At 41.1% G+C, this 120,682-nt stretch overlaps 5 protein-coding genes across 8 annotated transcripts in view; 2 read left to right on the top strand and 3 right to left on the bottom strand.

Moving 5' to 3' along the window:
• Nucleotides 1-2,789, top strand: part of pgap4 (post-GPI attachment to proteins GalNAc transferase 4) — an 11,605-nt gene extending 8,816 nt beyond the window's left edge. Inside the window, exon 2 of the mRNA XM_086294706.1 lies at nt 1-2,789. This exon is cut by the window's left edge and continues 43 nt beyond it. Coding sequence (XP_086150832.1) covers nt 204-1,409 — 1,206 coding nt within the window. The 5' untranslated portion in view covers nt 1-203 and the 3' untranslated portion in view covers nt 1,410-2,789.
• Nucleotides 2,790-13,111: 10,322 nt separating this feature from the next.
• LOC147327097 (ral GTPase-activating protein subunit beta-like) lies at nt 13,112-37,256 on the bottom strand. The gene is made up of 33 exons (XM_086294708.1): nt 37,155-37,256; nt 36,196-36,372; nt 35,426-35,628; nt 34,795-34,961; nt 34,517-34,691; nt 33,756-33,887; nt 33,537-33,682; nt 33,281-33,331; nt 32,404-32,448; nt 24,786-24,833; nt 24,025-24,176; nt 23,781-23,946; nt 23,517-23,646; nt 23,264-23,431; nt 22,783-22,897; nt 22,558-22,690; nt 22,364-22,425; nt 22,189-22,279; nt 21,977-22,098; nt 20,389-20,571; nt 20,120-20,268; nt 18,332-18,501; nt 17,448-17,551; nt 17,086-17,241; nt 16,564-16,749; nt 16,011-16,169; nt 15,660-15,777; nt 15,454-15,576; nt 14,853-14,932; nt 14,674-14,752; nt 14,276-14,330; nt 14,052-14,191; nt 13,112-13,977 (listed from the first exon to the last, which is right to left on the bottom strand). Exons 2-33 carry the CDS (start codon nt 36,349-36,351, stop codon nt 13,805-13,807), a joined length of 4,137 nt encoding a protein of 1,378 aa, XP_086150834.1. The 5' UTR covers nt 36,352-36,372; nt 37,155-37,256; the 3' UTR covers nt 13,112-13,804.
• A 2,729-nt stretch (nt 37,257-39,985) lies between these two features.
• rrp36 (ribosomal RNA processing 36) lies at nt 39,986-58,282 on the bottom strand. Of its 3 annotated transcripts, none has more exons than XM_086294712.1 (8): nt 57,816-58,282; nt 44,988-45,342; nt 42,840-42,972; nt 42,688-42,754; nt 42,500-42,604; nt 42,266-42,343; nt 40,780-40,897; nt 39,986-40,449 (listed from the first exon to the last, which is right to left on the bottom strand). In XM_086294712.1, the coding sequence occupies exons 2-8, from the start codon at nt 45,307-45,309 to the stop codon at nt 40,298-40,300; spliced, it is 975 nt and encodes a 324-aa protein (XP_086150838.1). In that variant the 5' UTR covers nt 45,310-45,342; nt 57,816-58,282; the 3' UTR covers nt 39,986-40,297. The 3 variants fall into 3 exon arrangements, with proteins under 3 accessions (XP_086150838.1, XP_086150837.1, XP_086150836.1); XM_086294711.1 differs by having other exon boundaries at nt 57,812-58,282; XM_086294710.1 differs by lacking the exon at nt 57,816-58,282 and adding an exon at nt 47,768-47,904.
• On the top strand, nt 49,539-86,520 carry LOC147327099 (apoptosis-stimulating of p53 protein 2-like). 2 transcript variants are annotated; one of them, XM_086294709.1, is made up of 18 exons: nt 49,541-49,910; nt 60,451-60,598; nt 60,897-61,010; nt 65,337-65,413; nt 65,992-66,093; nt 66,715-66,892; nt 70,551-70,750; nt 77,740-77,904; nt 78,073-78,292; nt 78,428-78,550; nt 78,841-78,944; nt 80,202-80,598; nt 83,111-83,883; nt 83,989-84,126; nt 84,314-84,447; nt 84,645-84,811; nt 85,301-85,500; nt 85,885-86,520. In XM_086294709.1, exons 1-18 carry the CDS (start codon nt 49,857-49,859, stop codon nt 85,924-85,926), a joined length of 3,336 nt encoding a protein of 1,111 aa, XP_086150835.1. In that variant the 5' UTR covers nt 49,541-49,856; the 3' UTR covers nt 85,927-86,520. The 2 variants fall into 2 exon arrangements, 1 of the variants encoding a protein (XP_086150835.1); XR_015129795.1 differs by lacking the exons at nt 85,301-85,500; nt 85,885-86,520 and having other exon boundaries at nt 49,539-49,910; nt 84,314-84,563; nt 84,645-84,783.
• A 4,615-nt stretch (nt 86,521-91,135) lies between these two features.
• On the bottom strand, nt 91,136-120,380 carry gtpbp2b (GTP binding protein 2b). Its single transcript, XM_086294713.1, has 12 exons — nt 119,967-120,380; nt 118,151-118,177; nt 113,649-113,833; nt 111,820-111,931; nt 111,404-111,601; nt 110,086-110,260; nt 107,082-107,301; nt 103,962-104,097; nt 97,842-97,900; nt 97,416-97,587; nt 95,046-95,210; nt 91,136-94,967 (listed from the first exon to the last, which is right to left on the bottom strand). Exons 1-12 carry the CDS (start codon nt 120,153-120,155, stop codon nt 94,779-94,781), a joined length of 1,827 nt encoding a protein of 608 aa, XP_086150839.1. The 5' UTR covers nt 120,156-120,380; the 3' UTR covers nt 91,136-94,778.
• Nucleotides 120,381-120,682: the final 302 nt, after the last annotated feature.

Genomic DNA, 120,682 nt, shown 5'->3' on the forward strand with positions numbered 1-120,682 from the left:
TACCACTCTGTGGACAAGAAGAAGAACCAATAGCTGACTCATTTTCCACAAGGCTATCAGATCACAGCCATTTATTCAGCCACAGTCATTATGTTTCACTGCTGTGGTAAGTGCTAGTGGACTGCTATATCATATTGGGACACTGTAAATGTTGACCTAAATCCTCCAGAGCAGATTCTTTTTGACTTTTTTTTTGTCATCACATGACAAATTCCCCAATGCCTCGATGGAAAGTGTTCTTGAGCCAGTACCTGCGATGGTCCAGCACAGTCACTCAAGCCTTCGCCCTGTCCATCATCACATTTTGTGTCATATTTCCTCTGTGCTGCCATCGTCTGCTGTACTCTTACTACTTCATTAAGTCCATGTACCTCGATTCTATGAGTGAAGTGGTGCTGCGGGAAAGCCTAGATCGAGGTCAGGAGGCTCTGCACTTCTGGCAGAGCTCTTCAACTGCAGCAACGTCCAGATTCAACAACTTCACTCAACATCCTGAACTGCTGGTCACTGTGGTAACAGCCAGGCGGAAGGAGGCACGGGACTACCACTACCTGCTCCAGGTAATGCTGCAGCTGAGTAACATTGTGGGAAGCTGTGGGGAGCAGAAGTGCGCGGAGGTGCTGGTCTGTGATGTGGAGAGTGGCCCGCAGGAAAATCAAGATGCCAAGGTGCTGGAGAGCCACTTCAGGGTGGTCCGGCGTTCACCTCAGGAGCAGCAGAGCATACAGGAGCGAATTAATACCTTTGAAAAGGAGAAGAGGGATTATGTCTTTTGTCTCCGCAGAGGCTGGGATCTGGTGAAGCCTAAAAATATTGTCGTTCTAGAAGATGATGCTTTGCCAAGAAATGACTTTTTCATTGTTATAAAGGATTTGTTGTCACGTAGGTTTGCTCTTCACACTCTTTACATCAAGCTATATCATCCTGAAAGGCTACAACGCTACTGGAACCCTGAGCCATACCGCATTCTGGAGTGGGTGGGGCTGGGATTGGTTGGCGCAACGGCTCTCCTCCTCAGCTTTCCTTACTGGAACCCTTGTTCTTTCTCGTTCACCCTGTCCGCTACCCATCTCCTCTTTTTCACTCTATACTTTATGACCGCTGCAGAGTTGTTGGGGCGGCATTACCTTCTAGAAGTCCGGAGAATTTCCCCACAGCTGTATGCCGTCTCGCCAGCTACCGAGTGCTGCACCCCAGCCATGTTGTTCCCTGGCAATGCCTCATTAAGGGTGGCTGAGTATCTAGACAGTTCATTCTGCTACAAAGGGCATGCTAAAGACATTGTTCTGTATCAAATGGCCAGGACAGTCCCTGGGCAGAGGTCCCATAGTGTAGAACCCAACCTCATCAGTCACATTGGGGCTTATTCCTCAGTCAGAGCTAACCCATCCAGGCCCAAGCTCCTCTAACAGAAGAAGAAGAAGAACTTCTGACTGCAAGGTTCACTTTAATCTGGTTTCTCCTTCCTGGGTTTTGCTTTTTTACCATCTTCTAGACTCTTTAGAAATCTTAACAAATTACTCAGTGAATGTTGGTTTGGTGATTTGCATTGAAAACTATCAAGGGATTCGATCGATATATTAGTAGATGTCTACGTTCCAGCTTGTAGACGCACATGTGTTTTTAGTTCTCCATCTCTCTGATATACATTTATTTTAATCCACCCTGCACAAATTGTGTAAAAGGTGGTGATGGTTTTTCTTCAGAAGAGGTTGAAAACCACACAAATTAATGCAGGAAAATAGCATGTCCTAAATTATTTTATATAGAAAAGTTAGATGGCAGAAAATGTTACTTTGACCCATACCTTGAAAGCCTCTGCCACTTCTTTATTGCCAAATCATCTAACCCACTCTCACTGAGCTGTGTGGGACCCTTCTGAAAAAAAAAAAGTAAACGGTTCTCTTCTTTGTTTACCTTTTTAAAAAAGAAGCCAGATGCTGCCAGAATGCCTGTTTTTCCTTTGTCTGTCCTTTGACTGTTAAAGGATTTATTCGTTTTTTATATACAATAATCACAGTAAAATAAAATGTAACTCCTTAGAGTAAGGAGAGACCAATTCACCAGACTATGCCTAAAGTTTCTAAAGTTAAGTTACAGTGGAACTGGTGTGTGAGAGCGATAGCTGATTTAGTCGCCTGTCGTGTTTACATATTTACATTAACCTTTTGCAAATATGAAAGTGGGTAGAGCCATTGGCTGTTGTACTCTTAGATTGAAATAGGTTTTAATATTGTATAAAAGCTAAACATATCCGTATTTTGCCACCTGGGATTTTCCTCCAAAATGGTACGAGCATTCAGAAGTCAGCTCTAATTGCTGTTTGCTGCAGATTTTCTTTTCAGTTGTCTCACACTCGCTTTCTTTCTCTAGTTATGCCTGTGTGTGTATTTGCATGTGGTGATGAAATATGAGCCCTGGCTCATGAAAGACTAATGTCTGAGGACGACATTCCTGGTTTGCGTGTGGATTTCTTTGTTTTAATTTAACAGGTTTAGTGATGTAACAGAATGTACACTAGTGGCGGTTCACTCACAATGAACAGTCTAAAATTTTGGTTTCAGCTCAGGCCTGCTCTTTGATTTGATTTGATATACCTTTATTAGTCCCACAAGGGGAAATTTCATAAGGCCTCCGACCTATTGCATGCAATGGTGGCGCCATCTTACCCTCCGACCATACATACATTACAAAAAACATCACATGGGGAAGACGGGTCAGAGAGGTATAACAATGGAAAATGCACCACATGAGGAAAGATAAGGAGAAAAAAATAACTCCCCCCCCCCCCCCCCCCCCCCCCAGACTGACCTCCAACAGGGAGATCAGTTTGAGAACAGAAAAAAAACCCCACCTCTGCACATGAAAAAACTCTTAATACACCAAAGAAACACATGACAAGCAACAGGGGAGGGTAAAGGGTGAGAGACAGCCGAATTAGACGTTTGCTGGTCTCCTTGATCCCCGTCAGCATCGGATTTCTTAGTTACTGCTATTAACCTTTTGCATGTGGCTCCTATAAAGCTTACACTGATAAGAGCACATTTATCACTGAAGTTCACAGTACTTGTTGACACACTGCCCATGAGTTCATTCAGTAGACAGAAACGCTTTCTGTTTTGTAATCCAATGCTGAGCTGGTTGAGCAAACACTCCTTCCTGCTGATTCTGAAACAAAAACCGCCTGCTCTTCCTAAAAACACCGAAATTCTGTTTTACTGACTGGCTGCAAGCTCGTTAGAGAGTATCAAAGTGAATCTTGGCCAGAAACGGGAAAATGAGAAATTTGCCAAATGTACACATCACATCACATACATCACAAATTTGCCTTATTTTAATCTTCGTTTTTTGTTAGATTTTTTTTTTCTAAATTTGAGTGAATGTTAGCAATTCATTAAGGACTGAAATATTAGAAAGCACAAAATGTCTTAATTATATTATTTTGTGTTGACAGGAGATAATTTATTTGGTAAAGGGCTAAGTGACAAACCGGATTTATCTACAAGCGTTGTATTTTATTTGTGGCTGGTTTGAGTAAATGCCATTATCTATGATCACTGGTCTGATTTTTTTCTTTACCTATAAAGAACACTTATTAATTAATTAATACACACCACACACATTTAGAACATAAATTAAAATATGACAGAATATCAGTTTTAAATAAAAGAAAATCATTAAAATCAAATCATTGATTTGGAAAAATTATTAATATTTTGTTTAAAAGAAGATAGATGTTCACTTTAGCTGTGGCTGTACAAGAGAAGTTATCAGAGCTGACTGCTTCGGTTTTTATTTGGGTTATTTGGCTTTCTCATATATATACACTGGATGTATTTCATTTCTAAATCATCAATATTGATGTGACTGTTCACTGTCATAAATATTTAATTTGAGTTAAAATTGTGTGAGATTTAAAGGATTTTCTCTTTAATGCTTCTCTTCTGTATGGATGTTGGTCAGAATTATTGAATGACCTGAACTGAGTGATACATTTAACTACTTCTGCTGTTTGTTTTTTGTTTTCAAGCACTGATATTTTTACTCTAGTAAGCTGAAAAATTGTATTTCAATTTTCACTTCTGATTTGGATTTTCACATGTCTTGTTTTCACTGTGATTCTTTTACTGATTTTACAATTAATACAATAAATCTTTTGAGTTTTGAGTTACTTGTCTCTCTGGGTGTTTGTATTCAAGCACCATCTTTGTTACTGTTCAGGATAAACCCAATAAGGTGCTGGATGGGGTTTTAAAGATGGGGAGTTCTGGACTTCATTGCACACGGTGAGACAAACATTGAAGCTGAACCATCCAAGCTGTTGCCATGAGCCAGGTGCTTAGCTGAGCTTTGGTGTCCCCGAGATTAGCAGTGTCCTTCAGAGAGCTCTCATAATTCTTCCCAAAACATCGGATCCCTTGTTCTTGGGTTAGAATCTCTGACCTTTGGATGCTGAAGGTGTTTTTTGTCAGATTCATCAATTGGATTGATGAAGTCATCATGATTACATCGTCCATGAACTCTCGGCAGGCAGGATGTCTTGTGCTGTCATCTGATGTCACCTCTGCACTGCGTCCCTCCACCTCTAGCAGTGGTGATGAACAAAAACAGTGTCCATGCCATTTAGTGGGGTTCTTTCCTTATCACTCGCCTTCAGCCACCTTTTCTTGAGCGTTCATAGTTTTTCCTGTACTTCCCTTTATCCTGTGATCTGTTGCTGGTGTCTGATTAAAGCGTTTAAACTCCAGGTCATCCAAACTTTCAATTTCATCCCCTCTCTCTGTGCTCTGAACAAAATGAGCTGAGAGGTCTGGAGCACTGTGGTGTGCCTCCTGGCTCTGGTCCTCTGCTGAGCATAGCTAATATACTGCTCAGGCATAACAATCATTGCTTTGTCTTACTGCCTTACTTTATTCACACCCTCTCTTAACACGCACAAGTAACAAGCACAAAGAAATTGAAGACAAATAGGAAAAAAGAAGAAAATATAATAATGGATAGAGTACAAATAGAAATACAAATATACAAATCAACAATCTCCTTGTGTTTTGTGTGTGAGTGAGTGAGTGAGAGAGATGATGTGTATGTATGAGATCTGGGCCATCCGCATCCCCCAAGAGTACCAAAGACCTGAAGCCACACATCTTGACAAATTGTCTCCACCTCAGCAGAAGGAGGGAGACCCAAGATGAAATGCCCAAAGGTCGATAATCACAGAGAATCAGAGGCAATGAAGAAGAGCTAGATCTCAGACTCTGCAGGCATCAGTTATCATGACAGCACAGTTGGAAAAATACTGAACAAGCCCCATGCAACAAGTACGTCATGCAAGGAAGGGTTGCAAAGAGAAAGCCTCTTTTTTTCTAATGCAGCAAGAGTACTGTGTTACGACCCCCTCTGCTAGGTGTCAGGGGAGGAGTAACGTACACAAGCCCCCCCACACAAAACTGAGTAAAGTAAAAGGTTTTAATGTCAAACTTTAAACAGAAAACCGACAGGGCTGTTCAACAGACCACTGGGCATATAGTTATTACATAAAGAACAAACGAAACAGTCAGGCGTAAAAGCTAAGGGTCAACTAAAGCAGGCTGGCGGCACACAAAATAAAAGCTAAGGGTAACTAAGGCAAGCCAGGATCACAAAACTCTAATGAAACTAAGTTGAGCTGTATATCAGGTTTAAACAAAGAGCAACACAGCAAACAGGTTTAACATGCAAAGCAGACGAGGAGGCCACTGCATGTTCACTTCAGACCAGCAGTTTCCCCCCTAGTGTGAAGGATCTTCAGCCTTTTATACTCCCAGGTGCAGACAATCAGCCAGTCAATTGGTCATGGAGTGGTCATGGGATTTCCAGGCAGCCAATCATCCGCGAGGTCTGGCACACTTAGATTTGCATAAGCACAAAAGGGTAGTCTCACTCTCTCCAAGGCCCAGGGCCGTAACACCCCTCCCCTTAAAATACAAGACTATGTTTTGTATACACAGATTTCAATATTCGTGACAGACAACAAAACAAGTCATACTCACAGCCGGGAGAGGCCATCAGCTAGTACAGTTTCTGATCCTTTTATATGCCGAATCTCCAAATTGTACTCTTGTGGCAGCAAGGCCCATCGCATGAGCCTTTGATTGTGGTTAAACATTCGGGCAAGAAATACAAGTGGATTATGATCAGTGTACGCTACAATGTGCCAGACCCCAAGTACACATGGAAGTGCTGAAGAGCTAGCAACAGGGCCAATGTCTCCTTTTCAGTGGTGGAGTAACTTAACAGATGCTGATTAAATTTGCAGTGGAAATAACAAATGGGGTGGTCCAATCCCTGCAAGTCTTTTTGCAACAGTACTGCTCCAGCCCCAACAGCACTGGCGTCAATTTCTAACTTGCATGGTTGCATCAAGTCGGGTGCAGTTAACACAGAAGTGTGGCATAGCAGGGATTTTGTACTTTTAAGGTAACCAAGTAAAAATAAGTAAGTGAGTAAAATAAGTAAGACAAGTACTTTATCACTTACTCTGAGGTGTCTTTTTAGAGAAGCCTTATCATAAGTGCGTTTCGTTTTTCTTTGTGAAACGGCAATGAGCTGCTTAGCCAGAGCATTGGCCTGACCCCAGTCCACACTTCCTGCACCAGGTGGATACTATTGACACATTAGCACATTTTGCTCTATGGAATAGGCTTGTTGCTCATGGTTGGCTTGCTCAGCACTTACCACACGCTTAAAACATGGCTTTAATGATTCGCCAGCTATCTGAGTTGTCGACAGGTTTTCTCTGGTCAAAGGCAGTGGAATATCTTTTACAGATGGACCAGGCTCCTCAGGATTCACCAAGTCTGGGGAAGACAAAACATTGTTGTCGTCAGGTAACGCGGCACCCTCCTAAGAAAATGAGGTCATCAACACAGAATCAGCGCGGGTAACGTCACCATCTTTACAGGCTTGGGCACGAGTAACCACACAGGCTGGGTACAGCTTTAGGGTCACAGAAACATCTGGGGCATCACAACTGAGGGGCTTATCCAGCACCTCCAGACTAGGACGCACTAATCCGCCCGCATTATAATTTCCTAGCAACATGGCCACCCCCTCTATGGGTAAGGTTGGGCATACTGCGACGGGGAAAAATCCCGTAACGAGTTCTGACTTGATATAGACCTGGTGAACGGGTCTGGGAGCATAACCCATCTCTATTCCACGCAGCACAACATTAAATCCGCACGCACTGTCTGCTGAGAAAGGTAAAGCACTAGAAAGGATTAAGGTCTGAGACCCTCCGGTGTCAGTATGCGCACCGATTTTAGATCAGTGAATTTATCAGTTAGCGATACAAAACCATCAAAGATAAATGGATCAACAAGGGTCTGGCACCTTACCACCACAATCAAGCACCTCAGGATGGAACGCTGCTTTCACAAAGGCAACACCTTTGGGTTGCTGAGAATTCACTGTTTTGCGTTTCAGGGCCAAACAGTCCGCAATGACATGTCCCAGTTTATGACAGTGGAAACACTCTCGACTCTCTTTAGAGCCCAAGGGTTTAACAGTGCGAGCCTGCTGCACAGCACTAAACTGTGACTTCTCTTTAACCAGAAAAGAGGACTTATGGGTGAGCATATACTCGTCTGCGAGAACTCCTGCAGTCGCTAAAGTGGTTACTTTCTGTTCATTCAGGTATAACACTATACTCTCTGGAAGACACTTTTTAAAGTCTTCCAGCAACATCAGTTCACACAATGAATCATAATCACTGGCTTTTGACACTGGCAGGGATAGCTCAGTAGGTAGAGTGGTGGCCCCATGATCGGAAGGTCGGGGGTTCGACTCCACTGAACGGCTACCCTGAGGTACCTGTGAGCAAGGTACCGTCCCTACACACTGCTCCCCGGGCGCTGCACAGGTGGCTGCCCACTGCTTCACTGGGTGAATGGGTTAAATGCAGAGGAACTATTTCCCTATGGGGACTAGCACATTACATTACATTACATTACATTACAGAGCACCACTTGTCAAAGAGGATACCTTTTTCCTTGGCAAACTCCACATACGTTTTTGGAGGGACGTTTCCTCTGTAGCTGAAATTTCTGCCTGTATGCTTCTGGAACCAATTCATATGCTTGCAACACAGCTGATTTAACACAAGAATACTCCAAACTGTCTTTTAAGGGAAGCGCAGCTACCACCTCTTGGGCTTTTCCAGTTAGTTTACACTGTAATAAAAGGGGCCAGATCTCACTAGGCCACTGCAAAGCACCAGCAATGTGCTCAAATGCTGCAAAATAAGAATCCACCTCAGCCTCTTTAAAAGCAGGCACTAAAGTAATGCACTTACTAATATCAAAAGGAGAAGCGGACGAGGAGGTGGAACCGGAATTGTCAGCAGAGACAGATGAGGCTTGAGACTGAGCCTCCAGCTCAAGCTTTCACAGCCTAACGGCTTTATCTGCCTCTATCTCCAGCAGAGATGAGTAATCTGATTACTTTTTTCAGGTAATGAGTAAAGTAAGGGATTACTATTGCAAAAACGGTAATTAGATTACCGTTACTTTCCCGTAGGAACGCTGCGTTACTGCGTTACTAAAACCGTGATTTTTTGCGAGAATGTCTCATGACAGTGACGTAAGCGAGTGCGCCGTTAGTGACAACAGCTGTGTGCAGATCAACAGTGCATCATATATCGAGTGCGGGAGAGAGTATGAGCGTGCAGCGTTTAAAGCGTGGAAGTACTGACCTTACTTTGAGTTTGATTCCATAAAAAGTGACAAAAACATTAGTGTCCGCTGTGCGTGGGAAGAAAACTTCTTTTTACAGCGAAAAACCCCTAAACTTCCAAGCAAGCAGCGGGAGTGCGCTACCACGTAATGGGAAACTCACAGAGAAACTCGCGGATTCTTCCACTGACCGCTGCACACCTGCACCAGAGCACACCTCCGCCCACCCCACTCCTGCTTTACAGGTGAAAATAGAGCAACAGGACCGCTGAGTCTTTGACTTTATTTATTTTCTGCTGTGTTTTACTTGCATCTATTTGAAAGAGTGAGTGTAAACACACACAAAAAAATATTTTATGTGCTGGAATGTGCAGAAAATAAGTTTAAATGTTAAACAAATTTCTTCGAGTCAGAGAATGTTGCATATAATTAAATTTTTGCTTGATGCATAAAGTTAAAACCTATAAAACAAGTTTTAAAAAGAGACTTTTCCATTTGATTACATTTTGTATGATGGATTATGCAGAAAAAGTAGAATTGGGCTGAAAGATCTATCGCTTTATCACCTATTCAGGTTGTAAATCGTGTTTCTAAAAAGTAACTAAGTAACTAAGTAATTAATTACTTTTGAAAGTAAGTAATCAGTAAAGTAACGGGATTACTTTTTTGGGGGAGTAATCGGTAATAATAAGAATCAAAGTGTTTTTATTGAGTTTTCAGAAAGCATACCATTCATACAGAAAAGCTCGAACTCAAGTCCTACCACACAGTGTAAGACAAAACTATACCCAGACAGAGGAAGGAAAAAAAAAAAAAAGGGGGGGGGGGGGGGGGGAGTTGCCAGTTATGGAGTGGATGGAAACTCATCTTCAAAATAGGAAATGAAAGGCTGCCAGACCCTAAAGAATTTCTTGGTGTTGCCCTGTATAGTAAATCTGAGATGTTCTAATTTGAGGTGTGCCATCACCTCCTCCACCCAGCGTTTATGGGATGGCGGTGTTGCCTTTATCCAGTTAAATAGAATCAATCTCCTAGCCAGCAATGAGGCGAATGCTATTGCCTTCCTCTGAGAGGCTGTTAGTTGAGTTTCCCTCGGTGCCACACCAAAGATGGCTGTCAGAGGCATTGGTTCCATATCTTTATTATAAATGAATGAGAATGTTCTAAAGATGTTAGCCCAAAAGTCTTTCAGCCTGGAACAAGACCAGAACATGTGGCATAAGTTGGCTGGCACCTGTTTACATCTGGGGCAGGTCGGATCGGCCCCCTGGTACATTCTTGCCAGTTTCTCCCGTGACAAGTGGAGTCTGTGTAACACCTTGAACTGTATCAATCCGTGTCTCACACATATAGAAGCAGAGTGTACTAGATCTACAGCCCCCCCCCCAGTCAACCTCTGAAATGTCCAGCTCCAATTCTTCCTCCCATTTCCATCTTACATTGTCCAGGGAGGGGGAAGCCACATTCTGAATATGTGTATATAGCGTGGAGATTGTCCCCTTAGCAGGCGGATCTGTGTCCATCAACTCGTCTATCCATCCGCTTTGTGGAAGCTCGAGGGAGGGGCTGAATGACTTTTTCACAAAGTCCCGAACCTGGAAATATCTAAAGTAATTAGTCTTGGAGGAGATTCCATAGTCCTTTTCCAGTTGAGCAGCAGACATAAAAGTACCATTTTTAAAAAGATGTTTGACACATTCCACCCCAGCTCTATGCCATTCCCTAAAGGCTGTTCCCCCGAGGGCTGGGGGAAACAATTGATTTCCATAGATGGGAGCAGACAGGAGGGCGGTTCTGTTTTTAAAATGTGATCTGAATTGAGTCCAAATTTTCAGAGAATTAGATACCACCGGGTTGTTTGTGTAAAGATGTTTGCTCAAGGGTAGAGGAGCGCAGACCAGGGAGCGCAGGGACACTGGACTAGAGACATACCTTTCCATATGAACCCATATTGGGGTTTCATCCTCATCTAACTCTTTGACCCAAAATAACAACTTATGTATATTAGCAGCAAAATAGTAGTGCATATAGTTCGGCAGAGCCAGGCCTCCCTCTTCTTTCTGTCTCTCAAGAAACTCCCTTCTTATCCTGGGGACAGTTTTTTTTCCAAATAAAGGCAGACGTACATTTGTTCAATTCCTTAAAAAATGATTTAGGAATGAAAATCGGTATCGTCTGAAATAAATAGAGGAGCCGCGGCAGTATATTCATTTTAACAGAATTTACCTTCCCTGCTAATGATAAGGGGAGCGATGCCCACCTTTCCATATCTAATTTCGCTTTGTCCAGTGCAACTTTAAAGTTATAGTCCAGTAAATCTTTATACTTACTAGTTACATTAACACCTAAATATGCGAATCTATCCTTATGTATTGCAAAGGGATAGGCCCGGAAAGAAAGTTTCCTCGCCTGTTTATTAATGGGGAAAAGAACACTTTTGTCTAAATTAATTTTATAGCCCGACGCCCTCCCAAAATCTTTGATAATACCAAGGGCCACCGGGATACTAGTGGCAGGGTTTGACAGGAAAAGGAGGAGATCGTCAGCATATAAGGACAGCCTATGGTTTTGTGTCCCCCTTTGTATCCCTACCAATTCAGCAGCCTGTCTCAGCATCATTGCAAGGGGTTCAATTGCCACATCAAAGAGCAGGGGTGACAAAGGGCACCCCTGCCTTGTTCCCCGGAATAGAGAGAAGGGTTCAGATATGATATTATTCGTTCTCACCATAGCCTGGGGGCTCGAATAAATTATTTTAATCCACGAGCAAAATGTTGGACCAAAGCCGAATCTCTCGAGGGCCATAAATAGATAGTAATACTGTATTCTATCAAAGGCTTTGTGGGCATCTAAGGATATCACAATCTCTGGCATAATGTTATCTCCAGCAGTATATACTACATTGAACAGACGGCGGAGATTGCTGGAGAGTTGTCTACCTGCAACAAACCCTGTCTGATCAGGATGTATTATCTTACTTATAACAAGCTCAATTCTAGCTGCCAGTACTTTGGTCAGTATTTTATAATCACATCCAAGTAAACTTACTGGGCGATATGACTCACATTTAAGTGGGTCCTTATTCTTCTTAAGGAGTACAGAGATCAAGGCCTGTGACATTGTTTGGGGCAGAGCTTTTTTTATCAAGAACTTCCTTAAATACTCTGCAAAGTAAGGGAATCAGTGCGGGAGCAAATGTTCTATAAAACTCACTTGGGTACCCATCAGGGCCCGGCGCTTTTCTTGTCTTCATACCCCGAATTGCTTTGTCTATCTCCATGACAGATATGGGTCCCTCTAACCTATCTCTATCTGCTGCCTCTAGTGGTGTTGGAGTAATCGGTAATTAGTTACTGATTACTTTTTTCAAGTAACTTGACCAACACTGATCTCCAGCCTTCTTATTTCGAGCTGAACCCGCCTGTTCTGGGCCTTCTCCTCAGCCTCCAATTGTAGACGTGCCAGCCGCACCTTCCTTCCTTCCTCTCAGAAAGGATTTTATCTTCAGGTTGAAGATTGTTTTGTTCTAGTTATAATTAGTTGATACTGTTATAATAACCACCGTTATCTGTTTACGTTGACTCTGAATTCTGACTCCTTCTTCGAATCCTGTTATTTATTTATTTATTTATTTATTTGCAAAGTATACATTACCCTCTCATCCCTTAGACCTAGAATGATTGAGTCTGGAAACTTTGTGGCACCATCATCTGTGAAGAGAACCACCAGTGGCAGATCTCCCAGTTCTGACGTTATCAGTGAAATGCTAAAGCCGCTTGGCTGTAAGCACAGGCTCCACTAGTTAATCTCAGGCAACCCTCATGGAGCATGTTTGGTCAGAAACATGCATGACTGTTGGAGGTCATTTTGTCGGGGTCTAGTGGTACTCCTATTCTTCCTTGCATAAAGCAGCAAATAATGGTCCTACTGCTGGGTTGAAAACCTGGACAGTCTGAGGGGCAAGTTCACAGTGCTGGGTGAACTGAAACATAATATCCCAGAGGTGTTTTGTTGGCTGTAGGTCAGGTATTAATTCCTTCATTATCCAGAAGCTACCTGCATACTCTTGCCGCAGGCATTGATGTGTAACAGGAGGACCCTCTGCAGCACTGATGTGTCTGACAATGGGTCCAAGGATTTAATCCAGACACCTAATGGCAGTCAGGGTGCCATTGTTCAGCATTTATAGGTCTGTGCATGCCTCCATAAATATGTCCCCCTAAATTGCATAACATTGTCCATGACTTCTCCAGACCCTTTGATCTTCTGTGACATGGCGAACAATGAAAAGCACAGGGCGCCAGTGGACTTGGGCTCTCAGACCACCCTCATGAAGTTTGTTTCTGATTGTTCAGTGACTTTCACAAGCAAGAAATCAGATTACTTTGACACTCTGGTGTATCACAAAAACACATGCCTCAGACCAGAAAGCTGGAATGTAAATTGAGTCTTACTAACCTTCACATGACCCGGAAAACTAGTTTGCTTCTCATAAACAAACAAAGCATGTCTTGCTTGGAGGAGGGCCTGGTGTAGACCCAGGACACACCGGCTTACTGCTTACCGACTGGTCATGGATCAGCAATTGACCAAAAATGATTGCATCAGTCAATGAGTTTAATCAGTTATATTAACCCCCCCCAAAAAAAACAACAACAAAAAAACGAAAAACAAAAACAAACATAGATGTGTCATTGCATATGCTCTGTAGTTTGCATTGTAAAGGTATTTTGCTATAAAATGGTCAATGCAATTCAACAGAGGACCAATTAGTTGGCTGATGGGATGAACATAAGACTCTTAAAGTACACAGGTTTTTGCTTTCCTTTTTAAAACAAAAAAAACATACAATATCTGTATATATTATCTTTAATTTCAATGTTTAGTCTAGTCTTTAGCTGGAGGCTGAAACAGAACCTTTTTTGTCTGATTGGCTAACTTAACAACCCTTTCATACTCTCTCTCTCTCGCTCTCTCTCTCTCACACACACACACACACACACACACACACACACACACACACACACACACACACACACACACACACACACACACACACACACACACACACACACAATTGCAGGGCTAGCAGATTAGGGTTCATAGAAAAGGGAAGAGTAAAAGGCAGGTTCAGAGTGGCGGCTGCGGTAGCGAAGAGTGATGTCATTGATCATGTGCTTTCTTCTAATGTGAGGTGGTGGAGTAGAGTCACTTTCTAACAATCTTCGGTGGCACCAGTTTATCACCATCTCCCTAACCAAAAAACCTGGAGACAGCGAGACGGTCAGACAGGAAAAAAGGCAGTCACAGATGCAGACATGAAGACAAGGAGACACATACCCAGTGACCTCTGGCTGACCACACTCCCGCTGACCAATGGGACTACCAAACCAAACTTGCTGGTGGTGTTTTCACTGACATGGATTCGGTAGAGTCCAGTTTTCAGAGGATGTATAAAAATCAGCTGGATTGTGGATATACTAACAGATTGATGGACAAAAGTGTGTTTGCACATTTTAAGATTTTTCATAGCCTTAAAGCGTGAGAATGAATGAGAGTTTTACCTCATCTCTGTTTGTGACCTGGTATGTGACAGGAGACCAGACACAGGGAAATTCTCTGAAACACAAAAACACATTTATCCTCCATTCACGGCATAGACAGATTAGATCCAGATCACCTACATTAATAGTTAATCTGCCACAGGCCAGGCCATTAAGATTCCAGAGCCTGTGTTTAAACATGTATTGAACTGTGTGAGTAGTATAACACTTTGTCTTTGAGCTGGCCTGAGTGTGTTGATCACTCTATGTGTCTCAGTCTCTTCAGCAAACTCTTCTGAATTTAAGACATCTCTCACTGGTAGTCTCTTTGTCTATGTGATCTGTAATGTCACCATGGACTTTAAATTTGCACAGAGCAAGCATGAACTTCTGTTTTCAGAAAAATGAATCATAGTTACCAATGTCCTCGAACCGTTCGACCCAGACTATCATCAAGTTGCATTCAGGGCTGTTACATGGCATCATTGCTGGATAACTCTGCACAGACATGAAAGATCAAGAGACAAGTAAGAAACGAGTACGTAAGATACAAATGAGAGGAACAAGGAAAAAAGTCTTTTATTTTGAAAGTCCATACATTGGATTTAGAGTGACGTGGTAGGTTGAGTGGTGACTCAGCAGGTGGGAACAACACCTCTGAACTCTTTGACGAGCCATCTAGTTCAAAGAAAACAAAATGGGTCAAATAAAATGTATTCATACAAAATTTAGAAATTACTCACAACCTTATATGGTGACATGCATTCTTAAAATCATAGTAAATGTTAGATTTCACACTATTATGTTTTAGCAGAAATATTCAATATTTAATGTAAATATTAATTCAAAAGTTTCACTTATGAGTGATTTTCTGTTTTATTGACACTCAGATTTGAAGATTGGGCGAGTCATAGGTGAAGCTCTTTCTTGTTCCCAACCAGATCACATCAGGTTTAGCCATGTTTCAGTGTTTCATGTTCTTTGAATCATCTTATTTTTAACAACTTTGCTTAATGTGGTTTCATTATTACATGAGTAATTACAGGAGTGTTGATTTGAATACAAAAAACCAAAAACCAAAATGAAGACATAAAACTTGCATCTCAAACACTAACATGCTTCCTCAAGTCACACACCACACAAACCCTCTGGGTCAGAAGTTTGGATTAAGTGTTTCACTAATGTACATTATGTGTTACCATGACTGTGTAGCAGTGATGGGACAATGAAGGTGAGCTCTGTCAGACTGTCTGTGAACATCAGGATGAACCGCTTCCCGTCAAACACACTCCCTCCGCTGTCACCCAGCACAGAAGAAAATTCTGGTAGAAAGAAAATAACCAATCTGCATCAGCAAGAAAAGCCTTAAGAGTGTTCTGTGAATGGCCCAATCAGCAACACATACCGGATCTGCTAGTGCTGACCCTGCCCACCTGTCCCACCTCCACCGGCCAACCAAGAGATGACAGGAAGTCAAGGAAGTGTGAATGGACATTGCAGGCCGACTCCACATTCTTCAGGATCTATACACAAACAGATAATAAAATTAACACAACAAGAGCAACATTTTCAAAAAACATTACAACAATTCGCAAATAATTGTATCTAGATCTGACAGTGTGTCATTGTCCACACAAAATGACACTGAAAGAGAAGAAAACAACTTTAACCGATCTAAAACTATATACAAAATATATTTAATTGAAACAAACGTTGAACACAGTCAGCTGCTCATTTAAAACTCTATTTAGGTTGCCTCAGCCTCTGTCCTCTGTCCTGCTCCCATGTAGAAGATAAAGGTGGAATCGTAGATTCTTGATGGCTGCTGGTCCAAATTTCTCAGGCTGTCAAAGAAACCAGGAAGAGATGAGTCGAGCACCACAAGCGGAGCTGGAACACCACTGATACCTGGATCCTACAGAGAGAGACACACAGATAAGCACACTTACACTTGTAAATACAATCAGGTACATAAGTGTTTGGACAGTGACGACATTTTGCCAATTATGCTTCTGTATACCACCACCTGATTTTAAGTCAAACAATTAACATGGTATTGAAGTGCAGACATTCAGCTTTAAAAGTATTCAGTTCAAAAGTATTACATCAACTGTTTAGCAATTACAGCCATTTTTATACATCATATCGTCAGAGGCTCAAAAGTAATTTTACTTAAGTTACATTTTATTTATATAGTGCCAAATTGCAACAACAGTTGCCTCAAGACGCTTTATATTGTAAGGTAAAGGCCCACAGTAAGGCAGTGAAGACCCCAACAACCAGGCGACCGCCTATGAGCACCTCTTTACCTTTACACTCTCAGGTGTCAGCAGGCCCAAGTGGGACAGGAACAGTCTTGCCGCCTGGAAATGGGTGACAGGTGGAGGAGGTTTACAGGTCATCGGGACAGCCGAACGACTGCTCGCTTGTGGTCGAGCCTCGACTTGCTGCTGTCTCTTTAAAGCTGTTCGCAGATGTTCTAGTTGCTGCTGCACCTGGCCAGTAAAAGGTTACACCTGGAATTACACTGTAATTACAACTGTCACACCTAACCAGTTCAATGTACTCAGGAAATAGTTTCAGTAATTGGCTTAACTATACCTAACAACCACAATCATCAGTCCAGATTTTCTCAGTCTCTATATGACTGCATCATCATATAAAGTAACCATTCAATCAACGTGTTTAGAAGAACATACCAAGTTTTAAGGAGAGAAAAAATTAATTACTGAGGAGCTGCCCGAGTCATAAACAGTCATCTATAACTGATAATTCGTTTTAAAGAAGGAGCATATACTAATATACTGGGTTTCATCCAACTTGGTTCTTACCTCCTCAGTAATGGTCTCATGCAGAGCTGGAATACTATGATCTGCTTTAACTGATGGAACTGTATCAAAACTTTCAGAAAGCAGCTGCTGTTTGATAACAGTTTGTATTCTGGCATCTTCCTGGGCCATGCTGTGCTGTTCTGGTATCAGGGGTTCCTGAAAACAATCATCAGGTAAGAGAGAGAAGAAATGACTGACCTAACCTGAAAAAAGTACTACAAAATATGACTTCACAAACTAATGGAAGACATCTAAGTGGCTGCGCACATCTTTTGTATAATCTATTGTAAGCTATGATAAAGTCCTCTGAAGGAATGCACAACATATACTGAATCATACTGCATCAGCTTGGAAGTGGCCACCTGTGTGTCAGCTTGTCCCTCGTGAGGCTTTGGACAAAGCTCTAGACTCCAGGTGTGGCGTCCTGACGCTCCCCTGGTCACCATGATGAGTGATGGATACTGTGCTGCATTCACCATTGAAAAGCAAAAACACAATCGAAACTATCAACGGGCAACTTTGAACCTCCCAAAGATTAGTTTTATGTGGAACAGTAGAAGCTGAAATCTAAAATATCTATTAAATATTACAGTATGTGTCGAGTACTGCCTGCGTTCCTGTTGTGCCAGGATCAGTGTGAGTATGTGATGTGATAAGCCTGTGAATGCTGGAAAGATTAAAGGTTTCTACTGTGACTCTAGCAATACCAGACACATGTGGCAGGGGATTCAGGCAGTAACAGATTATAAGGCTGTGTGACAACAACACCTTCTTAATGAACATTCTTAATGAGCACCCCTGTAATAAAAGCCATCCTTCACTTTGATGAGAAAGTAGTAAATCTCACCGTGGCTGTAAAAACCTGAGGAGAATGAAAATAAAGAAGGCAGCAGGCTGCAACAACATTTTGAGACAGGTACCAGAATGTTGTTTGTCAGCTCAGCATTCAAAACGACCATCTCCCACAGCCACTTACACCCTCATCAACAGACTGCAGTCAGTGGGGAGTAGGTAACAGGATCTCCATCTTTCTGTTCCATGACTGTATCTTTAGGGCAGTTCAGTTTCATGTCTGGAATGATGCATGTACACTGGTTTTCTGCTGCTATTGTTGCTGTGCAATATATTTATTTCCTGTACAGTTTTCCTTAATAATGTAAATAGAAAAACATTAGCTTCTATTCTTTTGTGTACACATCCCAGATTCCTTTTTATCAGTTTCACAATTAGTTGTATCAGGACTCACCCTGTTCACGTCCCAGTGTTTGCTCCAAAAAGGCTAGGATCATGGAGCTTTCCACCACAAAATATCTGAACTTCTCAAGACTGCTGTCACTCTGACAGGAAGAACGAACCAGAACATCCTCATTGAGGATACCACTGACGAAAGGGAATGCCTCTGAAACCTGCATAACACTGAGACAAATACAGACCACATCCTTAAAGCTAGAGATGCCCCAGTCTGATAGTTGGATAGGATGTTTGGTGGTAACAAACCAAGCTACAGCTCATCCATTCAGTATGTTTACCATGGAGCAGGTCAGCAGTTGTACGCTATGTTGCCAAAGGTTTTTGCTCATCTGCCTTCACACGCATGTGAACCTGAGTGACATGCCATGTCGGCACACCCTTTGCTTCGTCTGGAAAGTTTTCCATAAGGTTTAGAAGTGTGTTTATGGGAATTTTTGACCATTTTTCCAGATGCACATTTGCGAGGTAAGACACTGTTAATTGACAAGCTTGGCTTGTAGTTTCTCCTCCAATTCGTCCAAAAGGTGTTCTGTTGTGTTAAGGTCAGGACTCTGTGGGTAGGGTCTTGACATTACAATGTAAAGAACCTTGAGGAAACTGTTGTTCTGATTTGGTGCTATATAAATAGTATTTAATTGATTGTATAGAGCACTGGTGCACAAAGGAATTAGAGGAAACCAACAGCAAAGTACAGTGGTTTTGAGATATTTCACTATAGTTACACAGGGCTTTTCTTTTGATAGTTTGCAGTAACTTTAATTTGACTACAAACCCTGATGACTAAAAGGCTGTAAAGATGACAATGCTCTTTCTTTCTGTGTCATTTCATCTCAAATCAAATCACCTCTTTCTGTGATTTCTGTGAAATTTTAGCTTCACATATTAAAATACTTCTCTTGATATTTTTTTATTTTTAAAGAGGCCCATTCACCTACTTTTTGGGAGACAATGTTTTAACATGAATATCTTAAAACATTTAAGGTTAAAAGCCAAAAAGTTTGGACCAATGCACTAATTAAATCTCTTAGCATGGCCGATTTGAAATACAAAAAACAACAAAAAAAAAAAGAGGCAGTACTGTAAAGTCCCACATTGCAATAAAAAATAGAATGTGAGTTCTGTAAAAAAAAACAAAAAACAAAGAAACAACCCCCCCCCCCCCTTTTTGTACCGAAATAATTTGTACAAATGATTTTTAAAAAAGGGTTAATTAGCACATTTCATAGTTTTGCAAGACCAAGTTTGGCCACATTTCCGTGATCAGTTGTTCAATACAGCACCCTACACCCTACCCCTAACCCCCTAATACTAACACTAATACCATGGCACAACCAAGCATGGATCAGGCTATATAAATAAAACTGAATTGAACTCAATATGACTGAACTTTTAGTAAAATAATGCATTGTTGCCAGCGTCATGAACATTATTTGACTCATTTGTCTCCATTGCATCTGTGTCATGTGTGTGAAGAGCAATAAAAGGAGATTCACTCAGACTGAAAGTATAGCCAGGATCAGAAAGCTTTCTACGATGAAATGTTTAAACAATAACTGCTTTTGACAGTCTTATACCACATATACCACACCTTTGATGAACAGTAACACATTTTTGAAATGACATAAATCCTCGAAGCAATTCATGTCAAAATTCTGTTTTTGTTCCTGTTGCTTGTTAAGAAGCAACCAAAATGCATGATATAAACTAAGTCAGATCTTATATGCAAAACGATTGGTTTCTATAATCTCTACAATCTTAATGTTATTGTTACTGTGATGCTCACCAGCTAAGTGTGGCCTCAGCTGCCTCCTTCACCCTCAGAGAGGCTGGGTTTTGGTCTTTCTCCTCTTTACATCTCACTTTTTGTTCCTGTCTAGACTTACTGCCTGAAATCCCGAGTTCCACGATCTCCAGGACCTCCAACAAACACTCCTGAATAAAGTCAAATAAAACACACACTAAATAAAGCGCATGGATGTTCACCTGCTGGTCAGTCATCTGGCAGTTAGATATCTCATTGATACATAGTGATTAGTTGGTCTGGTCAGTTACCTTATGGCCAAGCAGTGTGGGATGTTGCGTTAACCAGACATTGAGACACTGGAAGGCAGCAACAATGATGGAGTGCAGATCTCTGGAGTGAAGAGGAGGAGGACGACTGCACTGAAAAACAATGTAGGTGCAGACTGAACTGACTACTCGCATCCTCTCTGACTCCTCCACTCGCACTTCCACCTGCAGGGGGATAGGTACAGGATCATAGTGGAAGACTGCCAATACTAAGTTTCCCTGTATAATTTTGAGAGATCAAGAGCTTCACATGTCAAGGATGCCTGTAATAATTTGGTTCAGTATAAATAACATTGATTTAAATGTAAGGTTTTCTTGTTGGCTATGTTATTTACCAAGTTTGAAAAATTAGACTTTTATAAATGTCTGGGTTTTGTATTAAAACAAACCATTAGAATCTTGAATCAGATTAGAAGTTTTTTGGAACTGCCAGACACATCTGTACAGACACCAATATGTTTTAATCATGATTTTATGCCCCCTTGGCAAGATAAGACTTATCATGACTGGAGAGAAAAGGGTTTAGTGTCTATTAAGGATATGTATATTGATGATACATTTTCTTCATTTGGTCAACTAAAAGGGAAATATAATCTGCCACATTCACACTTTTATAGATATCTGCAGGTCAGTCATTACATCCAATCCAAGTTTAAAGATTTTGCAACTCTACCGTCGGAGCACGGGATCTACGAAATACTCAAGAGCCAACCTGATTCCAGACAGCTTATCACAAAAATTGTACAGTTACTTGGTGACTCTATTGTAGTGCATACCGTTGGGATCAGGCAGGCTTGGGAAAAAGAATTGGGGATGAATGTGCCTGACTCTATGTGGAGTAAGTGTCTGTCTAAAATCCATTCCTTCTCCATAAACAGCCGACACCAATTAATTCAATTTAAAATCCTCCACCGGTTACACTATTCTAAGGTCAGACTGCACAAGATTTCTCCTTCTATCTCCCCAATGTGTAATAGGTGTAGACGGGCAGAAGGTACATTGTTCCATTACTTTTGGTCTTGTCCCTCATTAACAGAGTTTTGGTTTAAAATATTTGACTGGTACTCCAAGGCATATATGAAACCTCTACAGCCTGAACCTGAACTCGTAATTTTTGGATGTTCTCCAACGTCAGAGCTACTCCCGGTTAAAGTGCAGGGGCCACTGGAACTAGGTTTGATTGTTGCCAAGAGATTAATCCTGAGGGAATGGAAGTCCCCCACTCCTCCTTCCTTTCAGTTGTGGGTAACAGACACGATGTCCATAATACAGATGGAACCCCTTTTTGGAACACTTTGCAAGAGCCAGATTGGGCTAAACTCTGTAAACGCTCATCAACTTCAGCTTTTTGTATTCTTCTTGTATTGTGAAGTGCAAGTTTGTTTGCATTAAGTGTTTTTTCTGTATGCATCTGAGCCTGTCTGTGGTTGTCTTTGTTTGTTCTGCGTTTGTTTTTGTTTTATATTTTGAAAATTTAAAATAAAATTGTCAAAAAAAAGTAAGGTTTTCTTGATCTCGCTGAGTGTGTGTGTGTGTGTGTGTGTGTGTGTGTGTGTGTGTGTGTCTCCACCTTGGCCAATCCTCCCAGTACTTCCAGGGCAGACAGACAAACTGCTGAATCATTCCTCCACTGAGACGTCAGACGCTGAGTGAGCAAACGTAGAGATTGAACCCACAAAACTGCCACTGCATCTGATTGGACGCACATTACTGCAGTTAGATTCTTCAGATATGAGGGATTGATAATATAAAACAAATTTAACTGAACTGATTTGTAATTACTCGATCCTCTGGTCCATCGGTTTGAACTGGTCTGACTTGCTCCCAAAGCCTGTTTGAGTTTACTGGTCCCAGTAAGCAGGGGCTCAGTTTCCTGAAAGCAAAAGCAAAAAACTGTTTTTGTCTCATAAAATGAAGGCAAATGTAAGTACATATCCCTAAATATCAGTAAACTCACTTGTTGAGTTCGTCCTGCGGGCTCTAACACAGCTGAATCCTGAATCAGATTCAACATGGCCGCTATACAAACACCAGATCAGAAGTGATTACAATGGAAAAATCTTTCACATCAAACACTCAGATATGAACTTCTGTTAACTGGCTCAAAAACTGACCCCAGGACCAATAATTGGAAAAGAATCAGTAACTAACCCAGGAGGAGCTGTATGTTACAGGTGTCTGCCTCTGTCTGCAGAGCTCCAATCAGGACACTGATAAGGCGTGGCTTCAGCAACAGGAGGGTACTTGTTGCAGCATCAGCGCTTAACTTCCTATCCTGTAACTCCTAAGCAGCAAAGTGAACACTACTGCTACAGTGATCCGGCTCAGCTCTGCTCAGGCAAGGGTACGTTTTTAAGCAAGTGCATGATAAGTTACCTCTAACTGGACTGATCCAAAGTGCATAGGGATGGGCAGCAGGGAAAGCAGGACTAGGATGGAGGCTCGCCTTAAATCCACCGGAGTGACAAAATTCTTAAACTTCAGTAGCTCTCTGAGTGAGAGAGAGTATGAGAGAAGCCTTTAGTTTAGTAATATTTACCGTCGTTGAGATTCAGGTGAACAACAAAATCCAACAGCCCGAAATCCTGGTAGGTAATAGCATCTATCAGCATCCATGAGCTCATGACTCAGCCTCCAATCAACTTGCCAAATTCCATAGATGAATTTTACCAATTGCCAATTCCAATTTTAAGTTGTTCTGGGCTGAAAGATGCTTTACAACCCATTCTTCCTCCGTTTCATTCTGTCTGGCTGAGTTAACGTCTAACATTACTAATGTCAGCTTTATTCTGCTATTTAAAAAAACCTCAAATAAACTTTTCTCATTGAACAATTACAGTATTTGCAGTACTTGCACCTGTCAAGCAGCACATTTTCCAGAGCTGAGATAAAGGGAGGTAGCAGTATGTTGACTCCTCTTAGGTCACAGCAGAACAGAGAGGTGGAGTTCAGCAGAATGGAGGCCGGAACAGGGGAACTGGCCTTCTCTGACACTTGAAGACCCTGTACCAAAACCAGGTAGAACCTTGCAGAATAAGAGATGGAGAACCATAATCATTACACTGCTCAAAGATGGGTGGATAGCTCTGAACAGGTGAACAGACAGGTACCTGGACAGGTAGACAGACAGAATTTCCTCTGCCGTCTTCCTGCAGCTGAAGATCCTGCAAAGTGTCCCACAAGCCTCAGCTCGACCTGCCGCCCATCCATTTGACATCACAGCAACATCACCCTGCCCAGCTAGAGAAGACAGTTCAGTAAGTAAGATATGGAAGCACAGCAAGAGTACACAAGGAATACAAGAACTACTGTACTGTGCCTACTATGTGTACGTGTAGTATGTGTTTTGCGTAAACAATACTGCAGAGACAAACCAGAGTCTCTGCTGATTAGTGCAGCATCAAACAGCCAGCAACCAAACAGATGTAGAAGGTGGTCCACATTACACCTGAGGGGTGAGGGAGAGGGTCTGAGAGATGAACAAAACAGGGAGGAGAAGGAAGGAAGCTGGGAGAAAGATTTCCAATGGCATGATGGAATCTGAAAGAAAGGAACAAGCAATAAGTTAAAGAGATCAAGAAGTGCTACATGACAAATGAAAAAGAAGTACTGTGGTACCGTGGGAGTCTTGGTGGTTGTCTTGGAAAAATTTGCTGCTGTCACTTGTCTGTTGTATGGAGGGGAGGAACTGGTTGAGGAAGGGGAGCTTGGCATGCTCAGTACATTCACTGGAGTGGGTGGTGCACTGCCAGAACGAGGCCGGGAGATACCTGAGAAAAAAAAGGAATAGCAGCACCATTTCGCTGATATTTACAAAAAGAAAAAAAAGTGTGCAAGTGGCTTTAATCTTCTCTCATTGGTGTATCAGAGTTGTAAGTGGGGATTTGGAAAGGTCAGAGTTTCACTTGTGAACAAAATAGACTAATTCAATTTGACAAAGACTTTAAGGAAGACAATAGCAGCCCATCAAGTGGTAGCACTGTTGAGGAGAGAAAAGAATATGTCTTTATATGTAATATTTCAGGAAGCCTGATGGCCACAAGCTTTTTAGCTTGTTTTCCAAGTAATATCCATTCATCCTGTTATTATCTTGTGCTTATCCAAAGTTGGGTCGTGGGCGCAGCAATGATCCTTCCAGAAGTCCTGCAATGGTGAAAATCTGCTCCACTGTTTCGTGCCCAGAGCAAAATCTGGTCAGTGCCTCATTTCAGCACCATCGAATAAACTTCCTCCAGAAGGCTGAGAATGGTAATAACCCAATAATTGGAGCAAACCCCCACCCCATCAACATATTTTCTAAGTGCAAACCATCACCCTGATCTGTCACTCTACAGTGAAACTGAACTGAACTGAAGTCAGTGGTTATCTGTGGAGCTTACCATAGGAGGGCAGACGGTCTCTGAACGGGCTTTTGGTCACAGAAATACCTAGAAGGAAAAAAGAAAAAGAATTACCAAGCTGAAATAGTTAAACCAAAGCATTGATGCCAATTTGGCCTAACAAAACATACATAAATAAACAATAAAACAATAATAATAATAATAATGATAAAATCTCTAGAATATTTATACATTGTTGATCTAATAAAGGTTTGGGTCGGGTTGTACTTCATGGTGCTAAACTAAATTAAGTGAAATTAAGCATGGACCAGAGTTGGGTATGATGCGTTACAAAGTAACACATTACTGTAATCACATTGCATTTTTAAGTAACACAGTAATGTAACATGTCACTGCCATTATTCAGTAATTACAATGATCAATTACAATATCAAGAGAATTACAATTATCTTGTTACTTGCATTACAAAAGGTTCTTCATTTATTTCCATGACCAGCTCACAGAAAGAAAATAAAAACATCAAACATACATGCTTTGTCATTCATGGGCACCTGTGCTACATTCAGCTGATTTCAGTTTGTCTGTAGAACAAAAACGATACCAAAACGCTTTATCGAGTCCACCAGGAACTGAGCGGTGCTCCAAGTGGCAAAGGAGTACCAGTCAAGAGCAAGGACGGCCGCCTCTTAACAACGGCGGAGGAACAAGACCGACGATGGGTCCAACATTTCGAGGAAATCCTGAATCAACTGGCGCCCATGTTGATGATACCCATAGACGCCTTCTGCCCCCTGGATAACCTTCCAGTTAACGTTTATCCAATTACTGTTGCGGAGACAAAAGCCATGATTCAGTCAATGAAGGCTGGCCGGGTCCCGGGGTTGGACGAGATTTCGGTTGAAAAATGGCGGTGACCTTATAGTCGAACAACTTATGGCCCTGCTCAATCACTGCTGGGAGACAGTTCTGAAAGATTGGAGGAAGGATGTCATCGTGAAACTGCCGAAGAAGGGTGATCTTGCTAATTGTAACAACTGGCGTGGGATAACTCTCCTTTCTGTTCCAGGAAAGGTTCTGTGCTCCGTGCTTGTCACGGTTGACGCTGGCCAACCGTGGGGATGTGAGGAAGGAGGACCCAGGCATGGAGATCTGAATATAAGCAGTGCGTTTATTTACAGTGAATGGAAAAATAACAATAATTCCTCAGTGCATTCCCGACTCCCGTGTCATGTCCTCTTCCCAGTGCTAGTGTTCCTTGTCTCCGCTCCTCAGTGTCTGAGCACCCCGTGCTTGCTGCCCTCTTGTCTCCACGCTTCTCGTGAAGTCACGCAATGATCCAGTGTCGGAGGGAGCTCCATCGCACTCTTAAGTAGCTCCTCCGACGAGGCTTGATCAGCTGTGTGATGGTCTCCAGGTGTGGCCAACCACCTGGCAGGGCCACACCCACCAGGCCTGAAGGTGCCTCAGAAACTCCAGCATCCACACACACACACACACACACACACACACACACACACACACACACACACACACACACATATACCTGCAAGAAGGGAGAATGAGGGACAGCACACCAAAAGTACACATGTCCATAATTGCTTAGGGACCCTGGTGGTGCGCTCAGACCCAGGACACTGACAGTGCTACTCTGACGTAGGGCTGCTCGATTATGGCAAAAATGATAATCACGATTATTTTCACTGAAATTGAGATCACGATTATTTGACGATATTTATTTCGTCCGCCAGAGCTTATATTATTTTTTTTTACATGCTGTAGTGCCATTTGTGGGAGCATTTCACGTTGCTATACATCAATACAACTGTTATAGCCCATATTTTTAAAATGTGTATGTATTAAGTCCATAGTAACTACATTAATTGCAAAAAAGTGCAATAAACTACAAAAAAAAATTGAAAATCGTTTTTGTTTTGTTTTTTTACATATATTTCTACTTGGAGAAATTTAAGAGGTTTATCCCTCAAAACTTTAAATACAAAAAAGTTGCAAAAAATAGTTTACAACAACAGGAAATTTATTTTGAGTGTCTTCATAGTTTTATTTTTGGAGATACAGCAATTTTTATATACTGCAGGAAAAACAAAAAAACAATCCTATGATGCAAATTTGCAAAGAATGTGCATGTGCATCAAAATAAACTATTTCCAGCAGTGCAATTCGAGTTCTAAGGCCTACAAGTAAAAAAACTACATTTTCCGCGAAAATGACGTCACTTGCGATAGTTCGCGTTGACGTCTTTTTCAATGTGGGAAGTGTTACGAACAGCTGATCGGATCGGCAAAGCGTGTTTCTGGAATATTATGTTTTTGTTCCTGCAAGCGCTTTTTATGCAATTTTTGCAAAGCTATATGTGGAAGGAAACCGTGACCTAGGACAAGCTGATGGCATAAGATGTAACTCCTCTGGTTTCATATGGAAAAAAATTTATTGTGCTAGCTTAGCGGTTCAGGTTCTACAGGGATTTAAAAATAGTTATACAAAACGAGCATGCTGCTCTGACCGGCTTTAAAGGGTTAAGAATAACAATGTATTGAATAATGACTTTAAAAAATAATATAAAATAGTGTGCAAATACTGATAACAGTGCAAATGTTTGCAATATAAGAAATAAATGAAAAATGTGAACTTTGCAGTGTTGCTCTGTGGTGCAGCTACGACACCATAGCAAAGTTTACACACTGTGTCTACTTGATCCACATCTGACTCCGCGAACCCATAATGTTTCCACACCACTTAAGTTTTTTTTCTTTACCTTTCTTTTCAACCAACGGCAGTCACTCTCCTCTCCAAATAACTTCTGCTTAGCTTTCCGAGCTTCCCTCGGGTCCTCTTAATTGTTGTGACGCGTGTTTGAAATGCAGAGCAGTGCGCTTGATTTGCCACATGGAGCAGCGCGAGAGTAAAGCATGAGGGAGGGGCTAATAATCGGCTCAGTCATTTTTAATGATCGTTGAAAGCCCAGATCGTAATCGTGATTAAAATTCGATTAATTGAGCAGCCCTACTCTGACGTCTTTGTTTGACAGTCGATCAGCTGCTGCGGAAAGAACAAGCCGGGTTCCGGAATGGACGATCCTGTTCAGAGCAGATTTTTGTGCTACGGACAATAATCGATCAAAGTGCCGAGCTACAGCAACGACTGTCAATCAATTTCATAGACTTTACAAAAGCGTTCGACAGCGTGCATCAAGAAACGATCTGGAGAATTGCCGGTCCTACGGCATACCGGAGATGTTCGTTAGCCTCCTGAGAAACATCTACCACGAGTCAAGCTGCTGTGTCCATACAGATAGTGGGATTTCGGACTCGTTCGAGATCAAGACGGGAGTCCGACAAGGCTTGGTTATATCGCCGTTTCTGTTTGTACTGGCTGTGGATTTCATCTTGCGGCATACCCTGCGGGACAGGGAGCATGGAGTCCAAGGACACGACGGACGACAAATTGCAGATCTTGATTTCGCGGACGACATTTTGCTGCTCAGATCTACTCAACGCTCCATTTGTGATTTGACCACCATGCTGGAAAATGAAGCGTCAAAGATTGGCTTGCAGATCAGCGCTGCAAAAAGCAAAGTCATGCGGCTCGGTTAGGCCAGAGCAAATACTCCGGTACTCGTTGGCCACCACCTGCTTGATGAAGTCAATCAGTTCACTTTTCTGGGCAGTGTGATAACACCAAACAGTGGCTCAGACAAGGACGTCGCCTGTCGGCTTGAAAAGGCAGCATCGGCCATGCGCAACTTGAATCCAGTTTGGAGATCGACCGCCATCTCGATATCATCCAAAGTCCATTTGTTCAATACGATACTCATACCAATGGCTATCTATGCGAATGAAACATGGAAGTCGACGGCAACGATTACCCGACGACTGAATGTTTTCCAACAGCACGGCCTCCGACAGATTCTCAAAATTTCATATCGAGATCATGTTACCAACGAGGAGGTCCTTCAGCGCACTGCCTCACAACAGCTAGCAGACGTGGCATTGGAGCGACGATTTCGTTTCGCCATCACGTTCTTCGCCAACATCCAAAATGATTACCGAAGATAGCCATGTCATGAAGACCTGTCATGGAGCTGCGGACGACCAAAACAGACGTGGAGACGGTCATTCATTGAGGGCCTGAAAGCGGTCGATCTTTCATGGGATGAGGCTGAAGATGTGGCTGCAAACCAAACTCATTGGCGAGCCCTTGTGGCCCAATGCGCCATCCGTCACAGGAGGAACTAAGTCTAAGTAGAACAAAGAGCGGTCTACAGTGGAGATATGGAGATATAGACTTTACTATTACACAAAATAGTAAGGCAGATGTTGAAGTGGAGGATGCCATCCTGTACCTCCTACACAGAGCCCACTCACACCTGGACAAGGGAAAAAGCACGGTCAGGATCCTGTTTCTTGACTTTTCAAGTGCCTTTAATACCATCCGGCCCTGTCTGCTTCAGGAAAAACTAAACAGGATGCAGGTGGACTCCTGCCTGGTCACTTGGATCTTAAACTACCTCACCGACAGACCACAGTACGTCAGGCTGAAGGACATCACGTCTGACACTGTGGTCAGCAGCACAGGAGCACCACAGGGAACTGTGCTGTCCCCTCTTCTCTTCACCCTGTACACCTCTGATTTCTGCTACAATTCTGAATTATGCCATATTCAGAAGTTTGCAGATGACACAGCCATCATGGGGTGTATCTGGGATGATCAGGAAGAGGAGTACAGAAGTCTGGTGAGGAACTTTGTCACATGGAGTCACACAAACCACATGCAACTCAACACCTCAAAGACCAAGGAACTGGTTGTGGACTTCGGGAGGTCCAGAGCAGGTCCACTGCCAGTTCAGATAGAGGGAGAGGAGGTGGAGGTGGTCAACACATACAAGTACCTCGGGCTGTGGGTGGACAACAAACTGGACTGGTCATGCAACTCAGTGCCGACTGTACTTCCTCAGGAGGCTGAGGTCTTTTAACATCTGCAGGAAGCTCCTGAGGATGTTTTACCAGTCAGTGGTTGCTGGAGTACTTTTCTATGCTGTGGTGTGCTGGGGGAGCAGCACAGCAAAGAAGGACTCATCCAGGCTGGAAGAACTGATCAGGAAGGCTGGCTCTGTGGTCGGCATGAAACTGGACACTCTGGTGACAGTGGCAGAGAAAAGGACATTAAAGAAACTGCTGGACATTATGGACAATGCTGGGCATCCTCTGCACACGGCCATAAACAACCAGAGGAGCCTGTTCAGTGACAGGTTGCTTCTCCCAAAGACCAACAGACTTAAAAAACTCCTTGTTCCACACGCCATCAAACTGTTTAACTCCTCTCTGGAGGGGAGAGGGAGGGGAAACAGGAGGACAAAGGAGGAGGGAACAGCTGTAGTGCCTCTTCACTGTGCAATACTTAATATCCAACGGAGCAATAGACTCACAATACTTGAAATGTGCAAATCCCTTGTATTCTTATTCGTATTTATTTTATTTATCCCTTGTGTATACTCTGTATTTATATATATGGTATATTTCTGCTCACATTCTGTAACTTCTGTCGGTGCTGTGCTATTGGAAACCGAATTTCCTGGAGGAACCCACCCGAGGGATTAATAAAGTTTTATCTAATCTAATCTAAAAGACAAAAGAGCAATCAAAGTTATACATTATAGTTCTAACAGAATTGCCACTCTGTAAGCATCTGCAAGGCTAACACAAAGAATCCAGGGCAATGATAAAGCTGGTTAGGCTGACCGCAGCCCATCAGTCTGACTAGGGATGGGTATCGTTTAGGTTTTATCCGATACCGGTGCCAAATCGGTACTTTTGAAACGGTGCCGGTGCTTAAACGGTGCTCGAACCGGTGCTTAAAGAATGGAGAACACAAACTTTGTCCAAAAACCTCTCATGTTCAGCTGGGTTTTTTTTGTAAAAAGATAACAATGTTAGCCTTTTCTGCAGCTATGGGGCATATATGGCATCACTCTTGGCTGGAAGCAGTGCTTAAACAATGGAAAAAACACAAACTTTGTCCTAAACCTCTCATGTTTAACTGTTTTCCACTTTTTCTTTGGTCATTTTAGCCTTTTTGTCCAGGGTGAAGGGAGTACCTGCCATCAAACAAGAAGACAGCCGCATGTAGCTATGATGATGTTTGCTAGTTCACCTTACATGCATTAATGTAATAACGTGGTTAGCCTACTCAGCGTAAATTACACATGAACAACATTAAGCTACTCCCGCAGAGAAGAACGGCTGCTGCTGCATCATCATCCTCATCATTTCTGCTACACTGGCAGGGCTAGGGGCCAGGACTCTCCTCTTCGGGTTTTTGGGGGATGTTGCTCCGGGTCCGATAACTGGCAACCCACCCGACGTGCACGGTGTGAGGTCTCGCAGCAAGCTATCAAATACGGCGCATTTCTCGGCTTTTAAAAAAAACGCTATGCGTCGCCAGCTGTTTAATCGGATTCTTGGTGTTACCTCCTTTGACAGTATCACAGTATCAGCTTAAAGCACTTGCTGCTGCTGAGTTTGCATATTTTGCTGTGAAGTACAGCCAGACTTTTGACCGCTTCGCCTTGGACATTTTTAATCTGTAGCTCTGCTCTAACAGAATGTACGTACCTGGCCCCGCCTACTATCCTCGGAAACGTAAAATGATTGGCTAGAAGTGTATCACAGCTCAGGACACCGGTACCCATCCCTAAGTCTGACCCTGACAAATAACCAAGGCAATGACGAGCCATCAAGTTTGCTTGATGGTCATATTTCTACGGTAGAATCACTCTGGCGATCACTTTAAGATCTGCTTGGATTGGTTTTGAACAACGCTTTGCGTTGTTGGCTTTGTGATCATATGTAAATACTGAAAGACAGACTCCTAATAATTATGTCATAGGTAATTATTTCAATTTTATGAAATAACACACAAGTAATGTAACCAGTAGTGTTACTTTTCTTGAGTAGTGACCCCAACAAAACTATAAAAACAAGTACACATTTGATATCACTATATTAAGTATTATGGAACAGTGCAATTACTCTAAGATCGCTGTCAGCAGGAAATAAGCAGGGATTAAACATTACATTTGTATTCACTCACACGTCCAAATAAAAATAATTGGATTTAGGTGTTCATATTACTTCGATGGCCACAGATGTTTAAATATCAAAAAAAGATCTAGGTGCTTCTACAAACATTTGTGAAAGAATAGGTCTCTCTCATGAGCTCAGTGAATTCCAGCGTTCTACTATGATAGGATGTCACCTGTGCAACATGTTCAGTTGTGAAATGTCCTGTTAGACTGTTAGTTGTATTATAACCAAATGGTAGACACTGAGAACAACAGCAGCTCAGCTATGAAGTGGTAGGCCACCTGGATCAGCAAATGCTGGGAATAGTATGTAGTAGTTATGTTCAACATATGATTTCATATGTTGAACATAACAAGCTAGGAGCATAGCATGCAGCTATGCAGCATAGGTTACCATGACAGTGTATCCCAGTAAGAGGTGAATAACCACTGAACAACACCGAAACTCACTGGTAAACCTAAAATTACCTTGCTAGTTGTTGCTAATCTTGTTTGGTTCTCTCAAATGACTAATTTAATTAGTTAACTGACTGGTTTAATCTGATCAGTTTGGGTTACCAAAAGAAGGCAGCCGGTCTCTGAAGTGCAGTTTTGTTGTCATTCCTGAAAAAACACACAAACAAAGCCAGAAAACTATGAATAAAAATGCTTCCTAAAAGTGATGTAATATTTTTGTTAAGGGCTGTGCATTAAAGCTGAATGACTGTATTTCATTTCGGCGCTCTTCATCCCTACAGTGGAGTTTAAGTTAAACAATCAAGGTGTGATTAAAGTGCAGACTTTTATCTTTAATTCAAGGGGTTTAAAAGAAATATTTTATTGTCTATTCAGGCGTTACAGCCATTTTTATCCACAGGCCCAGATTTTAAGAGCCTCTAATGCTGACTGAAAAACAGTTTCATAAACAGTTTCAAGGCCAGTCTTGTTGTTGCATGAAAAATTAAGATAAAAGATCTAGACGTCACTTCAAGTGTTTCACTTGCATTTGCTATGTTTTTACTGGAACTTAATTAATACAAGTGAAGGAGGAACAGTCAGACTGACAAAATAAAACCACTAGTGTTTATGATGATGTGACTGGTGATATGAGAAGAAGAATGAACTCTGAAGTCTCTGAAGCTATACTCTGCACTGATTCTGCAAAATGCTGTAAAACTGATCAGATGGGGATCTAGTTAGCCCAACGTCTTTTGACCCTATGAACATGGTGCACTGTTTATAAAATGGCTGCAATTCATGCAGAGTTCATGCAAAACTCCTTAAATTAAAGCTGTACTTCAATCACATCTAGATTTTTTGATTTGGTAGTAGTACAAAATCAGAGATTGCACAAATATTTACGATGTAACTGAATTTGTAATGTGTCATGCATGTAAAGTAGAATGCATGGGTGTGATGGGTTTGTATGAGTTCACGGAGTGTATTGTGTGTATACCAGTGTTTGGAAGGAGTTGTTCTATTGTTTCTTTACTTTCCACAGTCACACCTATAAAAAAAAACTTACAATGAATTCCTCAATGTTTGGTTATCATGGTTAAGTCTCAACTATAATTTCATTTTGGTATTTTTAGAATTTATCTCTATTTTGTGATTAATGACAAGAGAAATCAGTTAATGTAAAAACTTGGCACCAGATAGTGCCACCAGGGAGATGCCTATACAAAGAGGTTAATGTGTAAAGGTCAGCGTACCCAGGAAGGCGTCGACAAGGATACCGACTCCACTCATGGCTTTAAAGAAGATGTTTGGTAGCTGACTGTCACCTCTTCTCAACACCTCCCCCTGTGAAACTTGAGATGGAACAACAGCTGCTGTGCGACTAAGCTCCACCGGATTACTGGGGGTCAATGAAAAGACATGTCACATGCCAAGTTAAAAACATCTGACCATGTTTCTGAAGCAATTGTTACCTAAATAAGTGCAGGAACCTGAACCAGGTCTGGGGGATTCGCTTATCATCCATGTCCTCGGGGATCAGGGCAGCATCTTCTTCTGGGACTTTAAAGTGAGGGAATGATGGCCCAAAAGTCAGCTGCAGCAACCTGAGCACATTATAGCAATGCAATTATGGACAAAAAAACCATAGGAGTCTGCTCAGTGACGGGTTGCTTCTCCCCAAGTCTAGGACCAACAGACATAAAAACTCCTTTGTCCCACATGCCATCAAACTATTTAACTCCTCGCTAGAGGGAAGGGGGAGGGGAAACGGGAGGACAAAGGAAGGCGGGGACAACTAAACTTTAGTGTTTGCACAAGCTAAACACTAAACAAGAACTAATCACACGCAATAGACTCACAACAGTCGCAATAATGTGCAAAAGACATTTGGCTGCTACATCTCATTAATGAGTATATTTCATTGCTTATTTATATATTCTGTATTTAAATATGTATATATATGCTATATTTATGCTTATATTTATATTTTATATTCATATCTATCTATCTATCTATCTATCTATCTATCTATCTATCTATCTATCTATCTATCTATCTATCTATCTATCTATCTATCTATCTATCTAGTAGATAGTAACAACATAGCACCAATAATCCAACAAACAAACAATACAATATAGTTCCCCAACAACAACAATAAAAACATCTCCCCATGAGTATTTTGTGGCTGCTGCTGGACAGAACTCAGTCACAGTTTGTGATGTTTCTGAACCTGGAAGTTAAGGCTGCAACAACTCTGCACCACTGTTCCACAACTGCAGGCTGATGTCTCCAGCTGCTCAACATCTGTCTGCATGTCTGCCATAGTGAGCGAGATGGAAAACATCGAGAGCAAGACAGCAGCCACACTTCAAGGAGCACTGCCATCAACATGTCTGATACACCACCTATAGAAATACAAGGACAGGTGAAGAAAGACTGGTGAGACGCAGACAGGAGAAATGGACAGGAGAGACAAATAAAGATACAGGGGGTTAGGATAACTATCACCTGCAGCAGTTGCTGGAGACAGCATGGCATGGTTGATGCGAAGCAAGAAGTGCAACAGAGTCTCCCAGGTGTCTCTACTCATCATGGTACTCTCTTTAGCCAGTACTTGGACAGCACACAGAACCTGCTGATAGAGAGACAGGTAGACCAGATTTACCTGGTCAGACCTGAGTGGAGAGTCAAGAAGAGAAGAGTTCAGAAAAAAACAGTAACAAGTACAACCACATTGATCTGCATGACACCACACTAATGGCTAGTCGTTGGATATGATTAATAGAAGAATTTTATCTTTAATAATCACTGTCTCAACTGGTTTTGGTCTGGTAGGTGTCACTAAATAGAACAGCTTTGTGCAACATAAGGTAGAAGAAACATCAACTATATCAATCTGACCTGACCGATATTCATCAGCCAGTAAAATAAGTATTGATAACTGTTAACACGTATAACATGTTGTTATAACCACATGAATATAATATATGGCTTAACTGGACTCAAAGAAGGGCTGAGTAGCATCTAAAAACATCAGGTATTCAAAACTAACAAGGTCCTTAAAGGTCAATGGTTCCTTAGTGGATCCCTGTATGGGATCAGTAAATCAGGGTAATCAGGTCTAGGAAAGATTGTCTACCTGGGCAAGAACAGATTGAACAGGTGTCGGAGGATCTTCTGGACATACAGGTTGGGGTCTCTGCTGATTGGTGGAGGAGTGGAGTCTCTTGGGGAAACCAGGGCCATTAGCCAATCAGTGTAGATGTCCACGCAGAGTTTGACGGTATCTCCTTCTAGTGGGAGAGTGAGGCCATAACACAAGACCTCCATTGTCCACTTTACCTGCATATTCAGATTATCATTATTATTATTATGTTTCTGTCCTCAGTGATTAGGATTGAGATTAAGATTCAGATGTTTCTTTTGTATTTTTATGATGTGGTTTGTGTTACCTGCACAAGTAAATAAACTTGTTACATTCAGTTTTATTTATGTGGGTTAAATCACAATAACAGTCACCTCATGAGTACTCCAGTAAAGCTAAGAGAGCTGTACAGAGGTTTGGAAGTTACATATACTGTCATAGATACGACTTATGTTTCAAGGAAAATTTACATGCCAAACAGAAAAAGAAGTCCAGACCTGTCATCCACTGAAAATATTTGGTGAATTATTAAACAAAAAAATACAACAAAGGAGGCCTTTGTATCTAGGTTTTAATGATTGGTAAAAGGCTACATTCTCTGTTTATTAATATTTTACACAGCCCCTCTACATTCTTGGTAACAGGGTCTGACTGTATCCAACTTGCTTTGCAGTAAACTGGTCTGGGCTTCAAGTCATTCTTCACTTCCTGCTGTGTTGTCTACCCCCACTGTGTGTTTGGCTTTAGTTAGAGGTCACACTCACCTGTTTGTCTGTGCATAGCAAGCTACGGGTGCCAGGGTTTCCAAGGCCAGCTCCCAGGGGTTTCACCACAGCAACAGCAATATCTCTGCCTACAGAAGGCGGGAAACAGCTGAGCACGCTCACTTGACACCGCCCACCAGACAGTGATTGGTCCATGGTTGGAAATTCAGAGCTCAACTGCATAACAGACACGCAGAGTTTCTTATCGTGTGAACTGCTTAACAGGCCCTTGGCATGGCAGTTAAAGTGTAGCTGCAGCTACATTAAAACTGTCAGATGTGAGAACAGGTAAACAGATATCAGCAGCTGCAATCTTCCCTTTTTGCATTTTGTGTACATGTTTATTCTGCAGTCTTTCTAAAGTTCACATGAAGTTGGAAAATCTTTCATCTTTGATGCCTTGTTGTCAGTTTAACACATTTACACTGACAACTGAATTGCAACATGAATCTCTAACATGTGAGCCTGAAAGTGTTCAGCTCACGGATAAAATTATCTAAACTATTATAAGGTACAATTACGCTAATGTAATCTGAGGTTAATGTCTTACCGTACAATACAATTTGTTATACAATCTATAAATTCAACTGATACAGGATAAAGTGGTTGTTTGTTATTTTGAGTTCATCTAATTTGAAAATATCTCTTCACAGTGTCCATATACAGTCCTTCTCTTAAGAAGAATAGACAGTGGTTAGATGGAGAGAGAAAAGCAGATAATAAAAGAAAGTGAAGGACACAAAGTAAATTGAAGAATAAGATGTGCTGTTGCAAGACATTTGATCACTAAGATCAGGGTGTTTAAATAAAAGTAAATAAATAAAGTTAAGTAAATAAATAAGTCCAGCTTGTATTGAAATAGTACTGCAGTAAATATACTTCCAGAGAAATGAAATACTGATTACAAGACAGTTCAACATTTCTAACAGCAGATTCCACATGAAACTGAAGTATCATACCTGCACAGGTGAGTCCAGCTGAATGGTTTGCAAGTGAAATTCTTCGCTACCACCTGCTGACACCAACAGTGAAATCAAATCAGTTACTCTAAGGCAAAACTTTAAGCTTCAAGTCACCTTCTGCTGCTGCCTTCAGGGTCAGTTAGGAAATGTGACATTTCAGTCTGAACCGGTTTAACTAGAGGTGTACCTCTTGAGCTGTTATTGCCAGACTGCAGCAAAGCACGGTGTGCAGAGACAGTTTTTAGCTTACATTAAACAGATGGATTTAGTATCAACATGTAGGACCTTCCTGATAGGTTGGTGTCATGTAATGACTCTGTTTGTTTTACTGAAAAAGCTCCATGTGTTAGAGTCCAAACCAGTAATTATCTACTGCTATTCATTCAGATGCTGCTCTCAGCAGTAGTTGGTTGCTCAAAATGTTCCCTAAGAACATCTTGATGCTCAATCATCCAGGTAAGGAAATTCCAAAAAGTTGATTCTGTTCATCTGGTCGTAGCGTTTTCAGTGGGAGAGACATTTAGTCACTCATCCAAGTGACTTCTTCAGTCTCAGCTGACTGCAGGTTTCCCCAACCTTATAAACAGCACCTTTTCACAATGACTGAAACTAGCGCTACTGAATGTGAGGTCAGTTGCTTGAACATTAACTGTCATGACCATTGATCAACAGCCACTGATTAACAACCACTGATCAAAGACCACGAGTATCATTCACAGAGAGTTGGGGAATGGCTGCAATCACAGCATTGTAAGATGGTGACAGATGTACCCTTAAGCCCCCTCCTCGATTTAGAGATGGTCTTTCCCTTTTCACATTAATGGCCTCCTCCTCTTTCAATTATGACGTTGAAAGAGTGTCCACTGGCCTGTAGGTGTAAATAGATTGTGGAGTCCTGGCCTGATGTTAGCTCTTCTGTTTTGTGCCACTGGCTTCGCCAGAGGTTGTTTAGTTTCACCGATGTATAAATAAGGTAATATAGATCTTTATTGTCATTGTTACCAGAACAATGAAACAAACAAAATATATAAAAAAATCTACAGGTACAGTGTAAGGAGTAGGATCAGTGCAGTATAAAGTGTGATGTGATTGCTTGTATTGCACTTTGAGTAAGGGGTAGGAATGCTGGTTGCTATTGTACAGTTATATAATAGAGGTATAAAGTCACAGCAATTCACCAGGCACTTAACGGTGTACAATATATAACTCTATTTGTGTGGAGGGACCCGATCTTTGGAGTGGATACATTTTTGGCGCAGCGTGTTTTGGGGTTTAAAAGCCGCAGAGAGAGAATGTTCTGATACTTATGAGACATAAGGGATCACTGAGGGTTTTCGCTTAGGCAGCAGTTGTCCTTTTTTCCTGGATCGGCTGGAGCTTTCTTTAGGCGCCTTCCCAGCTTTGACAAATGTCCAGCTGGGATAGCTACATTTACTCAGAGCCTTCTTGATGTGATGTTCTTCTGCTTCCCTGGCCGCTGTGTCTGTGGGGATGTGTTCGCTCTGTGTTGTAGCATCCTGATGACACCCAGTTTCTGCTCCTGTGGATGATGAGAGTCAAACCTTAAACACTGATCCGTATGCGTAGGTTTCCGGTACACATCAGCTTTTAGATGTCCCTCATTACTGATGGAAATCTCAGAGTCTAAGAAGGCTAACCTGCCACTTTTCATATCCTCCCTGGTGGAGTTAATGTGATCAGTGAATTGTGGTATGTTCTAACATTTGATTTTCACCCATCCATATACCTGAACCAATAGCTTGGTGGTGTTCCAGGGTAGGATAACCAAGCCCTCTTTTCCATTTCTTCCATTACAGTTTGGCCACAGTGGGTGAAACTGGGGAACCCATGGCACAGCCATGTTTCTGCCTGTAGTACTGACCTTTGTGTGTGAAATTTACAAAAGAAGGTTAGGGATGAAAAATCTGACTATTTTACCCCCCAAAACAAAATGTAATCATAGTTTGTGATGTAAATTCTGTTCATTTGATATAAAATGAGGTCAGATAATTGTCACAACTGTCACATCCAAAAGTTCTCCTGGCATTGTATGAAAAGCAAAAAAATCTAATGGTTTTGAATTACACAGCATCAAGTAGTCAGTGTGCAGCTTGTATAACAGTGTAAATTTTCAATCACAGACCGGAACAGAAACACTTTCTAGACACAAATAACTGTTTCTGCATCAAATTAATATCATCTAAATACATTACAGATGAGAGGAACTGATAACTAGCTCCAAGTGTTACCATTTTATTAGCCACCAGCCACTAGCTTAATAAGAGATAGCCAGTATGGGCTACAAACAGTTCAGTGACTGACATTAGCGTGTGCCTTGGACAGGTTCACATTTAAACAGGTCAATATTTCAATGTTGTTGAAACCGGGCTTCACGAGGATGTCAGTTAGTAAGATGCTTCACCAAGTTTTTTCCCACTATTGTTCATGTGTACAGCAATTACTATGGGAGGGAGGGGGCTATTTGGATAACTGTGTGCACCAGTGTCCTGCCAACTTGTTTGGCAGCTGGTGGAAGCAGAGTTGGCATTATTGCAAATGAGTATCTAGCCAAACGGTTAACCCTGCTCAGAACATATACGACCTACTGTACTCACATACATATAAAATACAGTTGTTTTAAGAATTCTGAAGTCAATAGGTACTGCAAGTATCAGTTCTCATCCCTAATTGAACCATGATGCAGCGAAATGCATGATATTTTCACTGCATAAAAAAGGCTATTAGAGTGCAGGAAAAGGACATTCTTCATTTTTAAAAGCACTTTCTACTCAAAAATTAAACAATGAACAAATGAAGATCAAAGACACTTAAATACATCACTTTATTGATTATTAACAAGTACATGTTTTATAGATTTGACACAATGATACAATGTCCTGCGTTTGATAGCTCAAGTATCAATGGATGAAAGAAAGCTCAGATATCTGAACATAAATGCACTGAAAGCATTATCAAATAATAGCGACTAAGTCAGAGTCCCCAGCAGCTTCGCCAGCTGAGACGCTCAGCTCCAGCAACTTGTTTAGACCCTGGGGATGCCTGCCAGACTGATGCATGAAGGGTTTTCTATCAGAAGAATCTTTTAAATGATTTGACAGTTTTTAATGACACTTGACGCCTTAGACAGCCTTCTTGCTCTGCAGCTGTTTGGGCAGCTTTCTGCGGTCCTTCATGGCGTTCCTCTTCCTCTTCTTGCTCAGGAAGTTGTCCAGTTTGCTGCTCTTCTTCAGCTCTTGGTATTTTTCAGCCAGCTGCAGCTTTTTCATGTCAGCTAGAATCAAGAATAATTGAAAGAACAGTTATTAAAACTTCCACTACCTTCACAGATACTGTCACTGTTTATTTTTTACAGAAATGAAAAGAAAATCAATTCTTATCAACGTTTCTTTTTTCATGATTGCCATCTTAAATCAGAATCAGAATACTTTAATAATCCCTAAGGAAATAGTCTAAGTCACAGTTGGGACCACAGGTCAGTGTATTCCTAATGTCAGTCCCAGTGTGAATAAATGGGAAGGAATGCTGGGGCCAAATACTTAGTGAATCAATAGATGTGCACATTGAAAATAGGCATTCTGAGATCTAGTGATGATCTTCTTACATTTCTTGAAGAAGAATGGTTTTCCACCCTCACTGGCTCTCTCTCTCTGCTGTCTCTTGAACTGCAGCTCTCTCTCTCTCTGCTGCTCTTTGCTCTTCCTTGCTTGGTCTTGGTTTTCCTGCACAAAGTCAAAATTGACATTAAAAAGACCTCCGACGAATAGAACCATGCAAAGTAATTGTAATTGTTTCCATTTATTGTTGCTACCGCGCACGCACGCACGCACGCACGCACGCACACACACACACACATTATAACCCATGCAAAGAACAAAAAACACACCCCTGAAAATAGCCAGTTACACAGACTGGAGTGAAAATCACTGGAAAAAGCAGCAAATGTTTAAAGAAAAACTTTGAGAGCCTGGAGAACTGTTGCATGCAAACAGAATATTGATGCTGCACTGGCCAATTTGATGTTTGATGACCTCATGCAATGCATTACTATAACATGTAAAGTCAAAGTCAAATTTATTTATATAGCACATTTAAAACAACAACTGTTGACCAACCTGCTGTACATTTAAGACAAAAGAGATAAAACATAGGAAGACATGATAAAAATTTAAGGAAGAAGAATAAAATGAGAAGATCTGGATAAGAAATAATACAAGGAATAAAAGTGGGTTCAGGTTTCAGGTTTTGAAAGTGTCCAATGTTGAGGAGGTCTTGAAATGAAGGGGACGTTTGTTCCACAATTTAGGAGCAGTCACAGCAAACAGAGGTCTCCTCTGTGCTTTAATCTTGACCTCAGGGCAGCTAGGAGCATTTGATCTGCAGACAGTGATCTTGCAGGAGTGTACCAGTTTAAAAGATAAGAAAGGTATGAGGGTGCTAACCTCTGCAACATGCAAAAATGAATAATAAAATCTTAAAATCAATTCGAAAACTAACTGACAGCCAGTGTAAGGATGCCAGTATGGGAGATATGTGCTCTCGCTTGCGTGTGGCAGTTAGTAACCGTGCTGCAGCGGTTTTGTTTTTATTTTGTTAAATTGCAAAGTACTTTTACACATACTGCTGAAAATGCTGTTTGCCAACTACAAGCAACAGATTGCTTGCTGGTGCAGCCCTTTAAGAGGTCTGTAGCAACAAGAGGTTGATGATGCATGCTCCTTATATTGCACCTGCTCCTTTTCATGGTACATATAACTGCCATATATCTGGTAGATACTTATGTTACTATGTATATTCCCTGTGTGTAGTTAGCTCTATAAGTCTACTTTTTGGCTTCTCTTTTTTTCTTATTCTAAAGGAATCTACACGCTGCTAACGGAGAGATGCCAAACTGTGTTTCACTGTTCTTGTAACAATAAAGATCTATTCTACTCTATTCTCTTCTATGATTTCATAAATCAACAAACTGAAATGCTTTTCAAGGAAGATGCTTAAATTGTAAAACTATTAATGCGTTTCTAGTTTTTCTTGATAAAAACAAAAAACTAAACTGCATAATTAAAAGTGAATGAAAGGCAGCAAAGACTCACCATCCTCTTCAAAAGGAACTGCAGTTTCTCCTTCGTCTGGCTGTTTTTCTTTATTCTCTTCAGCTTTTTCTGAACAATCTGCAAATAACGAAAATGGTACCACTGTTACTCTTCTCACACTAACTGAAACAAACAAGTTTTACAACTGTTATCATCTTAGATTTTTCAGCCTACAGTTAAAAATGTCTTTTTTGTTTCTCTTTACATTCAGCACATTGTCGTTCATTTTCTCACCTCCTTCTCTCTGTGTCGGATGTCATTAATGAACTTATAGGTCTTCTCAAAAATCTCTGGTTTGTATTCTCCAGACAAGTCATCAAATCGAGGATCTCTCAGCGTCTGGAGGACAGAACAAAAACCAAATCTGTATATACATGAGTGCTTGTGCATTGAACTCAACACTGGAGATTTTCTCCACTCACTGGTTTCTTGACGGGGATGACCTGTCGGAGGAATGGTGCTGGTTTCTTGGCTGAGAGTTCCACTGGCCTGAAATCACAAGCAGACCGTAAAGCCCTGCAGGATTTAGATGAGGAAAGTCTAACAGTTGTCTAAGCAGGCTGAGAACGTTCACCTGTTCTTGTTTAGTCGTTTCTTCTTGCTGGACTCGTGACTCCTGTTGCTGCCATAGGCAACCGTGTTGTAAACTTTGGTTCCCACCTGGTTCTGCAGTTTTACAATGTTCTCAAATGACATGTTGGACAGCTCTGGAAGGGTTGAAGAAGACAGAAGGGGATTTTTTGCCAGAGAGACACTGCAATTAGTTATCACGCGCAATTATACATTCAGCACTATATTGGGTTTGTGGCAGAAAAAGAAAACAAACGGGGGGGGGGGGAAAAACCTTGGAAAAACCCCCCAAAAAGCATACAGCAGCTGGAACACAAAAATATGAAAACGCACAGATACATAAATCAACAATCTGTGTTTGTGTGTGTCTGTCATGAAAAGTACTTGAAAATGAGGGTGGGAACCCTATGCTGGTCAAAATCCTATTTGTCAGGGCAGTTAAATGAGGAGCACCACAACAGGTGGTGGCCAGTGAGAACACGAGACGAAAAGCACTGTTTGCTAGTTAATTCGCCTGCACTGAAAGTAGGGCTGCACGATTAATCGTTAGAAAATCGCGATCTCGATTCATGCTTATGTGCGATCTCATTTCCAAATGACAACGATTTAAAAAAAAAAAAAAAAAAAAAAAAAAAAAAAAGACGACGACGATTGTACCGCATTTTGATCCGGGACGTACTCTGCATGAAAACAAGCGCTCACTCTTCCTGCTCAACAAATGACAAGGGCGGAGCCTTATACCACGTGATACAGAAGCTGTGCCGTGTGATGCTAAAATTAGCAGGGAAAAACAACGGAGAGCACGTCAGGGATGACGAGAAAGTGACAGGAGAAAATCCGTCCCGGTCAACCACCCAAACATCAATAACGGGAACCTTATACAGCGCTTCCCTTTACCCGTCGAACTCCCGCAGGCACAAAGAAATTACGGAGGCTATCACTTATCACCTGACCAAAGATATGGCTCCATCAACACTGTGCAAAACGAGGGATTTAGGAAAATGATCAACACCCTAGACAAACGCTACACAGTGCCGTCCCGCAACTATTTTTCTATTGTTGCACTACCTGCTCTGTACATGCAGCGTCGAGCAACGGTGGAGACGGAATTTCAAGCAGTACAACATTTTGTTGTTTTTATGTTTATTTATTGTTTTTATGTTCAGTCGCAACTGTTACGAAGTTGATGTGCAGTTAATAAGTGCAATAAATATTTATACTGGAAAAGAAAATCGTGAGAGAATCGTGATCTCAATTCTAAGCCAAAAAATCGTGATTCTCATTTTATGCAAAATCGTGCAGCCCTAACTGAAAGCATGCTCTGATTGTAGGTGGCTAAGAAAAAAACAAAATAACAACAACAAATGGATGTTAAAAAATTCCCAATGGTTCACACTAGGGCTGTTCGATATAACGATATATATCGGATGACGATATAAAAACGTCTATCGTTTCATTTTACGCTATCGTTTGTTTCGTGGTGTCGCAAAATAAACTGTTTACGGCAATATTTTTTCATCGTTTTGATGGTCACTGTAGTGGCTATATTCATTTCTTAAAGTTCTCTCTTTCTCTTATATTTTATATAACCACACTACTGACGGACAAGCGCCTGTTTTTATGCGTTGTGGTTAGCAACAACGACGGTAACACCATCGTGTGTCCGCTTGTTTATGTTCCACATAAACCTTTCACAATAAAGCTCAAGATCCTGTTGAGACTTTTCAAAATAAACTGAATCACGTGAAAGAGCAGATTATTTACGGATGAGAAGTAAAAAAGAGCCACCAGGTCGAGCTGCCCGAGATTCACAGAATTTACAGAAAATGTTACATTTTTGTGATTTATATCGTTATCGGACGATGGAATTCTTATATCGGGATGTGAGATTTTGGTCATATCGCACAGCCCAAGTTTACACTTCCTAACTGAACAGAATAATATCCTCTATACAAACAACATACACACAAACACACTTTTGTGGCCAATCGCACAAACAGGGCTTACGTCAGCACTTAAAGGTAACGTGGTTGTAATTATAGCTGCACCACCCATACTTAGCCACTTTACAAATGGCAGATGTAACCTGCAGGTCACGCTTCACCAGTTTGGCATCGTAATGTTCATATTCTTGAGCTGCAGACACACTCACCCTTTCTGATGTCTTCTTTTGTTTGGAGTTCATTGCTGCCACCAGCATCTTCTGGGTCATCATCACTGTTGCCATCCTCTTCATCTCCCTCTTGTTCTTCATCATTATCAGATTCCATCTCATCACTGCTATCTGATCGTTCCTCATCTTCATCAGTCTTTTCCTCTCCTATTTTGTAGCACTGATCTTCCTCCTCAGTCCCTTTTCTCTCAGTAATCAGTGCAAAGTTCCTCTCCACATCAGACGACTCCTCATCGCTGCTGCTTTCTAACCCTTTCTTCTTTGAGCTCGGCAGCTGTTTCTGTTTCTGCTTCTTCTTCATCTTTGTTTATGAGGTTGTAGTAGACGCAGAGAGCTACCGGAAACAAAACAAATATGAACTATTTTACGTGGTGCTGAGTTTGTCATAATTATTCAACCCTACAAAGAAAAAAGCGTTCTTAGGCTACGTTCACACTGCAAGCGAAAGCGCATCAAATCCGACTTTTTTGACCCTATGCGACCCATATCTGATCATGACAGTGTGAACGGCACAAATCCGATATTTTCAAATCCGATCTGGGTCACTTTGTATGTGGTGCTGAATCCGATACATATTTGACGTTTTAGAAAGCGACTGCTGTTTGATGGTCATGTCGCTTAAATCCGTCTTTTACGTCACTGACACAAGACAGACGCCAATTATCAGCGCCGGAGAAGACATCGCGAACGCTTCCTGGCCATCCAGTGTAGATGTCAGTGAAACTGTTGACAAGACAACGTTGGAGAAACGCAAACATTTTCTTTGTACTGTATAATCTGCAGATTCTGACAGAAATCTGCAACTATCCTTTGAAGCACCGCTCCTCTCTAAAACTGCAGTAAGGATCATTATTAGGCCAAATGTAAATAACAAAATAACTTTATAACTTAAAGCAAAATTGGGAAACGTAAAGTCCGAAACAAGTCTTTATATTAAGGCCATCAGTCAAACAATACTGTTCGGTCTGGGTCTAAACAGAGCGCGTTGTGTGTGACGTCTTCTTTTGCGCATGCGGGCGCTTTGAGGGTTCACACTAGAGCGCGTTTGCTGTCACATTTTATCTGTAGTGTGAACAAGCAGACAAAAATATCGGATTTGATCCAAAAATCGGAATTGAGCATTAAGACCTGCAGTGTGAACGTAGCCTAAGAGTTTCAATCTTTCTAATGACGCTTTCCGCCAAGCGCAGCAGCACTGAGCAGGCAGGTACTGGTGTCTGCCAAAAACTGATTTCCAGTATTTGCCAAAAACGGATTGCTCGTATTTAAACTGTTATAAGTAACTTGTTGGGCTATAATATGTGAAGCATATGTCAAATGCATCCCTCATGGATGACATAGTCATCTTGAGCCACAAACAACATTCGTGTAACAAGGTAGAAGACGCAATCAGTTTTTGGCCGTGACTTTATATAACCTTTATTTATGCAGTTTTTAAAAAAAAAAAAACTCATTAACATTACAAATGTCTTTTGTAAGAGTAAGTTGGCCAAGAGGACAGCAGAAATGGCAGCAAATATTACAAGTTCTGTAAAAATATTTTAAGTGGGGATAAAGGACCGGATTGGTTATAATGTAAGTACAATAACACAGAGTTATAAAGATACTTGAAAAAACAGATAATTTTTTTAATTCATACATATATATATATATATATATATATATGTACGTATATATGTACGTATATATGTACATATATATATATATGTACACATATATATATACATATATATATATATATATATATATATATATATATATATATATATATATGAGCCCCTCTGTAAACGCTGTTTACCGAAGTCTATTTACCAACAAACCTAAAGATATTACACATAAAAAAAAATACACGGAAACATTGGAAATCGCTTTTTGGCACAACACCGGTCTGTGCGCCATCTTGCATTAGATGTGTTACACATTAATAAATACGCTTCTCCTGCACTCCATTGGCACAAGTGGATTTTCTTTCTTATTAAAAGCTGAGCTGACATCAACGTGGGCGCTCCTGAAACGTCTCTTAAAGTTTTACCAGCTCTTTGGGGTTTTTGTACTTTCATGATGCATAACTTTAAAAGCGCAGATTGACGGAAATAACCACACACCATATAGCAACTAGCAACTCGGTGCTAGCTAATGATCGATGCCGCTGGATGAAAATGTGATCTTGAAAACTAACGAATATTAATATCAGTACTTTCTATTAATCCTAGCAAATCTTTCCGAAGACTAAAATGTAAGTTTTCACTGGTTCATAAGGACTACGGTTACCTAATAGAGCAAATAACTGCATGGGAAATTGCATACATAATGTATCTCGTGAATTGTATTCGCATTTGCTTGTCTAACACATGAATGGGGATTTTACGGCAGATTTATTCGGCTTTGATGAGCGCTGAACTCTGATTCGGGTTATATGGAGCAACAATAATAATTCCCAGGACAGTCATCGGTATTTTACCCACGGAAATGGCGTCATCTCGTGTACAGTGTTTACTGTCAGGAGACTTGTTAGGTGTAACATTCACAAGCAGGATTAACAGCTAGTACATGGGGAAACATAACAACTTCCACAGTCTTTTCTTATCTGGATGAACACCGCGCTGAAAATCAAATGTGTTTTTAAATGAGCTGCACCCTCCCTCCAGGCCAAAGAGCGAGCGCGTTATAGACACAACAACCTGAAACAAGCGCAAACGTCATCCAGCTTATTAAGTCTGCTCGTTCCTGTATTTCGTATAAAATAAACGTCAACACACCTGGATATAGAGCCGCTGTTAAGTCGTCTTTTCCTAAGTTCCAAACACACGTGTGTCGATATAGCGTACCCCCATTACTCCAGGAAGCTAAACAAAACACTTCCTGTTTCAAATTAAAAGTTTCACTGAGAATTTTTGTTACGAAAAACACCAACCTTCAGTGTTTGATATAAGAGCTAAATTTAACCAGTGTTAAGCTAATGATAATTGTAACTCATGATAAATGTTTCTGGCACATGCTCAGCTCACCTCCAAATTCAGCCACTCTTGGCTCCAAAATAAAATGGAAAACAAACAAAGAAAAAATAATCATAAAACTAGGACATCTTACTATTCATTACTGCCTGAAGAAAATAAGAATAACCCAGGTTAAACTCAGGGTTCTTGCCAGGCCAACAGAGAGTCACATGTCTACTGAGCCAAGCATTCCTTTAACCTTACCTACTGTAACAGTTGCTATTGTAATGCAGTGTATGACCACATGGCGGCGCCTCCTGTCTCATGACTGGTGTGTCACCCCCTTTTTGTTCTTCTTCGCACTCCTCCTGTAATGGATGCTCCCGTGTGTACGCGGACTAGTGTGCTCTTTAGTAATGTGTGGTAGAGGTAGCACTTTTATTTTTGATATTGTAAATAAATGAGTACTTTTTGGAAAGTCAGAAGCTGTTGCTCATTCGCTACCCAGCTGCACACCTCCGCGGCTGGCTTCATCTCCACCGCACGTTACACTACTAATGAATTAACAAGTTTCTTTAAAAAATAAATGAAATTGCATTAACAAATTAAATTTTCACCATTAGAGGAAAAACATTTCCAACCACCCCACAGATCATTATGTACAGCTGATATTCGTTTAGATTCTCTCTCCAATCTTTCTGTGTTCAATAATAACTTCCACCAAACCATCAATGTGTCTGGTTCTGCTGGAGGCTTCTTCCATTTAAAAGGGAGTTATCCTTTTCACTGTCATCAAGTGCTTGCTCAGAGGAGGTCATTTGATAGTTTTCTCTCTATTATTGTAGTCTTTACCTTACAGTATAAAGCACCTTGTGGTGACTGTTGTTGCAATTTCGTGATATATAAATAAAACTGAATCGATTCAGAATTCACTGTACACAAACAGCGTTAATGAAGGTTACAAATGATCTTGTGGCCTCAGACAGTAGACTTACCTCTGTACTGCTAGACAGTGTAGTGTTTGACACTGTTGACCACACTTTTTATTACAGTTGTTAGAACATGTCATAGATATTAAAGGTACTGTGGCACAGTGGTTTAAGTCATATCTGTCTAATGGACTCCAATTTTCTCATGTGTGAGGGAACTTAAAGCAGACAGAGTTAATTAGAGCGCTGTATGTATGTATTTGTCCATCACCTCAGGTTCCAGTTCATTCCATGAGAATTGTGAATATGAAAGATTAAAACAAAATCCCTTGATTAGCCTGTTTCTCTGTAACACAGAGAAACAGAGAACCTTTCACACTCACTGTAAATGTATTCTCTAGTATTATTATGTGAAAATTTCTTTTCTCAGAGCAAAGTGGATATTTATCACTGATGGTCTATTATTTATTTGTTTTCTTTTGCTAGAATTTTAATTTTTTCATAACTCTGTGTATTATTTAGTATCACGGTGGTTTAAATCTCTGATCCCCACAAATCGAAAATGTACACGTTAAAAACATACTCTGGAGAAAGAGTCGCTTTAATTCTGAAAAGATTCGACCGGAAGTGCTGTTCCTGTTTAATGCTCGAGTAACTCCAAAACCAAGCCTCGTTAGTGAGATGCTGGGAGCTGATAGGATTAGGAGCGCAGCAGGAGAGCAGCAGCTCGGCTCTCCGCGCTTTGTTTTCTGCTCAGATCATCAAGAGCTGCAGTCTGGTGTGTAAACGCTGCTCTCCTTCAGCTGCATGTAGTTCTCTCTGAAAGCGACCTGCCTTTTTTCTCCAGAGGGCATCCCACCGTACCGCCCATTGCAACAGGTCGAGCAGGAGGTGAAATCTAAAAAAATATACATAGATGTGATGTGACAGTAAAGCGCAGAGAGAGAGGCGGGCAGCAGAGGAGGTTGACGGTGTAAGCTTTGATGGTTTCAGCTGCAGTGGATGCGACAGAGCGGGGACCTGCCAACATGATGCCGGTGAGTGGAAAATCACATTCTGCCTTAATGACCCATTCATGCACAACTGTCACCACCATCTGAGGGCGAAGCTCCGAGTTCAACTTTCTACCACACATCCTTACATAGCTGCATCACGAATTAAATTTATAGGACCACGCACTGAGATCTTCGTGGAATCCTGGAAAGCATTTTTAACTAAGAATGTGTCTCGAAATAACACGTCATGTTTTATAAATTAATATTTTTTGTTGTACTTCGCTTCCTCCGACTTTGTAATGTAATGATAAATACTACATATAACACAGTTAATATTTAATCACGCAGTATATTTATGTTTGAAAATAACGATATTAGGTGTAGTTTTAATTTGTGTTAATGTGCAAACGTTCAGCTTTAAATCATGGCTATGGGTGGAGTGTTCTTAGCGGTTTGCTTTGTGTTGATATTGTGTCTTTGCGTTGGGTGCAGTTTGCACAGTGCCTGCTGTCATGCAATGAAAATTAAAGTAACTTTCTTTAACATTCACACTCCTTAGAAATTGTAAAGTGTTCTCACATTTTCTCCTTGATCAACACAAACTGAAATCAACTTGTAAGCAACTTGATCAGTAACATTACTATGACTCACTGTTAAATGTATTACAGTACTCTGTTACAGAGTATATATAATTTTAACCCCTCACATTGTATCTAGCAGATATCTGCTGAATACAATGTGGGGAAGCTTAAACAGAAAAACAGGATCAGTTAGACAACAGATGCCAGTGTGGTGGAATCAGACAGAATAGGGATTACGTGTTCCTCTCATCACGGACCAACTGCAGGTGACACAGAGGATTTGAAGTTGTCTGGTGTCTGTCTGCAGTGACTCAAACACAGCAGACTTCTCTGTTGCACCAACCAGTGTCACAACCAGATGTGAGCAGCTGTGGATCTACTAATAATAGATTAACACCATTGCATTGCACCATTGTTTTCATGTGGAATGATGGTACTCTTCTGGTTTATGAGAATAAAAAAAGAAAAAAGAAGTGTTGACCTTTTCGTGCATGCTACATCCTCAGTCTTACTTCTGCTGAACAGTTTGACATTTCAGGCTGTGGTGTTCTGGTACTTGTCACATGTCACACTTCCCACTCTTCACTGGTGTCCCGTGTCTGGAAATCACTCATGGCTGCAAATCTGAAGTAATGTGAACTGACCACCAAAGCCGAAGTGTCATTATTTCACTGAAATTCAGATAACTGACACGTTGACTGGTTGGATTTAAGTGTGTTTCAGCTACAGTTATCTGCATTAATGATGGGGGGGGGGGGGGGGGGGTTGCACACTAATGGATGGCAGACAAAAGAGGAACTTTATAGACTCTATCAATGAGGAAATGGTGAGATGAACTTCTCATTTATTGTTCTATAGACAGTAACTTCTACTCTTGACTTCATTATTTCTACATAGGTTGTTTGGAGGAAGCTCTTATAAAACAATAGCCAATTTACTCACAACTTGTCTTAAATAAAGGTGTAAAGGTGACACATATTATACTCTATACTAGAGCAGGGCGATATGGCCAAAAATATTTATCATGATATATATTTGAAAATTTGCGATAACGATATAACCGACGATATAATTGATGCGAGACAAAATACAACTCCACAACATTACTAGCGCAAAAAGACAACCTTCCATTTATTTTCACTTAAATAAGAAGCTGGTTTTTATGTACATTAAAGCTTTATAAAAATGTAACAGTGCAAATGCAAATTCCTTGCTGAAAGTTTAACCAAAAGGCATTTCCAGTAGAAATGGGCTGACATATCCTGAGCATAACCATGTATAATATCCACTGAAGTTAAAAAGAGGTGCTTTGCAACATTAAACTGCAGTGTGCAGTACGCATTTTTCGGACCATAAGGTGCACGGGATTATAAGGCACATTAAGCGAAACAAAGCAGTCAGATAAATCAAACTTTATTAAACTCATTCTTCTTGCTTCCTCCACTTCTGTACCATTGATTCATTAATGTTGAATTCTCTGGCAGCTGCTCTATTCCCATGTTGCTGCAGTATATTAATGACTAACCTCGTATTGTGGATGGATTATCTCAGTTGTTCTCCTGACTGAAGTTTGGTCCGTTTACAGCATCCTGCCATGCGATTGCATTTGTCTCTAACCATGAAGAACCTTCACGTTAACTTTTATAAGTGGAAAAGTGTTAGTGTTCGTCCTCCAGCTTCACTGTTTATGTTATGCTAACATAGCTGTGTCGCTAGCGATCACGTAGCACATCATTATATACCAGCTAGCCCAACTTCAGTAACCCTACAAACGTCACTGCTGTTTAGTTTCCTGTCTTCATTTATGTTGGAAGTGATAGCAGAGCTGTACGTTTGAATTTTTTCAGAAATCTCTCAGTCAGAACATGCTATATCATGCTTAGGTAACTAGCGAAACTAGCGAGCTAACTTCCGCTAGCTTCCTGCTAACTTCTAACTCCGTTAAATGTAATAACTTTTGTTTTCATGGATGCCTGGAAGTTAAACTTTATAGTTACACCTGGTAAAGCAGCAATGCTGATCGTTTTATTAAAGATGAAAGAATTTAGACAGTTTTTAACTCTAAGTGATGCTGCAGTGTTGTTTGACCTGAAGCATACGGAGTTTAGGACCCAGATTACTCCCAGATTTAAGAGCATCTTAGTCTGACAAATATGACAATAACAACGGCCGCTTGCATGTTCTGCAAAAAAATGTGCTTTGTTGTGTATCTGATGGACAAACACCAAACCAGTTCCACATCACGGAAGTTGCACCATTTTTACAAACCAATTCTGGTTCATCTGTTTCACTCAACAATCGGCCATGTGCGTATGAAAACAAAGGCACTGCGCATGCGCGTTTTACTCCCATTCTATCGCGATATTTCATTTTCCTATCGTTGCCTAACATTATACCGGTATTACCGTGAACGGTATAATATGGCCCAGCCCTACTCTATACTGCTAAATGTAGCTTTTTTGATTCACACTTCAAAATAATCTTTATTTTTATAAAAATGACAAGTTGAAAAAACAAATCAAAAAACAAAAATCAATTTTTTATCAATGCCAAATATTACGGAACTCTGTAAATTGTTTACAGGCTATTCTGTCACCGAAACAACTTAAACTAAAGTGCTCTTCTACCAATGTACCATTGATTAACCGCAAATGAGAGGTAGTGTCAGGTACTTGCATCATTTTCTAGTCTGACTGTAAATTCACCAGACAGCAGGATATCGACCTGTTTCTCTTGTTCACTCATCTTTATCATTTCTCTTCTAACTGCTTTGATCTTTTTAAACCTTACCCAGACCGCTGGCTTGCGCTGTGGCTGTCGAGCTCTTTGTAGCTTAAGCTACGTTACCTTTGTTAACTTCCTTAAAATATCCATGTTCAGCTGGGTGAAGACAATTTATGATTACGTTTTCATGGTGCTCCACCTACAGTTTATTTTGAACTTTTTGACTTCGCTCATAGTGAAGAGCTTCCATGTTAATGACATGTTGTATGTGCTGTATGTGTACATGTGACTGTTTGCTTAGCTCATAACTGAACCAGACAGGATCAAGAACGCTGGAACAAATCGAGCCCCTGGTCAGCTGATTTGTACAACTTTACTTATGCCGACTTGATTGGCTGCCCTCATTAACAACATAATGAACAGCAGATGGGTGGGGCTTCTATGCTCTCATTCAGAGCCATGTGTCCTCCAACACAACAACTACAGGTTTCTGGATGTTAATGAACAAATGTTGACTGGTTGACAAGTGGGTGGCTGCAGCTCAGGAGGTAGAACAGGTCATCTACCAATCTGTAGGTTGGTGGTTCCATCCCCGGCTGCTGCAGTCTGCAGATACTAACTGATGCATCCATTGGAATGTGAATGTTAGACAGAAAGCACTTAAGCATAGAAAAAAGTGCTCGGATGAATCAGTGAATGAGTGCTTTGAGTGCTCAGGCTGAGTAGAAAGCCGCTGTTTAAGAACCCTTACAACTGAAACAAGGGCAGAGAGTGTCAGCAATGAGAGACGTGTGAAAAGAAACACCAAAGATGCAACACACAGCAGTCATTGTTGTTAACACTTGGATTTACTTGAGCTCTTTTGCATGTTAACGCCGTCTTCTCTGGCAGCCTGACAGAGAGACCCACAAGCAAGAGTAGCCCCAGATCCGTTACACCACATTGTACACTGCCCCCATCAACAACAGGCCCACTCTGCAGGTAGACAGGGTGTCCACTAACTGCCAGCGGACTGCTAATACGCTACCACTGCTGAAACATGATTTCAGAATAAGTGGGAGAAATCTTAATTAAAAGTATTTCCACTGCAGTTAGAAGAGTTCAAGAAAATCACAAAGCTCTATTTTTAAATAGTGGAAGTTGTCAGTATTGTTTCTGCTGAGACAGTTACTGTGGCTCACAAAACAAAAAAACCCAAAACAAAACCTTTGTCAGTCTTTTTTTGTTCATTTTCCATATTAACTTTGACGTCCAGACTGTAAGAAAAAGCAGGAAACAGAAATTATCTGTTAACCAGAGAGGAAAACCTTACTGCAATGGGGGAAAAAAGAGACATCAGTATTTTCCAGCAGAAGATAAGGAATATAATATTATGTTTAAAATAAAAGGTTCAACCTGATACTTTTGGTAATATTTTGTTTTCTTTACAAGCATATGTTTTTCATTTATTACAGTATATTTAAATTGACCATTTTGTGATTTACAATGTTTTGGAGAACTGTAATAACATTAATAGAGATTATTAAACATATAATTTAGAAACCAGATTTAGAACATTTAGAGCAGCCTATAGAGATTACCTGAACATTTGCTGACCTTTGTATCTAAGACTTTGTCCTTGTCTACTTAAACCTCCAACACTATAAAAGTATACACATATACTATGTTTGTGTATATGAGAGAGAAAAAAAAAAGCATAAAAGGACCAGTTTTTGTGATTCAGGATAGTGAAGCAAGCCTTAAATGTTACATAAAAGCTGCCTTTAAAAAGGCAGCACGCCCTATTCATTAAACTGCATCCTCATAATCTTCCAGGCAGAGCTCAGTGGAGCTCATTGTGCTGCTTGGTAACTGTTGCCACAGTGACCAGAAATTAACACTAGCACACTCACTAACACACACACACGATTCAAGGTCATATGGGAACACTATTTATTTAATATTCCTTAGGCGATGAGGAGCTAAAGCATTTGTAACCTTCATGTTAGTTTACAACATCACCCTGGTGCTGATATTCAGGTCTCAAAGGTGCCAATAAAGTCAGACTTGTCCCACTCTGGCTTTGTTTACATCTTTAGGCAGAAGCATTTTGACAGTGAGAGTACTTCCTTCTTTCTTGTTCAATGTATAGTATAAAATTGCGCTAAACATTCAAATGTAGAAAAGTCACCTTCTTGTTGACATCCTCTAACAGACATCAGTAAGAAAATTGGTTTTCACCATATATGTTGGCCAATATGCTAATGTGTTTAAATGTAAGTATATAATCAGCTAATCAGATGGCAGCAACTCCGTGCATTTATCTATTTAGGTATGTAGACATGGACGAGTGGCTGAAGTCCAAACTGAGAGATAGAGTAGGGAGGAAAGGTGATTTAAGTGACACTGCATGGTTGTTGGTGCCAGACGAACTAGCATGAGCATTTCCAGAAACTCCTGGGATTATGTTTAGGTTTAAAGAAAATGGTCTGAAAAACAGAAAGTATCCAGCGAGCAGCAGACCTCTGGTGTAATATCCCTTGTTGATGCCAGAGGTCAGAGGAAAATGGCCAGACTGCTTTGAGCTGATGTGAAGCTCAGCTATATATGTATACATATATACACACACTGCATGTTTATAAGCGCAAACAATGCTAAACACTGCTGATGACAGATGTTACTAGGTAGGTAGATTTAATTAATAGTGTGTAGTGTAATATTATAAGTTGGTAGGTAGGCTAATAAAATTACTTGGTGGGTTACAGACACCAATAGCATCATAACATACACTTTATCAAAAGCTATGACTTTATAGATGATTAGTGAGTAGGTGGGACATATCCTAATATAATCTAACAAAACAATGCCAGTCAATCAGAAGACAATGTTAACAATAGATGTATGGAAGCATTCTGCGTTTATACTGCTCACTGTGGTAGCGTCCTAGACAATGGGGTCGTGTGTATTGTTTATCCAATATTGGTATGTCATGTGATGCTGGTAGCCATATGGCTACAGCCCTCCACAGTGCCTACAAAACATTTGGGATGTGACCTGCAGTGTGGCAGCTGTCAGCATGTTGCCCTGAGCAGAAATAGGATGGATACTGAATGCGGGAATGAAAACAGTCGGCACACTGACAGTGAAATGTGTTTTCAGTCAGTTTGGTTGTGATTTAACACTCTGTTATAAATAATGCATGCTGAGATCAAAACCACTATTCTTTGACCTTTGGCTTTTCCCCGGTCTTGTCTGATAATGTTTCAAATTAGCTTCAGTTCTAATTTTTAAGCTTTGAGCTTCTGATCTCAGGATTATTTGACAGAGTTTCCTAATTTGTCCTGTTAATTATAATAATCAAATTATTTAATTAAATCAGTGATCTACTGTGTTAAATGTTTAGATTTATTAACTGTCACATTTGTAGTGATTGGTGCTTTCATAGATATCTACATCAGCACCAGTATTAAACAAAAATAAAATAAAAATGTTGAGTTTGCAGTTGTAATCTGAGTAGCAACAAAAACAGCTTAAAATGATTTTAATTTGCTAAAATTATGTAATACATTTCTTTTGTTGATTAAAGCTGAACTATATGTATCCATGTGTGTTTGTCTGCTTCTGTTGTGACGTCTCAGTTGTTGGCAAGTCAATAACAGGATTACGAGGCGACTCCATTTTGATCATTGTTAAGACGAAGCTGTTGACCTCTTGCAGACAGTAGATGGATCGTTAATTTCATCCCATACAGCAGTGGGGGTTGTGGTAGTATTAAGCAGCGTGATGCAGCTCTAATTCCTGGCTGGATTAGGAGCTGAGGCCACAGGACTTTAAGGCTCTCCGCCTGTTGACTAGCAGGTTCACTCTTCGGGGCTTTTTAATATTTCAGCTCGCTTTCACATGTTTCCACTTTCAGCTACTATGGGTGCTTATAATGCAGCAGTGTTTCCAGGAGTTCACAGGGTTTTTTCCTCTATGATTGAAATTAATGATGTTGTGGTGGTATAAAATCAAACAGCCTGTACTGTCTTGTTGGAAGGATTTTTTACAGTGTTTTAACTGCAAGATGACAGATTTGGTGTGTGTGTCGTGTTTGTGTTTTTGTGCAAGTGTCTGTGTTCGCTTGTTTATGTGTTCTAGTGAATGAGAGAGTTTGTGTGTCTGTATGCCTTTGAAAGAGCATGTAATGGCTGCAGTGAAGAAGAGCAAGCATGTCAGCATTCTGAAGTTTGTGCTTCGATGCAAAATTTAGTGCTGCTGAAAACAAGGCATTATGATGGTAAAGATGTTAATAATTAATGTTAATGATAATTCAGTGTCCAACCTAACAGGCCACATGTACATTTTTATTGGAATGTGGAAGAAAATAGACAACTTGATTATATCATCTCCTCCTGCTGGTACTGTAACTTCAGCATGCATGCCCATTTCACTTTTGGAGAGAAAGCGTGAAATGGTCACAGTGGACCGGTGTGTCTATTACATGTTTTGCTCACAAACAACAGGTTGCAACGATTGATAGCTGGTGCTTCTGGGCAGACATTTATGGAAATGCCTGGTGTGAAGTGTTACTCATCTCAGCTGACTATTTATGTTACCCATTTTAATCAGAGCTACAAGTGAAACTAAAGGTGACTGAGGTGAAAAAAGTGCACGTACTCACAAATGTAGTCTGTTTTTAGGATCTGTTGATGTTCAGGAATCAGTGGTACCAATGACAAGAGACTCCCAAGAGAAACCTTCTTTCCTCCATCATCTCTGATTGGCTGCAGTGTTTCCTGGTCGACCTCAGCTGAGTGACTGATGACAGTGGCCCACTTTGTCTGAACCTGAAGGAAGACGGCATTGCTCCAGTTTTCTTTATGTAGGACAGTAGGCAGGCTGGTTGACGGCTTCTCACTGAGACCATTAAATCTCTTTCAGAGTCATTCACTGGTTCAGTTAGAGCCTTTGTTGGTTTTATTATTTCTAACACTATTGCAACTTAAATTTCTTGAGTATTTCCATTTTCTGTTGACAAGAACAGCTACTGTAGCCTGCAATAACATAAAACAAAATCGTTCTTAAGAGCTAAAAGGCCAGGAGAAATGATTGGGGCTAAATAGAAGCCAGCTTTCAACCCGCCCGCACACTTCTCCTCTCGTGTCCGACCTCGCTATGTGAAGGGAGAAACCTTGTTTGGTTGATTATTTCCACCTGGCCCTCCAGCCTCCCTGGCCCTGCCCCTTGAGCTCACTGCGCCATCCCTCCCCCTGCAGCTGAGCCAGGGACCACGCCTCCACCACAATGATGGCACAAGCATACATTGGCCCTTATTCACAAACAGTGTGCATAAATCATGCATTGAAACTTTCATGCACAAACCCAAATTTTATCAATATTTGTATAGCTGATTTGTACTTCACAAACAACTTTACAAATGTGAGTACAAACAAATGAAAGCCTGACTGACTTAGAAAACTTACACACATGTTTGCAAAATGAATACTAGTATATTTATATTTATCCTTATCAATAGTAGATGATAATATTATTACCAATAATGATATAGTGATCTTATTGTTAATTAGGTCACTATATACAATTTTCAAAAACATGGTAAGCCACAACATGGTTGGACTTGTTCTTTTTCTTCTTTTGGCTGTTCCCGTCACCAGTCGCCACAGCATATCATCTGCCTTCATCTCACACTATCCCTGGCATCCTTTTCTGTCACACCACCCCCTCTTTTATCCATGAACTTCTTGGGGGTTGCTGTAACTCAGGAGGTGGGGCAGGTGATCTACTAATTGGAAGGTTGGTGGCTCCTGAAGCTCCATCTTCAAACATCCTTTGTCCAGTATATTCACTATCCCTCCTCTATATATGTCCAAACCATTTCAACCATGCCTTTCTAACTTCAGCACTGACATTCGATTTCCAGCTTCAAACTCATGATTCTGACACTCTTAACCTGCACAACACTATTTCCATGCTTTTCTTTTAAGATTACACTTGCTTCATTTCTCTTCATATTTACTCTGTGGTAGAAGAGTGTGACTCCACCTCCATTGCAGTAGCATTTAGCTTAAAATACTGTTTTGTCTTTTTTGAATGCTCAGTCCCTCCCTTTTTATATCTTGTTGGCATATGCATCATATATGTTTTTGTTCTTTTGAGCTTTTTTCAGACCACATTGACTGGAATGAATAAAACAGAAATCAGGGCAGAAAGAGCTGTGCAAAATGAGAAAAGCCAGCTCAGGGATGTCAAGTTGAAGATTTTAATCCTTAGACCAGCTTTGTGGATGGGAACCTTTAGAAGAAGCTCTGATAAGCCTTTGAGCATGTTGTTGGTTAGTGCTTAGTTCACAGGATAAGTAAAGGCTGAAAAGTGCTGAGTGCTGCATCCACGCAGGTTGGCAGGCTGTGGGAAGTAATCTGGCTGTGGGCCTACCCTGCTGGAGTAACAGATGGCTCATTGCATCATGGGAGTTCTGTCCACAAATATCTGTAATAGTTGTAAATAGCACAAAAGCTGCAATAAAGGTAAAAAGGGCAGGTTTTGTTTTCAGTGAAACTGTTATGTTGCATGCTGTTTTACTGAACACAGTCTGTTAACGGACTATTCCAATGATTTTGGTTGTAACACTTTAAACAGAACATTGGAAACCTGACAGCCCTTGGAACTATTTTAAGTTTGTGGATGTTGTACAGGTCTGTTGTGAAAGTGAGGTTGGCGATCTTATGATGTTACTGGTTGAGTTTTACTTATGGTTATGCTTATGAGTGGGTACTAACCAAAACATATGAGCATGAGTAGCAGAATGAACCTCATCCAAGGGTTGTCTGAGTAGCAGAGTGAAGCTTTTGGTCATGCAGGAAGTAGACCGTTCAACCACATTGCAAGAGGACAGTTGAGGTAGTTCTGGCATCTGATTAGGGTGCCTCCTTTATAGAAGGAGGTGATATGGCCTCAAAATTATATCACGATATTTTAAGAAAATTTGCAATAATTATATTTTATGACAATATAAAAAAGGCTTTGTTGATGCTCAGTTCCTTTCAATTCAATTTCAGTTTTGTTTATATAGCACCAAATCACAACAAAATTGGCCTCAAGGTACTTTATTATTTTAAGGTACAGACCCAGTAATACACAAGCTCACAGTTGTAAATCAGTGACGCGGATCTCTCATCCTGCTTTTCAAGTGAGCTACTGTCATTGATGACAGTCTTCCTAATTTAAAGGTAGTCTATTGAAACAACGTGAAATTGAACCCTGAATTCTTATTACCAAAATGTATTTTGTAATTGTAGATGTTCCTAACTGTGTACCTCAGCAACAATAACCAACACTTTAGTGAAGTCCCCATCACACCAGAGACACTGTGCAGAGATGTGGTGGAGCTCTGCAAGGAGCCTGGCGAGTCTGACTGCTATCTGGCTGAGATATTGAGAGGCTCAGGTGAGTTTCTTGTGTCAAGTAGATATCCAAACTGCTAGTAGTGACCTAATAATAATAATAATGAATTGCGGTATTCATTCACGTGAACCTCAAATACACAAACACTGATATGGTTGTAGCTATATCTCAAAAGTAGCCATAATGTGACTTTCAGGTCAGGTGATAAGAACTATAGTTTCACACATAGTTTTTGGCCCTATAGTGTAATTATATCATGATTGATTAATTCCATCTCTTTTTGTAACAAAGGGTTAATGTTATATTCTTTAACGTTGTATGCTTTTTTTCAATCAATCAGAACGTGTTGTTGGAGATGGAGAACAGATGCTGGAGGTGTTGCAGCGATCAGGACAGCAGAGGGGAGAGGTACGTTATCTCCTCCGTCACCAAAGAGCACCTGGACGAGAATCAGGTAAGAAAGAAATTTAATGGCTAAAGGTAATTAAAAAACTGACATACTATGTTATTTACTATGGGGCGATCGTGGCTCAAGAGTTAGGAGTTCGCCTTGTAATCGGAAGGTTGCCGGTTCGAGCCCCGGCTCGGTCAGTCTCGGTCGTTGTGTCCTTGGGCAAGACACTTCACCTGTTGCCTACTGGTGGTGGTCAGAGGGCCCAGTGGCGCCAGTGTCCGGCAGCCTCGCCTCTGTCAGTGCGCCCCAGGGTGGCTGTGGTTACAATGTAGCTTGCCATCACCAGTGTGTGAATGTGTGTGTGTGAATGGGTGGATGACTGGATATGTAAAGCGCTTTGGGGTCCTTAGGGACTAGTAAAGCGCTATATAAATACAGGCCATTTACCATTTAATAAAGGACCACACACCACCAGAACAGTCTCAGTACTATTTGGCACTCATAACATTTAAAAAGAAAAAATTAAAATGTCCAAACAGCCGTAACTACAGTACAGGTTATGATTTAGGTACAACATTTAGGTCTAAGCTAATTTATAATTATAAGTAATCAATTGAATGTTAATTATGAAGAATTTGATAGACAGTATCCATCCTCTCACTTTTGATGGCAGGTATGGATCCTGTGGTTAACTCAGTGGAGTGGCAGTACTGGTGTATCCCCTTTGTAAATATACAGATATACCTCTATCCATCTATTAGTTGATATACAGAGGTGGCAAAAGAACACACATTGTTCACATTTTTCACAAGTACAGATGCTTGTGTTTGAAAAGTAAAAAGGTGAGTGTTCCTCTAATTCTCTTGACAGTGTATATACAGAAAATATTGGCACTATTGAAGGTCCGAATGAGCACAGTGTATCTTGTAGGTTACTTTGCTTTCACTCGTTCGTCCATCCATCTTCTTTCGCTTATCCAGGGCCGGGTCGCGAGGGCAGCAATCTAAGCAGAAAAGCCCAGACCTCCCTCTCCCCAGCCACCTCCTCCAGCTTGTCTGGGGGAACACCAAGGCGTTCCCAGTCCAACCGAGAGATATAATCTCTCCAGCATGTCTTGGGTCTGCCCCGGGGCCTCCTCCCGGTGGGACATGCCCAGAACACCTCACCCAGGAGGCATCCTTATCAGACGCCTAAACCACCTCAGCTGGCTCCTTTTGATGTGGAGGAGCAGCGGCTCTACTCTGAGCCCCTCCCAGATGGCAGAACTTCTCACCCTATCTCTAAGGGAGAGGCCAGTCACCCTTTCTCTGAAGGGTGACTGGCTCACAGAACGAGTATCTGTGATCTCGTTCTTTCGGTCACTATCCACATCTTGTGGTACATAAGGGATGTAGATCGACCGGTAAATCAAGAGCTTCGCTTTTAAACTCAGCTCTCTCTTCACCACGACAGATCAGTTTAGTGTCCGCATCACTAATCCATCTGTTGATCTCTCGCTTCCTTTTCCCGTCACCCGTGAACAAGACCCCGAGATACCTAAATGCCTGCACTTGGGGCAGGAACTCGTCACTGACCCAGAGTGGGCACTCCACCCTTTTCTGGCTGAGGACCATGGCTTCAGATTTGGAGGTGCTGATCCTCATTCTCACCACTTCACACTCAACTGCGAACTGTTCCAGTGTGACCTGGAGGCCATCATCCGATGAAGCCAACAGAACCACATCATCTGTGAAAAGCAGAGATGAGATTCTGAGACCACCCAACTAAAAGCTGTTCACCACCTCATAATTCTGTCAAATAAAAATTATGAACAGAATCGGTGACAAAGGGCAGCCCTGGCCAAGAATGAGTCCGACTTATTGCCGGCTATCCGGACCAAGCTCTTGCAACGGTTGTATAAGGATCGAATGGCCTGAAGCAATGGACCAGACACCCCATACTCCCGAAGCACCTCTCACAAGACACTCTGAAGGACACGGTCTTCTCCCAGTCCACAAAACACACGTAGATTAGTTGGGCAAGTTCCCATGCACCCTCAAGTATCCTTGAGAGGGTAAAGAGCTGATCCTGTGTTCCATGACCAGGATGAAAACCGCATTGTTAATGCTGTATCAGAGGTTCGACTAGCGGGTGGACTCTCCTTTCCAGCACCCTGGCATAGACTTTCCCAGAGAGGCTGAGGAGTGTGAGCCCCCTATAGTTGGACACACCCTTTGGTCCCCGTTCTTAAAGATGGGAATCACCACCCTGGTCTGCCAATCCAGAGGAACCACCCCTGATCTACACACAACATTGTAGAGGCATGTCAACAAAGACAGCCCTACAACATCCAGAGCCTCCAGGAACTCAGGGCGGACCTCATCCACCCCAGGGGCTCTGCCACCAAGGAGTTGTTTAACTGCCCCAGTGACCTCGCCCCCGGAGATAGGCTAGTCGTCCCCCTCAGACTCTGCTTCCTCCACAGAAGACGTGCCAGTGGGATTAAGGAGGTCCTCAAAGTATTCCTTACAATGCCCGACTATGTTTTCAGTCAGAAGTCAGCAGCGCTCCACCCGCACTATACACATTGCAGGTGGAGCACTGCTTTCCCCTCCTGAGTCGTCTGATGGTTTGCCAGAATCTCTTCGAGGGAGTCCTCGTTAGAGACCAAATTTCTAAGATTTTTAGGCCAAAGTGCAATAACCTCAGTTTTATCTGAATTCAGAAGCAGAAAATTAGAGGTCATCCAGGTCTTTATGTGTTTAATAGACTCCAATTTTTTCTCGTAAATGGAGAGTCCTCTTCACACACTAAGGATAATTATGGAGTTCCACAGGCTTCAGTGCTAGAACCAATTCTGTTTAGATTATACATGCTTCTTTACATGCAGTATACAAAGTATTAAAGACAGCATTAAAGACATAAAAACCTGGATGACAACTAGTTTTCTGCTTCCAAATTCAGATGAAACTGAGCTTATTGTACTTGGCCCTTAAAGAGTCTCAGAGGGATGCTGAAAGGTTCATGCATTTATTACTTCCAGGCTGGACTAGTGTAATTTGTTATTGTCAGGATGTCCTAAAACTCCCTGAAAAGCCTTCAGCTAATCCAAATTGCTGCAGCAAGAGTACTGACAGGGACTAGAAACAGATTTCTCCTGTTTTGGCTTCCCTTCATTGGCTCCCTGTTAAATCCAGAATGGAATTCAAAATCCTGCTCCTCACATACTGTCATGGTTCACTGTGTGGCTGGCAGGAAATAGAACCCAAACACAGGAGTCATACGCGGGGAGGGATGAACTCAAAACGGCAGCTTTATTGCTGGAAAAACACATAGGTACTAAACTAAACACAAGGAGCTATAAACAAGAAACTCAAATCAAAAACCAGAGACACGAGGGAGCTACACTGGAAACACAAGGACATAGGAGCGCGGAGGAAACACACAGTGAGGGGACGACGCCACACAGAACAGAGGGGGACATTGACATAAGTACACAGAAGGTAACGAGGGAAGTGGAAGCACACGGGGAACACAGCTGAGGACAATTACACATAACAGAGTGGGGGAGGACACGAAATTCTGACACCAAGACGCGGACCTTAAACATAACACAGAGAGTACACAGAGACAGCCGAGAGAAGCAGAGAGAGAGAGAACATGATGGAAAGAGGAAAACACAGAGCACAAGGAGTATGAGCAAAACACAATAGCTCACATCACTATATACACGGCCACACAGAGGGAGACAAAGGGGGATAACGACACGAGAGGAAATCCAGTAAATTAACCTGAACAACTTAGGACCCATAGAATAACAAATGAACTTAACATGACACAGGAACACAGGAAAACTAAGAACGCTGGGTCAAATGACCCAGAATCTTGACACATACAAGGCCTTGAATAATCAGGCCCCATCTCATCTTAATGACCTTATAGTACCATATCACCCTATTAGAGCACTATGCTCTCGCACTGCAGGCCTACTTGTTGTACCTAGAGTATTTAAAAGTAGAATGGCAGGCAGAGCCTTCAGCTTTCAGGCCCCTCTTCTGTGTAAGCAGCTTCCAGTTTGGATTCGGGAGACAGACACTATCTCTACTTTCAAGATTAGGCTTCAAACTTTCCTTTTTGCTAAGCATATAGTTAGGGCTGGACCAGGTGACCCTGAATCCTCCCTTAGTTACTCAGCAATTGACTGCTGAGTAACTAAGGCTGCTGGGGGCTTATTATTATGCACTAGTATTTTATCGTCATTCACCTTTTTCACTCACTATGTGTTTATATACATTGTTGTCAATCTTGGCTTATCCTGACCATCTTCTGCACCAACACTGGATAGGCAGTAGAGCATGGCTAAAATGATTAAATTCTTCATTAGTATTTACTGTGTTTTGTGTCCAGTTGGATCCAGGGCTGCAGATCAGATGATGAGGAGAAACCAGGTGAAAGCCTCGTTGGAGAGATGTCTGGAGAATGGGGTGAGAGACTTTTACTGTGATTTTGATAAAAATAAATCAGTGTGTTTTGCCTTGGCTTACATTTTTATTACCGACTAACATGAATCCCTTCAAACACATTCATAGATATTGCATTTTGAGTTTCTGTGATCAGCAGTCCCCAAACTTTTTTGTGCCACGGACCGGTTTATGTCCAACAACATTTTCATGGACCGGCCTTTAAGGTGTCGCAGATAAATGCAACAAAATAAAACCAGTACCCATACTAAAAAAAAGAAGATTTATTCATAACGCACGGGAAAAGACCCAGAGAAACCAAGTTAACGATAAAAACGATAAAAAGAATAATGCTAAAAACCGACAAAAACCCTGAAAACCATGAATTTCACATCCAAGCCTGAACTCTCGCAGCCGGGTACCAAACGACTCATGGACGGGTACCGGTCCATGGCTCGGGGGACCGCTGCCGTAAATGGCTGAACAGAAAGTTGTGCATTGCACCTTAAAATGCATGAAGGTTGTGACAGCTGGACAGTGTAATGTGTCTTTTAGTATTTCTGTCTGTGTGAAAGTGAACTCTGACTGTATCTGCGTTACAGGTTTCAGCTCCTTGTCTGGACATGACGCTGAATGAGCTGCACGACCTGGCAACCCGACAGCAGCAGCAGATCAGTGCTCAGCAGCAGCTGCTGGCCTCCAAGGTAAAACACACCATACACAACTATTACTACTGTTACTACTACTGGTGTTACCACTTATATTGATGCTGATACTATTTTAAATGCAGTTCACAATAACCTCTTGCAGTTGCCTATGGATGCTTATTAACTACTTCTTGTACTCCGTTTGCCCCCTGGACTAGTATACCAAACAAAGCTCTGTGCAAACAGAGACTAATGTTCATACTAAAGTGATGTACATGATTCGACTGTGACTACACAAGCCTTCTATACCTCATATGAATGGCTAGATATATTTTACAAGATGTACTGTAAATTTATTATTTATTTATTAACCTTTATTTAACCAGGAAGATCCCATTGAGATTAAAAACCTCTTTTTCAAGGGAGACCTGGCCAAGATAGGCAGCAGCAGATGTCTCACAGTTACAGAAATTACTCAAACACAGGCAGCAACAACACACATGCAACAATAAGTGAAAGAATACAAATAAAATAAAAAATAAAATTCAATAAAATTCAAATAAAAATAAAAAAGTCAATGTTTCATGTCTTCCAGTTAAAGTATATCAGGAAGAAATCGGTGTAGCTGTTTAGCATGATATGATATGATAAAGACCTGAAAAGCATTGTGTTTTGCAGGAGCAGCAGCTACGGTTCCTGAAACTGCAGGATCACCAGCAGCAGCAACAGGAGGCGTCAGAACAGGAGCGGCTGTGGCAGCTCAGGGAGAATGCGCATAACCAGGAGGCCAAACTGCGACGAGTCCGGGCCCTAAAGGGTCAGGTGGAACAGAAACGCCTAAGTAATAGCAAACTAGGTCAGTGAGCCATGCGACTACATAGGCTTTGTAACATTTTGCAGAGCTTCTTTATTCTTATCCAAAACATTAGTTTTGAACTGTTTTATGTGTCACATATTCCTGGGCCTAATTGTATAAAATCAATATGAAGCACTAATGCACCGACAAGTTTGGCACATTAGTTTGGGGCAAACATCAACATGGGAAAAACATTAGAAAACTATTTAAGACATTTTTCGTTTCATAAATAGTCTAATTTTTGTATTTTTTAAAATAAACTTGGGATTTTTTTAAATGGGAGCTAATATTCTCATATCCAACTCTATATTTCTGTTCACTGACTATCAGAAAAGCTAAAGAAGAGGTACTGGCGCCCCACTGTTCATTTTCAATCCCAAACTCGTGGTGTAAGTCAACTTTCTTTTGACTGGCTACCCTTCTTAAACAAAAGGTTTACAGGCAGCTGGTGTTACGTATAAGGAGAAGAGGCTCTAAATAAAATTCAACCGTCCAAGTTGTTATTCAATTCAATTTTCTTTTATACAGCGCCAAATCACAACAACAGTCGCCTCAAGGCACTTTATATTGTAAGGTAGACCCTACAAAAATACATACAGAGAAAAACTCAACAATCAAATGACCGCTTATGAGCAGCACTTTGGCAACAGTGGGGAGGAAAAACTCCCTTTTAACAGGAAGAAACTTCCAGTAGAACCAGGCTCAGAGAGGGGCGGGGCCATCTGCTGTGACAGGTATACCAGTACAGGCCGTGGTCATACATGAGAAATCAGTTGCAAACAATCCAAGTAACGCAAGCAACAGGAAAAGTCAATGAAATACTCTAAATCAGATCAGTTAGGATAGTAGTAGGCAACACAAGGAATACTAGGAATTACTGGAAAGCTTTACTGCAAAGAGTACAGTCTGGCTTAAGATTGTTGTGACGGTATATATACTGAGGAGACTGACTAACTGAACACTGGCCTGGCACAAAAATAGCAGGAAACAGAACAAAGTAAAGTGTAAGACAAATTTAAGTAAAACAGAATGTGACTGTTCATGATGGTGTGATTGAGATGACCATATTAGGGATATGTGCTTTTACTAATCATCATCCAGAACCATGTGTAGAAAAATGCTTTCTGATAGGAATTGACTACATAAATTTTAACCGAATATACGTGGTAAATCTGAATCAGAGAAACTATTAATCTCAGAGGAAAATTCAGTTTCAAAGAAAATGAGTGCAGAAACAGAGATATTGATAGATAAATGTTAAGATAAATATAGAGATAGGTATAAATATAAATATAAAAGGACAAGTATGTGCAAATATGTCATGGTGTACAAAAATGAGAGGGTGCACTGAGATGTGATTTGTTCCGTTCCACATGTGTGGACCTGACTGAAGAGTTTGATAGCAGCGGGAAGGAAAGACCTGTACCACAACTCAGACAGGCGAGGTTGAAGGAACCTGTTGCTGAAACTACTCTTCAGATTGTCCAGTGTGTTATGGAGGGGGTCCATGTCCATGATTGCCTGCAGTCTTGCAAGCATTTTGTCAAAGATCACCACCTCCGTGGCGAACTTCATGCCAAAAACAGACTCGGCCTTCCTGAATTTGTTCAGTCTGTTTGCGTCCTTCTCTTTGATGCATGCACCCCAGCATGCCACAGCAAAGAAGCTACTGCTCGCAGTGTTCAAATGACAGAAAAGAATGCTAAACAGCACGTCGACACTGCTATATAAACACCATCATCAGATTAAAAAAATGAATACTACCTTTTATGGTTTACAGCAGGGATGTCAAACTCAATTGCACAGGGGGCCAAAACTTAAGGCACACTTTAGGTCGCAGGCCAAACAAGATAAACATTTATTGAACACTAAAACAATGTTTTTTAAACATAAATATGAATAAAAACAGACAGGAATATTATTCCAGAAAAAAATAAACTTTAAATATTTTGCTCTTCATAAAAATATATCCTGTCAAAATTATGCAAGTTAGAAATATGAACATGCTGCCAAAACCCCAGAAAAAATAAATGAAAGCAAACACAAGGTTGGAGCCGCATGTAGCTGAGGCGTTGCTTCAGGAATGGAACTAATAAACTGTGCGGGCCATTCAGTGTGGTACTTTGCCTTGAGTGTATCATTACACTGCAGCTCCATCTGAATCTGCACAGGTGCAGTTTCCACATAAATGGGTTGCAAAGCAGCTCGAAATTCTCTTTTTGTGCTTCAAAGTCACCAAAGCGCCGGGCATACTCAGTGCGCAGTGCGCTCAGTTTATCAGCAAAGTGCGCCGACTTGGTTCAACATTACTTGGCAACAGGGAAAGTGAGGTGATAGGTTTGTAGTTTGAACCTATTTGCTGGAACGTTCAAGACAATTTGATTACACAGCAAAAGCAAGACACAAGTAGGCAAAGTTCTTCGTGTTACTCATGCATGAGGGAGAGAACCACGACAAGCGCCGTTCCTTCGCTTGACCCCAGTCGCTCTCGTCCGCTCCCCCATAACATTGTTCCTTTATTGAGCTCACATGAATACACATAGGTTCATTAACACATGACGTATACATACACACAAAGAGTACCTTGCCTGTGCGTTGTGTAAGTATGTGTGTGTGTGTGTGGGGTCAGTGTGTGACCCCATAAATGACTTCCCTAAACCTGCTGGTCTGTAAGTCCAGCAGTTCATCTAAACAAAAGGCACTTAGACTAAAAATGACATGGCTACGTTTATCCTACCATAAAACAACAAGAGAAGGTACGCCCTCTCCCATGCTCCCAGGATGTGGTGTGAATGCCAGAACACTCTGGAAGTCTTTGCAGACTCCTAAGGATCACACATCGTATCACTACACAATCGATTATACACCTCTAAGCATATATGGTTAAATATTGCTAAGCATAAATGACAATCAACAATATAAACCTGACATGAGGCAAGTTGCACTGGTGCATTTGTGACTGCTTCACTTCAAACGCCTTCACTGCATCATACATGCCGTGTCCATGAACTGACAGATTTCCTTGCCGAGCTCAAAAACTCTATTGAGAACTTTTCCCCAACTCAGCCAACGGACCTCTGTATGATAAGGAATGTCAGCAAGCTCTGAATCTATTTCCTACATAAAAGACTGAAATTGACGGTGATTCAAACCTTTAACTCGGTGATCATTACATGCTCCATTTTTAGGACTCTACCACACAGCCTTTCCTGGTGTGTGATGCAGTGATATGCTGTTAACTCACCGGTACATTTCTCCTCCTTGCGCATCTTTACTCTCATCCTGCCGACGAGTCCACTTTTTTTCACCGCACAACACCGGCGCTCCATCTGTTGTAAGTCCAACGAGTTTGTCCCAGGGCAGTTTCATGTCGGTCACACTTTGACATGCGTTTTCAAAAATGTCTTTTCCTGTCGTTGTCCCGTGCATCGATTTAATGTCCAATATTTCCACTCCACGGATGAAGATGGCCAGCCGTGCAATGTCCATCATGTCTGTACTTTCATCCACAGCAAGAGAGTATGCCCAGTACAAGGTTTTAAAAAAACCTATTCAAACTGAAAATGAGTGTAATGGTTATCTTTAAATAAGTAGTGCAGGGTACTGCGGGATGACACCAGGATCAATTAAGGACTGCAATGATATGATTGTGTTGCAGTGGAGGAGATCGAGCAGATGACCAGCCTTTTCCATCAGAAGCAGACAGAGCTGCTCGTGGCTGTGGCGAGGGTAGAGGAGCTGAGCAACCAGCTGGAGGGACTGAGGAGCAACAGTCTGGAGCCTTCTCTTCCTCTTCTTCCGCACCACCACAACATGTCTTCTACAGCTGAGCTGGAATGTCTCTACAAAGAACTGCAGGTGAGATGTCAGCTGAGAATTTCTCTTGCTAATATTAAATTATACTTTGCTGTTCTACAATTAAATTAAATGTTTGCCATATTTTCTGCTTTCTTTACAGTATGATATAAATATATATCGGATTTTTATAGCAAAATTTGTCATTCAGCGTTCTTTGATGAATGTGAAAATCTCTTGACATTAATCAACTACAGACATAAAATCATATTTCTACCTAATAGAGAGAGTGAAGATATCGATGATACTGTTATGCCTTTACACAAATTACTTTGTATTGTGGAGGGAAATATATTTTCTGTTTCTGTAGCATTTGTAATCATAAAAAGGCAGTAAGAGTAAGAGGCAGTCCGACAGTAATATTTGAGGTTGTCTGCGTAGAAAGTTGTCATTTCCATACCTTAGTTTTTCAGTTGTGGCTCCTTCTGTTTGCCTCAGATGGTGGGTGCTGCCTTTCTTTGGAGGCATAATGACTGTGTGCAGGATCGCTGAAGAGAGTACGGTTAATCAGGGTTTTTCTGTATTTGTAATCACATGGGTGCATGCAGGTTGGGGAGGCCTGTAAATGAAAACCAAATTAAAGCATCCAGTATGTTTTCTCATTATCACTTATGATCAGGTGTGACAGGGGAGCAAAATTCCCTACCTGATAAACGGGGGACTATGGTCTTATCCTAGCCTAATAAATGGAAAAAATAAAATGATATAAATGAAAGCCTCTTGCACTCTTTTCTTTAAATTAAGTTCAGCGTGTCAGAAATAGTGATAAGTGCTTAATACATCATAGAAAAAACATTTCTTGAGTACTCCATCATTGCATTTGTTCTGTTTAACCCTAAACCCTAATTATAATTGATAATTATATAGAAGTTTGCAAACAAGCCAGCAAACAGGCTTACAACAAGCCAATACAGATGTGAAACATGGCTGAAAGTAGCCACTGGTTGTTGTTATGTTCAGAGGTGGCAAAAGTACAGACTTTACAGACTTTTAAACAAATAGCTATTTTCTGTCGCCCACATTGTAGACGGTGACTTTGTCTCCACACCTAAACAGTACAATGAGTCAAGAGTTAGAGTGGGATTCAGCAGGTGGGGGAACCCTGAGATCTGTGCAGTAGCTCAGCATAGGGAAAAGAATCACAGTCATTTTTCATGTAAGCTTCAGTAGGTTTTCCGTGTCGCTGTTATCAGCTGACCTGCTTTTTGTGGATTTACACAACTGAATTCAACACGATGTAAGCAGTTTCACAAGCTATCTTGGCTGATATCCATCCCTTACACTGACACAAGGTAGTATAAAGTTGGAATTCACTGAATGAACCCAAGCGTCATCAGCTTAAAGCTTGTTCACTACATTAATGCAGTAATTTAATGCAACAGTTGAATAACACAAAATTAGTATAGCTTTGTTTGTTTTGCAAAATGAAAATACATAATTTATCAAAACACATCATATGTGATTAAAATTATGACGTCACATGGAAGCTTTAAATTTGCAGTTTATCAAACGTCACTGAGCAGTCCTTACCTTTAAATCTAACCTCTCTTCAATTCAATTCAATTTTATTTATATAGTGCCAAATCACAACAAAAGTTGCCTCAAGGCGCTTCATAGATACAGAGAAAAACCCAACAATCATATGACCCCCTATGAGCAGCACTTTGGCGACAGTGGGAAGGAAAAACTCCCTTTTAACAGGAAGAAACCTCCAGCAGAACCAGGCTCAGGGAGGGGCGGGGCCATCTTCTGCCACCGGTTGGGGTGAGAGAAGGAAGACAGGATAAAGACATGCTGTGGAAGAGAGACAGAGATTAATAACAGATATGATTCAATGCAGAGAGGTCTATTAACACATAGTGAGTGAGAAAGGTGACTGGAAAGGAAAAACTCAATGCCAACGCATCATGGGAATCCCCCGGCAGCCTATGTCTATTGCAGCATAACTAAGGGAGGATTCAGGGTCACCTGGTCCAGCCCTAACTATATGCTTTAGCAAAAAGGAAAGTTTTAAGCCTAATCTTGAAAGTAGAGATAGTGTCTGTCTCCTGAATCCAAACTGGAAGCTGGTTCCACAGAAGAGGGGCCTGCAGCAAGGGGCCCTGTCAGGACTCTTGCTGCAGCATTTTGGATTAGCTGAAGGCTTTTCAGGGAGTTTTTAGGACATCCTGATAATAATGAATTACAGTCGTCCAGCCTGGAAGTAATAAATGCATGAACTAGTTTTTCAGCGTCACTCTGAGACAGGATATTTCTAATTTTAGAGATGTTGCGCAAATGGAAGAAAGCAGTCTTACATATTTGTTTAATATGTGCGTTGAAGGACATGTCCTGGTCAAAAATGACTCCAAGGTTCCTCACCGCGTTACTGGAGGCCAAGGTAATGCCATCCAGAGTAAGAATCTGGTTAGATACCATATTTCTAGGCTTTTCAGGGCCGACTACAATAACCTCAGTTTGATCTGAATTAAGAAGCAGAAAGTTAGTGGCCATCCAGGTCTTTATGTCTTTAAGACATTCCTGCACTCTCATCCTGTCTGTAGTGCTGTGCAGTATATTTTGGTATCAATCCAATACCAATACTTTTAACATATATTGGCAACTTATGTTGGGGAGAGAAGTGTGTCATGACTTAAGACTTAAGAAGAGGTTCCCAAAGTGTGTGGCCCACCTCCTGGGGAGGGGGAGGGGGGGTGCAGAGCCATTGCAGGGGGGGGGGCATGGTAGCATAATGGACAGGTTTTTGGCGGGGCTTCCACACATACGCAAAGCAGGGTATGAAACATCGCCAAATATGTTTCCAAACCAACTGCCTTCCAAGCCAAAGACTAGAAAATATGGTGAAACATATCTTCCCTTTGGCTTTACCTGCACAAGGCCAAGGTAGGCCTCCCCTGTAGAATTGGTTTTCCCTGTGTCGGGAGCACGAACTGGGCTCTCCAAATCACGGACAAACAGTATCCCACATTCTTGATGTTTAGTTCACAAACACTTCTTATAATGACCAACTACACTCAACAAAAATATAAACGCAACACCTTTGTTACTGCTCCCATTCCCCATGGGATGGACGTAGAGACCTAAAATTCATTCCAGATACACAATATAACCATCCCTCCCAAACAGTGGTCACAAATCAGTCCAAATGTGTGGTAGTGGGCACATCTGCTATATTGAGATAATCCATCCCACCTCACAGGTGTGCCACATCAGGATGCTGATCTGACATCATGAGTAGTGCACAGGTGTACCTCAGACTGCCCACAACAAAAGGCCACACTGGAATGTGCAGTTTTGTCTCACAGCAAAATGCCACAGATGCCACAAGCAATGAGGGAGCGTGCAATTGGCATGCTGACAGCAGGAATGTCAACCAGATCTGTCGCCCGTGCATTGAATGTTCATTTCTCAACCATAAGCCGTCTCCACAGGCGTGTCAGAGAATATGGCAGCACATCCAACCGGCCTCACAACCGCAGACCTCGTGTAACCACACCAGCCCAGGACCTCCACATCCAGCAGGTTCACCTCCAAGATCGTCTGAGACCAGCCACCCAGACAGCTGCTGGAACAATTGGTTTGCACAACCAAACAATTTCTGCACAAACTGTCAGAAACCGTCTCAGGGACGCTCAACTGCATGCCCGTCGTCCTCATCGGGGTCTTGACCTGACTCCAGCTCGTCGCCGTAACAGACTTGTGTGGGCAAATGCTCACATTCGATGGCGTCTGGCACGTTGGAGAGGTGTGCGCTTCACGGATGAATCATGGTTCACATTGTTCAGGGCAGATGGCAGCTGAGAATGTCCCAGTTCTTGCATGGCCAGCATACTCACCGGACATGTCACCCATTGAGCATGTTCGGGATGTGCTTGACCGGCGTATACGACAGCGTGTACCAGTTCCCACGAATATCCAACAACCTCGCACAGCCATTGAAGTGGAGTGGACCAACATTCCACAGGCCACAATTGACAATCTGATAGACTCCATGCGACGATGTGTTGCACTGCATGAGGCAAATGGTGGTCACACCAGATACTGACCGGTTCTGGGTCCCCAGACCCCCAATAGCGCAAAAAACTGCACATTCCAGGGTGGCCTTTTGTTGTGGGCAGTCTGAGGTACACCTGTGCACTACTCATGATGTCAGATCAGCATCCTGATGTGGCACACCTGTGAGGTGGGATGGATTATCTCAATATAGCAGATGTGCCCACTACCACACATTTGGACTGATTTGTGACCACTGTTTGGGAGGGATGGTTATATTGTGTATCTGGAATGAATTTTAGGTCTCTACGTCCATCCCATGGGGAATGGGAGCAGTAACAAAGGTGTTGCGTTTATATTTTTGTTGAGTGTATATGGGCTCAAATTGTGGTCATAAATATTTAGTATTTGTAAATCAGGATTTGTATGTGTAAAACGAATTTGTGTGTGTGTAAAAAAGATTTGTGTGTAGACTGAGCAAAAAATACACGTGAAACTCTGCACTCAAGTTTCAAGTTACAAGTACGAATTTTGACCCTATTTTTCTTCCTTTCATCTGATTGGCCAATGTCATGTCAATCACAAATTTAACTATCCAATCAGAGAACAGATGGGTTTGGCTATTGGAGGGGTGCTTTATGGAGCTTCAGGTCCTTGAAGGGAATAAATGCCCTTTTACATGCCAGCCCAGCGTTTTCCTTCATCACCACGAAGGAAAACAGTCTGTGGTGGTCCGAGTTTGGTGATTTTTGTGTCACAGGTTTACGTGCTTAATACAGGGACCTCCAGAGCCTTTTCAACAGCGCTGTGGACCTCGGGGTGGGGAGGGGGGGCAGTGTTGTGGAAATGACAGTCTTCACTAGTGGGGATAGTTACAAAGCATTCTTCGTTATGAATTAGCATACATGTTTTACTGAACATTTGAAGGACCAGCAAAAAACAAACAAACTCTTGTAGAGGACATAAAGTCAGAGATAGAAACGACAAGGAGCAGGTGCATCTAGTACAGGCAGAGCTGCTGCAACAACCCACAGAGCTCAACAGCCAGCGCAACAAATTCTGGATCCTTGGCCTTTAGTTAGCATTAGCAGCACATGCTGCCGCCGATGTGAAAGGACCTTTAGGCTGCGCACTGTGACTCACAGCAATGTTCCCAGATCAGCACTAACTTTGTGTTAAACTAATCCCAAAGTAATAATGGTATTTCTAACCACTGATATACCACAACTTTATCCTTTCAACAGCTACTGAAAGTTAGGGGTAGTGATGTGCGGATCGATCCTGAAATATCGGTTCCTCCGATACCAATCACTTATGTTCTAGAATCGATTCTGACATTAAAATATCGATATTTTAGTAATTTAGGGTGATAAATATATTTTACAGTGTTTATTTTTCAGATAAAATACGTTAAATGTCACCGTTATTATTGGCCGGCCCGGAAACAGCGGGGGTGTCCAAATTCAGAGGCTGCTTCCACCTGAGGACCCGGCCTTCGCGGTCTAAAGAAAGCCGGGTAGTACGTCACGAGCTCCCTCGGTGGAGTGAAACTCTGCCGTCTGCTCCTTGCTATCTAAAATATAACCGGGCGCTGGCGTAAACTCTCGACCGTCTCACACTTCTGTTTAATCATTTTCTGTTTGACGTTTATTCAGCTGTGTGAAAACCCGGAGGAACCCTTCCGAGGGAATAATAAAGTTTAATTTAATTTAATCTAATCTAATAACTTTAATTTCAGCCAAACCGATTTACTCACGAACAAATAAAACACTGAAAAAGTCAAACAATAAAATTTTTAAGTTATCAAAGTGACTTATATATCATGTTTAACCTGAGTAGTGAAAGACCGCGGGGGTTTGAAAACGATGTGTCGGTCGGCTCAGATATTTGAAGTTTACACAGCTACATTCTCACCTGAAAATATGTCAAAAGCTTTTTTGCGACCCACAAAGAGAAATAAGAGTAATATTAAAACTAAGTTGCTGCTGCCATTGTTGGAAACTGGAATTGGCTGGCCGCGCTATGAATTCTGCGATATGGTTTTTCAATTTTGTTGTCCGGGTGGAAAAAATGGCGTCTCCAGGAGATTTTCAAGAGGGGCACTGAAATTCGAGATTCTCCCGGAAAAATCAGGAGGGTTGGCATGTATGGTTGTGGCAACATCACTAAACTTGTCAAACACCTCAGAGTAAATCATCTCACAGAATATGACGAGCGTATGCTGAGGCGAACTGAAGAGGAGGAGCGGGACAGGTGCTGCTAGGGCGAGACAGACGTCTCTCACAGAGTCCTTTAGTGCTGCAGGCAGGCAAGGTGTTCAAATAGTGCACAACTTCAGTTTTTTTATTTCTATATGATGAACTCTGCATTATTAAGTGATAAGAACAAGTAATCTGATGTCCTGTAATCATTATGACGCTATAATTTGAGATACAATAAATAAAATACGTTTTTGTACAAAGTATCGGTATCGGATCAGTATCGTCGATACCACCCTGAATATTACTTGGTATCGGACTGGAAAGGAAATCAGTGGTATTGCACATCACTAGTTAGGGGAGCTAGCTTCTCTCGGATATTAATATAGCGATCCTCCAGCTTCAAACTGTATTACCCTTCAAGGACCTGCAGTTCAAAAAAGCACCCCTCCGACAGCCAAACCCAGGTGTGGATGTAGCGTAAAAGAGTTAGTAGTGTATTTTATTACTACCTGTAATTTATTGCAGGTTACTTGTATTTGTTTAATTGTTTACTAAATGTAAACTAAATGAACATTTTTCTTATAAAACAAAGGGGGGCCTAGCAAAAAAAGTTTGGGAACCACTGATATAGGGAGTGATTTGATATCAGGCTGTACATACCTCTATCTCACACTGTTAGTACTTCCAGCTACAGTTGCTAGGAGGTTAAACCTAGTGTCTAATAAATTATTCTAGACAATATTTTTTCTGTTGGTTTTCAATCATACTTTGACTTCTCACCCCCTCCTTTCCAAACAGCTAAGAAACAAGCTGAATCAGGATCATAGTGGCAGGCTGCAGCAGCAGAGAGACAGCTTGAACAAAAGGAACTTGGAAGTAGCTGCGATGGACCGTCGGTTGGTTGAACTCCGGGAACGGCTCTGGAAGAAAAAGGCTGCTTTGCAGCAGAGTGAGAACCAGCCAGTGAGTTTATATAGGAAAAAAATATCAGCAAAAGTAGATTTCTACAATTTCAAGTTTTTTTTGTTTGTTTTTTGTACAAAACATTTATTTTTGCTTTGTTGTTGTTTGCTTAATATACAAGTACTGATCGAAAAGGCTGCAGCAGTCAAACATTTCTGCTCACTCCAGGTGGCTTCAGACTGTACAGCCCCACAATATAGCATGGGCTCCAGAGTGGCAGCGGTGGGGCCGTACATCCAGTCATCCTCCACATCAAGCTCTCAGGGGCCACCTGTGCCGGTCCGCCAGGAGATTCTGGTGAAGCCAGCATACCCAGATGGCACTGCCACCCTGCCCATGGCTGATTCATCACTGAAGCCACCTCCTAGGCCTGTCAAACCAGCCTCAGGTACATGTTTCCGTGATGTAAGAAATATATTTTTCTATGTTTTGAGTCTGTCCTAGCATGCTGAAACACTATTTGAGTCTGAGTTAGTCACTTCTATTTCTAGTACCAAAACTCTACTTGATCTCTGCCTCACAGGTTTCAACACCTTAAAAACAAGCAAGATCTTTGACTGGGAAAGCTCATTTTCCGAATCCAGTAGGGGTTACGAGCATGCCTCCACTCTGCCTCGCATGTCGAGTCTAAGCTGCCGCAACTCAGGTCAGTTAGGTCCTGTTTCTGTTTTACCTTTTGCAGAAAGAGGATTTAAACTTTCTATGCCTTTACAATCATTTGTTACTACATTTCTAATCTGACACATAAACGTTCAGGCATGCTGATTCATTGAGACATTGAGACATTCACTGAAAACCTAATTTAAAGATAGTCTATCCATGCATTCATATCCATGTACAAATGACAGACCTGAGAATAGAAGGAATGAGATCTGGGAGATAGAAAATTGTTTAAACAAAGTCCCACGGATGTTAGAGTTACTTTCTCTTTTCTAGGTGGTGAGACCGCCATAGACAAGAGCTACTCTGGGTCCGACATTCCTCCTCCCATCCCCTCACGATCTAATCGTTCCACAGAGAACCTGCTCAGGGACAATCAGGTATCAGTGGGCTTCCATTTAGTCTCTACATCTCATACAGCTAAAATAAGGGGAAAATCCTGTTTTGTACATACATTAGCCGCACCTGACTAAAAGCCGCAGGTGTTTCAATGTTGACTTATCATATGTAAGAGAATATGCACAAAGGGAATTGTCAGGAAAGAGATGGCTGTTTGGAGACACACCCCTTTTATTAATATTTTGAAAAACAAGTTATGGGTACATATTTGCATAACTTTTTAGGTATATGTACAAGTAGCGGTAATTACAAGTACGAAACATGTATTGTGCTTCATAAATGAGTAACAAATGTAGTACATAACAATAACCTACAGCACACCAGAAAAATAGATTCGGCCTACCTTTTAGGCTCAGGTGCAGCGACACGGCTTTAACAAGAAGAAAAGTCAGTCATTCACCATCTTTCTCTTCTTCCTGCGCTCTAAAAACACCAAAGTCCTCTCCTCCAGTGTCGGAAACGAACAGGCTCAGGATGGCTTCGTCATCCACTCTCAGCTTCTCTCCTTCGTTGTCACTTTCAAAACCAAAGAAATCCTCGTTGTCAGTGTCAGAGTCGAACACCCTCAGAAGAGCCGTGGCGGTGTCCTCCTCTCCATCATGCAGCAGTCCAGCCCTTCAAAATCCGTTGGTGATCATGGATGTTTTCACATTTTTCCACGCTGTCAGAATCCACCGGTGGAGTTGAACATAACTTGCTTTTTGCAAGTTTATCGCCGCTCATCATCCACGCCTCCAGCTGAACGTGTAGTGCTACTTTGAAGTTTGTTTTTCGCGCTACTTCGTACGGCACTACGTTGCCTGGCGGACGGACATGTGACCAACATACCACTCTTGAACCCCGATACTGTGTGTCTGATCACATGCCCTTCCGACAGGCAACGTAGTGCCGTACAACAGCGGAACAAACAAAACAAATCGTCTTACGATATGACAAAAATCATGGACAATCTATAGAAAAGCCGCACCTGACTAAAAGCCGCAGGGTTCAAAGCTGGTGCAAAAAGTAGCGGCTTATAGCCCGACAATTACGGTACAATAATTGTAAGGTTAAATATGAAAAGTCAAACTCAAACTGGTTAATAGCTGCTGAGCACTTACAATTTTAATGTAAAGCCATTTTACATTTCAGCTCATTTTGATATTTGATTTATTGCTTCATTTTCTGTATTTTGCAGTTATATCATCAATCTCTGAGTATAACCCTGTGTTTCCACGTTTGCTATATTTTACTTTCAGGTCTCATCCAAAAGTCTTTCCAAGTTGACAGCACCACCTCCAGTTCCCAGCAAGCCCAAACCATTCCGATCTTCTGGCCTGTCAGCCTTCTCCAAAGCCCCCTATAACACTGGCACCTTCCCTGGTAAGGTGAAGCCAGTTGGGGCCCCCCTCAGGGCTCCAGGAATTCTATCCAGTCATAGCAACACCCTCCCTTTGCCCAACAAGCAGGAGAGTCCTCCAGCTGCTGCTGTGCGACCTTACACCCCAGAACTCTCTGATTGTCCCCCACCTGTGCTTCAGAAACCTCAGACCCTGGCGGCTTCCTCAATCTACTCGATGTACACCCAGCAGGCTACACTGGGGAAGGGATACCAACATAGTGGCCAAGGAACACTGCCTCGGAGCCAGCCCCGAGGTAATCCACTGATACGGTTGCCCGTGTATTAGAATACTCTTCCTGTTAAGATAGGGCTGCACAATTATGGCCAAAGTGATTTTTCTGATTATTTTGATCAGTGTAAGATTGGTCCTTGGAAGCACTGGTCCTCCTTATTCACCAAAATGTAATATATGTCTTAGTAGAAAAATATGAATTGAAAAAATTTCACCAAAACACCAAAATTCAGTCAACAGGGGAGAGGCTTTTGCATTTACATCTTTGCAGAAAAATAAGGTGTGTGTGACAAACTTGCCAACACTTGGTCTTGGGGTAGAGCATCACTTCCTGTTCCTGTTACAGCACACAGTGGTGTTTTAAGATAAGATAAGATAAGATAACCTTTATTAGTCCCACACGTGGGAAATTTGTTTCTGTAGCTTATTTCGATTCAAATTTGATCTAAAAACTTATATTATTACATAGTGTAATCCTTAAATGCTTTATCCAAAGCACACTTTCTGTTGAATAACCCGCTAATTATATTCAAAGTATTCATTCATCTTTAGGGACTCACTACCTTAGCTTAGCTCGTAGCCGACTGACTAGTACCTTGGCCTCTTCACTCTTCACACCACCACACAACCAAACTGTCCATGTCTCTAATAATTTCCCCCCCACAAAAAAAGCGTGACTATCGAGAGTTGGGATCAGGAAGCAGAGTCGCAGTCTTACGCGCCTCTCCACAGCTTCTCTCCCCCTGTTATCCCCCAAAACCCCATGCCCTTAGAGACTGTGTCTGTGTCCAAACCAAGAAAAAACAAACCAAAAATCAGCAAAATAATGACTTAAACATAAAAAATCACAACAAAAGAAAAACATAGTATCCACAAATGCACCAAAGAGTAAAATAGTGTCTATTATTAAATAATATAAGTCCCTGTTAGTAATTGATCTACAAATTCCTCCACCTTACAGAAACCTGGTTACAGCAGGATGATTATGTTAGTTTAAATGATTCAACAGCCATGAGTTATACCAACTGTCCAAAACCTCGAAGCACAGGCTGAGGACAGGGTTTGACAGCAATCTTCCACTCCAGCTTATTAATCAACCAAAGACACAGGCAGAGTTGTAATTTATTTGAAATTACAGCCACACAAACAGCTTTATTTGTTATTGTTCACTTGGGCCTCGTGGTTTCTGGCTGTTTTCTCAGAATTTTTATCTTATTTAGTGCTCAGATAGAATAATAATAATAGAATAATTATTGTAGGTGATTTTATCATCCATGCATTTAATCCGTTGTATTCAAAATGAAAAAATAACCCACCCACCACTTTAATCATACACTAGATCTTGTTGTGACATATGGGATGGAAACTGAACAGTTAACAGTATTTCCTGAAAACCCTGTTTTGTCTGATCATTTCCTAATAACATTTCAATCTACAATAATGGATTACACAGCAGTGAGGAATAGATTTCATCACAGCAGATGTCTTTCTGAAAGTGTACAAGGGGAGGAATTATATCCTTAAATTAAGGATATAATTCATCCCGTTGTCTTCTTCAATGTCATGTGCCAACAGCAGATCAGCAGTAAAAAATTACTCATAACAATCTCACAGATGTAACATCATGTACTTTCAGAACCACTGATATTTATTTTGTCTCTTTTTCTCCAATTGATCTTCCTGAGTTAACTTCGATAATTACTTTATAAAAAACCATCAGTGGTCCTTTAGACACCATTTCTACAAAACTGCTCACAGAAATCCCGTCATTACACTGAGGACACTGAGGTGAGACCAGGCATGAACAGGACCAGATACCAGACAACCTAGGCTAGAAATACAGATAACTAAACTAGGAACGATTGACACAGAGAAAACTGGCGGTGGTCAGAAGGCCCGGTGGCGCGGTGTCCGGCAGCCTCGCCTGTGTCGGTGCGCCCCAGGGTGGCTGTGGCTACAATGTAGCTGCCATCACCAATATGTGTGAATGTGTGCGTGAATGGGTGGATGACTGGATGTAGTGTAAAGCGCTTTGGGATCCTTAAGGACTAGTAAAGCGCTATACAAATACAGGCCATAAGCCTGTCTCCTAGAAGTAAGATACGGAGTATTTCACTCCATTAATTATACCTGCATGATGGATGTAAATAAAACTTATAGCCCAGTACTTGATAGCATTTCCTCTGTGATGTTGTACTTGTTCAGACTATATTTTGGAAACTTCACCATGTGAGGTGAAGGGAACAGCTGTGACTGGTATTTACTGGCATGTTGTCAGGGACTGATTTAGATACCACTTGATTTGCCTTTGCTTTGTAGTCTATTGGTAAAGCAAGCTTTTTCAGTATCAGTATTTAGGAAAAACAGGTACTTATCTATCAATAATGACGTTTTTTGGGGGAGTTTTTTTTCCTCTCACCCCAAACAATAATCAAACATGTAATTTGTAATCTGTGCGTTTGTTTAATGGAGGTCAAATAGAGCTTGCTGTGAGAAACGTCTTGTGAATCCATGTATTTTCTTTCCTTTCTTAGTGTATGGAAAACCAGTCCTTCCAGCCAGCAGCAGGCAGCAATCAATCAGCTCAGAAAACCATTCCTTCAATTCTGAATTTTGTGCACCTGACGGAAGTGAAGCTGACAACAGTTGCCCAGGTAACACTGAAGGTATCGGAGGAGAAACAGCGGAACACAGTATCCCTCGCCCGCTCAGCCCCACCAAGCTCCTCCCCTTCATATCAAACTCTCACAGGAACCCCAGTGATGCTGACCTGGATAATCTGCGTCGCCGGCTGCAACATGCACCCCGACCCCTGAAGAAACGCAACTCAATCACAGAGCCCGAAGGCCCAGCAGGACCCAACATTCAGAAACTGCTCTACCAGAAAACCACTCTGGCTGCTATGGAAACCATCCCCATGGAGACGGCTAATTCTGCAGGGATCCATATACAGCCTACAGTTCATGAGGACGGGATGGGTGGCATAGATGGAGCAGCCAGGGTTCAGGATGAAAGTGAAAGTGACTTGAAAGAGCCACTCCCTGAGAAAAGTTTGACCCCACCCCCACTACCCCCTTGCTCACCCATCTCTGATCCTACTTCCTGCCACTGCATGCTATCACCGCTGGAAGACAAGGACAAGGAGAAAGAGAAATGTCCATCAACCTTAGCTCACCAGGAACCGTTTCTAGAGGAGTTCCCTCCTTACCCACCCCCACCTTACCCCAGCTGCGGGGAGTTGGAAGAGGGAGATGATACCGTTCCCCTGCAGCCACCAGAGGTTGCAGGACAGGTCACAGTTCTGCCGGTGAGTGAGGTGACTCAGATTTTGAGAGGTTATTAAAAATCCAGTTTGCCTAAAATACAAACACAATTTTTTTTCTAATTCATTGCAGTTCTGTTTTCTTCTTAGGGTAAGAAATCAATCCTCCATAAAGCTGGCAAAGAGCGAGCCAACCACAATTTGCGGGTCAAGTTCAACCCTTTGGCCCTGCTACTGGATTCATCTCTGGAGGGCGAATATGATCTTGTTCAGAGGGTTATCTATGATGTGAGTCACACAAAACAAATAGAATAAAATAGCCCATTATTATCATTGTACATGTACCAAAAAATTGTGGGAGCTACACACTGCTATACTTATTTTATAGATCCACTAAAAAGATTTATACTTGCAAATTCCGTGATTGTTCTTCACCCCAGGGTATATGGTCAGTATGTTACTGTGTGTCTTTCAGGTGGATGACCCTAGTATGCCGAACGACGAGGGCATCACGGCTCTGCACAACGCAGTTTGTGCCGGCCACACCGAGATTGTCAAGTTTTTGGTTCAGTTTGGTGTCAATGTTAATGCTGCCGACAGTGACGGCTGGTGAGCCTATGTAGGAAACAGTAGAAAACACGGGCAGTATAAAAGATGGACTTAGCCATGGTGACACCTCCGGACATAACTTCCGGATGTTATGTCTGTCTTTTACATTGTCTATGGTAGGAAGAAAACAAATTAATTTGGCACAGCACCAGTCCTTATTAACTAACTACTCATTCTCCTTCTGTTTGTGTCTCCAGGACGCCCCTTCACTGTGCTGCCTCCTGTAACAACGTTCAGGTCTGTAAGTTCCTTGTCGAGTCTGGAGCAGCTGTATTTGCCACAACATATAGTGACATGCAGACAGCTGCTGACAAGTGCGAAGAGATGGAAGATGGCTATGCCCAGTGCTCCCAGTTCCTCTATGGTGAGACAAAACCTGTTAACATATTAACAAAAGGGGTTCAGGGAGATAAGCCTCATAGTTCATAACACATTTGTTGGTTTCAAGGACAATTTCGCAAATCTTTCAAGGGGTTGAGCGTGTTCTGTAGCAACAAGAGATTTACTGATGTATGATGGGTGTCTGTGCAGGTTACAGGCGAGTTTGGAATTTGCTTAATTGTTCTTTAGGAGATTTAAAAGATCTTTGGTGCCATAAGGATCTTGTTATGATCTGCCTGGATTTTGAGGACTGTTGCATAGGTTCATGCATTTTAAGGGGGTTTGGTTCAGACCAGTTATATCAAGGAAGTAAATCAATTTTGTAAAAGTTTTCTAGACTTGTGAGGCTTGTGTTTCAGCAAATGCACTTGGACTTAAAGTAGTTTAAATGTGTCTCAGGTTATTACATTTTCACATAAAAGCTTAAAGAATATCAGACTCATTAACTTTTAACCTATTTTTGTCTTTTTAGGTGTTCAGGAGAAGATGGGTGTGATGAATCACGGTGTAGTGTATGCCCTGTGGGACTATAAGCCTCAGAGTGACGACGAGCTTTGCTTCAGTGAGGGTGACTGCATGACAGTGCTGAGAAGGGAGGATGAGGTGGAAACGGAGTGGTGGTGGGCACGATGCGGTGACCATGAGGGATACATTCCCCGAAACCTTCTGGGGGTGAGCCGCCCATGCCAAATTTAGCAGAGCTTTTATAAACATTTTAGACTGAAGCTACTCATAAGGAAATGTTCAGATTTCTGGGTTTAGGGTCCCATTACATCAGCATTTAAAACTTTCTTGTTAAAGTAAAAAAGCATCCCAGGAGAATATCAGAAAAATGTAATAAAGAATAAGACGGTAAGATTTCCTAATGTGCGGGAATTAAACTGTCTAGTCTGCCAATCTGTTGCTACTTCAGGTTGGCCTTAAATCACATGTTTTAATCAGATTTAAAAACTGCTTTGAGAATCCTGTTACTTAACAGTCTTAAGTTTGACGTTTCAGTATTTAATGTTATCTTAATGGTGTTTTAATGAGAAACTCTCTATCTTTCATTCCCAGCTATATCTGAGGATCAAGCCCCGGCAAAGAAGCCTGGCCTAAAAGACGGCTTGTGTCTCTTTCAGAGGACTACATGTTTCCACGAGAGAAGTGCATCATGGGAATAAACCTCTGGGTTCTTATAGTAGAGGAAAAAAAGTCAGATGTTGTTGATTTTTAAAAAATAAATGTAAAAAAGGAAATGTTTCTCAATCTTTCATTGAATGTGAAAAGGATTTAACCTCATCTGGATTTCTCAGGAGCTTTTTTGCATATTTGTCACACGTAAACATTTCAGATTTCATGGTTCCAAATTATAGTCGTCCATGTCTTCAAGCAGCAAAACAGCCATAGACCATCACATTACCACCACCATGTTTGACTGTTGATATGGTGTTATATGAAATGCTGCATTAGTTTCACAACAGTTGTAATAGGGTTAAATTTAAATTTAAAAAAATGCAATTCTTTTTCTTGGTAGTTCGCATTTCAGCGATTCCTGAGATTAGTGACAAAACAGGTAAAAAAGTTATTTTTTGATTTTTCAAAAACACATTTACATATAATTGTTACACAAAGTTTTGGCTGTCTGACTATGTTTTGGTACAATCTCCCAGGTGTTTTTTAATTTATGTTTTTGCTGGGGAAGTGCAAGGTTTTTGTCAACACCATCAGACACAAAGAAATGTAATATATATATATATATATATATATATATATATATATATATATACCGGTTGATCGCAACGGTAGTGTGGGTAGATCGCATGGCATTAAAAATTAGATGTCAGCCTATTTATTATCCATGCTCACTGTGAAATTTGTCACCTGATTTACATACAGGGCAGCCAGTCTGATATCTGACCTTTTCTGACACGTTGGTAACAACGTATGCGCGTAAAGGCACGCCAAGTGCTGCAAAACTCAGAAACGGATATAAAAATGAGTGGGGGCTCTGGACCAAGTAAGAAGGAAGGATATTGCGAACTGCGAGTGTTTCTCACTGCTACTGGACAAGTCTACAGACATGAGTGACACAGCCCAGTTGTGCATTTTTATTCGGATGGTGTTTACCGATATGGCTTCAAAAAAGGAGCTATTAAAAGTACTGCTCATGAAAGAACACACGTGAGGAGAGGACATTTTTCTTCAGAAACTTTATTGAGAAAACCCAGCTCCCAGTATACAAATAGGTGTCCATCACCACAGACAAAGGGCCTGCGATGATAGCTCAAATGGATTCATTGCCAGTTGCAGGGAGGACGATGCTTACCCGGACTTCCTCAATTATCACTGCATAATACACACATTATGCACAAAAATGCTTAACATGAAAGAGATAATGGATGTGGCAACAAAGTTCGCCTGTTCCATCGCACCAGATCTCTTCAAAGACGGCTATTTCGTGCGCAACTGGAGGTCCATTCGTAGTTGTTGCTACACACTGACATGAGATGGCTTAGTCGAGGGAAATTCCTGGAAAGATATCGAGAGCTCTGTCCAGAGATTAAGTTTTCCCGTGTAGCTAAACATCAGTGTCAGTCAAGTTACTTGAAAAAAGTAATCAGTAACTAATTACTGAATACTTCCCCAAAGTAATCCCATTACTTACTGATTACTTATTTTTGAAGTAATTAGTTACTTAGCTACTTTTTAAAAACATTTTACAACCTGAATAGGTAATAAAGTAATAGATCTGTCAGCCCAATTCATCATATAATAATAATAATAATGGATTGGATTTATATAGCGCTTTTCAAGGCACCCAAAGCGCTTTACAATTCCACTATTCATTCACTCTCACATTCACACACTGGTGGAGGCAGCTACGGTTGTAGCCACAGCTGCCCTGGGGCAGACTGACAGAAGCGAGGCTGCCATATCGCACCATCGGCCCCTCTGGCCAACACCATATAAAATGTAATCAAATGAAAAAGTCTTTTTTTAAAACTTGTTTTATTAGTTTTAATCTTTTAACTTTATGCATCAAGCAAAACTTAAATTATGTGCAACATTCTCTGACTGGAAGAAATTTGTTTAACCAAACATTTAAACCTATTTTCTGCACTTTCCAGCATATAAAATTAAATAGTTTTTTGTGTTTACACTCACTCTTTCAAATAGATGGACGTAAAACACAGCAGAAAATAAATAAAATCAAAGACTCACCAGTCTTGTTGCTTTATTTTCACCTGTATAGCAGGAGTGGGCAGCCGGAGGTTTGCCCTGGTGCAGGTGTGTCGCAGCTGTCATGTCAGTGGAAGAATCCAGTTTCTCTGAATTTCACGTTCCTGTGGCAGTGTACTCGGCGCTGGAAGTTTAGGGGTATTTTTTGCTGTAAAAAGAAGTTTTCTTTCCACGCAGTGAACACCGGAATGTTTTTGTCACTTTTTACGGAATCAAACTCAAAGTAAGGTCAGTAGTTCCACGCTTCAAACGCTGCACGCTCATATGCTCTCCCACACTCATTATATTTTCCATTGTTGATCTGCACACAGCTGTTGCCACAAACGTCTCACTCGCTTACGTCATTGTCATGACACACTCTCGCCAAAAAAAAATCACGGTTTTAGTAATGCAGCGTGCTCATGGGAAGGTAACAGTAATCTAATGACCTTTTTTGCAATAGTAATCGGATTACACTAACACATTACTGTAATCTGATTACTAAATGATGATCAGTGGCCACTAGATTTAGCAATTTTAACCCATCTGACCCAGTGGCGGAGCGGGGGTGGCTTACTGGGCTTAAGCCCGGGTTGTTTTGTCAGAAGCCCGGGGTCTTTTGGAGTGTAATTTTTTCATAGTTAGATGCCTGGCTGACAACTGTATAAAACAAAAACTACACACAATATTCGAAGCACATAGTGCACACTGTGGGAAGTTACGACTGTAAAAATTGGTATGATCCGAGCTCAGACACTAAGCGGGGCGGGGCAGCTGCTGCCTGCGAGTGCGCTGTTGGAGAAACGCAGCCAGGCAGAACTGAAGTTCGACCAGGTACCAAAGCAAATCATTCGTACTGTACAAATAATGTAAATATGACGGTGCATCACGAAAGATTGATATCAAACTGATCACTTGACCCATATTACGTTACTTGGTCTTCAAGTGAATCAACAAATGGCGAAATGAAAAGCCGAACAACAACAATGCTGTTTCTTTAGAGAGTCTTAGCTTACATGTGTGTTTATTTCATATTTTCAGTTGTTTCCCTCCACGGCTAAATAAATCGGTTTCAGTAATGCACTGATATACAAGAATGGACATGAGGAGCTTCTTTCAAAGAAAAAACTCTGGTAGATGTTATTTTATATATTATGGTTTGTATGTTGTTCAGTATATTTCTATGCAAAACAAGAGGAACTTCAATACACAGCAGTTTATTCACAGTTGAAACCAGATATTTACACTTTATGGAAAACACAAGAACATTTTTTTACTGTACAACATCAATTTAGAGTAAACTTGTTTTGTTTTGGATAAATAAATATTGAAATATCTTTTGAATTAGTTAAATGTCAGAATAAAGAGAGACAGAGCTTCTATTTTTTATCACTTTGATCAAATTTAGGAGTACATATACACTAAGTTTATTGTTAATTAATAAGAAAACTCCAGAGATTCCATTCTGAGCTGAAGAAGCTTCTGATAGGTTAGTAGAGTCCATGTGAGTAAACTGGTGGCACAGCTGTGGATGCATATAAGGCAAAACACAGAGCCTGTTTCTGTGACATGGGAAAATCAAGAGATATCAACCAAAACACTCCTCAGTGTGTGGGATTGTAAGACTGGTACTGGTCCGTGGCCCGGGGGTTGGGGACCGCTGTTTAGGGTCTGTCTCTACCAGCTTTGCACATCTAGAGACTGAAATTCTTGCTCATTCTTCTTTGCAAAACAGCTCCAGCTCAGTCAGATTAGATGGACAGCGTTTGTGAACAGCAGTTTTCAGATCTTGCCACAGATTCTCAATTGGATTTAGATCTGGACTTTGACTGGGCCATTCCAACACATGGATATGTGAAGTGGATCAGCTCTCCACAGTCAACTAGCACTGCTAGTTGTGTAGCATCCCTGAAGATTGTAAAGAGGAGGAAGCCGTTCACAGACGGAGAATTTATGAAAGAATCGTTCATAAAACATCAGAGCATCTATTCTCCGACTTTAAAAACAAGCAGGAAATTGTTCCGAAAATTAGAGAAATGCCTCTTTCTGCAAAGACCGTCAGAGACAGGACCATTAAAATGGCAGAAAACATCAGCAGTAGGCAAATTGATGACATCAATTCAGCTCAATCATTTTCAATTGCCTGTGATGAGTCAAGTGAATGATGTTGAGCAGACAGTACTGTTATGCAGATATGTCAACTGTTATGGGCCGCAGGAAGAACTGATTGAACTCATACCGCTAAAGGGCCAAACACGAGGGCAGGACATTTGTGAGGCTGTTGTGAGTTGTCTAGAAGCTAAAGGAAAAAACACCACTCACCTGGTGTCAGTGTCTACTGATGGGGCACCCAGTATGAGATGAGCACATTAGGCTTGGTGAATTTACTTCAAAAGTCACTGGATCGATAGCTGATGGCGTTTCACTGCATCCTCCACCAAGAAGCACTGTGCGCAGAAACATTCACCCCGAATGTGTTGAAGTGATGAACCTCGTTATCAAGATAATTGCGAACAGATTAAGCCACCGACAGTTTTGTTCATTGTTAGAAGAAGTCGACAACGCCGATCTCCTGCTGCACAACAAAGTCTGGTGGCTGTCCAGGAGAGAGGTGCTGAAACGCTTCGCTACATGTCTAGAGCATGTGAAAACTTGGAAGGCTTCCGCTATCCTGAACTGGAAGACCTCGATTGTCTGGGTAAATTTTACTTCATGGTGGATATGACAAGTCACTTGAACACGCTGAATAAAACTCTCCAAGTAAAGGGAAGCACGGCCCTGCAGACGCTGGAGAATGTTTTGGCATTTGAGCGCAAGATGACAGTGTTCGCAAGAGATGGACAAAAAGGTACGTTCTCTCACTTCCCCTCCCTAAGAGAGTTCAAAAAAGCGAACAATCAAAAAAATTATGATTATTCCCACCGTGCCATCATTGCATCAAGCAAGCCTGATCTAGAAATTGAACTGGCCAACATAGTGGATAAAGATTTAAATAAGTTCAAAACACTGACTGCTGGCTGAGAAAAAACCCAAAGAGGATGAGAGAACACTGACATGGACTCTGTAAATGGCCTGTATTTGTTTAGCGCCTTACTATCAAATCAAATCAAATCAAAATTTATTTATTTATATAGCACATATTAAAACAACAGTGTTGACCATAGTGCTTCACAGTCAGTATAAGCATGAGACAATTAAAACAAACAATAAAACAGGGCAACAAACAATAGGCAACAACACAACAAGCTAGAACAGCCAACTAGTTAGAATCAAAAGCCAAAGTAAAAAGATACGTTTTAAGACGTGATTTAAAAGACTGGATAGACTCGGCAGTACGAATATGAACAGGGAGGTTATTCCAGAGTCTGGGTGCCACGGTGGCAAAGGCCCGGTCTCCTCTCGACTTCATTCGAGGTTGTGCTAGGAGCCTGTGATTGGATGATCTAAGTGCTCTGTTGGGATTGTATAAGTGGAGTAGTTACTAGTTCCTAAGGACCCCAAAGCGCTTTACACATTCAGTCATCCACCCATTCACACACACATTCACACACTGGTGATGGCAGCTACATTGTAGCCACCGCCGCCCTGGGGCGCACTGACAGAGGCGAGGCTGCCGGACATTGACGCCACCAGGCCCTCTGACCACCACCAGTAGGCAGCGGGTGAAGTTTCTTGCCAAAGGACACAATGGCCGAGACTGTCAGAGCCGGGGCTCGAACCGGCAACCTTCTGATTACAAGACGAACTCTTGAGCCACGATCACCCACAACGACGCTGTCAAAGACGCTCCTAATTTTCTTTTTAAAGCTGCTAAGTTGCAGCTAAATGTTTTATTTATTGTTTTATTTATATTAAAGTGGGTTGGTTTTTATTTTACTTTTACACAAATATAGGAAGAACTTACATAGGCCTACAGTTCAGTTTAAGATATGTCAAAGCAGGCCTACAAATGCACACTGCACTTCTGTTGTTTTATTTAGTTTTTAATTGAAAAAAAAAGATAAAAACTTAAAAGTTTACAAGTTCTGTTATTTTTTGCGGCTCCTGACTATTTTTTTTTGGGCAGATGAGGGGGCAAAATGGCTCTTTTGATGATAAAGACCCCAGGATTAGAAGTTCCCAAGTCCGGATGGAGGAAACAAATGCAAAAGACTACCATGATATGGAAATGTTATGGAAGATTTTTTTTAAAACGGACAGACTGACAGCCATAACTCAGAAAAGCTGAGAAGATGGAGAACAAAACCATTTTTCATAGTACGATGTCTAAAACAAACATCCTCTGTGTTAAAGTTGCAAATTGATGAAAGCAGAATTTGCATTTCTTACTGTTACTTTTTTATTTCTCACTAAAAGGGACGGTCAGTAAAAACTAATAAATTCACCCCATAACATTTAAATGTTCAGCTTTAGCATGTCACACCTTTCAGTACCACCTCCACGTTACACTGTACTGCAGAACTGGTAGTCTCCAACATGCAGAATCAAAATACAAAGTGCGAAATCAACCATCACTCCATTAAACAGCAATAAGATTGAAATGCTACACAGGATCAAGGAAAGTACATTCAATATTTAGCTTTACAATTGCACAGAACCCCAGAAAAATGAAGTTTACCTGCATAAACACTCCACCACATGTGTGTTATACTTGAAATGTGCGATTGTTTTTTAATCACTCAAAGGGCATGCAGGTTAGGTGTAGCTGCAAAAGCTGCCTGGCTTCTAAAATGTACAAACTTCTAATACAGCCAACAAATATGAATGGAGAGTTGGAACAAACTGGAAACCTAGTAGCAAATATTTCTGCCATTCGTAAATGCAGATACTGAATGTACAGGATTTGATGGTTAAGAATTTAATACCAGTTTCTTCTACAAATTTTTTTCACCTTCTTGAGGGAAAAGGAACCTGTCACACTCCTGGAACACAGTGACTTATGATGCATTTAACTAACAGCTTAACTCCGGATGAAAATATATATTTCATCCAACATTCAGAAAGTAAATCATCCTCAAAAAATAACTGTAATGAAATCACCTGGTCGTCCTGCAGAAATAAGTATTAGCATGAAGTATGTTTTTACAGTTCTGAACACAAACTAGTACAATGTGATCTCAAATCAAAAGACCAAACATTTTTTTGAATCATCAAAACATCTTAGGCTACGTTCACACTGCAGGCGAAAATGCATCAAATCCGACTTTTCTGACCCTATGCGACCCATATCCGATCACAGAAACTGAGGTTTTGGACTTGATTAGCATATGGGGAGACAATTCAAACAAGCTAAACGACTCCGTGGCCATATATACCTCTGCATGGAGCCACTGGTCCAAACGAGGCCATTGTTAAAGCACGGGCTCTCTTTTTTTTCTCAGTGTCGTTCTTTTCCTAATAATTTTTCAAAATTATGTCGGTTATGACTGTGCAGAAATTGATAGACTGCTGAAACAACACCTACTAGCTCTGTAGCAGCCATTTTTACTTCTATAAGCAGAGCGTGTTGTGTGTGACGTCTTCTTTTGCGTCTTCTTTTGTGCATGCCGTGAACACTAGAGCGCATTTGCTGTTGCATTTTATTTGTAGTGTGAGCAACCAGACAAAAAAAAGAGTCGAATTTGATCAAAAAATTGGAATTTAGCATTAAGACCTGCAGTGTGAATGTAGCCTTAGTCAACCATTCAGTACATATAGATCAGTCATTGCAATAATTAGTCCAGCAGTCCGCAACCCCCAATCTGTGGCAAAACTTCAAATTAATCTTCAGGCTTAAGTCCACTATGGTCATCCAGCTTAAGTTAAGACACAAATGTTTGTTGGAAAACAGCCTGAGTCATTTCGTACCGCGAGAGTTGAGGCTCGGGTGTGAAATTGATGGTTTTCAGGGTTTTCCTCGGTTTCCCTGGGTGTCTTCCCGTGTTGTAGTTGTGTCTTATTTTGAAAGGATTATTTACGCGTTACCATAGCGCCCAGAGAGCATTAAGGGTCAGAGAGGAGGATGTTACTCTCAATGTTGTTGGTGCATTTCGGGAGGATGTTGCTAATGAAGTTACACACTTCTGGTGATAATTTGAAATCACAAATTAATAGTTTGCCCACCAATGTTGTCAGATAATGGCGCCTGACTCATCCAATGCTTTGTGAAAAATACCCCAGTCAATGGCTAGACCGCGAAAAAACCACGGCAAGGGTCTAAAATGTTTGGCATCATAAGCAGACTCCTTAGAAAGGAATCCACCTAAGACTAATGAAAATAAAGTATGTGCTAAATATAATCTTCCCTCACCAAATTTCTTGATGAGTTTAAGCGTGCAAACATGTCTCTGAGACAGTACGAAGAGCGAGGTCAATCCGTCGTGCACATCAAGAGAAACAGAATTACACCTTCACTCCACATCAGCAATGAGTAAGCACTATTCATGCTTTTAAAATACTCCTGCTATCTTCCAATGACAGCGGCAATGATAAAAAGGAACCTTTTAATCAATCTGTGGCAAAACTTCAAATTAATCTTCAGGCTTAAGTCCACTTAATGGTCATCCAGCTTTAACTCAAGATATGAATGTTTGCTGGAAAACAGCCTTTCTGACATCACCGCAGGAACGGATGAGGACAGAAACATAGATCCAAAACAGGTGGGACTCCAACATGATGTGCATGGCTAAATTTGATCAGAGACCTATGTTCCCCAAGCAGTCATCATTCTCACTGCCTCAACATCTGTCTGTTTGATGAAGGAGCAATTTTTAATAATCCTGCAGGTTCTGGTCGTGGTTCTGGTTGTGATTCTGAGAAGGGGGCAGCAGGCAGGTGACATGGCCGATGCCTTTGGTGACGCCCTCCCTGAAGAGAAGCTTAGCGCCCAGGCGCAAGTACTCGGGGTGTTTGATAAAGCGGAAACGAACAACAGCTCTCTCGCCAGTACGCAGCTCATCCTGCAGCAGAAATCCAAGGTTACATGATGTGGTTACATAGAAGCTTGAAAAATAATCATGTATTATGTAATTTCAAACCTTTCCATGAAGGCACTCCACAGTGGCAGTCTGCCTGACATTACCAACGTGTATGGTGACCTGTGACCCCCGACGGAAAGTCTTGGCATGGAAGAGCAGGACAATGGCAGCTTCAAACTGACAGCAGATGGTTGGGTTCATCTTGGGACTGACCATCACCATGCCCTGTAACACCAATAACACACTGATGTAACCACAGGTTGTTATCAGCAGTTGTAGAATATTTGCAGGTCTTACAGGTATCAAAAAGCAGTCCTTTATCCATTAGTGCGCAACTTGTTACGAATAAATTGAAATTTTCCTACAACTTGGTTGTGCACACTCTCAGACATTTCCAGGTGGTAGAATCCAAAACTAGCTTCTATCATCCATAAGTTCAAGCTCACAAGAGAAATGTTTCATTTTTGGATAAATAATATGCCCACCTTCTAATACACAGGTTGGTATTTGAAGAGCAACGCTGGGTTCACATCCATCAACATATACAAGTTGTCAAAAACAAATGTATCAGCAATTTAGCATAAAAACATTCGATGGAAAGACAATACACTTTCCTCACATCAAACTATGCAAGTTAAGTGCAATATTGTCTCCTGTTGTATTCAGTTTGAATATTGATGATCTTTCTGTCAAGTTAAATGAATGTAAGACTGGGTGTATGGTGGGTAACCTCCATGATGATTTGGTCATTTTGTCTCCCTACAGTCCTGGTTTGCAGTAGTTACTTAGTTTGTGCTAGTTATAGTGCCCGGTATGATATTGCTTTTAACCCTAAAAAGCATGTTATTGTGATTGTTACAACTAAGGAGGATGACAAGGTAAATTTTCCATCTTTTCATTTAGCAACCAAGTACTGGATGTGGGGAACAACGTATAAAACTTGGGTCATATCTTAACAAGTGATCTTTGTAATGATGATGATGATGTGAAAAGACAGTGCTGTGAAGGTGTACGAGCAAGCTAATATCTTGGCACATACATCTGGCACTTTTTAAGCCTATTGTACTTTAAAAAAAAATACGGGTCATTTATGGTGTAATTATAGTAAAGCCATAACCAAAGCCAAACTGCAAGTGGCTTTTCAGGATGCATTTAGAATTTTCCTTAGACCAATTTGGACACCTGCAAGTCAAATGTTTTTCATGAGCAACATCCCACCTTTTCATGCCTTACTCAGGAACTATATGTGCCAATTTATGTGTCATTTGAACGAGTCAAGAAATTCAATAGTCTTGTGAGTTTTGTCTTTGTTGTTTTTCTTTTAATTATATGGACAAATTTTCTCTGAAAAAAAAAATACAATACAAAGCTACATCATCTCTCTGAACTTGTGTTCTCACCACTTGTGGTGTCTGCAGTTTCACCAATGACCTTAAAAATGTGCAGAGACCAAAAATGTGAATTTCTGTTTGGATTACCAGGAAGTAATCTGAGGGCTCAAATTACGGTCAGAAAGATTTTTTTGTTTTGTAACGTTGTAACCCAAAAAATCTGAACATGTTATGTTTGTGCATCCATAGATAAGAATTTCAGTGTGCGTAAAAAAGACTTGTGTTTGTAAAAAATAATTACAAGTTAAAGCTGAAAGGAAGAAATTTCTGGTCAAAATTTGCACTTTTAAGTTGAAACTCACACACAAGCGAGGGAACTTGAGCACAGAGTTACAACTACGCAGTCTGATTTACAAGTACAAAATATTTATGGCCACAGTTAGAGCCCATAGTAATCTGATAACAGCAGCTGTACTGACAGCAGTCCAGAGGTGCATGAGGAGATGACCTACAAAGGTACACTGTGCAAATTTAAACTGAGTGAAGTTGTTGAGTTTTAGAGTCACAGAAGAAGTCACTATATCAAGGAAAGATAAATTGATTGAGACACTTTGTATGTAGGGTTTTCAGAGTTTTTACTTCCTAGACAATTCTTGCATGTACGTTAGAACATTTTGGGTTGTCGTCTGTCCTTGCCAATTATAGAGATCCTTTCCTCAACACATTGGGGGACAATTCAAAACAACCGTTGCTTCAAGTTACCTCTTTATATTGTAAGGTAAAGATCCTGAACTAATAACAGAATACTCTGTATTTTTAGCATGAGTCTGGTCTGTGTTTCGCAGAGAAATTAAACACCATTAATAAATTTGAAAAACTGCGACCATGAAGGTCGACTGCGATCCTTCCCTCTGTGTTTTCCAAATTCTCAAAGGAACTGCAAAGTAACTTCCAGTATAAATAAAAGAGAGCAAACAAAATATGCAATATACACACACAGAGATGTATGAATTTGTGCAAGTTACATTTAAAAAAAAAACCCTGAATCCCCCTTTAAATCATCTCCTACATCCTTTCATGTCTTTAGGTGGCCTCTAACCTTGCGCAATAGTGAACGGTCAAAGTTTCCCAAAGCCAGCGTTGCAGCCTGTCCAGCCCTCAGCACTCTGCAGGCAGAGCGGTTCCTCTGGATACTGCCCACCTTCAGACGCAGAAAACGGCCCTCATCAGTTGGACCCACCACCAGCCTCTCACCCTCCCTACACATTCCACTGAAACACAGACCGTCACACAAACACAAACTGTTCTTAGTGTAATGCACGGCACTTTCCATGATTACAAAGACCTGCTCTGTGTCCAACCAAGGACCCGTAAAATGAAAAGCTGCGATATATTATCAAAGATTCTATTCTTATAAAAGTCATGTGTTATATATATCTCTATGAATATTTGGGGTTCCCACTGTTTCAAGAATAAAATGTAAAATAATATTGACAACATATTAAAGCAGACAGTGCTATCTCACCTGTACAGAGTTCCTCCAACCACAGTCCCAACGTCAGGAACTGAGTAGATCTCATCAACCTTCAAACACAGAAACGATTAAATGTCAGTCTGCGCTTTCCACACTCCAGCATGCAAGTCACACACACGTCTCTACCACATTCTATTAGGGGCTGGTGTGTGTGTGTGTGGTGTGTTTTTGTTTTCTTTTTCCTTTTTCGGCGCAGGGTAGGCAGGGCGGTGATTCGCAGGATCACCAGCACACCTGTGGCAAATCAGGCCGGAGCTTTTATAGGGAGCTGACATCTGGTGTAAGAGTATTGCCTCTTCCACAAGTAGTAACGTGCGAGTTCGCTCTCTAGATTGGCATCTACGACCTGCCGAGTGTTTTAAGATCTTATTTTCCTTCCACCAGCCTGCCTCGCTCCCCGACTGCCTGTCTGTGCCTCTGAAGACTGTTTAATCGGTCTGAACTGGGAATCACCTTGCCTACCAATTCAATTACATTCAAATTCTTAATTACTTATTCCCCAAAGGGGAAATTTGTTTAGCAGCAAGACAACAATAAGAGTAAACAAAACAATAATGTTAATAATAATAATAACAATAATAATAATGATAAAAAGCCATTAAGTTATTTGACATTAAGGAGATGGGTTGCACCGCGAGCAGCCCACACACTCCACCTGCCTCAGCCTTTGTTCCAGTTAAACTTCTTTCCGAGTCTGTAACTCAGTTTGTGCCAAGTAAGCTCACCAACTCTCCTCCTAACTTATTTTCATCCTTGCCTTTTGTGTTCAGTCTCTAATTCTGTTCTCCTCCCATAGACCGGTCGAGTGCCCTGCCAGTTTTCCTGCACACCCCCGAACTGTGTTTGTGTTTTCTCTCTCTGTCACTGTGAATAAAACACAGTCACTGTAAACACAACACTGTCACTGTGAAACCCCTGGTGTCTGCGTGTTCTGGGCCCACCACAGTTACTACCTAACACATTCTTTACCCTGTGCCAGGGGTCAGCAACCTTTAAGACCCAAAGAGCCATTTGGACCTGGTTTCCACGCAAAAGAAAACACTGGGAGCCGCAAATACTTTTTGACATCTGAAATGAAGATAACACTGTATATATTGTTTTTTACCTTTATGCTTTGTGTGAACAACTAAGGTGTGTTGCTTATGAAATCCATGAAGTGCTACAGAGAAAATTACATTTTATTTATGTAATTAACACATTTTGAACTCTTAAAGAAATATAACAAAAGGAAAGACACCCAGCTGAACGAAAATGATCCAGCAAACAAAAACTGTTGTGAGCCGCCACCCTTATATCGCCTTTGGGCTTTTGGAGCCTTGACCTGATTTTTAAAAAAGCACTATGCTGCTAAAAGAGGAAAAATAGATATTTGCAAAATTCTGCCTAAATATGTATTTTTCCTGGTTAATGTGTGTGGCGGGGTGTGGTCTGCAGCGCCGCTGCAGGAGAGGCCGACGCACCTGAGCGGCACCCACGATCACGCCTCACCGCCTTAACGTCTGCGCTATCTATGCTGTTGTGTTGTTGTTGGTATATGTCGGGCTGTGAGCTGAAAAGCTACAGCCGGCTGTATGCGTCAGCAACCGTGTGTGAAAAGTGGTCAATAAAGAGATGCTGAAAAGCATGTTCATGCAAACATCGCCGGGTCTGCTGTGATATGTTTACAATGGGACTTCTGCTCCTGAACCTCTGTGCACAGCGTCTGCAAATCGGGGCTGTACGAAGTCACTTTCATCTTTACGCAGGACTGTAAGCTGTCCTCTGTGAGGCGTGAGCGGTGTTTGTTTTTAACGTAGTTCACGATGGAGCTGCTGACATAATGTGGATCTATAATTGGCCTACCTGGGGTTGAAAGTCTCGATAAATGCGCGGCGTTTCGGCGGGTACACCGGCTTCCGCGAGTGTGACGCTTATTTTGAGCGATGAAAAAAATAATAGAATATAATTGTATTTTTATATTTCAATATCACAATAATCTTCCAATTAAAAAAGAACTAACATAAATAAATTACACTTCAGCTAAATACTTCTAATTTGTTTGCCCAAACCACACGGAGCCGCACTACAAGGACTAAAGAGGTTGCCGACCCCTGGCCTCTACTTACACTGTGGTAAACAGATGCTGCACAATGAAGAGTGGTAGTAAGACTGCGAGTGCAGCTGCAGTAATGTAATAATTCATCTGCTTGCTTTCCTGAGTGTTTGGCTGCTAGCCTGTTCGTTACTCCACTGCCACTTTCCCATGCTGTGAAACTCAGTACTGTCATCATTACACTAATCCAATCATCTTCTTGCCCGCCTTCTTTAAAGCCAATCAGCCACTCTGTGTGGTTTAAATCTCAGTGCTCTGTCATTCCCTCTTTCAGGTTCTCATTCGTGTAACCCGATCAGAGCTCCATCTTCCTCACCACAACCATCTAGACTGGGAGAGGTCTTATCCTAACTCTTGTCACGCCTGAGAATCTTTTCTGCCATGATGGTCCATCAGAGTCTAATCGCCAAATACATTAGTTTATCTGTCACAGTAAATCATGTTCATATCATCCAAATGATCTCTAGTTATTGAACTGATGTTGTGGGGAGACATATCTGTTTTGGTACTGTGGGAACTCAACTTCTTTATATACACACGTATATAAGGAAATAAATATTTCAAATGTCAAAATATCTGTAAGGGAAATAATTACATTTAAGTTCAAACTTGGTTTGGTGTACGGTTATAGGAGGTTAAGTTGTGAGAGGTATCTCAATTCCCCTCATATGGTCCCCAGGCAGCTAAACTGTGGCGTGAAGGCAATAAAGTAAAATTAAAGTTAAAGAAAAGTTAGAGTTAGGTTAAGGTTAGGTTAAAATTAATAAAGTTTCGGGTACTAGGGCTGTTTGATATAACAATATAAAAATGTCTATCGTTTCCTATTATGCTATCGTTTGTTTCGTGGTGTCGCAAAATAAACTGTTTATGGCAATATTTTCATGATTTTGATGGTCATTGTAGTGGCTATATCAATTTCATAAAGTTCTCTCTTTCTCTTATGTTTAATATAACCACACCACAGATGGACAAGCAACTGTTTTTACGCGTTGTCGTTAGCAACAACGAGGTTAAAACCATGGCGTAGCTCCACCATCCGCTTGTTTGTTTTGCACATAAACCTTTCACAATAAAGTTCAAGATCCTGTTGAGACTTTTCAAAATAAACTGAATCCCGTTAAAGAGTGTGCAGAGTGTTTACAGATGAGAAGCAAAAAAGAGCCGCCAGGTGCTAAAAAATAAACCTTAGACTCAAACGTTAGAACAGGCTTTTCCCCGCAGCACGCCGTGTAATAAATAAACTTAAACCTAAAAATACCAGAATAGGGAGGATGGTGTCATCCTCCCTATTCTGGTATTTTAAAGAGTACTTAGCAGAAATATTAAGCAACCTAACCTTTTTCAAGAATAATTAAATAGATTCAACATCTTTCTTCAACAAATTTGCAGACTGCACAGATGGAACCTTCCCAAAGGAAAAAGTACTTTGGCTTACTAGGGTATATTAGACTTAATAGTTACTATATACAGTAATGGACTTCTATACATTTTACATCACATTAAAACTTTGGGTGTATGATTCAGATAGTTATTTATTAAAAGCTAGACATTTTAAATGAGAATAAGACAGAAAAGCATTTCATTGTGCCCTCCTTTTCCTGTTAATGCCCTACCTGCCCCCCTGGGAAAACTTTGCTAGACCCACCCCTGCACAGTTACCAGCCATCAGCTACGCAGAAAAGGATCCTGGTGTAATATTAAATAAATTCTAAGAACAGCTTATCAAGCTTAAACCTGCTGCTGTTGTTTAGCCTCTTTCTTGCGCAAAGTGGGCGATAAAGAAACAAGAGAGACGGAGTCGTGACAGAAAAGCCGATCAGCCGATTATTGATCAGTTTCATGATTGAAGTAGTGACAGGAGAGGGAGGGGGAGAGAGAGGCAGTCGCTCCATATATCGGTTGTTAAGCTTAACGTGGGAATGCTTTACAAACATTCAGAGATGAACTTATGAACTTGCTTTACTTCTCTCTGGGATCACTTTCTCGGAGATGAAATGCCGGTTTGGTAGTGAGGCTCCAAATACTCAACCAGACCACTGAGAGGTCTCGCACGCCACAGCCGCTCTATCACGTGACGCATACTGCTCGACGTGCTAAGGCTATGAGCCGAGTTACGCCATGTCACAAGTTTTGTGAGGTGCTTTTGTGATATTTAATGGATCGGATAAAATTTTTTATTTCTCTCCGATATCCGATCCAGTAATTTAGGCCAGTATTGGACCGATACCGATACGTAATATCGGATCGGTCCATCTCTAGTGTCATGCATCGGTTAAAACCAATGACTATTGGGTTTAACCGATGCATGTTCAATAATGAAGTACTGGGTAGAGTTATACTGAGGATAAAGTAAATCTCAAGGAAATTAATTTAAGTCAGGGCTATGTCACCAGAAGTGATGGAAAAATGTTGCTATATATCACTGACCCTACTAAATCATTGCCAAAAATTATGACAGTTCTAACTGAATTTGGGAAAATTTCTGGATACAAAATCAACTTAACAAAAAGCATATTGTTTCCGATTAGTTCTTTAGAAAAATTAGATAGCGCTACATTGATCTCGTTTCCTTTTACAATCTCAAATATCTTCAAATATCTTGGAATAACTGTAACCCGTGAATTCTCTGGCCTTTTCAAACATAATTTTATTAATTTATACCATCAAACTGAACAGAACTTGGAAAGACTGTCTAAACTGCCCATCTCGCTTGCTGGCTGAGTAAATATCATTAGGACGAGCACTTTACCCAAATTTTTATTTTTGTTTCGATGTATCCCAATATTGATCACAAAAACTTTTTTTAAGAAAATAGACCAGTTAATCTCTCAGTTTATCTGGAACAAGAAGACACCCAGAATAAAAAAGATATTTCTCCAAAGATCCAAGATTACAGGAGGAATGGGGTTGCCTTGTTTTCAGTTTTATTATTGGGCCTGTAATATACGTTGTATGTCATTCTGGGGCGGGGAACATAGACCTGATTGGGAACGGATGGAAAGTATGACTTTTTTCTCTAATACTCTTAAATCTTTGGTTCATTCAAACTCAGATCTGGGTAAGCATAAATGTAAAAATCCAGTAGTGTCTGACTCACTAAAAATTTGGTCTCAAATTAGAAAGCATTTTCATTGGCGTCAATGTTCAATCTTTACACCATTAATTCATAATCAAGCATACACATTGCTCTCAGGATTAACATTCCAGCTATGGACTTCCAAAGGGATACACACAATCAAGGATCTGTTTATTGATAATCTTTTTCCTTCGTTTCAACAACTTCAGCAAAAATTTTCCATAGAAAACAGAGATTTTTTCAAGTATTTACAAATACGTCATTTTATTAAAGAAACGTTTCCATCCTTTCCCAATGAACCACAAAAGCTAGTTTCAGATGATCTGTTCCTAATGAACCGGCTAAAGAAAGGAGCCATTTTTAGGATCTACAACCAACTTTTGCAAATAGACAGTACAACTACATTGGACCACTTGAGAAATGCTTGGAGTGAAGAACTGGCTACTAACATCACTAAAGATCAATGGACTAAGGCACAAGAACTGGTTCACTCCACTTCTGTCTGCTGCAGGCACGGACTACTACAATTTAAGGTCCTGCATAGGCTCCATCTGTCTAAATTGAAGGTTTCAAGGATGTTTCCAGGGGCTGACTCAAGATGTGATCGATGTCGCCAGAATTCTGCCTCATTGTCACATATGTTTTGGACATGTCCTAATATCGCTACCTATTGGTCTAAAATATTTAAAACTTTGTCTGATATTTTTAAAAAACAGCTCCCCCCAGACCCAGTAATGGCACTATTTGGTGTAGCTACAGTTAAATACTTGTTTGCTTTGGGGGTTTTTTTTTCCCCCTCTCCCCCTCCTCTGAATATACTTATTTAGGTATATAAATGTGTATGTATAGACATAGATATATGATTGTTTATAAAAAAATAAAAAATGAAAAAAAAAAGAAGTGATGGAAAGAAAAGCACATGTGTGTACGTGGGTTTGGATACCTGAAACTCAGTGAGCTGCTGCATCAGCTCTTCCTGCTCCTTGCTGTTGCTCAGTGGAGGAAGGATGTTCAAAAAAACCTTCAGGAGGTCCAGATTCTCACCAGACACACTGGAAAGGGTGAAGATGGGTGTAATGCTGCAAATGTGCATCCAGCCAAACACACACACACACACACACACACACACACACACACACACACACACACACACACACACAGTGAAGTGAAAATTCAATTAAGTACATCATTAAGTGTAATATTTTTCCACTGTGGACATACAGATAAGTGAATTCACGATCATGAATAGATTGTGAATTCACCAACACAAAACCGTTCTTAATAGAAATACAAGTTGATAATGGGATAATACAGATACTACACACAATGTTACACCTCAGACACATAAAAGTTGTTGTGGAAATCTCTGACCAGTATCAATGGAGAACAAAGTAACTACAAGCTCCTGCTCCTGCAACAGAACACAAAGTGCTGTAATCAAATACTGAGCCACAACAAAAGACATAAAAGTATTTCATGTATGAATGACTTTTACTTTTAAGATTTACAATACAGTTTAGTGCAACTACTACATAGTCATTATTTTCCTGTGTAAATCGTTGGTTGTTATAATAAAAAACGTCAGTTGAACATATCATATAGCAGACACACACAGTGATATTTGAGAAATTACAGCCTCTAAACGCTTCCTGTAGGTTCCAATGAAAGTCTGGATTGTGGTTGAAGTTGTTTTCGACCATTCCTCTTTATAAAACATCTCTAGTTCATTCAGGTTTAATAGCTTCCAAACATAGACAGCTCTCTTTAACTCACACCACAGATTTTCAATAATATTCAGGTCTGGGGACTGAGATGGCCGTTCCAGAACGTTGTACTGGTTCCTCTGCATGAATGCCTTAGTGGATTTTGAGCAGTGTTTCAGGTCGTTGAAAGATCCCGGCGCAGCTTCAGCTTTGTCACTGATTCCTGGACATTGGTCTCCAGAATCTGCTGATACTGACTGGAATCCATGTGTCCCTCAACTTTGACAAGATTCCCAGTCCCTGCACTGGCCACACAGCCCCACAGCATGATGGAACCACCACCATATTTTACTGTAGGTAGCAGGTGTTTTTCTTGGAATGCTGTGTTCGTTTTCCTCCATGCATAACGCCCCTTGTTATGCCCAAATAACTCAATTTTAGTTTCATCAGTCCACAGCACCTTATTCCAGAATGAAGCTGGCTTGTCCAAATGTGCTTTAGCAAACCTCAAGCGGCTCTGTTTGTGCTGTGGGCGGAGAAAAGGCTTCCTCTGCATCACTCTCGCATACAGCATCTCCTTGCGTAAAGTGCGTCGAATGGTTGAACGATGCACGGTGACTCCATCTGCTGCAAGATAATGTTGTAGGTCTTTGGTGCTGGTCTGTGGGTTGACTCTGACTGTTCACCATTCATCACTTCTGTCTATCCGAGATTTTTCTTGGTCACTTTCTTGCCACTTTGAGCCTTAACTTGAACAGAGCCTGTGGTCTTCCATTTTCTCAATATGTTCCTAACTGTGGAAACAGACAGCTTAAATCTCTGAGACAGCTTTCTTTATCCTTCCCCTAAACAAGTGGTTCCCAAACTTTTTTTGCTAGGCCCCCCTTTGTTTTACAAGAAAACTGTTCGCGCCTCCCCCTTCTCGCGCACGCACATGCACGAACACATCCTTCAACCACACACACCCATACTTTGCAGTTTCTTTCACACCTCAAACATTTAGTAAACAATTAAGCAAATACAAGTAATCTGCAATAAATGACAGGTAGTGATAAAATAAACTAAATAAATAAATTTATCGAGTGGAAAAAAGTTGGCGTTCATCCTCCAGCTTCACTGTGCTAATGTTATGCTAACATAGCTGTGTCGCTAGCAATCATGTAGCACAACATTATATACCAGGTAGTCCAACTTTAGTAACCCTGCAAACGCCACTGCTGTTTAGTTTTCTGTCTTCATTTATGTTGGAAGTGGTAGCAGAGCTGTACGTTTTAATTAGTTTCAAAAATCTCTCAGTCAGAACATGGTATGTCATGTTTAGGTGGAAACTAGCGAGTTAACTTCCTGTTAACTTCTAACTCCGTTAAATTTAATAAATTCTGTTTTCGTGGATGCCTGGATGTTAAACTTAATTGTTACACCTGCTAAAGCAGCAACGCTGATGATTTTCAGGGTTCGTACGGGTGCTGGAAATCCGTACGAACGGATAAGAGGAGAAATGATTCTCCTTTCTCTCAGTGTTCGTTTGACTTTGGGACCTGAAGCAGACGGAGTTTTGGACCCGGATTACTCCGCGAAGCTCCTTACTACGGCAGCCGTAATGCTCTGACAATCCATCAAAACATTTTTTAACAGATTTCTGCACGCCAAAATCGGTTCGAGGTCAGTAAGCACAACCAGAATTCATACATGAGACACACTCAATTTTTGAGAAAATTAAAGGATTTTAAGTGTGCCTTATAGTGTGGAAAATATGTTATACAGAAGAAAAGAATATATCGCGATATATATCGTTACCGCACGTGCTTCAAATTATATCGCGATATGGATTTTAGGCCATATCGCCCAGCCCTAACTGTGTGTGTCTCCTATATGATATATTTAACTGACATTTATTATTGTAACAACCAACGATTTATACAGGAAAATAATGACTATTAACAAGGTTGGCCAAACTTTTGCATCCCACTGTAGGTAGACCATACAAGGTCACTATTACAGTGCAATATTAATATTAGTGTTCATTAGTTTATTTTCCTCCGTATTACCTGTTGGTGTCAGTCTTTGCTTTGGATGTGCATGAACAACAACATTGTGGTGATTACCCAAAATGCAATGCGATTTATGAATTCGACTTTAAACAAGTTTTCCGAAAATGTTATCATCCATTATAGAACAGCTATTTTGTGCTTTGTGTATCGTAGCAGTATTTCCATGACCTTCACTTATCCTTTCTGCAGCACTATATACTGCTTTATCTATATATTAGTGAATTTTGTTTATACTGCTGTATACACTGTACAATTAAGCTATTCCCCGCCATACACAGTAGCTGATAAGTATTGAGTATTTTTACTCACCATGTGGACTGGGTGAACTGCTGTGCTGCACTCACAGCATCGTCAGGGTTCAACACCACCATGGGCACCTTGTTGCAGCCTGGCTGCTTCAGAACTCGCTCTAGTTGTCTGACTGTTCGCTCCACAGTGCCTCGGGAACACAGGTCCACTTTACTGACTACAATGAAGATAGGAACTTTCAGCGCCATGGCCAAGCCCAGGTGTTCCCTAGTTGTACCAGCTGGATGAAGGAAACAAATAAAATACTCAATTACCCAGAACACTTGTCTTGTGATGTTTCGCATCTTATGTGCATAGGAAATCTAAACGTTACAAGGCAGTTGGATCCAAGTGAGAACAATTCTATTTAATTTTTAAATATTCAAATTATTTGTGCCTAGAAAGTAGTCAGAGGCCTGGACTCTGTACTATGAAGTGAGTTAAACATACCTAGAGTATCTGTCAGTTATCTGGATTCACTTACCCAAACACTGGTAACCAGGATTAGAAGTGGAGAGGAAAAAAATTACTGTATAGTCGATTATTGTTAAAATCACTCTGTGTCTTAAATGTTATAGGTTAGTAAGACCAGAAAAGAGGTGCTTTATCACTAAAGTGTAGCCTATTTGACACATGAAGGAAAGCTTGTAAAAATGCTGGGTGTGTTAACAGACTTGTCAATGCCTCTATCATTAAGTCACGGAAGAATCTGATGAGGTGTAGATGAGTATTCTGTTTGACTAATGTTTAAATTTGCATAAGACAGTTTTAGTTTTTATTCTTTCAGCTGCAGCTGCAGATGGTCGCATAATGGTCTGAAAGCAAGTAAAGAATAATTATAAAAACAAAATTCAAAGCCCTTTTTCCATTAGTACCTACTCAGAGCAAGTCGGCACGGTTTGCCAGTTTTTATAGGGTTTTCCATTAGTTCCTGTTACCAGGTACTTTTTAGTATCTGCTCGCCCGGGGTTCCAAGTGATCCCGACAGGTAGAATACAAGTGTGTTTGGACAGACAACACATCTCATTTGTTTCTTGTATCTTTTATACCACGTCATGACACCTCTTTTATCCAACTAACTCCTAGATAATGTCTTCATCAAATGAAACCCTACACAATCAAAGAGAAACCTGCTCTGTTCATAACGTACAGTGGGGCAAAAAAGTATTTAGTCAGCCACCGATTGTGCAAGTTCCCCCATTTAAAATGATGACAGAGGTCAGTAATTTGCACCAGAGGTACACTTCAACTGTGAGAGACAGAATGTGAAAAAAAAAATCCATGAATCCACATGGTAGGATTTGTAAAGAATTTATTTGTAAATCAGGGTGGAAAATAAGTATTTGGTCACCTCAAACAAGGAAAATCTCTGGCTCTCACAGACCTGTAACGTCTTCTGTAAGAAGCTTTTCTGTCCCCCACTCGTTACCTGTATGAATGGCACCTGTTTGAACTCATCGTCTGTATAAAAGACACCTGTCCACAGCCTCAAACAGTCAGACTCCAAACGCCGCCATGGCCAAGACCAAAGAGCTTTCGAAGGACACCAGGAAAAGTACTGTAGACCTGCACCAGACTGGGAAGAGTGAATCTACAATAGGCAAGCAGCTTGGTGTGAAAAAATCAACTGTGGGAGCAATCATCAGAAAATGGAAGACATACAAGACCACTGATAATCTCCCTCGATCTGGGGCTCCACGCAAGATCTCATCCCGTGGGGTCAAAATGATCATGAGAACGGTGAGCAAAGATCCCAGAACCACACGGGGGGACCTGGTGAATGACCTGCAGAGAGCTGGGACCAAAGTAACAAAGGTCACCATCAGTAACACACTACAACGGCAGGGAATCAAATCCCGCAGTGCCAGACGTGTTCCGCTGCTGAAGCCAGTGCATGTCCAGGCCCGTCTGAAGTTTGCCAGAGAGCACATGGATGATACAGCAGAGGATTGGGAGAATGTCATGTGGTCAGATGAAACCAAAGTAGAACTTTTTGGTATAAACTCAACTCGTCGTGTTTGGAGGAAGAAGAATACTGAGTTGCATCCCAAGAACACCATACCTACTGTGAAGCATGGGGGTGGAAACATCATGCTATGGGGCTGTTTTTCTGCCAAGAGGACAGGACGACTGATCCGTGTTAAGGACAGAATGAATGGGGCCATGTATCGTGAGATTTTGAGCCAAAACCTCCTTCCATCAGTGAGAACTTTGAAGATGAAACGAGGCTGGGTCTTCCAACATGACAATGATCCAAAACACACCGCCCGGGCAACAAAGGAGTGGCTCCGTAAGAAGCATTTGAAAGTCCTGGAGTGGCCTAGCCAGTCTCCAGACCTCAACCCCATAGAAAATCTGTGGCGGGAGTTGAAAGTCCGTGTTGCTCGGCGACAGCCCCAAAACATCACTACTCTCGAGAAGATCTGCATGGAGGAATGGGCCAAAATACCAGCTACTGTGTGTGCAAACCTGGTAAAGACCTATAGTAAACTTTTGACCTCTGTTATTGCCAACAAAGGTTATGTTACAAAGTATTGAGTTGTATTTTTGTTATTGACCAAATACTTATTTTCCACCCTGATTTACGAATAAATTCTTTACAAATCCTACCATGTGGATTCATGGATTTTTTTTTTTCACATTCTGTCTCTCACAGTTGAAGTGTACCTCTGGTGCAAATTACTGACCTCTGTCATCATTTTAGGTGGGGGAACTTGCACAATCGGTGGCTGACTAAATACTTTTGCCCCACTGTATCAGTTTGCGTTAAGGCACTGGAAGAGCAAAAGAACCCTGCTACAATCACGTCCAACTAGAAACAATATTCCTACAAAATTTACACATAGAATTTTTATCTTTTGGACATAGTGATGCAGTTGTTAAGTCTCTAAAAAGGTTCTTGGTATTCCTGGGCCATTTTTTCTGGAGTTTGCATGTTCTCAATTGACTGGATATGTAAATCTGTGGCTTACCCACAGGTTTTAGATATTAAAAAAACACAAAAAACAAAATACAGGCTACTTACCAATACCAGTGTTAGCGCTCACCACCAGCATGGCAAAGTCAGGGCAATAACTTGTGAGGCCGAAGATGGTGGTCTTTAAATACTTGTGGTGTCCTGCAAGGTCGATGAAGGTGATCATCTTGGAAGAACTTTCGCAGATCTCCTCAGCTGTCCTGGACTCACTGTAGTTCACAACCTTTTACAGGTAACATACAAGACAGGCTGCACCAAAGGACAGAATTGAAATAAAACACGTCTTTTGTTTTGTTTTTACAGTTTGATTGTTTATTGTCAGGGATTGTTTACAAATATAAATATGCTAATACCCTGAGTTGTGGTGTGCAGCAATGGCAACAACAACCACAAAGTGTTTTTTTCTCTACCTGACTGATTTTTAAGAGTCAGGTAGAGAATCAATTAGGCAGCACATTAAAAATATACTTGCCAAATTTCAAATGCTGTAGTTCTTCACTGTGTCTGACACACTGCATTTAACACTATGGTGAGAGGCCAATCTACAAAGCAGAAATATGACCCATGAAATAAATTAGTCAATATCTGATATATAGTTGTAATGAAAAGTTTCCATACACTCGTCATGGGCATGATGGTAATTTTGGGCTTCTAAAGGTGAAATTGTTATACACCATAAATCTTTATTATTATTTTTTTTTCAGGATTTCATTAGAGATTGTGAAGGCAAAATATATTTTAGAACCTACTAATAAACAAAAGATAACAGAATACAGTCCTTAACATATCTAAATAATTTAGCAATGGTAAAAGAAGAGCATTATGCAAAATTTCAAACTGAACTTTAAATAAAGTTACAAAGCTGTTTCAAAAAACAGAGCAAACAAAAGTTAAATGTCCCACATTGACCAGATGCTTCTGGCAGCAATTAAAAAGATCCTGGCCTACTTCTGGCTGAATATTAGACCACTCTCTAGAATTTTAGAGTATTTGAAGTGATTTTCTTGAAATCAATTTGGCTTTTAAGCATAGTCCACAAATTTATATTTTTGTGTTGAGGGTGTGGCAAAGACCATTCCTTGAAGCTTAATGTTGGCCTGCTTTATCCATTCCAAAAGCATGCTCCAAAAATGTGACAAGAAATTTATATCAAGTTAAAAGACACTAGAACCCTCTACACCACTTGTTAAAAGATTTAAATTTGTTGTTTATAAAGTCATTAAAGATGTATACTGTACAATCATTCCACCCTGGAAAAAGCCCAGTTCAAAGAAATCACTAAAAGCCTCAAGGTAGCATGAATTCATGTCCATAGTGAATGTAAACTTCTGAATATTGCTAATATCCTAAGTGGCAAAGGGATTACCTCTCCTTTGCTGTTGAAGCCCAAGATCTCAAAGCTGATACTGGAGGTGCGTCCAGTCTGGATCTCATGCAAATGTCTGAAAAGGTTGAGCCGTGCACGGCCTCGTCCATTGTCCAACTCGCCTTGTGTCAGGACACCCAGCAAGGTTGACTTCCCAGAGTCCACATTGCCTAGCACTGCCACCCGCAGATCCAGGAACTGTTGCAGACCAAAACAGCAAGACAGAAAATGGGATCATATTTTCATAACCATTAAACAGCACTGTTTAAAAAAAGAACCCTTGGTGCTCTCTATAGTTAAAGCCTAAATGGGCAATGCTGTGATCCTTTTTAGAGTATTGCTGTGACACCACTGTTGTTTTGCCAGATTCAACTGGACTCTTTTTCCTCTACCATGTGTAACAGACAGACTCTTACCTGCTGATCATCAGGAACTTTTCGAACAAGGACTTCTGCAATTTTGCGCGTGTTTCTGTCTGAGTCGTAGTCAACCTCCCTCTCTCGGAGGAGAGTGATGTCAGCCCCGACTCTGAAATGAAAGAAAAAGACTTAAGTTTTATCATTCAATTTTCATTTAGTTTACACTGATCCCAATCAATTTACTGAGCAAAGCAGTAATAATTTTTCTTAGACGGCTTCTCCCAGTTTCAATTTATTTCAAACAGTGACTGGAAACCTGCCTAATGATTGTAGATTTATGTACCTAAGAAAATGTAATTAGGCATTCTGTGTCATGTGTGGAAAGTTAACTACAAAAATTAAAAGTGCTTTACATTACTATCAAAAAACAATTAAATAAACAAACAAACATTAGAACATTCAAGATTAGCAAGACTGCTAATGGTGAGTACAGCATAGAGTTGGGTATTTAGTACTTTAAGTAAGATTGCGATGGGATATGTCGCATTACATATTTAATAATCAATACTGATATACTGAACCTTCTCTAATTCCAGAGCTTAGTGTGTGTTAGAAAGTGCTGAGTTTTGGACAATGCCTGCCCAGGGGGTTGCTGGACATTCTGAACAGGGCCCGACTGCAGTAATCCAGCCAGGTGGTGACAAAGCCTTAATGGATGAAGTTATCTGAGTCAGTGAGTGATGGCCAAAGTTGAGAGAGATTGTGGCAGATTGGATATAAGCCTGGACTTAAAGTGTAGAGTCCAAAACAACACCCTGGTTGTGAACTTCTGGGGAAAGTGAGAGGAGGCGTCTGTCTGCGACAATGAGTGGAACACCAGTTTTCCACAGTAGGGCTTTGGGGGCCAGAACCAAGAGATCAGTTTTATTACTATTGATGCTGAAGTAGGTTAGATGACATCCATGTTCTGAAGCAATGCAGACATTTGACAAGCAATTGCGGGGGGAACTGGGTGGAGGGTTTGGTGCTGAGATAACATTGTGTGTAACAACACAGGCAGAGACCATCTGACAAACTGTGTTGGGTTGGAGAGGTAGGACTGAAAGCAGGAGATTACAGTACCAGTGAGGACAAGATATCTGGATATATGTGAAAGCTGGATGGTGTGAGAACAAGTGCCAAAAGCTGCAGAAAGATCTGGGAACTTGAGGATACTGATGTGGCCAAAATCATCTGTCATGATGTCATTAGCTATTTTGATAAGAGTAGTCTCAGTCCTGTGGTGTGTTCTGAAGCCAGACTGTACGGATTCATGGAGCTCATGGTTTGACATATATTGATGGAGTTGGGTGGCTCCTTCCAAACTTTTATGTCATGTCAAGTCATGTCACCAGATGAAGCACTGTTGCTGATAAATACATTTGTTAATCTAGTCCTGATGTTTTTGTTAACAGTTCAGTTATTCAGGAGGGGCTCAGATAGGCCGATACTACTTCACATTGAAAGGAGCCAGCTGAGACTGTCGCCTCCTGGATAGTTTTCATGCTAGGCATGTCCAGCATAGACCCAGGACCTACTGGAGAGATTACATCCAACAGATGGCCTGGGAATGGTTCGATGTTTCCCCAGAAAATCAGGGTCAGTAATCTACATGTTACACTGATCCATATTATGAATGAAGCTTGCTAACCAAGCTTGCTAAGCTTAACAGATACTTAGCATGCCACCCTGTCCTCCAAACATAGTAATTTCTGGCTGCAAAAGAACCAGCATGACACTAACATTGTGGAGTCCAAAACGAATGAGTGACACCAGAGTGAAGACACTTATATATATTCTTTGGTGACGTCTTAATGTCAGCAAATAAATTGTACAAGATGACCTACTTCTCTGCCATCTTCTTTAAAGTGTTGAGTGAGGCCTTCATGTCAGCCTCAGTCAGGCCGACTAGCAGACCATTGTCTTCTACTCCTATCTGGTAGACAGCTTCGCCACGGCCCTCCTGCAGTCGCCACTTCAGCTGTGTGGCCAGATGCTCAAAGCGGTACTGTGTGGGGTTGACCAGCTTCAACTATAGTATAGAAAATACATAATGATACAGGTAGTAAATGGCCACAGTTTAACTAGAGCACTGCTTGCATAGGAGTTCTGAGGTAAAATAAAAAAAAGTCAGCTACACTAAATCCAAGATTTTCAAAACTGAAGGATTTAATTCTTTAATTCTGATTCAGAAAGTCCTGATTATATTCAATTTAATTTTGACTCTGTCAGAAACATATACTTATGGTCATTTATCTTGGATACGTACCGTCGAAAGCACCCTCGAAACCTTGTAAATTACAAATATTTAATTCCAAACTATGTGACACTTTTTCTGCAATAGAGAAATAGTGTAAATCTAGGTATATAAATAAAGCTAACACTTCTGAGACCTCATCAGCATCACAGCAGATGCCATTGTGTCAAAGTAACTGATGATTAAACACAGAAAAATATGAAGGAGATTTTCCTGGCCATGTCTTTTTATAGCAGATACCCCCCCAAAGAAAACCATGAATCAACATATAGACATTACTTGTACAAACATTGATACTACTGAAAGTGAAAACCTACATAAGGGTTGTTGTTAATGTCTCTGACCAAACACTCAGAAACAGACTACAGGGTGGGCCATTTATATGGATACACCGTAATAACATGGGAATGGTTGGTGATATTAAAGTCCTGTTCAAGTTACGTTGAAACCAAGCACACCATTGTTTTTCTTGTGACATTACCAATAAGTTTGATGTGTCACATGGCCCTCTTCCTATTGAAAAAACAAAAGTTGTATCCAAGATGGCCGACTTCTAAATGGCCACCATGGTCACCACCCATCTTGAGGAGTTTGCCCCCTCACATATACTAATAACAGGACTTTAATATCACCCACCCTCTAGTGGTATGTGGGAAGTCTGCCCCACAAATTTTTAAGATTAAATAATATACCATGTTCTGACTGAGGGATTTCTGAAAAATTAAAACGTACAGCTGTGCTATCACTTCCGACATAAATGAAGTCAGAAAACTAAACAGCAATGACGTTTGTAAGGTACTAAAGCTGGGCTAGCGTGCATATAATGATGTGCTATGTGATGGTTAGCATAATATAAACACAGTGAAGTTGGAGGATGAACGCTAATCTTTTTCCATTCAATAAAAGTTAATGTGAGGGTTCCCCATGGTTAGGGACCAATACAACTGCATGGCAGGATGCTGTAAACAAACCAAACTTTAGTCAGGAGAACAACTGAGATTATCCATCCACAATATGAGGTTAGTTTTACTGCTGCATGGGCTGGGCTGTAGTTATGTCATAAGGTTTTAAAAACTGAGCTTTAAAATGAACAGTGGTAATAAAAACGGAGAAAGGCCGACAGTGATCACAGCCTTTTTTAGGGGCTTGTTCATATTAAAGAGAACAAGATCCAAAGCAATAAAACATGTTAAAAACACAACAGCCTTAATAAACGCAGACCAATTTGGACCTGGAAGTAGGGTTCATACTAGGGTTGGGCGATTGGACGAATATATCTACTATCGACAATAGGCTGAGCCCATCAGCGATCGTTTTTATAAGAGCGATTTATTTATTTGTTTGCCCATGAGTAAGTTTGCTAATAATGATGGAGCTAACACTGTTTTAACTCTTTCATCTGCGAGCAAATGCACCCTCCTCAGAGTGTGCCCAAATGCTTGTTGATGGAGCTGCAGAAGCTGGTGATAGCCTAGCATACTCAGCCAGATGGTGGACACGTACCTGCTCATGCAAGTTATGCGCGCATAACACGTCTGTACAAGCAGCACACTGCTTTGATTACATCCTTAGGTTTACCTCTTTCATCCAGTTAAAAGCCAAAGAAATCCCAAATTGGCGAGTTTATACTTAATTTTTTTTTAGTGCTGTCAGCTTTAATGTGCCGTCATCATGACTAACGCGATTAACAATTAACCCATCTGGAGCGCAAACTGAGTCAAAATCCCTGAAATGTCTCTGTCAACACACTTCAGGCAGTTCGTTCAAAGGTTTTTCATTCTGCTGTCCAGATTGGTTGAGCGTGTTAAAAATTTTAATCACGTTAATCGTGACAGCCCTAATTTTTTGGGGGGAAATTAGTTTGTCCATGTCAGTCCGTGCATGACTACATTGCTCTGCCCATCAAAAAGTCTGCGCATGCGCGGATATTTTGCCCATCGTCGCTTATTGGACTGACGAGGTGGTACTCATTGTGAAAATTTTGAGAACCACTGCTCTAGTGGGCCCTGCCCAGCACAGTGGAATCCAACTGGCATTTGCCATAGAAAATGCCATAGAATACCAGAATTAGCAGATCCACCACTGGCAGACTGCAGTTTTCACAGATGAGAGCAGAGTTACCCTGAATACATGTGACGGTCTAATTCAGCACAGCTATCCAGCCCATAAACAGATGACAGAGATAAAAAATCTGATGTTTTTAAGTGGGCAGTAATCAATTTTAGGAACTGTAAGGAGCTTAGGAAGAAGGATGCCTTTATGCCATTAGGCTAAAATCAGACAAAATTCGGGTTCCTTCCTGCTGGTTCACCAAGTTTATTTCAAAACTTTGAAGATATTTTAGGAACCTAAAGAAAATACCTATAATAAGAATATACAGCATTTAACAACAACCTCACCACTGGGTGACAGTTTTGATGACCACATTTTTAGTGTAGTTATCAATACCTTCCTAGTATGTTAAGCATTTTATTAGCCCACTGCTGAATTAATTATTCATAAAATGGTTAAAAATATGGAATCACCCAATATTTGTCCATTTATGTGCACGAACTAACTAATCAATCTAAGATATGCAACATAATTTTCCTAGTCTTTTCCACAATTATTTAATCCTTTCTCAGATAGCTGTTTTTAGTAGCACCAATTGACTCTTATTTTTTTTATTTTTTTTTATTTGTAGCCAAACATGCTCTCTGTCACACAGTTGCTGCTGGTGGTAATAAGTTGGACTTTCTCTTGAGTTATCACATTCACAAGATTTTCTAAAAACTTGACATCTGACCTTGAGGTCAAGGCTACTGAGATTCAAACTCATTCGAGACTTTTAGCAGACATCAAACTGAAGCTAAATCCCTTCGTTCATGAGTTATCGCGTTCACAACCTTTTGTGTTCACGCCATCTGCTTGCTCATCGCCCAGCAGGTGATGGCAAGACCTTTTATGGCTGAGGGTTAAAAAACTTTAACAGCTTACAAATGAAAAGAAGTTCATCACATCATAATAGCTGACCCACATCCACCCATCCACATTAAGGGGACGGCCGTGGAGCGTGTGAGCAGCTTCAAGTTCCTGGGAGTCCACATCTCCGAGGATCTCATCTGGACGACCAACTACTCCAAGCTGGTCAAGAAGGCTCACCAGGGCCTCTTCTTCTTGAGGACTCTGAGGAAGAACCACCTGTCCTCAGACATCCTGGTGAACTTCTATTGTTGCACCATCGAGAGCATCCTGACCAACTGTATAACAGTCTGGTACAGGAACTGCTCTGCCTCGGACCGGAAGGCGTTGCAGAGGGTCGTGAAAACTGCCCAGCGCATCGCCGGAGCACCACTTCCTGCCATAAAGGACATCTACAGGAAGCGGTGTCTGAAGAGGGCTGGGAAAATCATCAAAGACCCCAGTCACCCATCACATGGACTCTTCACCCTCCTGCCCTCTGGGAGGCGCCACAGGAGCCTCCGGACTAAGACCACCAGGTACCGGAACAGCTTCTTCCCCACAGCTGTCAGACTCCTGAACTCTGCCTCCTGACATCTGACCCACGTTAACACACGGACTGGACATACACACACACACAACCACCTACATACACACACAATGGACAACTGTACCCTCAAACACACAATAATAACATGGACTGAACCACCACTCACAACCACTAGCACTTTATATAGCGTCTTAACTGCACTACTGCATAGTTCTGTGTAAATAATCATACGATAATTTTTAATTCTACAACTGTTTACAACCTGCATAGTTCACATTTCTGTATAGCTGTATATCTCATATTTCTGTATAGTTTTTCATATTTATATCCTGTTCATAGCCTGTACATACTTATAGTTATAGCATATTCATAACATACTTCATACCGTGTACATATTACATACCGTAATAGACCCATTTCTGTAATATACTCACATATCTATATCATTGCTAATATATATTGTAATATATCTATATCACTAAAACACTTCTGGATGGATGCAAACTGCATTTCGTTGCCCTGTACCTGTGACATGTGCAATGACAATAAAGTTTAATTCTATTCTATTCTATAATTTGGATAAGAAACAGAAGGTTAGTTACCTTATATTCAATGTTCCCTTCTTCAGCCTGGAAATGTAGAGAAATGTAGGGATAAGGTTAGTTAACACATTAATGATATGAACAAAACTGTTCTAACTATAACATAGATCATGTAGTCAAAGGTATGTTGCCACCCTGGCAACAGTTTTTCAATTTTCAAATCCAGAAGAAAGTGTTCAACTCCCCAGAATGTTGGTAACAGAGACACTCAGCCGTCATTCATCACTGCCAGGATGAACTAAAACACTAGAAGTCGCCACCCAGAGAGGTCACTGTGGGTGTGTTTCTCAACAGCAGGTATATAGCATATAGCAGCAGAATTGTGTCTCAACTACTTGTTTACCTACAACATGCTGTTGTCAGTTTCATAGTATAGGTCTTAGCATATGTATTGACTTAATGTGTTTTCATGTTTGAAAGGTTTTCTTTGTATTTGTTTGTCATCTTATACAGTCAGAAAAACACATACATATATCTCTGAATCTGCAATTTGTCATATTTATATGCTGTATTCTACTTATTGGAGGGCAGATTACTCTTTATATACTCCTTACATCTTGGATCTTTCTCTGTATTAGACATACAGACAAAAACTAAGAAACAAAATGATTTAACTACATCGATCTGCTTTTTTCAAGATTTAGTGGACAACCTCAAATTCTGCTTTTTCAACTTTTCAGGGCCTGACATTTTTTGGGCCATTTTCTTAGTTTCTCTTCGCACACTTTTCATTAATCTAGTAATGTATGTATTCTGGATGTATTCATATATGTGTGTGTGTATTCTCATTAAAATCTTGCTAATGTATTTATTTAAGTGAAGCATCAACTCTAAACAAACACTATTACTACAGTCAGGTTTCCAGATGTGCTGTTACATATCACTGTGTTAAGAAAACATACTTTTAGCTAAACATACTTATGTGGCCCCTCCTACTGCATGCCCTTTTCTGCCAACCGGATTTAATAATAATAATAATAATGGATTGCATTTATATAGCGCTTTTCGAGACCCCCAAAGCGCTTTACAACTCCACTAATCATTCACACACTGGTGGAGGAAAGCTACAGTGGAGCCACAGCTGCCCTGGGGCAGATTGACAGAAGGGAGGCTGCCATATTGCGCCATCGGCCCCTCTGGCCAACACCAGTGGTGAAGTGTCTTGCCCAAGGACACAACAACCAAGACTGTCCAAGCCGGGGCTTGAACCAACAACCTTCCAATTACAAGACGAACTGCCAACTCTTGAGCCACTGATTTAGTGAAATCCTCCTGCAATTTCAGTTTCCTGCGATAAATTACATTGTGATTAATCACAATCTAATGGATTGCTCAGGCCACTTCCTTTATTAAGTGGATTAGTATCTCAATTACTAGTCAATTGCCTTTGCACTGCGTACTTCATTTTAATATGTTTTCTCAACGGTTTGCTATTCCATATATCTCCCACCATTCTTAACTTTGCTCCAGTCGAGCTAAAACGTATTTGACTATTATAAAAATGTAGAAAAAAACACAGATTATTTTGCTGAATTAGTATTGCTGAATTCTTCACTTCACTTTATGAGAATGCGTCAAAATCTCTGGCCTCTGCGTGTGGAATGAGTTTCCTTCAAACCAGACAGCGGTAAAATATTGTTGTGTAAAATCAAGGTCATATAAGAGTATTTTCCGCCATGTTATAGGTAGCTGTATGGTGTAAACAAAGTGTAGCCGCAAATAACCTGCGCTCGACTATGGTTTGCTACAGTATCACTAGCTAGCTTAGCGGGCTGGAGGTCCCATAATCATGCCCAGGCTATAGAAGGGTAGCTACCTCCGGTGGTAAATACGGCGGTGGCGTTTTGTTCCTGTTGTTCTTTTTGTTCCTCCTTCTCTTTCCTCTTTTGCCTCTTCTCGTTCGCGACTTCTTCGACGTTATCCTATCATTATTACCCGAACCTGATCCCTGTCTGTCTCTGTTGTGTCCGACTGACACTGCACCACCTTCGGACAAATCCACCATCGCTAATCTTGGAGTGTTAGCTCCTAGCTTAGCTTGAAAGCGTAGTTTTCCGTGTAAGAGCAACTCACGGCAGTCAAGTAAAATGTAACACTGCTCGGCGTTGTAACATCACAGCGTATAAAACACACGGCCTGTGTGTGTGAAAACCTACAGTGAAGGATGCTCTCTCCTCAGCATCCCCACAACAGTTGGCAAATCTACTCACGTTTCCGGCTGCAACTTTCAAAATATTTCAGTGGGCGTAACCAGAAACGAACCTAAACTTCAAAATAAATTCATTGTTTGTTTAATGTTATAGTGTAACTTGTGTACTTTTTTAATTTATTGTATATTTTGAAAGCTTATCAGATAGTTGCTGGGGTAAAACAGTCCATAGCACTGGACAGAATTTTTTCCTTAAGTCCGTTACTCTAATAAAGGTAAAAGAGATGATATATGAGCAGAATTCCAAAAGAGAAGCATGAAGGAAAATAAATATCATGGTCCTGGGTCGGTGACCCAGTGTTTTTGGTTGTTGTACTTTTTCT

Source organism: Aulonocara sp. 'chitande type north' Nkhata Bay, linkage group LG6, assembly GCF_057382095.1.
Source record: "Aulonocara sp. 'chitande type north' Nkhata Bay isolate Kocher_YH1m ecotype deep benthic linkage group LG6, A_spYH_male_GT1.1, whole genome shotgun sequence".
NCBI classification, from domain to species: Eukaryota; Metazoa; Chordata; class Actinopteri; order Cichliformes; family Cichlidae; genus Aulonocara; species Aulonocara sp. 'chitande type north' Nkhata Bay.

Excerpts from the sequence above, each read along its gene's own strand:
- LOC147327097 (XM_086294708.1), bottom strand. The coding sequence starts at position 36,351 with ATGGACCAATCACTGTCTGGTGGGCGGTGTCAAGTGAGCGTGCTCAGC. Across the intron at positions 32,449-33,280 it reads ACAACTCCTTCCAAACACTG|GAATGACAACAAAACTGCAC; the intron begins GTATACACACAA and ends GTGTTTTTTCAG. Across the intron at positions 14,192-14,275 it reads AGGTCACAAACAGAGATGAG|TATATCCACAATCCAGCTGA; the intron begins GTAAAACTCTCA and ends TCAATCTGTTAG.
- rrp36 (XM_086294712.1), bottom strand. The coding sequence starts at position 45,309 with ATGAAGAAGAAGCAGAAACAGAAACAGCTGCCGAGCTCAAAGAAGAAA. Across the intron at positions 40,898-42,265 it reads AGTTCCTTTTGAAGAGGATG|GAAAACCAAGACCAAGCAAG; the intron begins GTGAGTCTTTGC and ends GACTTTGTGCAG. Across the intron at positions 40,450-40,779 it reads ACCATTCTTCTTCAAGAAAT|CTGACATGAAAAAGCTGCAG; the intron begins GTAAGAAGATCA and ends TCTTGATTCTAG.
- LOC147327099 (XM_086294709.1), top strand. The coding sequence starts at position 49,857 with ATGGTTTCAGCTGCAGTGGATGCGACAGAGCGGGGACCTGCCAACATG. Across the intron at positions 49,911-60,450 it reads GACCTGCCAACATGATGCCG|ATGTTCCTAACTGTGTACCT; the intron begins GTGAGTGGAAAA and ends TTGTAATTGTAG. Across the intron at positions 84,812-85,300 it reads GTGCTCCCAGTTCCTCTATG|GTGTTCAGGAGAAGATGGGT; the intron begins GTGAGACAAAAC and ends TTGTCTTTTTAG.
- gtpbp2b (XM_086294713.1), bottom strand. The coding sequence starts at position 120,155 with ATGGTGGATTTGTCCGAAGGTGGTGCAGTGTCAGTCGGACACAACAGA. Across the intron at positions 110,261-111,403 it reads GCTTCAACAGCAAAGGAGAG|GTTGTGAACTACAGTGAGTC; the intron begins GTAATCCCTTTG and ends TACCTGTAAAAG. Across the intron at positions 95,211-97,415 it reads ACCGTTCACTATTGCGCAAG|GGCATGGTGATGGTCAGTCC; the intron begins GTTAGAGGCCAC and ends TTGGTGTTACAG.